Source organism: Carassius gibelio, chromosome A22 (assembly GCF_023724105.1).
Source record: "Carassius gibelio isolate Cgi1373 ecotype wild population from Czech Republic chromosome A22, carGib1.2-hapl.c, whole genome shotgun sequence".
Lineage (NCBI taxonomy): Eukaryota > Metazoa > Chordata > Actinopteri > Cypriniformes > Cyprinidae > Carassius > Carassius gibelio.
Genome location: NC_068392.1, coordinates 7,554,784 through 7,698,962, shown reverse-complemented (window position 1 = coordinate 7,698,962; position 144,179 = coordinate 7,554,784). Strand labels below are relative to the sequence as shown.

Below are 144,179 nucleotides of genomic sequence, written 5' to 3'. Positions count from 1 at the left end.
CCCTGGTTCCTGCGGTGGAAACACACCAAGTACCGGACCAAGTCCCTAGTTCCTGGGTAAAGTTCCTGCGGTGGAAACGCGGCTTTAGTTGAAGCTGGTAAAATACTTCTTTTAAAATGTTGGTTATTGTGACTTTTTTTCTGTTTCCAGGTTGTAAAGGTTCATGTGGCAAAGAAGCCTGGAGGTTTGGATTTGACATGAACTTGTTTTTGTAGTACAAACCATCATATGGGACAATTTTACAACTAATAAAATAAAACATAAGTTTGAATATTTATGTATAAGTATATGCTTTACAAACTTAAATGCCTGCCTTGCATTGCTCTGCGATGTGCATCCATGACTTTACATGATATGTAATCAAGCTGAAAATGATCTGTGCACCACATAAAGATCGTATCCTCAGTCCATGAGACAAAGATGCCACTAACTAAATGTTTGTCTTCTGTGTTAAAAAAAAACACATACATTTCTGAAACGACATTCTTTTTTAATCATTTTTCTATTGAGTCTTTTGTTAACCGGATTTTAGGAGTTCATGATCTGAATGTGAAACTGAAAGCGAGCATCTTCATTGGACCGGCTTTTTCATTTTCGACTTATCATTCCTCTTTTTAAGGCCTTAAATCATTTTTTCTTCTTTTTTAAGATCATTTTTCTTGTGGCATATTGGAAGGGAATTTGCGTGTTTGACAATCAACTCAACAGATCGAACATATTTGTAAGTCGCTTTGGATAAAAGCGTCTGCTAAATGATTAAATGTAACTGTGAATTGAAATACAGTGATTGATCTTCACTTCACTGTATAAAATCACACCAATCAACTCTTTTCTAAAAGTCCAGTCATCTTGAAACTGATGACAGACATTTAACAAGTAGCCATGTGAAGGCTATAGGGAAGTGTTGATGCTTTATTTGTATTTTTTTGTATTTATTAAGAAACATTTCCACAATGTTTTCAATCAGCATTTTGGTAACCACAAAAGTAAAAATGTGGTTAATCAAAGCACATATTTTTACATTGACACAATCAAACACCCACAAACACAAGTCATATTAGTAACCAGCAACAGATTGCTCCTGAAACAAATCTGTTAGTATGATGCATCTTCAAATCATGTTACTCATCATGTATTACTTTATTAAAGATTTACTAATGTTTATTACAGAAAAGTGTTATGTTCCATTCTTAATCATGAATGAATGTTTGCAACTTATGAGTCCCCTCTTTCTCAACATAAAGCCACTTAGGATGAGCTCAAATGCAAAAAAAAAAAAAAAAAAAAAAAAAAATATATATATATATATATATATACAGTATTGTTCAAAATAATAGCAGTACAATGTGACTAACCAGAATAATCAAGGTTTTTCGTATATTTTTTTATTGCTACGTGGCAAACAAGTTACCAGTAGGTTCAGTAGATTCTCAGAAAACAAATGAGACCCAGCATTCATGATATGCACGCTCTTAAGGCTGTGCAATTGGGCAATTAGTTGAATTAGTTGAAAGGGGTGTGTTCAAAAAAATAGCAGTGTGGCATTCAATCACTGAGGTCATCAATTTTGTGAAGAAACAGGTGTGAATCAGGTGGCCCCTATTTAAGGATGAAGCCAACACTTGTTGAACATGCATTTGAAAGCTGAGGAAAATGGGTCGTTCAAGACATTGTTCAGAAGAACAGCGTACTTTGATTAAAAAGTTGATTAGAGAGGGGAAAACCTATAAAGAGGTGCAAAAAATGATAGGCTGTTCAGCTAAAATGATCTCCAATGCCTTAAAATGGAGAGCAAAACCAGAGAGACGTGGAAGAAAACGGAAGACAACCATCAAAATGGATAGAAGAATAACCAGAATGGCAAAGGCTCAGCCAATGATCACCTCCAGGATGATCAAAGACAGTCTGGAGTTACCTGTAAGTACTGTGACAGTTAGAAGACGTCTGTGTGAAGCTAATCTATTTTCAAGAATCCCCCGCAAAGTCCCTCTGTTAAAAAAAAGGCATGTGCAGAAGAGGTTACAATTTGCCAAAGAACACATCAACTGGCCTAAAGAGAAATGGAGGAACATTTTGTGGACTGATGAGAGTAAAATTGTTCTTTTTGGGTCCAAGGGCCACAGGCAGTTTGTGAGACGACCCCCAAACTCTGAATTCAAGCCACAGTACACAGTGAAGACAGTGAAGCATGGAGGTGCAAGCATCATGATATGGGCATGTTTCTCCTACTATGGTGTTGGGCCTATTTATCGCATACCAGGGATCATGGATCAGTTTGCATATGTTAAAATACTTGAAGAGGTCATGTTGCCCTATGCTGAAGAGGACATGCCCTTGAAATGGTTGTTTCAACAAGACAATGACCCAAAACACACTAGTAAACGGGCAAAGTCTTGGTTCCAAACCAACAAAATTAATGTTATGGAGTGGCCAGCCCAATCTCCAGACCTTAATCCAATTGAGAACTTGTGGGGTGATATCAAAAATGCTGTTTCTGAAGCAAAACCAAGAAATGTGAATGAATTGTGGAATGTTGTTAAAGAATCATGGAGTGGAATAACAGCTGAGAGGTGCCACAAGTTGGTTGACTCCATGCCACACAGATGTCAAGCAGTTTTAAAAAACTGTGGTCATACAACTAAATATTAGTTTAGTGATTCACAGGATTGCTAAATCCCAGAAAAAAAAAAAATGTTTGTACAAAATAGTTTTGAGTTTGTACAGTCAAAGGTAGACACTGCTATTTTTTTGAACACACCCCTTTCAACTAATTGCCCAATTGCACAGCCTTAAGAGCGTGCATATCATGAATGCTGGGTCTTGTTTGTTTTCTGACAATCTACTGAACCTACTGGTAACTTGTTTGCCACGTAGCAATAAAAAATATACTAAAAACCTTGATTATTCTGGTTAGTCACATTGTACTGCTATTATTTTGAACAATACTGTATATATATATATATATATATATATATATATATAGGAAAACCAAAGCATGTTCAGAACCTAAAGGATTCAGCAAGACGTGTGAAAACTTAAGCACTCAAGTGAATAGCTTGGAGGCTAAAAACTTCTCTGAAGTCTTAAAAAAGTGGGTGTTTGACTTACCAATCTATTAATACTGGATCTGTATTTGGCTTGGTTAGGGCATATAACATAAGCATAATAACTATATAGGGGTAAAAGATTTATTTGATTATATTGAAAATGATAGGAGCAAGGTGTATAAGAAAGGGAGAAAAAGTTGGAAACATCGAAGTGAATTCAGACTCGGTGCAGATAGGCTGTTATTTATGATTTTATGCAAGTCAGCTGTCTTTATTAATGCATTGTATTGGCTGTATTGGCTTGACTTGTAATGTTTTTTTTAATGCTCTCTGAGGTAAAGTTAGCATGAGAGTGGTGAGAGTTCACATTTTGTTGAAACTAACCCATCACAGGCTATAAGTCATGACAAATATTTTAAGGAGGTGTCAGCAATAACAATAAAATGAAGATCTTATAGGAAAGTGAAAGTTGGAAGAAGTATATGACGATGTCAGGGTGAAAGCAGCAAAAAAAAAAAAAAAAACATTGACACTGACAGTGCAGTAACTGAAAGTGAAGTGACATTCAGCCAAGTATGGTGACCCATACTCAGAATTTATGATCTAGATTTAACCCATCCAAAGTGCACACACACAGAGCAGTGAACACACACACACACTGTGAACACATACCCGAAGCAGTGGGCAGCCATTTATGGTTATCGATGCCTCACTTAAGGACACCTAAGTCATGTTATTGGCGGCCCGAGATTCAAACCCACAACCCTAGGGTTAGGAGTCAAACTCTCTAACCACTATGCCACGACTTCCCCACAAATTTAACAAGTAGCCATGTGTAGGCTATAGGGAAGTGTTGATGCTTCATTTGTATTTTTTTTTTTTTTTTTATTAAGTAACACTTAAATGAAGTGTTAAACGCTTTAATTTATTCATTTATTTATTTTCATCGTATCATGTTGTACATTGTGTCCTTTTACAAGGTTTTTGTTTCCCTGAAAATGTTTACTTTTCTTCTCAGAATTGCAAAAAAAAAAAAAAAATCATGACTTACTTTCTTGCATTTCCAAGTTTACATCTTTCAATTACATATTTAGATTTCTGGTTTTGACGAATTGTAACCTCACATGCCCGTGTAGATCAGATCATAATACAACACTACCCGTGTCCATCTTCATTGGACCTGCTTTTTTGCCTTTGCTATAATGTTCCACATGTTAAGGTCTCTTAGATATGGATGTTTCAATGCTTTGAAGAAACATATGATGATACTCACAGAACTGTCCTAAAGCTCTCATATCTCGTCTTATTCCATCTGTAATGTGGATGTTCATGTTGTTACTTGATGATTATATTGCTTGTGCCATGACAGAATGGAAGGGAGTTTATGTTCATGATTTTGAGCTAAAGAAGTCATGGTGTAAACCTATCTCAGGGATGTGAAATGAGACCGAGCTACAAGATTTGATTCGTAGATATATTCATCATTCTCATGTAAATAGCGTGAATTATACCTGACATACACAAAGCACAACATACATTCAACCATTATTATTTTTTTCTTGTTCTTTCAGTATGCAGGTCATGTTGCAATCACTGCATTAGTGGAAAATATGACCACTTTTTCAATTTGAAGATGCATGAGTGAGCTCAAGCCCCCCCACACCCACCGTGCTTTCCACTCTCCCAGAATCCAACCCCCTTACAAAACAAGACCCCAAACCGTGCTTAAACTATAAAAAAAAAAATAAATAAAAAAAAATGAAATCCCCGAACTATGCAAAAGAAAAAACAAAAGTTGAGGGAAAAGTTAGAAAATAAAGAAAACTCAAGCATGAGAGTCGCCACTCACACACACAATGCCCCAATTAATCCCAGCATGCACTCTGCATCTGAAAGAGAAAGAGACAGACAGACCAGCATTTTACCTGGTCTTTTTTTTTCTTCTTCTTTTTTTTTCTTTTTATGTTGTTCCATTAACCTAACAAAGCAGCATTGTAAGATTTAGTGTAAATATCTGCTGTATGCTTTCATGTACTCAGATATGGGATAATGCTGTTTGTTTTAATTTTGTTGGACAAACACCATCTGATTTGGTTCTTCTGAATTTCACTGAATGTATTTCAATGGAACGTTTCTGAATGACCCCCGATCTAAAAGAATGAAGTTTACTCCCGTTCGCATGAATAGTTTCCATTGTTCTTATTCAATGTCACTTGTCTCATATTTTAGGATTAATGAACAAGTAAATAGTTAATAATAAAGATCCGTAATTGCTGTATATGAGATTGGCTGTTACACATTGTTCTGTGTACAAATATAGATGAGCTATTCTGTTTAATAGGTCTCAGTCCTTCAGTGGCTCTGAAGTCAGCCGGTTTCTTGTTGTCCAAGAAAGATGGAGTTGTTTTTGAATAGTTCTGATAAACCAGAAAGAAATGCAACTTCGTTTAGTCCACTGCATTTTAGCTTAGCATTGATTGGTCTGGAGAAGTTGATGGATCGGGAATTTTCGTGCCCATGTAACCCTGAGTTTAACATGGTGCTGATCAGCTTCATCTTTCTTGGACCTGCTTTTCTGGCTCTGACTATGATGATGTTCATGCAAAGGCCCTGCAGACGTTCAACCTCCCGTTGTGCTGGGACATTTGTATTTAGTTTGATTCCATCTGCGTTGTGGATGTTTCTGTTGCTGTTTGAGGGTGAATATGTTGCGTGCGGCATGGCACACTGGGAAGGAGATTACGTCTTGAATGAAGAGCTCCAGATTAAATGGTGCAAACCCACCGGAATAAGGGACGGCAAACTGAATGGAACAGAACTGCTGGATCTGACCGAAAAAATCATTTTCTACTCAAGAGTGAGTCTACTCAACTTTTTTTTAACATATCAATTTTATATAAAAAGTATATTTTTATTAGGGCTGGTAAGCGACTACAATTTTCAGTCTAATTAATTACATAATGTGGTGATTAATTAATCGAATTAATCGCACATCAAATTTGGAGAAATTACTCTGAAAAGATCATTTAAAGTCATTGTGTAAAGCAACAGGCATTACAAAAAGTAAGTTCAGCAAGAAATATTTTGTTTGATAAAACCATGTGAGTAAATTATGACAAAATTGTCATTTTTGGTTGGGTGAACTGTATGTAACTTTATTAATTTATTTTCTTACATTTATTATTATTACTATGAAAATATGAAATTATTTCTTTAATGAAATGACACTCTAAATAATAAGCTAAAACTGCCAGGAGTTGGTGGGAAATGTCTTAATGATTAAGTCATTGAGTCATTTATTCATTCATTTGATCCGTTCAAATGGCCGATTCATTCAGGAGTGAAGTGAATTGTTCTTTATGAATGGTTCATTGAATCATTTAGGCAAAAGCTTAGAGAGCAGATGACTCCTTGTGCTCTCGCGGTACTTTGATGTCACACAAGAGCGGTCTGTGCAGCGCCACTTAAAGCCAACGCGACTATTATATGGCCAATTCTTCAATTCGCCAACTGGTTTACCAAATTCATTCAAAAAAAATAACACAATATTAACTTCTTAATGAACTGTTGTATAAGATGAGTATCGCATTTGAACTTGTGTGATATTGCACTTATAGCCTACTTCTCGTGTGATATTTCTTAACTATGTGATGTAAATATGAGACACAATCTCAAATGGGCGTTTTGCCCCATATCTTGAATTGTAGGGATATTGTCTAGACTCCATCACGCAGTAAGTTGTTTCCCTTCCTCATATAAATCATCAATCGACTGTATGAAATGGCAGATGATCCACATAGGTCGGGGGGGGGGGGGGGGGGCAAGTGCGTCAAATGCGTTAATAATTTTAACTCGTTATTTTTCTCCATTATTGATTAATCTGTTTAACGTGTTAAATTACCAGCCCTAATATTTACATATAATTTGTATCATCTTTGTGTGTGTGTGTTTGTGTTTTAAAAGTTTTCAGCTTTAGTTCTGCTCACATTCCTCACCGTTGTTGTCATTGCTGCTGTGAGCTTTTGGGATTGTAGAACAAGATGTCTGGAGCATCAGGAAAAGCGGGATAAACCAGCACGGTTTTCAGAGTCATCCATCTACGGTTCAGAGGTTGAACTACAGCGAGCTGCCTGAACTCATCAGGGTGATCTGCTTACAAATCCACCTAGATTAAGACTTTTACAGGGAACAACTTGAACCATGGGTCATTTTTAGGGTGACGTCTTCTGATTTGACAAATGATCTGGATTTACTGCATTGCATGGTGTAACTACATATATGTTCAACTGAATTCGACCTTCTAGCTGTGTTAAATGTAAAATGCATGATAATACTGTGGATGTGAAATATAAACAATGTAAACTCAAAGGTTGTATTAAAATATATAATGTCTTAATGTAACCCACAAAGGAATTTGACTCACTCAGAAAAATATTTACTTTCTAAGTGGTTTAAAATGCTGTTTAATTGAATTTAACGCTATTTGTATCATATGCCTGTAGTAAGAGTAAAATTAAAGTGTAACTACAATCTTTCACAGCAATGAATGTAATGCATTTTTACTTGGGGGAAAAAAAGTAAATCAATTTAACCTCTTCTTGCATTTTAACTCAAGTTTTAAAAGTGGAAACAACTTGGAAAAACTTTGACAAATCTATGACACACACACACACACACACACACACACAAAACTGTTAACCATCTCAAAGAAGCAATAAACTAATCAAAAATGCAAATCCATTTCAGCTTTTTTTTCATAACAGCATGAATTCTCACGCTGTCAATTCAAATGTACAATGATTCTGAAAATACTCACTCCTGTTGTATTTGGACAGAAATTTGAAGCCTGTTACTTCACAATGTGATGTTTATAGCTGTTTGCTTCTCCCTTGATTCTGAATACTCAAATTAGTCATAGTAATTGAGATTTACAGAATCGACTGGCCAATCGCAAATACCCGAATAGTGAAAGTAAAATGTGGGGGGAAAAAATAAAAAAGAACAAACAACACTTACCAGATTGCGTCACTTTTTATCACCTGTATGAGTAAGTTTAAAACACTCTTTTACTCTGCTATTGTATAACCCGGACTCAATGTTAAATGATTATTTTTCTTTTCATTGAAAACCTGCGAAAGAAACAACAGACATTTCAAACTATAAGAAAGGACAATGCTATCTCACGACCAATTCGTACGTATTTTACGAGGTGGCTTATTTGTACGAATTTGTATGACCCCACTTGAACGATTTTATACAATTTGTCTAAACCCCAGTGACGGTTAGGTTTAGGGACGGGGTTAGGTGTAGGTCATTCATACAAATTCATACGAATTGTGCAACCCGTAAAAAACGTAAGATTTGGCAAATAAGCCACCTCGTAAAATATGTATGAATTTCCGTGAGATCGGGTTGGAAAGGAACATCCGAAATGGCTTGAGACAGAATTCCTGCAGCTTTGGAGATTGATTTTCCATTGATTGATGTCCAGTTCTCATGCCTATGCAGAGTTAAGTGGAATGCACTTAAATCAGGTTATCTCTTCATTTTACCCACAGTCTTTGCTTTATTAGGGGCCAAGCACCGAAGGTGCGTAGGCACCTATTGTTTTCGTTGGCGTTATTATTAGGGGCCAAGCACCGAAGGTGCGTAGGCACCTATTGTAATCGTTGGCGTTATTATTATTCTTCTTCTTCTTCTTCTTCTTCTTCTTCTTCTTCTTCCGCCGCAAGTCTATGGCAGCCCATAGAACCGTTTGCGGGAAAGTTGTATAATTTGGCACACTGATAGAGGACAGTCCCACCATTAACTATAGCAAATTTGAAGCCTCTAACTCCTACTCTCTAGCGCCACCACTTGTCCAAACTTTCAATGTTTGTATGCTAATAACTTTTGAACCGTAAGCCAGAAAATGGAAATTCTTTTTTCCTCTGAATCCTTGGCTCAAGCCAAGTCGAATGAACCCTAAAATTCAAAAATCGCAAGGTTTAGTTTTTTCGCTATTTTCAACTTTTCGAAAAACTTACTTTTTCGAACTCGTCCTAGACGGTTTGTCCGATTTTCACGAAAATTGGCTCAGATCATCAACAGACCATGCTGGCAAAAAGTTATGGAATTCAAGTTGATTCGTCCAACCGTTCTCGAATGACACGTGAAAAAATATGACGAAAAGCACGCAAAAATACACGTGAGGCTATATCTCCACAACGGTTTGGCGTATTGAGACCAAACTTGGTGTGTGTTATAATAAGCATGACCTGAGACAACCTGCAGTGTTTCGACACAGCGCCACCTAGTGGTCAGGAGATATGAAAAATGCATATTTTGGCTTATAACTTCTGAATGGTTTGGCCAAAAATTACAAAACTGGTCTCTGTAGATTCAGTGCGTCATGTCGAGTCGATTGATATCCAATTTTCCCGTGTCGGCCATTTTAGGCGTCGGCCATTTTGAATTATGTTTCAAAATGCTGTATTTTTTGAACGCATCATCGTATCGTTTCGCAAATAATTACAAAAATATTTGGCTCCATGCCCTGAAGATACTCAAAAAGTTTGGTGGCAGCGCCACCTTGTGGCCAATAGTTATAATGAAATATCCCATAAATGCTAATAACTTTTGAATAAATTAGACTATTAAAATTAAAATGGCCTCCCTATATTCTGTGGGTAAAGCCGAGAGCATTGATACCAATTATGCGAATATTGGCCATACTTCCTGTCCGCCATTTTGATTAATGTTGAAAACCTACTTTTTCGAACTCCTCCTAGACCGTTAGTCCGATTTTCACCAAATTTGACGTGTATCATCTTCAGACCATGCTGGCAAAAAGTTATGGATTTCGTGTCGATATATGAAACGGTTCTCATTAAGCGCATCAACGAATTTGTTGGAAGGGTGCCAAAATGCATTTGAGGCTGTATCTCTGCAACGCTTTGACATATTTACACCAAACTTTGTACGTGTCATCGCTACCTCACACTGACCATGCCACATAAATTTGGTAACAGCGCCACCTATTGGTCAAGAGTAATAAACCATTCATTACCCATGAATAATTACACTTATAAAAATGCTAATAACTTTTTAATGCATTAGCCTATTGCAACGAAACTGGTCTCAAAATATTCCCTGGTTTATGCCGAAAACATAGATACCAAATATGCCAGATTAAGCTGAACTTCCGGTCCGCCATTTTGATTTATGTTGAAAACCTACTTTTTGAACTCCTCATCAGCCGTTAGTCCAATTTTCACCAAAATTTAATCAGATGATCTTCAGACTGTGCTGACAAAAAGTTATGAATTTTGTGTCGATAGACAAAACCGTTTTTGCATACCACAGCGACGAACTTGAGGCACAATGACAAAATGACACTTGAGGCTGTATCTCTGCAATGCTTTGGCATATTGACACCAAACTTTGTTTGTGTCATTGAAAAGTCACACAGAGTACACCAAATTGACTTGATAACAGCACCACCTATTGGTCAATTTTGATAAGCCAGTAAATCATGCTACTAGAGGTTGTATTTATGATTTTTTTAGCCATTTCAATTACAATAATCCTAAAATTGCTGTTATTGCTCATTAATGCATTTGGTGTGATGCTCCATGCCATGCTTAGCTCCTACATTTGCCGTTGGAGTGCTTGGCCCCGTAATTGCTGCTTGCAGCTATATTTATTAGGGGCCAAGCACCGAAGGTGCGAAGGCACCTATTGTGTTTGTTGGCGTTATTAGGGGCCAAGCACCGAAGGTGCGTAGGACCCTCTTGTTTTTGTTGGCGTTCTTATTATTATTATTATTATTCTTCCGACTGGGGGTCTATGGCAGCCCATAGAACCGAATGCGGGAAAGTTGTAATGGTTTGACATTCTTATAGAGGACAGTGCCCACATTAAGTACACCAATTTTGGTGTGTCTAAGACATTCCCTCTAGCGCCACCAACTGTCCAAAATTTCACTTTAATTTTGTTAATAACTTTTTGACCGTGAGGCCAATCATCAAAATTCTTTTTTCATCTGATTTCTGAGCTCATGCCGATTCGATTGCACCCTAGCAAGTCATTTTCCGTCACATAAATGTGGCCGCCATTTTGAATTTTTTGAAAAACCTACTTTTTCGAACTCGTCCTAGACGGTTTGTCCGATTCACACGAAAATTGAACCAGCTCATCTTCAGGGAGTGCTGACCAAAAGTTATGCAAATCAAATTGATTCGTCAAACCGTTTCCGATAAACGCTCAAACAAATTTTACGTAACGCTTACAAAAACAGTCGTATGGCTGTATCTCTGCAACGACTTATCCTATTCAGACCAAACTTGGTACATGTCATAACAAGCATGACCTGAGGCTACATGCTGCGTTTCGGCGCAGCGCCACCTACTGGTCCGGAGATATGAAAAACTGCTATTTTTGCTTATAACTTCTGAATAGTTTGTCCAAAAATCATAATATTGGTCTTGTTAGATTCAGGGCAACATGCCGAGTTGACTGATATCCAATTTTACCATTTCGGCCATTTTGACTGTCGGCCATTTTGAATTTTGTGCTAAAATGCTGTATTTTAAGAACGCATCAACGGATTGTTACGAAACTTGGTATGGGTCATCAGCACAATGTCCTGAAGGAGCGAGAAAAGTTTCGAAACAGCGCCACCTAGTGGTGATCTTCTTTTTTTAAATGCTTATAACTTTGGGTGTGGTCGACGTATTTTCACCAGACTCATCAAATTGGACTCCTGAAACCTTACAGAGTCCTACAATACCAAACATGCTAGGTTTCGCTTTACGGTTTGTGTAGCGTTGTGATTTAGCGCTTAAAAAACATTTGGCTATATCTTTGAAACCGCTTGTTTGATCGAGACGAAACCACCGTCAGAAGTTCGGAAACATAGGTCGATAGCTATACACCAATGCCCAAATGCAAAAATATTGATAGTAAGGGGTAGTACAATTCAATCAAAGTCAAGAGTCAGTCATTTTTTACGTGTTTTTTCATTTAAATGTCTATAACTCTGAAGTGAATTGAGATATTTTCACCAAAATTGACACACATATGTATGGGCTCACTCTGATGACACATAAAGCAAATGGTTGGAATGAGCCTCTTGGTGGCGCTATAATAGAACACAACATGAAATTCCCATTGACTTCAATGCAGTTTTCTGAAATAGAATGCTATACTAAACAAATGCATTAGTGTAATATTACGAAACTCAGAATGTGCAAACAACACCATCCCCTGAAGGTACTCAAAATATTTTGAAACAGCGCCACCTAGTGTTCAAAAGTTATAACTCAATTTACATAAAGGCTAATAACTTTTGAATACATCTGGTTATTGACATGATGCTGGTCTTAATAGATTCCTTGGGTCAAGTCGAGAACATAGATACAAAGTTTTCCTTATTTGGCTGAACTTTCTATCCGCCATTTTGATTAATGTTGAAAACCTACTTTTTCGAACTCCTCCTAGACCTTTTGTCAGATTTTCACCAAATTTGACATGTATCATCTTCAGACCATGCTGGCAAAATGTTATGGATTTCGTGTCGATATACGAAACGGTTCTCATTTAGCGCTTCAATGAACCTGCTGGAAGGGTGTCAAAATGCATTTGAGGCTGTATCTCTGCAAAGCTTTGACATATTTGCACCAAACTTTGTATGTGTCATCGACACCTCACACTGACCATTCCAAACTAATTTGGTAACAGTGCCACCTATAGGTTACACGTGATAAGCCAATAAATCTTATTACTAGTTGTTGTGTTTATTGTTTTCAAGCCATTTTGCCTAAAATAATCTTAAAACACTTTTAATTACTCATTCCTGCCATTCGTCTGAAGCTTGCTTCTGTAGTGCTTGGCCCCGTTATTGCTGCTTGCAGCTATATTTATTATTATTCTTCTTCTTCCACCCCAAGTCTATGGTAGCCCATAGAACCGATTGCGGGAAAGTTGTATAATTTGGCACACTAATAGAGGACTGTCTGAACATTAACCGTAGCAAATTTGAAGTCTCTAACTCAAACTCTCTAGCGCCACCAATTGTCTAAACTTTCAAAAACTTGATGCTAATAACTCTTGAACCGTAAGCCACAAAATGAAAATTCGTTTTTCCTGTGATTCCTTGGCTCATGCCGAGTCGAATGGACACCGAAATTCAAAAATCGCAAGGCTTAGTTTTTTCGCTATCGTCAATTGTTCGTAAAACCTACTTTTTCGAACTCGTCCTAGGCCGTTGCACCGATTGTCACGAAAATTGAATCAGATAATCTTCAGACAATGCTGGCAAAAAGTTATGGAATTCAAGTTGATTTCTCAAACCGTTTCCGAATAGCTCATGAACGAATTCTTCGAAAAGCACGCAAACGTGAACGTGAGGCTATATCTCCGCAACGGTTTGGCCTATTGAGACCAATCTTGGTGGGTCTTATAACAACCATTCCCTGGGACTACCTGCAGTGTTTCGGCGCTGTGCCCCCTAGTGGTCAGGAGATATGAAAAATGCATGTTTTTGCTCATAACTTCTGAACGGTTTTGCCAAAAATCACAAAAGTGGTGTCTTTAGATTCAGTGTATCATTCCGAGTCGAATGATACCAAATTTTCCCAATTCGGCCATTTTGTGCGTCGGCCATTTTGGATTTAGTTGTAAATTGCTGTATCTTAAGAATGGAGTTCCGTATCATTTCGCAAATAATTACAAAAATGTCCGGCTCCATGCCCTGAATGTACACAAAAAAATTGGGGGTAGCGCCAACTTGTGGTCAATAGTTATAACGATTTTTTCGAAAAATGCTAATAACTTTTGCATACATTAGCCTATTGTAACAAAGCTGATGTTGATAGATTCCTTGGGTCATGCCGAGAACAGCGATACCCCATTTGTCAATTTTGGCAAAATTTCCTGTCCGCCATTTTGATTCATGTTGAAAACCTACTTTTTCGAACTCCTCCTAGACCGTTGCTCAGATTTTCACCAAATTTGATTTGGATCATCTTCAGACCATGCTGGCAAAAAGTTATGGAATTTGTGTCGATACACGTAACCGTTTTCAATTAGCGTACCAACGAATTTGCTGGAAAGATGCCAAACTGCATCTGAGGCTGTATCTCTGCAAAGGTTGGAGATATTTACACAAAACTTAATATGTGACATTGTCACATCACATTGACCACGCCACATCATTTTGGTCACAGCGCCACCTATTGGTCAAGAGTAATAAACCAATCAATAACCGCTAATTATTACATTTCCAATAATGCTAATAACTTTTGATTGCATTAGCCTATTATCATGAAACATGTCTCAAAATGTTCCTTGGGACATGCCGACAACATGCATACCAATTATGTCATATTAAGCAAAACTTCCTGTCCGCCATTTTGATTCATGTTGAAAACCTTTTTTTTTAAACTCATCCTCAACCGTTTGTCCGATTTTCACCAAAATTGAATCAGATCATCTTCAGACCGTGCTGACAAAAAGTTATGGATTTCGTGTCAATAGACGAAACCGTTTTTGTACAGCGCTGCTTCAGATGTCAGGCATCTTCACAAAATGAGTCTGAGGCTATATCTCTGCAAAGCCTATTAGTGGTCTTCCAGTGACATCTAGTGGTCGTAAATGCAATTTATCATACAAGACTGTCTCTTTAACCTTTATAACTGTTATATGTTGTCTTAATTTCATTCCAAAGAAGCATACGCAATTTATGTATAATTTCACAGTCTAGATAATAGTACTGCACTGATTTTAAATAACCTAGATATGGCTGACAGTAAAAGAATAGAACAGAATTACAGACACACACAAACATGAAATGTTTAAACTAGTATATTAATACTCAATAAGCATGCTTAAACCCACACACAGATGCACACATTTAGTTGTATATATAGATAATTAAAATAAATGATGGGTGATAAAACCTATTGCAAGTCTTCTGTTTTTATGGGCTTCTATGTCATTTTTCAGGTTTCATTGCAATCATAATCTGGCATAATTATAAACATTAGATATATCTGTATGAATAAATTGGTAAACTTTGACTCAATGTGATCTGAAATGCTTGAACAGTAATATTAAATAATAGTAATATACATTTTTTCTAGATGAATCCCTCTACAAGCCCATAAACTGTAATGTTTTAGTCTTTAGTGAGCTCATTAGTGGTCTTCCGGTGACATCTAGTGGTTATAATTGCAATTTTTTATTCAACACTGGGTTTTGAAGCTTTATAAATATTACAGTGTTCTTTTTTATCCTAATCTCTGTTAAATTTTGCATGATTGTTTAGAAAAAATACAGATCTAATGCATGTGTGATTATATTACCCCTTTTTTTTGCAGTTTAATGCCATTCACAACAGAAATCTTTTGTTTTTTAGGCCATTTTAACTGTTATAGCACCAGCTATTTTCTGATCTTAATGAAACTTTGCATGCTTGGTGGGTCATCTTTCACATGTTATAACCAAGTTTCATAAAGTTTTGAGTTTTTGTTTCAGTTTTATAGGCTTTAGGTTACATGTGGCCACGGCCCTTTCCTAAATGACCTCTAATAGCTAACCAAAGGACAAAATGCAACATATTTTTGAAAATTATTGATCTAGAGAGTCCAGAGAATATTATTGCAGTGGTTTGATCAAGACTGAACAAAAAACCAGGTGACCCAAAACATTCAAATTCGTGGACCAATTTTACGAAAAAGGCTATAACTCGGGAACAAAATGAGATATCTTCACCAAACTCAGAACTCATATGCATGAACAAAAACTTTAGTCAAATTATTATTTTTTTTCCATATCTGCCACTTGGTGGCGCTACAGGATGAAAAAAAAATCAAATGGCTATAACTAAGCAACCGTTGATCCAATCAACTTGAAAATTGATATGGCCCAATGTGGCACAAGTGCTCTATGAGGAATTTCACTTATCTTAAAAAACATGGCCGCCATTGGCCAAACAACTTTAAGCACCTATTTGACAAGGTTAATGGAAGTCGATCGGAACGAAACTCGGTGGGCATGTTCGACTCATTGCCCTAAAGGTCTGTAAGTATTTTGAAAGAAATTGCCCACAACATTGTCACCTCCCACAGAACACAACAAAGCGATTTGATTACAGCGCCACCTATTTTCCAAAAATGATAATGCATCATTTTACTGGAGTTTTACTGGCTGTTTCAATTACACTCTTCCAATAATTGCTTTTCTTACTCGTTGCATTTGGTCTGATGCTCCATGCCATGCTTAGCTCCTCGCTGTGGAACTTTTATTAACGATTTTCAGCCATTTCAATTACAATCATGCAATTATTAATTTCATTATTCATTGTTGCATTTGGTCTGATGCTACATATGCTTAGCTCCTGATGTTGCCGCTGGAATGCTTGGCCCCGTGATTGCTGCTTGCAGCTATATTTAGGGGCCAAGCACCGAAGGTGCGTAGGCACCTATTGTTTTCGTTGGCGTTATTATTATTAGGGGCCAAGCACCGAAGGTGCGTAGGCACCTATTGTAATCGTTGGCGTTATTATTATTCTGCTTCTTCTTCTTCTTCTTCTTCTTCTTCTTCCGCCGCAAGTCTATGGCAGCCCATAGAACCGATTGCGGGAAAGTTGTATAATTTGGCACACTGATAGAGGACAGTCCCAACATTAACTATAACTAATTTGAAGTCTCTAACTCCTACTCTCTAGCGCCACCACTTGTCCAAACTTTCAATGTTTGTATGCTAATAACTTTTGAACCGTAAGCCAGAAAATGGAAATTCTTTTTTCCTCTGAATCCTTGGCTCATGCCAAGTCGAATGAACCCCAAAATTCAAAAATCGCAAGGTTTAGTTTTTTCGCTATTTTCAATTTTTCGAAAAACCTACTTTTTCGAACTCGTGCTAGACGGTTAGTCCGATTGCCACGAAAATTGGCTCAGATCATCTTCAGACCATGCTGACAAAAAGTTATGGAATTCAAGGTGATTCGTCCAACCATTGTCGAATGACACGTAAACAAATTTGACGAAAAGCACGCAAAAATGCACTTGAGGCTATATCTCAGCAACGGTTTGGCATATTGAGACCAAACTTGGTGTGTGTTATAATAAGCATGACCTGAGACTACCTGCAGTGTTTTGACACAGCGCCACCTAGTGGTCAGGAGATATGAAAAATGCATATTTTGGCTTATATCTTCTGAATGGTTTGGCCAAAAATCACACAACTGGTCTCTTTAGATTCAGTGAGTCATGTCGAGTCGTATGATATGCAAATTTCCCGTGTCAGCCATTTTAGGCGTCGGCCATTTTGAATTATGTTTTAAAATGCTGTATTTTTTCAACGCAGCATCGTATCGTTTCGCAAATAATTACAAAAATATTCGGCTCCATGCCCTGAATGTACTCAAAAAGCTTGGTGGCAGCGCCACCTTGTGGTCAAGAGTTATAATGAATTATCACAAAAATGCTAATAACTTTTGAGTAAATTAGACAATTGAAATGCAAATGGTCTCCCTGTATTCTTTGGGTCATGCCGAGAACATAGATACCAATTATGCCAAAATTGGCCATACTTCCTGTCCGCCATTTTGATTAATGTTGAAAACCTACTTTTTCGAACTCCCCCTAGACCGTTAGTCCGATTTTCACCAAATTTGACGTGAATTATCTTCAGACCATGCTGGCAAAAAGTTATGGATTTCGTGTCGATATACGAAACGGTTCTGATTTAGCGCATCAACGAATTTGCTGGAAGGGTGCCAAAATGCATTTGAGGCTGTATCTCTGCAACGCTTTGACATTTTTGCACCAAACTTTGTATGTGTCATCGCCACCTGACACTGACCATGCCACATAAATTTGGTAACAGCGCCACCTATTGGTCAAGAGTAATGAACCATTCATTAACTATGAATAATTACACTTATAAAAATGCTAGTAACTTTTTAATGCATTAGCCTATTGTAATGAAACTGGCCTCAAAATATTCCCTGGCTTATGCCGACAACATAGATACCATATATGCCAGAGTAAGCCGAACTTCCTGTCCGCCATTTTGATTTATGTTGAAAACCTACTTTTTCGAACTCCTCATCAACCGTTAGTCCGATTTTCACCAAAATTGACTCAGATGATCTGTAGACTGTACTGACAAAATGTTAAGGATTTTGTATCGATAGACAAAACCGTTTTCGCATACCACAGCGACGAATTTGAGGCACAATGCCAAAATGACACTTGAGGCTGTATCTCTGCAATGCTTTGGCATATTGACACCAAACTTTGTTTGTGTCATTGAAAAGTCACACAGAGTACACCAAATTGACTTGATAACAGCACCACCTATTGGTCAATTTTGATAAGCCAGTAAATCATGCTACTAGAGGTTGTATTTATGATTTTTTTAGCCATTTCAATTACAATCATCCTAAAATTGCTGTTATTGCTCATTAATGCATTTGGTGTGATGCTCCATGCCATGCTTAGCTCCTACATTTGCCGTTGGAGTGCTTGGCCCCGTAATTGCTGCTTGCAGCTATATTTATTCTTCTTCTTCTTCCGCCGCAAGTCTATGGCAGCCCATAGAACCGTTTGCGGGAAAGTTGTATAATTTGGCACACTGATAGAGGACAGTCCCAACATTAACTATAGCAAATTTGAAGTCTCTATCTCCTACTCTCTAGCGCCACCACTTGTCCAAACTTTCAATGTTTGTATGCTAATAACTTTTGAACCGTAAGCCAGAAAATGGAAATTCTTTTTTCCTCTGAATCCTTGGCTCATGCCAAGTCGAATGAACCCCAAAATTCAAAAATCGCAAGGTTTAGTTTTTTCGCTATTTTCAATTATTCGAAAAACCTACTTTTTCGAACTCGTCCTAGACGGTTAGTCCGATTGCCACGAAAATTGGCTCAGATCATCTTCAGACCATGCTGGCAAAAAGTTATGGAATTCAAGTTGATTCGTCCAACTGTTGTCGAATGACACGTAAACAAATTTGACGAAAAGCACGCAAACATGCACGTGAGGCTATATCCCGGCAACAGTTTGTCATATTGAGACCAAACTTGGCGTGTGTTATAACAAGCATGAACTGAGACTACCTGCAGTGTTTCGACACAGCGCCACCTAGTGGTCAGGAGATATGAAAAATTCATATTTTGGCTTATAACTACTGAATGGTTTGGCCAAAAATCACACAACTGGTCTCTTTAGATTCAGTGAGTCATGTCGAGTCAAATGATATCCAATTTTCCTGTGTCGGCCATTTTAGGCGTCGGCCATTTTGAATTATGATTTAAAATGCTGTATTTTTTGAACGCAGCATCGTATCGTTTCGCAAGTAATTACAAAAATATTCGGCTCCATGCCCTGAAGGTACTCAAAAAGTTTGGTGGCAGCGCCACCTTGTGGCCAATAGTTATAATGAAATATCACATAAATGCTAATAACTTTTGAATAAATTAGTCTATTAAAATTAAAATGGTCTCGCTATATTCTGTGGGTCATGCCGAGAGTATTGATACCAATAATGTGAAAATTGGCCTTACTTCCTGTCCGCCATTTTGCTTAATGTTGAAAACCTACTTTTTCGAACTCCTCCTAGACCGTTAGCCCAATTTTCACCAAATTTGACGTGCATCATCTTCAGACCATGCTGGCAAAAAGTTATGGATTTTGTGTCGATATACATAACGGTTCTCATTTAGCGCATCAACGAATTTGCTGGAAGGGTGCCAAAATGCATTTGAGCCTGTATCTCTGCAACACTTTGACATATTTGCACCAAACTTTGTATGTGTCATCGCCACCTCACACTGACCATGCCACATAAATTTGGTAACAGCGCCACCTATTGGTCAAGAGTAATAAACCATTCATTAACCATGAGTAATTACACTTTTTAAAATGCTAATAACTTTTTAATGCATTAGCCTATTTGAAGGAAACTGGGCTCAAAATATTCCCTGGCTTATGCCGATAACATAGATACCAAATATACCACGGTAAGCTGAACATCCGGTCCGCCATTTTGATTTATGTTGAAAACATACTTTTTCGAACTCCTGATCAACCGTATGTCCGATTTTCACCAAATTCGAATCAAATGATCTTCAGGCTATACTGATTCAAAGTTATGGATTTTGAGTCGATAGACAAAACCGTTTTCGCATACCACATCGACGAATTTGAGGCACAATGAGAAAATGACACTTGAGCCTGTATCCCTGGAATGCTTTGGCATATTGACACCAAACTTTGTGTGTGTCATTGAAAAGACACACAGAGTACACCAAATTGATTTTATAACAGTGTCACCTATTGGTCAAGCTTGATAAACCAAGTAATCATGCTACTAGAGGTGGTATTGGTGTTTTTTTTTTTTTTTTGCCATTTCAAATACAATAATTCCAAAATTGCTGTTATTGCTCATTAATGTATTTGGTGTGATGCTTTATGCGATGCTTAGCTACTACATTTGCCGTTGGAGTGCTTGGCCCCGTAATTGCTGCTTGCAGCTATATTTATTATTAGGGGCCAAGCACCGAAGGTGCGTAGGCACCTATTGTTTTCGTTGGCGTTATTATTATTATTCTTCTTCTTCTTCCGCCGCAAGTCTATGGCAGCCCATAGAACCGTTTGCGGGAAAGTTGTATAATTTGGCACACTGATAGAGGACAGTCCCAACATTAACTATAGCAAATTTGAAGCCTCTAACTCCTACTCTCTAGCGCCACCACTTGTCCAAACTTTCAATGTTTGTATGCTAATAACTTTTGAACCGTAAGCCAGAAAATGGAAATTCTTTTTTCCTCTGAATCCTTGGCTCAGGCCAAGTCGAATGAACCCTAAAATTCAAAAATCGCAAGGTTTAGTTTTTTCGCTATTTTCAATTATTCGAAAAACCTACTTTTTCGAACTCGTCCTAGACGGTTAGTCCGATTGCCACGAAAATTGGCTCAGATCATCTTCAGACCATGCTGGCAAAAAGTTATGGAATTCAAGTTGATTCGTCCAACTGTTGTCGAATGACACGTAAACAAATTTGATGAAAAGCACGCAAACATGCACGTGAGGCTATATCCCGGCAACGGTTTGTCATATTGAGACCAAACTTGGCGTGTGTTATAACAAGCATGAACTGAGACTACCTGCTGTGTTTCGACACAGCGCCACCTAGTGGTCAGGAGATATGAAAAATGCATATTTTGGCTTATAACTACTGAATGGTTTGGCCAAAAATCACACAACTGGTCTCTTTAGATTCAGTGAGTCATGTCGAGTCGAATGATATCCAATTTTCCTGTGTCGGCCATTTTAGGCGTCGGCCATTTTGAATTATGTTTCAAAATGCTGTATTTTTTGAACGCAGCATCGTATCGTTTCGCAAATAATTACAAAAATATTCGGCTCCATGCCCTGAAGGTACTCAAAAAGTTTGGTGGCAGCGCCACCTTGTGGCCAATAGTTATAATGAAATATCACATAAACGCTAATAACTTTTGAATAAATTAGTCTATTAAAATTAAAATGGTCTTGCTATATTCTGTGGGTCATGCCGAGAGTATTGATACCAATAATGTGAAAATTGGCCTTACTTCCTGTCCGCCATTTTGCTTAATGTTGAAAACCTACTTTTTCGAACTCCTCCTAGACCGTTAGCCCAATTTTCACCAAATTTGACGTGAATCATCTTCAGACCATGCTGGCAAAAAGTTATGGATTTTGTGTCGATATACGTAACGGTTCTCATTTAGCGCATCAACGAATTTGCTGGAAGGGTGCCAAAATGCATTTGAGGCTGTATCTCTGCAACACTTTGACATATTTGCACCAAACTTTGTATGTGTCATCGCCACCTCACACTGACCATGCCACATAAATTTGGTAACAGCGCCACCTATTGGTCAAGAGTAATAAACCATTCATTAACCATGAGTAATTACACTTTTTAAAATGCTAATAACTTTTTAGTCCATTAGCCTATTGCAACGAAACTGGGCTCAAAATATTCCCTGGCTTATGCCGATAACATAGATACCAAATATGCCAGTGTTTACTGAAGTTCCGGTCCACCATTTTGATTTATGTTGAAAACCTACTTTTTCGAACTCCTCATGAACCGTATGTCCAATTTTCACCAAATTCGAATCAGATGATCTTCAGACTATGTTGACACAAAGTTATGGATTTTGTGTCGATAGACAAAACCGTTTTCGCATACCAAAGCGACGAAGTTGAAACACAATGACAAAATGACACTTGAGGCTGCATCTCTGGAATGCTGTGGCATATTAACACCAAACTTTGTGTGTGTCATTGAAAAGTCAAACAGAGTACACCAAATTGATTTCATAACAGTGCCACCTATTGGTCAAACTTTATAAGCCAAGTAATCATGCTACTAGAGGTGGTATTATGATTTTTTTTTTTTGCCATTTCAATTACAATAATTCCAAAATTACTGTTATTGCTCATTAATGCATTTGGTGTGATGCTTCATGCCATGCTTAGCTCCTACATTTGCCGTTGGAGTGCTTGGCCCCGTAATTGCTGCTTGCAGCTATATTTCTTCTTCTTCTTCTTCCGCCGCAAGTCTATGGCAGCCCATAGAACCGTTTGCGGGAAAGTTGTATAATTTGGCACACTGATAGAGGACAGTCCCAACATTAACTATAGCAAATTTGAAGCCTCTAACTCCTACTCTCTAGCGCCACCACTTGTCCAAACTTTCAATGTTTGTATGCTAATAACTTTTGAACCGTAAGCCAGAAAATGGAAATTCTTTTTTCCTCTGAATCCTTGGCTCAGGCCAAGTCGAATGAACCCTAAAATTCAAAAATCGCAAGGTTTAGTTTTTTCGCTATTTTCAATTATTCGAAAAACCTACTTTTTCGAACTCGTCCTAGACGGTTAGTCCGATTGCCACGAAAATTGGCTCAGATCATCTTCAGACCATGCTGGCAAAAAGTTATGGAATTCAAGTTGATTCGTCCAACTGTTGTCGAATGACACGTAAACAAATTTGACGAAAAGCACGCAAACATGCACGTGAGGCTATATCCCGGCAACGGTTTGTCATATTGAGACCAAACTTGGCGTGTGTTATAACAAGCATGAACTGAGACTACCTGCTGTGTTTCGACACAGCGCCACCTAGTGGTCAGGAGATATGAAAAATGCATATTTTGGCTTATAACTACTGAATGGTTTGGCCAAAAATCACACAACTGGTCTCTTTAGATTCAGTGAGTCATGTCGAGTCGAATGATATCCAATTTTCCTGTGTCGGCCATTTTAGGCGTCGGCCATTTTGAATTATGTTTCAAAATGCTGTATTTTTTGAACGCAACATCGTATCGTTTCGCAAATAATTACAAAAATATTCGGCTCCATGCCCTGAAGGTACTCAAAAAGTTTGGTGGCAGCGCCACCTTGTGGCCAATAGTTATAATGAAATATCACATAAACGCTAATAACTTTTGAATAAATTAGTCTATTAAAATTAAAATGGTCTCGCTATATTCTGTGGGTCATGCCGAGAGTATTGATACCAATAATGTGAAAATTGGCCTTACTTCCTGTCCGCCATTTTGCTTAATGTTGAAAACCTACTTTTTCGAACTCCTCCTAGACCGTTAGCCCAATTTTCACCAAATTTGACGTGAATCATCTTCAGACCATGCTGGCAAAAAGTTATGGATTTTGTGTCGATATACGTAACGGTTCTCATTTAGCGCATCAACAAATTTGCTGGAAGGGTGCCAAAATGCATTTGAGGCTGTATCTCTGCAACACTTTGACATATTTGCACCAAACTTTGTATGTGTCATCGCCACCTCACACTGACCATGCCACATAAATTTGGTAACAGCGCCACCTATTGGTCAAGAGTAATAAACCATTCATTAACCATGAGTAATTACACTTTTTAAAATGCTAATAACTTTTTAGTCCATTAGCCTATTGCAAAGAAACTGGGCTCAAAATATTCCCTGGCTTATGCCGATAACATAGATACCAAATATGCCAGTGTTTACTGAAGTTCCGGTCCACCATTTTGATTTATGTGGAAAACCTACTTTTTCGAACTCCTCATGAACCGTATGTCCAATTTTCACCAAATTCGAATCAGATGATCTTCAGACTATGTTGACACAAAGTTATGGATTTTGTGTCGATAGACAAAACCGTTTTTGCATACCAAAGCGACGAAATTGAAACACAATGACAAAATGACACTTGAGGCTGCATCTCTGGAATGCTGTGGCATATTAACACCAAACTTTGTGTGTGTCATTGAAAAGTCAGACAGAGTACACCAAATTGATTTCATAACAGTGCCACCTATTGGTCAAACTTTATAAGCCAAGTAATCATGCTACTAGAGGTGGTATTATGATTTTTTTTTTTGCCATTTCAATTACAATAATTCCAAAATTACTGTTATTGCTCATTAATGTATTTGGTGTGATGCTTCATGCCATGCTTAGCTCCTACATTTGCCGTTGGAGTGCTTGGCCCCGTAATTGCTGCTTGCAGCTATATTTAGGGGCCAAGCACCGAAGGTGCGTAGGCACCTATTGTTTTCGTTGGCGTTATTATTAGGGGCCAAGCACCGAAGGTGCGTAGGACCCTCTTGTTTTTGTTGGCGTTCTTATTATTAGGGGCCAAGCACCGAAGGTGCGAGGCACCTATTGTTTTTGTTGGCGTTCTTATTATTATTAGGGGCCAAGCACCGAAGGTGCGTAGGCACCTATTGTTTTCGTTGGCGTTATTATTATTATTCTTCTTCTTCTTCCGCCGCAAGTCTATGGCAGCCCATAGAACCGTTTGCGGGAAAGTTGTATAATTTGGCACACTGATAGAGGACAGTCCCAACATTAACTATAGCAAATTTGAAGCCTCTAACTCCTACTCTCTAGCGCCACCACTTGTCCAAACTTTCAATGTTTGTATGCTAATAACTTTTGAACCGTAAGCCAGAAAATGGAAATTCTTTTTTCCTCTGAATCCTTGGCTCAGGCCAAGTCGAATGAACCCTAAAATTCAAAAATCGCAAGGTTTAGTTTTTTCGCTATTTTCAATTATTCGAAAAACCTACTTTTTCGAACTCGTCCTAGACGGTTAGTCCGATTGCCACGAAAATTGTCTCAGATCATCTTCAGACCATGCTGGCAAAAAGTTATGGAATTCAAGTTGATTCGTCCAACTGTTGTCGAATGACACGTAAACAAATTTGACGAAAAGCACGCAAACATGCACGTGAGGCTATATCCCGGCAACGGTTTGTCATATTGAGACCAAACTTGGCGTGTGTTATAACAAGCATGAACTGAGACTACCTGCTGTGTTTCGACACAGCGCCACCTAGTGGTCAGGAGATATGAAAAATGCATATTTTGGCTTATAACTACTGAATGGTTTGGCCAAAAATCACACAACTGGTCTCTTTAGATTCAGTGAGTCATGTCGAGTCAAATGATATCCAATTTTCCTGTGTCGGCCATTTTAGGCGTCGGCCATTTAGAATTATGATTTAAAATGCTGTATTTTTTGAACGCAGCATCGTATCGTTTCGCAAATAATTACAAAAATATTCGGCTCCATGCCCTGAAGGTACTCAAAAAGTTTGGTGGCAGCGCCACCTTGTGGCCAATAGTTATAATGAAATATCACATAAACGCTAATAACTTTTGAATAAATTAGTCTATTAAAATTAAAATGGTCTCGCTATATTCTGTGGGTCATGCCGAGAGTATTGATACCAATAATGTGAAAATTGGCCTTACTTCCTGTCCGCCATTTTGCTTAATGTTGAAAACCTACTTTTTCGAACTCCTCCTAGACCGTTAGCCCAATTTTCACCAAATTTGACGTGAATCATCTTCAGACCATGCTGGCAAAAAGTTATGGATTTTGTGTCGATATACGTAACGGTTCTCATTTAGCGCATCAACGAATTTGCTGGAAGGGTGCCAAAATGCATTTGAGGCTGTATCTCTGCAACACTTTGACATATTTGCACCAAACTTTGTATGTGTCATCGCCACCTCACACTGACCATGCCACATAAATTTGGTAACAGCGCCACCTATTGGTCAAGAGTAATAAACCATTCATTAACCATGAGTAATTACACTTTTTAAAATGCTAATAACTTTTTAGTCCATTAGCCTATTGCAACGAAACTGGGCTCAAAATATCCCCTGGCTTATGCCGATAACATAGATACCAAATATGCCAGTGTTTACTGAAGTTCCGGTCCACCATTTTGATTTATGTGGAAAACCTACTTTTTCGAACTCCTCATGAACCGTATGTCCAATTTTCACCAAATTCGAATCAGATGATCTTCAGACTATGTTGACACAAAGTTATGGATTTTGTGTCGATAGACAAAACCGTTTTCGCATACCAAAGCGACGAAGTTGAAACACAATGACAAAATGACACTTGAGGCTGCATCTCTGGAATGCTGTGGCATATTAACACCAAACTTTGTGTGTGTCATTGAAAAGTCAAACAGAGTACACCAAATTGATTTCATAACAGTGCCACCTATTGGTCAAACTTTATAAGCCAAGTAATCATGCTACTAGAGGTGGTATTATGATTTTTTTTTTTGCCATTTCAATTACAATAATTCCAAAATTACTGTTATTGCTCATTAATGTATTTGGTGTGATGCTTCATGCCATGCTTAGCTCCTACATTTGCCGTTGGAGTGCTTGGCCCCGTAATTGCTGCTTGCAGCTATATTTATTATTATTATTATTCTTCCGACTGGGAGTCTATGGCAGCCCATAGAACCGAATTCGGGAAAGTTGTTTTGGTTTGACATTCTGATAGAGGACAGTGCCAACATTAAGTACACCAATTTTGGTGTGTCTAAGACATTCCCTCTAGCGCCACCAACTGTCCAAAATTTCACTTTAATTTTTTTAATAACTTTTTAACCGTAAGGCCAATCAACAAAATTATTTTTTCCTCTGATTTCTGAGCTCATGCCAATTCGATTGCACCCTATGACGTCATTTTCCATCATATAAATATGGCCGCCATTTAGATTTTTTTGAAAAACCTACTTTTTCGAACTCGTCCTAGACGGTTTGTCCAATTCACACAAAAATTGAACCAGATCATCTTCAGGCAGTGCTGACCAAAAGTTATGCAAATCAAATTGATCCGTCAAACCGTTTTCGATAAACGCTCAAACAAATTTTATGTAACGCTTCCAAAAACAGTCGTAAGGCTGTATCTCGGCAACGACTTATCCTATTCAGACCAAACTTGGTACATGTCATAACAAGCATGACCTGAGGCAACATGCTGTGTTTGGGCGCAGCTCCACCTACTGGTCTGGAGATATGAAAAACTGCTATTTTTGCTTATAACTTCTGAACAGTTTGTCCAAAAATCATAACATTGGTCTTGTTAGATTCAGGGCAACATGCCGAGTCGACTGATATCCAATTTGACCATTTCGGCCATTTTGACTGTCTGCCATTTTGAATTTTGTGCTAAAATGCTGTATTTTAAGAACGCATCAACGGATTGTTACGAAACTTGGTATGGGTCATCAGCACATTGTCCTAAACGAGTGTGAGAAGTTTCGAAACAGCGCCACCTAGTGGTGATCTTCTTTTTTTAAATGCTTATAACTTTGGGTGTGGTCGACTTATTTTCAGGAGACTCAGCAAATTAGACTCCTGAAACCTTACCGAGTCCTACGATACCAAACATGCTAGGTTTCGCCTTACGGTTTGTGTAGCGTTGTGATTTAGCGCTTAAAAAACATCTGGCTATATCTTCGAAACCGCTTGTCTGATCGAGACGAAACCACCGTCAGAAGTTCGGAAACATAGGTCGATAGCTATACACCAATGCCCAAATGCCAAAATATTGATAGTAAGGTGTAGTAATATTCAATCAAAGTCAAGAGTCAGTCATTTTTTACGTGCTTTTTCATATAAATGTCTATAACTCTGAAGTGAATTGAGATATTTTCACCAAAATTGACACACATATGTATGGGCTCACTCTGAGTACACATAAAAAAAATGGTGGGACTGAGCCTCTTGGTGGCGCTATAATAGAACAAAACATGAAATTCTCATTGACTTCAATACAGTTTTATGAAATAAAATTCTATACTAAACAAATGCATTGGTGTAATATTACGAAACTCAGAATGTACCAACAACACAATCCCCTGAAGGTACTCAAAATATTTTGAAACAGCGCCACCTAGTGGTCAAAAGTTATAACTAAATTTACATAAAGGCTAGTAACTTTTGAATAGATCTGGCTATTGACATGATGCTGGTCTTAATAGATTCCTTGGGTCAAGCCGATGACAAAGATAGAAAGTTTTCCTTAATTGGTTGAACTTACTGTCCGCCATTTTGATTAATGTTGAAAACCTACTTTTTCGAACTCCTCCTAGACCGTTTGTCCAATTTTAACCAAATTTGACATGGACATTGTTCAGACCATGCTGGCAAAATGTTATGGATTTCATGTCGATATACGAAACGGTTCTCATTTAGCACATCAACGAAGCTGCTGGAAGGGTGCCAAAATACATTTGAGGATGTATCTCTGCAAAGCTTTGACATATTTGCACCAAACTTTGTATGTGTTATCGTCACCTCACACTGACCATTTCAAACTAATTTGGCAACAGCCCCACCTATTGTTTACACGTGATAAGCCAATAAATCCTATTACTGGTTGTTGTGTTTATTGTTTTCGAGCCATTTTGCCTAAAATCATCTTAAAACTGTCTTAATTACTCATTCCTGCCATTCGTCTGAAGCTTTCTTTTGTAGTGCTTGGCCCCGTTATTGCTGCTTGCAGCTATATTTATTATTATTATTATTATTCTTCCGACTGGGCGTCTATGGCAGCCCATAGAACCGAATGCGGGAAAGTTGTAATGGTTTGACATTCTGATAGAGGACAGTGCCAACATTAAGTACACCAATTTTGGTGTGTCTAAGTCAATCCCTCTAGCGCCACCAACTGTCCAAAATTTCACTTTAATTTTGTTAATAACTTTTTAACCCTAAGGCCAATCAACGAAATTCTTTTTTCCTCTGATTTCTGAGCTCATGCCGATTCGATTGCACCCTACGAAGTCATTTCTGTCATAGAAATATGACCGCCATTTTGAATTTCTTTAAAAACCTACTTTTTCGAACTCGTCCTAGACGGTTTGTCCGATTCACACGAAAATTAAACCATATCATCCTCAGGCAGTGCTGACCAAAAGTTATGCAAATCAAATTGATTCGTCAAACCGTTTTCGATAAACGCTCTAACAAATTTTATGTAGTGCTTACAAAAACAGTCGTAAGGCTGTATCTCGGCAACGACTTATCCTATTCAGACCAAACTTGGTACATGTCATAACAAGCATGACCTGAGGCAACATGCTGTGATTGGGCGCAGCGCCACCTACTGATCCGGAGATATGAAAAACTGCTATTTTTGCTTATAACTTCTGAACAGTTTGTCCAAAAATCATAACATTGGTCTTGTTAGATTCAGGGCAACATGCCGAGTCGACTGATATCCAATTTGACCATTTCGGCCATTTTGACTGTCGGCCATTTTGAATTTTGTGCTAAAATGCTGTATTTTCTGAACACATCAACGGATTGTTACGAAACATGGTATGGGTCATCAGCACAATGTCCTGAAGGAGTATGAGAAGTTTCGAAACAGCGCCACCTAGTGGTGATCTTCTATTTTTAAATGCTTATAACTTTGGGTGTGGTCGACGTATTTTCACCAGACTCATCAAATTGGACTCCTGAAACCTTACAGAGTCCTACAATACCAAACATGCTAGGTTTTGCCTTACGGTTTGTGTAGCGTTGTGATTTAGCGCTTAAAAAACATTTGGCTATATCTTCGAAACCGCTTGTCTGATCGAGACGAAACCACCGTCAGAAGTTCGGAAACATAGGTCGATAGCCATACACCAATGCCCAAATGCAAAAATATTGATAGTAAGGGGTAGTAATATTCAATCAAAGTCAAGAGTCAGTCAATTTTTACGTGTTTTTTCATGTAAATGTCTATAACTCTGAAGTGAATTGAGATATTTTCACCAAAATTGACACGCATATGTATGGGCTCACTCTGATGACACATAAAAGAAATGGTGGGACTGAGCCTCTTGGTGGCGCTATAATAGAACAAAACATGAAATTCCCATTGACTTCAATACAGTTTTGTGAAATAAAAGGCTATACTAAACAAATGCATTGGTGTTATATTCCACAACTCAGAATGTGCCAACAACATCATCCCCTGAAGGTACTCAAAATATTTTGAAACAGAGCCACCTAGTGGTCAAAAGTTATAACTCAATTTACATAAAGGCTAATAACTTTTGAAAAGATCTGGCTATTGACATGACGCTGATCTTAATAGATTCCTTGGGTCAAGCCGAGAACATAGATATCAAGTTTTCCTTATTTGGCTGAACTTCCTGTCCGCCATTTTGATTAATGTTGAAAACCTACTTTTTCGAACTCCTCCTAGACCGTTAATCAGATTTTCACCAAATTGGACGTGGATCATCTTCAGACCATGCTGGCAAAATGTTATGGATTTCATGTCGATATACGAAACGGTTCTCATTTAGCGCATCAACAAATTTGCTGGAATGATGCCAACATTCATTTGAGGCTGTATCTCTGCAAAGCTTTGACATATTTGCACCAAACTTTGTATGTGTCATCGTCACCTCACACTGACCATTCCAAACTAATTTGGTAACAGCGCCACCTATTGGTTACATGTGATAAGCCAATAAATCCTATTACTAGTTGTTGTGTTCATTGTTTTTAAGCCATTTTGCCTAAAATAATCTTAAAACTGTCTTAATTACTCATTCCTGCCATTCGTCTGAAGCTTGCTTCTGTAGTGCTTGGCCCCGTTATTGCTGCTTGCAGCTATATTTAGGGGCCAAGCACCGAAGGTGCGAAGGCACCTATTGTGTTTGTTGGCGTTATTAGGGGCCAAGCACCGAAGGTGCGAGGCACCTATTGTTTTTGTTCCGGTTCTTATTATTATTATTATTAGGGGCCAAGCACCGAAGGTGCGTAGGCACCTATTGTTTTCGTTGGCGTTATTATTATTCTTCTTCTTCTTCTTCCGCCGCAAGTCTATGGCAGCCCATAGAACCGATTGCGGGAAAGTTGTATAATTTGGCACACTGATAGAGGACAGTCCCAACATTAACTATAGCAAATTTGAAGCCTCTAACTCCTACTCTCTAGCGCCACCACTTGTCCAAACTTTCAATGTTTGTATGCTAATAACTTTTGAACCGTAAGCCAGAAAATGGAAATTCTTTTTTCCTCTGAATCCTTGGCTCAGGCCAAGTCGAATGAACCCTAAAATTCAAAAATCGCAAGGTTTAGTTTTTTCGCTATTTTCAATTATTCGAAAAACCTACTTTTTCAAACTCGTCCTAGACGGTTAGTCCGATTGCCACGAAAATTGGCTCAGATCATCTTCAGACCATGCTGGCAAAAAGTTATGGAATTCAAGTTGATTCGTCCAACTGTTGTCGAATGACACGTAAACAAATTTGACAAAAAGCACGCAAACATGCACGTGAGGCTATATCCCGGCAACGGTTTGTCATATTGAGACCAAACTTGGCGTGTGTTATAACAAGCATGAACTGAGACTACCTGCTGTGTTTCGACACAGCGCCACCTAGTGGTCAGGAGATATGAAAAATGCATATTTTGGCTTATAACTACTGAATGGTTTGGCCAAAAATCACACAACTGGTCTCTTTAGATTCAGTGAGTCATGTCGAGTCGAATGATATCCAATTTTCCTGTGTCGGCCATTTTAGGCGTCGGCCATTTTGAATTATGTTTCAAAATGCTGTATTTTTTGAACGCAGCATCGTATCGTTTCGCAAATAATTACAAAAATATTCGGCTCCATGCCCTGAAGGTACTCAAAAAGTTTGGTGGCAGCGCCACCTTGTGGCCAATAGTTATAATGAAATATCACATAAACGCTAATAACTTTTGAATAAATTAGTCTATTAAAATTAAAATGGTCTCGCTATATTCTGTGGGTCATGCCGAGAGTATTGATACCAATAATGTGAAAATTGGCCTTACTTCCTGTCCGCCATTTTGCTTAATGTTGAAAACCTACTTTTTCGAACTCCTCCTAGACCGTTAGCCCAATTTTCACCAAATTTGACGTGAATCATCTTCAGACCATGCTGGCAAAAAGTTATGGATTTTGTGTCGATATACGTAACGGTTCTCATTTAGCGCATCAACGAATTTGCTGGAAGGGTGCCAAAATGCATTTGAGGCTGTATCTCTGCAACACTTTGACATATTTGCACCAAACTTTGTATGTGTCATCGCCACCTCACACTGACCATGCCACATAAATTTGGTAACAGCGCCACCTATTGGTCAAGAGTAATAAACCATTCATTAACCATGAGTAATTACACTTTTTAAAATGCTAATAACTTTTTAGTCCATTAGCCTATTGCAACGAAACTGGGCTCAAAATATTCCCTGGCTTATGCCGATAACATAGATACCAAATATGCCAGTGTTTACTGAAGTTCCGGTCCACCATTTTGATTTATGTGGAAAACCTACTTTTTCGAACTCCTCATGAACCGTATGTCCAATTTTCACCAAATTCGAATCAGATGATCTTCAGACTATGTTGACACAAAGTTATGGATTTTGTGTCGATAGACAAAACCGTTTTCGCATACCAAAGCGACGAAGTTGAAACACAATGACAAAATGACACTTGAGGCTGCATCTCTGGAATGCTGTGGCATATTAACACCAAACTTTGTGTGTGTCATTGAAAAGTCAAACAGAGTACACCAAATTGATTTCATAACAGTGCCACCTATTGGTCAAACTTTATAAGCCAAGTAATCATGCTACTAGAGGTGGTATTATGATTTTTTTTTTGCCATTTCAATTACAATAATTCCAAAATTACTGTTATTGCTCATTAATGTATTTGGTGTGATGCTTCATGCCATGCTTAGCTCCTACATTTGCCGTTGGAGTGCTTGGCCCCGTAATTGCTGCTTGCAGCTATATTTATTATTATTATTCTTCCGACTGGGAGTCTATGGCAGCCCATAGAACCGAATGCGGGAAAGTTGTTTTGGTTTGACATTCTGATAGAGGACAGTGCCAACATTTAGTACACCAATTTTGGTGTGTCTAAGACATTCCCTCTAGCGCCACCAACTGTCCGAAATTTCACTTTAATTTTGTTAATAACTTTTTAACCGTAAGTCCAATCAACAAAATTCTTTTTTCCTCTGATTTCTGAGCTCATGCCGATTCGATTGCACCCTATGCCGTCATTTTCCGTCATAGAAATATGGCCGCCATTTTGAATTCTTTGAAAAACCTACTTTTACGAACTCGTCCTAGACGGTTTGTCCGATTCACACGAAAATTGAACCAGATCATCTTCAGGCAGTGCTGACCAAAAGTTATGCAAATCAAATTGATTCGTCAAACCGTTTTCGAAAAACTCTCAAACAAATTTTACGAAACGCTTAGAAAAACAGTCGTAAGGCTGTATCTCTGCAACGATTTATCGTATTCAGACCAAACCTGGTACATGTCATAACAAGCATGACCTGAGGCTACTTGCTGCGTTTCGGCGCAGCGCCACCTACTGGTCCGGAGATATGAAAAATTGCTATTTTTGCTTATAACTTCTAAACAGTTTGTCCAAAAATCATAACATTGGTCTTGTTAGATTCAGGGCAACATGCCGAGTCGACTGATATCAAATTTTACCATTTCGGCCATTTTGTCTGTCGGCCATTTTGAATTTTGTGCTAAAATGCTGTATTTTCAGAACGCATCAACGGATTGTTACGAAACATGGTATGGGTCATCAGCACAATGTCCTGAAGGAGTGTGAGAAGTTTCGAAACAGCGCCACCTAGTGGTGATCATCCTTTTTTAAATGCTTATAACCTTGGGTGTGGTCGACTTATTTTCTCGAGACTCACCAAATTAGACTCCTGAAACCTTACAGAGTCCTACGATACCAAACATGCTAGGTTTCGCCTTACGGTTTGTGTAGCGTTGTGATTTAGCGCTTAAAAAACATCTGGCTATATCTTCGAAACCACTTGTCTGATCGAGACGAAACCACCGTCAGAAGTTCGGAAACATAGGTCGATAGCTATACGCCAATGCCCAAATGCCAAAATATTGATGGTAAGGTGTAGTAATATTCAATCAAAGTCAAGAGTCAGTCATTTTTTACGTGCTTTTTCATATAAATGTCTATAACTCTGAAGTGAATTGAGATATTTTCACCAAAATTGACACACATATGTATGGGCTCACTCTGAGCACACATAAAAAGAAATGGTGGGACTGAGCCTCTTGGTGGCGCTATAATAGAACAAAATATGAAATTATCATTGACTTCAATACAGTTTTGTGAAATAAAATGCAATACTAAACAAATGCATTGATGTAATATTACGAAACTCAGAATGTGCCAACAACACCATCCCCTGAAGGTACTCAAAATATTTTGAAACACCGCCACCTAGTGGTCAACAGTTATAACTCAATTTAAATAAAGGCTAATAACTTTTGAATAAATCTGGCTATTGACATGACGCTGGTCTTTTTAGATTCCTTGGGTCAAGTCGAGAACATAGATACAAAGTTTTCCTTATTTGGCTGAACTTCCTGTCCGCCATTTTGATTAATGTTGAAAACTTACTTTTTCGAACTCCTCCTAGACCGTTAGTCAGATTTTCACCAAATTTGACGTGGATCATCTTCAGACCATGCTGGCAAAATGTTATGGATTTCGTTTCGATATACGAAACTGTTCTCATTTAGCGCATCAACGAAGCTGCTGGAAGGGTTCCAAAATGCATTTGAGGCTGTATCTCAGCAAAGCTTTGACATATTTGCACCAAACTTTGTATGTGTCATCGTCACCTCACACTGACCATTCCAAACTAATTTGGTAACAGCGCCACCTATTGGTTACACGTGATAAGCAAATAAATCCTATTACTAGTTGTTGTGTTTATTGTTTTCAAGCCATTTTGCCTAAAATAATCTTAAAACTTTCTTAATTACTCATTCCTGCCGTTCGTCTGAAGCTTGCTTCTGTAGTGCTTGGCCCCGTTATTGCTGCTTGCAGCTATATTTATTATTAGGGGCCAAGCACCGAAGGTGCGTAGGCACCTATTGTTTTCGTTGGCGTTATTATTATTCTTCTTCTTCTTCTTCTTCTTCTTCTTCCGCCGCAAGTCTATGGCAGCCCATAGAACCGTTTGCGGGAAAGTTGTATAATTTGGCACACTGATAGAGGACAGTCCCAACATTAACTATAGCAAATTTGAAGCCTCTAACTCCTACTCTCTAGCGCCACCACTTGTCCAAACTTTCAATGTTTGTATGCTAATAACTTTTGAACCGTAAGCCAGAAAATGGAAATTCTTTTTTCCTCTGAATCCTTGGCTCAGGCCAAGTCGAATGAACCCTAAAATTCAAAAATCGCAAGGTTTAGTTTTTTCGCTATTTTCAATTATTCGAAAAACCTACTTTTTCGAACTCGTCCTAGACGGTTAGTCCGATTGCCACGAAAATTGGCTCAGATCATCTTCAGACCATGCTGGCAAAAAGTTATGGAATTCAAGTTGATTCGTCCAACTGTTGTCGAATGACACGTAAACAAATTTGACGAAAAGCACGCAAACATGCACGTGAGGCTATATCCCGGCAACGGTTTGTCATATTGAGACCAAACTTGGCGTGTGTTATAACAAGCATGAACTGAGACTACCTGCTGTGTTTCGACACAGCGCCACCTAGTGGTCAGGATATATGAAAAATGCATATTTTGGCTTATAACTACTGAATGGTTTGGCCAAAAATCACACAACTGGTCTCTTTAGATTCAGTGAGTCATGTCGAGTCGAATGATATCCAATTTTCCTGTGTCGGCCATTTTAGGCGTCGGCCATTTTGAATTATGTTTCAAAATGCTGTATTTTTTGAACGCAGCATCGTATCGTTTCGCAAATAATTACAAAAATATTCGGCTCCATGCCCTGAAGGTACTCAAAAAGTTTGGTGGCAGCGCCACCTTGTGGCCAATAGTTATAATGAAATATCACATAAACGCTAATAACTTTTGAATAAATTAGTCTATTAAAATTAAAATGGTCTCGCTATATTCTGTGGGTCATGCCGAGAGTATTGATACCAATAATGTGAAAATTGGCCTTACTTCCTGTCCGCCATTTTGCTTAATGTTGAAAACCTACTTTTTCGAACTCCTCCTAGACCGTTAGCCCAATTTTCACCAAATTTGACGTGAATCATCTTCAGACCATGCTGGCAAAAAGTTATGGATTTTGTGTCGATATACGTAACGGTTCTCATTTAGCGCATCAACGAATTTGCTGGAAGGGTGCCAAAATGCATTTGAGGCTGTATCTCTGCAACACTTTGACATATTTGCACCAAACTTTGTATGTGTCATCGCCACCTCACACTGACCATGCCACATAAATTTGGTAACAGCGCCACCTATTGGTCAAGAGTAATAAACCATTCATTAACCATGAGTAATTACACTTTTTAAAATGCTAATAACTTTTTAGTCCATTAGCCTATTGCAACGAAACTGGGCTCAAAATATTCCCTGGCTTATGCCGATAACATAGATACCAAATATGCCAGTGTTTACTGAAGTTGCGGTCCACCATTTTGATTTATGTGGAAAACCTACTTTTTCGAACTCCTCATGAACCGTATGTCCAATTTTCACCAAATTGGAATCAGATGATCTTCAGACTATGTTGACACAAAGTTATGGATTTTGTGTCGATAGACAAAACCGTTTTCGCATACCAAAGCGACGAAGTTGAAACACAATGACAAAATGACACTTGAGGCTGCATCTCTGGAATGCTGTGGCATATTAACACCAAACTTTGTGTGTGTCATTGAAAAGCCAAACAGAGTACACCAAATTGATTTCATAACAGTGCCACCTATTGGTCAAACTTTATAAGCCAAGTAATCATGCTACTAGAGGTGGTATTATGATTTTTTTTTTGCCATTTCAATTACAATAATTCCAAAATTACTGTTATTGCTCATTAATGTATTTGGTGTGATGCTTCATGCCATGCTTAGCTCCTACATTTGCCGTTGGAGTGCTTGGCCCCGTAATTGCTGCTTGCAGCTATATTTATTATTATTCTTCTTCTTCCGCCGCTAGTCTATGGCAGCCCATAGAACCGATTGCGGGAAAGTTGTATAATTTGGCACACTGATAGAGGACAGTCCCAACATTAACTATAGCTAATTTGAAGTCTCTAACTCCTACTCTCTAGCGCCACCACTTGTCCAAACTTTCAATGTTTGTATGCTAATAACTTTTGAACCGTTAGCCAGAAAATGGAAATTCTTTTTTCCTCTGAATCCTTGGCTCATGCCAAGTCGAATGAACCCTAAAATTCAAAAATCGCAAGGTTTAGTTTTTTCGCTATTTTCAATTATTCGAAAAACCTACTTTTTCGAACTCGTCCTAGACGGTTAGTCCGATTGCCACGAAAATTGGCTCAGATCATCTTCAGACCATGCTGGCAAAAAGTTATGGAATTCAAGTTGATTCGTCCAACTGTTGTCGAATGACACGTAAACAAATTTGACGAAAAGCACGCAAACATGCACGTGAGGCTATATCCCGGCAACGGTTTGTCATATTGAGACCAAACTTGGCGTGTGTTATAACAAGCATGAACTGAGACTACCTGCTGTGTTTCGACACAGCGCCACCTAGTGGTCAGGATATATGAAAAATGCATATTTTGGCTTATAACTACTGAATGGTTTGGCCAAAAATCACACAACTGGTCTCTTTAGATTCAGTGAGTCATGTCGAGTCGAATGATATCCAATTTTCCTGTGTCGGCCATTTTAGGCGTCGGCCATTTTGAATTATGTTTCAAAATGCTGTATTTTTTGAACGCAGCATCGTATCGTTTCGCAAATAATTACAAAAATATTCGGCTCCATGCCCTGAAGGTACTCAAAAAGTTTGGTGGCAGCGCCACCTTGTGGCCAATAGTTATAATGAAATATCACATAAACGCTAATAACTTTTGAATAAATTAGTCTATTAAAATTAAAATGGTCTCGCTATATTCTGTGGGTCATGCCGAGAGTATTGATACCAATAATGTGAAAATTGGCCTTACTTCCTGTCCGCCATTTTGCTTAATGTTGAAAACCTACTTTTTCGAACTCCTCCTAGACCGTTAGCCCAATTTTCACCAAATTTGACGTGAATCATCTTCAGACCATGCTGGCAAAAAGTTATGGATTTTGTGTCGATATACGTAACGGTTCTCATTTAGCGCATCAACGAATTTGCTGGAAGGGTGCCAAAATGCATTTGAGGCTGTATCTCTGCAACACTTTGACATATTTGCACCAAACTTTGTATGTGTCATCGCCACCTCACACTGACCATGCCACATAAATTTGGTAACAGCGCCACCTATTGGTCAAGAGTAATAAACCATTCATTAACCATGAGTAATTACACTTTTTAAAATGCTAATAACTTTTTAGTCCATTAGCCTATTGCAACGAAACTGGGCTCAAAATATTCCCTGGCTTATGCCGATAACATAGATACCAAATATGCCAGTGTTTACTGAAGTTGCGGTCCACCATTTTGATTTATGTGGAAAACCTACTTTTTCGAACTCCTCATGAACCGTATGTCCAATTTTCACCAAATTGGAATCAGATGATCTTCAGACTATGTTGACACAAAGTTATGGATTTTGTGTCGATAGACAAAACCGTTTTCGCATACCAAAGCGACGAAGTTGAAACACAATGACAAAATGACACTTGAGGCTGCATCTCTGGAATGCTGTGGCATATTAACACCAAACTTTGTGTGTGTCATTGAAAAGCCAAACAGAGTACACCAAATTGATTTCATAACAGTGCCACCTATTGGTCAAACTTTATAAGCCAAGTAATCATGCTACTAGAGGTGGTATTATGATTTTTTTTTTGCCATTTCAATTACAATAATTCCAAAATTACTGTTATTGCTCATTAATGTATTTGGTGTGATGCTTCATGCCATGCTTAGCTCCTACATTTGCCGTTGGAGTGCTTGGCCCCGTAATTGCTGCTTGCAGCTATATTTATTATTATTCTTCTTCTTCCGCCGCTAGTCTATGGCAGCCCATAGAACCGATTGCGGGAAAGTTGTATAATTTGGCACACTGATAGAGGACAGTCCCAACATTAACTATAGCTAATTTGAAGTCTCTAACTCCTACTCTCTAGCGCCACCACTTGTCCAAACTTTCAATGTTTGTATGCTAATAACTTTTGAACCGTTAGCCAGAAAATGGAAATTCTTTTTTCCTCTGAATCCTTGGCTCATGCCAAGTCGAATGAATCCGAAAATTCAAAAATCGCAAGGTTTAGTTTTTTCGCTATTTTCGATTGTTCGAAAAACATACTTTTTCGAACTCGTCCTAGACGGTTAGTCCGATTTTCACGAAAATTGGCTCAGATCATCTTCAGACCATGCTGGCAAAAATTTATGGAATTCAAGTTGATTCGTTAAACCGTTCTCGAATGACACGTGAAAAAATGTGACAGAAAGCACGCAAAAATACACGTGAGGCTATATCTCGGCTACGGTTTGGCATATTGAGACCAAACTTGGTGTGTGTTATAATAAGCATGACCTGAGACTACCTGCAGTGTTTCGACACAGCGCCACCTAGTGGTCAGGAGATATGAAAAATGCATATTTTGGCTTATAACTTCTGAATGGTTTGGCCAAAAATCACAAAACTGGTCTCTGTAGATTCAGTGCGTCATGTCGAGTCGAATGATATCCAATTTTCCCGTGTCGGCCATTTTAGGCGTCGGCCATTTTGAATTATGTTTCAAAATGCTGTATTTTTTGAACGCAGCATCGTATCGTTTCGCAAATAATTACAAAAATATTCGGCTCCATGCCCTGAAGGTACTCAAAAAGTTTGGTGGCAGCGCCACCTTGTGGCCAATAGTTATAATGAAATATCACATAAATGCTAATAACTTTTGAATAAATTAGACTATTAAAATTAAAATAGTCTCCCTATATTCTGTGGGTAAAGCCGAGAGCATTGATACCAATTATGCGAATATTGGCCATACTTCTTGTCCGCCATTTTGATTAATGTTGAAAACCTACTTTTTCGAACTCCTCCTAGACCGTTAGTCCGATTTTGACCAAATTTGACGTGGATCATCTTCAGACCATGCTGGCAAAAAGTTATGGATTTGGTGTCGATATACGAAACGTTTCTCATTTAGCGCATCAACGAATTTGCTGGAAGGGTGCCAAAATGCATTTGAGGCTGTATCTCTGCAACGCTTTGACATATTTGCACCAAACTTTGTATGTGTCATCGTCACCTCACACTGACCATGTCACATAAATTTGGTAACAGCGCCACCTATTGGTCAAGAGTAATAAACCATTCATTAACCATGTATAATTAAACTTTTAAAAATGCTAATAACTTTTTATTGCATTAGCCTATTTGAATGAAAATGGGCTCAAAATATTCCCTGGCTTATGCCGATAACATAGATACCAAATATGCCAGAGTAAGCTGAACTTCCGGTCCGCCATTTTGATTTATGTTGAAAACATACTTTTTTGAACTCCTCATCAACCGTATGTCCGATTTTCACCAAATTCGAATCAGATGATCTTCAGACTATGCTGACACAAAGTTATGGATTTTGTGTTGATAGACGAAACCGTTTTCGCATACCACAGCGAAGAATTTGAGGCACAATGAGAAAATGACACTTGAGGCTGTATCTCTGAAATGCTTTGGCATATTAACACCAAACTTTGTGTGTGTCATTGAAAAGTAAGACAGAGTACACCAAATTGATTTTATAACAGTGCCACCTATTGGTCAAACTTGATAAGCCAAGTAATCATGCTACTAGAGGTGGTATTTATGATTTTTTTAGCCATTTCAATTACAATAATCCAAACATTGCTGTTATTGCTCATTAATGCATTTGGTGTGATGCTCCATGCCATGCTTAGCTCCTACATTTGCCGTTGGAGTGCTTGGCCCCGTAATTGCTGCTTGCAGCTATATTTATTATTATTCTTCTTCTTCCACCCCAAGTCTATGGTAGCCCATAGAACCGATTGCGGGAAAGTTGTATAATTTGGCACACTAATAGAGGACTGTCTGAACATTAACCGTAGCAAATTTGAAGTCTCTAACTCAAACTCTCTAGCGCCACCAATTGTCTAAACTTTCAAAAACTTGACGCTAATAACTCTTGAACCGTTAGCCACAAAATGAAAATTCTTTTTTCCTGTGATTCCTTGGCTCATGCCGAGTCGAATGGACACCGAAATTCAAAAATCGCAAGGCTTAGTTTTTTCGCTATCGTCAATTGTTCGTAAAACCTACTTTTTCTAACTCGTCCTAGGCCGTTGCACCGATTGTCACGAAAATTGAATCAGATAATCTTCAGACCATGCTGGCAAAAAGTTATGGAATTCAAGTTGATTTCTCAAACCGTTTCCGAATAGCTCATGAACGAATTCTTCGAAAAGCACGCAAACGTGAACGTGAGGCTATATCTCCGCAACGGTTTGGCCTATTGAGACCAATCTTGGTGGGTCTTATAACAACCATTCCCTGGGACTACCTGCAGTGTTTCGGCGCTGTGCCCCCTAGTGGTCAGGAGATATGAAAAATGCATGTTTTTGCTCATAACTTCTGAACAGTTTTGCCAAAAATCACAAAAGTGGTGTCTTTAGATTCAGTGCATCATTCCGAGTCGAATGATACCGAATTATCCCAATTCGGCCATTTTGGGCGTCGGCCATTTTGGATTTAGTTGTAAATTGCTGTATCTTAAGAATGAAGTTCCGTATCGTTTCGCAAATAATTACAAAAATGTCCGGCTCCATGCCCTGAATGTACACAAAAAAATTGGGGGCAGCGCCACCTTGTGGCCAATAGTTATAACGATTTTTTCGAAAAATGCTAATAACTTTTGCATACATTAGCCTATTGTAACAAAGCTGATGTTGATAGATTCCTTGGGTCATGCCGAGAACAGCGATACCCCATTTGTCAATTTTGGCAAAATTTCCTGTCCGCCATTTTGATTCATGTTGAAAACCTACTTTTTCGAACTCCTCCTAGACCGTTGCTCAGATTTTCACCAAATTTGATTTGGATCATCTTCAGACCATGCTGGCAAAAAGTTATGGAATTTGTGTCGATACACGTAACCGTTTTCAATTAGCGTACCAACGAATTTGCTGGAAAGATGCCATACTGCATCTGAGGCTGTATCTCTGCAAAGGTTGGAGATATTTACACAAAACTTAATATGTGACATTGTCACATCACATTGACCACGCCACATCATTTTGGTCACAGCGCCACCTATTGGTCAAGAGTAATAAACCAATCAATAACCGCTAATTATTACATTTCCAATAATGCTAATAACTTTTGATTGCATTAGCCTATTATCATGAAACATGTCTCAAAATGTTCCTTGGGACATGCCGACAACATACATACCAATTATGTCATATTAAGCAAAACTTCCTGTCCGCCATTTTGATTCATGTTGAAAACCTTTTTTTTTAAACTCATCCTCAACCGTTTGTCTGATTTTCACCAAAATTGAATCAGATCATCTTCAGACCGTGCTGACAAAAAGTTATGGATTTCGTGTCAATAGACGAAACCGTTTTTGTACAGCGCTGCTTCAGATGTCAGGCATCTTCACAAAATGAGTCTGAGGCTATATCTCTGCAAAGCCCATTAGTGGTCTTCCAGTGACATCTAGTGGTCGTAAATGCAATTTATCATACAACACTGTCTCTTTAACCTTTATAACTGTTATATGTTGTCTTAATTTCATTCCAAAGAAGCATACGCAATTTATGTATAATTTCACAGTCTAGATAATAGTACTGCACTGATTTTAAATAACCTAGATATGGCTGACAGTAAAAGAATAGAACAGAATTACAGACACACAAAAACATGAAACGTTTAAACTACTATATTAATACTCAATAAGCATGCTTAAACCCACACACAGATGCACACATTTTGTTATATATATAGATAATTAAAATAAATGATGGGTGATAAAACCTATTGCAAGTCTTCTGTTTTTATGGGCTTCTATGTCATTTTTCAGGTTTCATTGCAATCATAATCTGGCATAATTATAAACATTAGATATATCTGTATGAATAAATTGGTAAACTTTGACTCAATGTGATCTGAAATGCTTGAACAGTAATATTAAATAATAGTAATATACATTTTATCTAGATGAATCCCTCAACAAGCCCATAAACTGTAATGTTTTAGTCTTTAGTGAGCTCATTAGTGGTCTTCCGGTGACATCTAGTGGTTATAATTGCAATTTTTTATTCAACACTGGGTTTTGAAGCTTTATAAATATTACAGTGTTCTTTTTTACCTAATCTCTGTTAAATTTTGCACGATTGTTTAGAAAAAATACAGATCTAATGCATGTGTGATTATATTACCCCTTTTTTTTTGTAGTTTAATGCCATTCACAACAGAAATCTTTTGTTTTTTAGGCCTGTTTAAATGTTATCTAACCAAAGGACAAAATACAACATATTTTTTCAAAGTTATTGATCTAGAGAGTCCTGAGAATATTACTGCAGTGGTTTGATCAAGACTGAACAAAAAACCAGGTGACCCAAAGCATTCAAATTCGTGGACCAATTTTACGAAAAAGGCTATAACTCGGGAACAAAATGAGATATCTTCACCAAACTCAGAACTCATATGCATGAACAAAAACTTTAGTCAAATTATTATTTTTTTTCCATATCTGCCACTTAGTGGCGCTACAGGATGAAAAAAAAAAAATCAAATGGCTATAACTAAGCAACCGTTGATCCAATCAACTTGAAAATTGATATGGCCCAATGTGGCACAAGTGCTTTATGAGGAATTTCACTTATCTTAAAAAACATGGCCGCCGTTGGCCAAACAACTTTAATTACCTATTTGACAAGGTTAATGGAAGTCGATCGGAACGAAACTCGGTGGGCATGTTCGACTCATTGCCCTAAAGGTCTGTAAGTATTTTGAAAGAAATTGCCCACAACATTGTCACCTCCCACAGAACACAACAAAGCGATTTGATTACAGCGCCACCTATTTTCCAAAAATGATAATGCATCATTTTACTGGAGTTTTACTGGCTGTTTCAATTACACTCTTCCAATAATTGCTTTTCTTACTCGTTGCATTTGGTCTGATGCTCCATGCCATGCTTAGCTCCTCGCTGTGGAACTTTTTTTAACGATTTTCAGCCATTTCAATTACAATCATGCAATTATTAATTTCATTATTCATTGTTGCATTTGGTCTGCTTAGCTCCTGATGTTGCCGCTGGAATGCTTGGCCCCGTGATTGCTGCTTGCAGCTATATTTAGGGGCCAAGCACCGAAGGTGCGAGGCACCTATTGTTTTTGTTGGCGTTCTTATTAGGGGCCAAGCACCGAAGGTGCGTAGGCACCTATTGTTTTCGTTGGCGTTATTATTATTCTTCTTCTTCTTCTTCTTCTTCTTCCGCCGCAAGTCTATGGCAGCCCATAGAACCGATTGCGGGAAAGTTGTATAATTTGGCACACTGATAGAGGACAGTCCCAACATTAACTATAGCAAATTTGAAGTCTCTATCTCCTACTCTCTAGCGCCACCACTTGTCCAAACTTTCAATGTTTGTATGCTAATAACTTTTGAACCGTAAGCCAGAAAATGGAAATTCTTTTTTCCTCTGAATCCTTGGCTCATGCCGAGTCGAATGGACACCAAAATTCAAAAATCGCAAGGTTTAGTTTTTTCGCTATTTTCAATTATTCGAAAAACCAACTTTTTCGAACTCGTCCTAGACGGTTAGTCCGATTGCCACGAAAATTGGCTCAGATCATCTTCAGACCATGCTGGCAAAAAGTTATGGAATTCAAGTTGATTCGTCCAACTGTTGTTGAATGACACGTAAACAAATTTGACGAAAAGCACGCAAACATGCACGTGAGGCTATATCCCGGCAACGGTTTGTCATATTGAGACCAAACTTGGCGTGTGTTATAACAAGCATGAACTGAGACTACCTGCAGTGTTTCGACACAGCGCCACCTAGTGGTCAGGAGATATGAAAAATGCATATTTTGGCTTATAACTACTGAATGGTTTGGCCAAAAATCACACAACTGGTCTCTTTAGATTCAGTGAGTCATGTCGAGTCAAATGATATCCAATTTTCCTGTGTCGGCCATTTTAGGCGTCGGCCATTTTGAATTATGATTTAAAATGCTGTATTTTTTGAACGCAGCATCGTATCGTTTCGCAAATAATTACAAAAATATTCGGCTCCATGCCCTGAAGGTACTCAAAAAGTTTGGTGGCAGCGCCACCTTGTGGCCAATAGTTATAATGAAATATCACATAAATGCTAATAACTTTTGAATAAATTAGTCTATTAAAATTAAAATGGTCTCGCTATATTCTGTGGGTCATGCCGAGAGTATTGATACCAATAATGTGAAAATTGGCCTTACTTCCTGTCCGCCATTTTGCTTAATGTTGAAAACCTACTTTTTCAAACTCCTCCTAGACCGTTAGCCCAATTTTCACCAAATTTGACGTGCATCATCTTCAGACCATGCTGGCAAAAAGTTATGGATTTTGTGTCGATATACGTAACGGTTCTCATTTAGCGCATCAACGAATTTGCTGGAAGGGTGCCAAAATGCATTTGAGGCTGTATCTCTGCAACACTTTGACATATTTGCACCAAACTTTGTGTGTGTCATCGCCACCTCACACTGACCATGCCACATAAATTTGGTAACAGCGCCACCTATTGGTCAAGAGTAATAAACCATTCATTAACCATGAGTAATTACACTTTTTAAAATGCTAATAACTTTTTAATGCATTAGCCTATTTGAAGGAAACTGGGCTCAAAATATTCCCTGGCTTATGCCGATAACATAGATACCAAATATACCACGGTAAGCTGAACTTCCGGTCCGCCATTTTGATTTATGTTGAAAACATACTTTTTCGAACTCCTGATCAACCGTATGTCCGATTTTCACCAAATTCGAATCAAATGATCTTCAGGCTATACTGATTCAAAGTTATGGATTTTGAGTCGATAGACAAAACCGTTTTCGCATACCACATCGACGAATTTGAGGCACAATGAGAAAATGACACTTGAGGCTGTATCCCTGGAATGCTTTGGCATATTGACACCAAACTTTGTGTGTGTCATTGAAAAGACACACAGAGTACACCAAATTGATTTTATAACAGTGTCACCTATTGGTCAAGCTTGATAAACCAAGTAATCATGCTACTAGAGGTGGTATTGGTTTTTTTTTTTTTGCCATTTCAAATACAATAATTCCAAAATTGTTGTTATTGCTCATTAATGTATTTGGTGTGATGCTTTATGCGATGCTTAGCTACTACATTTGCCGTTGGAGTGCTTGGCCCCGTAATTGCTGCTTGCAGCTATATTTAGGGGCCAAGCACCGAAGGTGCGTAGGCACCTATTGTTTCCGTTGGCGTTATTATTATTATTCTGCTTCTTCTTCTTCTTCCGCCGCAAGTCTATGGCAGCCCATAGAACCGATTGCGGGAAAGTTGTATAATTTGGCACACTGATAGAGGACAGTCCCAGCATTAACTATAGCAAATTTGAAGTCTCTAACTCCAACTCTCTAGCGCCACCACTTGTCCAAACTTTCAATGTTTCTATGCTAATAACTTTTGAACCGTAAGCCAGAAAATGAAAATTCTTTTTTCTTCTGAATCCTTGGCTCATGCCAAGTCGAATGAACCCCAAAATTCAAAAATCGCAAGGTTTAGTTTTTTCGCTATTTTCAATTATTCGACAAACCTACTTTTTCGAACTCGTCCTAGACGGTTAGTCTGATTGCCACGAAAATTGTCTCAGATCATCTTCAGACCAGGCCGGCAAAAAGTTATGGAATTCAAGTTGATTCGTCCAACCGTTGTCGAATGCCACGTAAACTAATTTGACGAAATGCACGCAAAAATGCACGTGAGGCTATATCTCGGCAACAGTTTGTCATATTGAGACCAAACTTGGTGTGTGTTTTAACAAGCATGAACTGAGACTACCTGCAGTGTTGCGACACAGCGCCACCTAGTGGTCAGGAGATATGAAAAATGCATATTTTGGCTTATAACTTCTGAATGGTTTGGCCAAAAATCACACAACTGGTCTCTTTAGATTCAGTGAGTCATCTCGAGTCGAATGATATCCAATTTTCCCGAGTCGGCCATTTTAGGCGTCGGCCATTTTGAATTATGTGTTAAAATGCTGTATTTTTTGAACGCAGCATCGTATCGTTTCGCAAATAATTACAAAAATATTCGGCTCCATGCCCTGAAGGTACTCAAAAAGTTTGGTGGCAGCGCCACCTTGTGGCCAATAGTTATAATGAAATATCACATAAATGCTAATAACTTTTGAATAATTTAGACTATTAAAATTAAAATGGTCTCGCTATATTCTGTGGGTCATGCCGAGAGCATTGATACCAATTATGTGAAAATTGGCCATACTTCCTGTCCGCCATTTTGCTTAATGTTGAAAACCTACTTTTTCGAACTCCTCCTAGACCGTTAGTCCAATTTTCACCAAATTTGACGTGAATCATCTTCAGACCATGCTGGAAAAAAGTTATGGATTTCGTGTCGATATACGAAACAGTTCTCATTTAGCGCATCAACGAATTTGCTGGAAGGGTGCCAAAATGCATTTGAGGCTGTATCTCTGCAACGCTTTGACATATTTGCACCAAATTTTGTATTTGTCATCGCCACCTCACACTGACCATGCCACAGAAATTTGGTGACAGCGCCACCTATTGGTCAAGAGTAATAAACCATTCATTAACCATGAATAATTACACTTGTAAAAATGCTAATAACTTTTTATTGCATTAGCCCATTCGAATGGAACTGGGCTCAAAATATTCCCTGGTTTATGCCGATAACATAGATACCAAATATACCATAGTAAGCTGAACTTCCGGTCCGCCATTTTGATTTATGTTGAAAACCTACTTTGTCGAACTCCTCATCAACCGTAGGTCCGATTTTCACCAAATTCGAATCAAATGATCTTCAGACTATGCTGACTCAAAGTTATGGCTTTTGAGTCGATAGACAAAACCGTTATCGCATACCACATCGACGAATTTGAGGCACAATGAGAAAATGACACTTGAGGCTGTATCCCTGGAATGCTTTGGCATATTGACACCAAACTTTGTGTGTGTCATTGAAAAGTCACACAGAGTACACCAAATTGATTTTATAACAGTGCCACCTATTGGTCAAGCTTGATAAGCCAAGTAATCATGCTACTAGAGGTGGTATTATGATTTTTTTTTGCCATTTCAATTACAATAATTCCAAAATTGCTGTTATTGCTCATTAATGAATTTGGTGTGATGCTTCATGCGATGCTTAGCTCCTACATTTGCCGTTGGAGTGCTTGGCCCCGTAATTGCTGCTTGCAGCTATATTTATTATTATTATTATTCTTCCGACTGGGAGTCTATGGCAGCCCATAGAACCGAATGCGGGAAAGTTGTTTTGGTTTGACATTCTGATAGAGGACAGTGCCAACATTAAGTACACCAATTTTGGTGTGTCTAAGACATTCCCTCTAGCGCCACCAACTGTCCAAACTTTCACTTTTATTTTGTTAATAACTTTTTGACCGTAAGGCCAATCAACAAAATTCTTTTTTCCTCTGATTTCTGAGCTCATGCCAATTTGAATGCACCCTATCCAGTCATTTTCCGTCATAGAAATATGGCCGCCATTTTGAATTTTTAAAAAAAACTACTTTTTCGAACTCGTCCTAGACGGTTTGTCCGATTCACACGAAAATTGAACCAGATCATCTTCAGGCAGTGCTGACCAAAAGTTATGCAAATCAAATTGATTCGTCAAACTGTTTTCGATAAACGCTCGAACAAATTTTACGTAAAGCTTACAAAAACAGTTGTAAGGTTGTATCTCTGCAACGATTTATCGTATTCAGACCAAACCTGGTCCATATCATAAAAAGCATAACCTGAGGCTACTTGCTGCGTTTCGGTGCAGCGCCACCTACTGGTCCGGAGATATGAAAAATTGCTATTTTCGCTTATAACTTCTAAACAGTTTGTCCAAAAATCATAAATTTGGTCTTGTTAGATTCAGGGCAACATGCCGAGTCAACTGATATGCAATTTTACCATTTCGGCCATTTTTACTGTCGGCCATTTTGAATTTTGTGCTAAAATGCTGTATTTTCAGAACGCATCAACGGATTGTTAAGAAACATGGTATGGGTCATCAGCACAATGTCCTGAAGGAGCATGAGAAGTTTCGAAACAGTGCCACCTAGTGGTGATCTTCTTTTTTTAAATGCTTATAACTTTGGGTGTGGTCGACTTATTTTCACGAGACTCATCAAATTGTACTCCTGAAACCTTACCGAGTCCTACGATACCAAACATGCTAGGTTTCGCCTTACGGTTTGTGTAGCGTTGTGATTTAGCGCTTAAAAAACATCTGGCTATATCTTCGAAACCGCTTGTCTGATCGAGACGAAACCACCGTCAGAAGTTCGGAAACATAGGTCGATAGCTATACACCAATGCCCAAATGCCAAAATATTGATAGTAAGGGGTAGTAATATTCAATCAAAGTCAAGAGTCAGTCAATTTTTACGTGCTTTTTCATATAAATGTCTATAACTCTGAAGTGAATTGAGATATTTTCACCAAAATTGACACACACATATATGGGCTCACTCTGAGCACACATGAAAAAAAATGGTGGGACTGAGCCTCTTGGTGGCGCTATAATAGAACAAAACATGAAATTCCCATTGACTTCAATACACTTAAGTGAAATAAAAGGCTATACTAAACAAATGCATTGGTGTAATATTAAGAAACTCAGAATGTGCCAACAACACCATCCCCTGAAGGTACTCAAAATATTTTTAAACAGCGCCACCTAGTGGTCAAAAGTTATAGCTCAATTTACATAAAGGCTAATAACTTTTGAAATGATCTGGCTATTGACATGACACTGATTTTAATAGATTCCTTGGGTAAAGCCGAGAACATAGATACCAAGTTTTCCTTATTTGGCTGAACTTCCTGTCCGCCATTTTGATTAATGTTAAAAACCTACTTTTTCTAACTCCTCCTAGACTGTTAGTCAGATTTTCACCAAATTTGACGTGGATCATCTTCAGACCATGCTGGCAAAATGTTATGCATTTCATGTCGAAATACGAAACGGTTCTCATTTAGCGCATCAACGAATTTGCTGGAATGATGCCAACATTCATTTGAGGCTGTATCTCTGCAAAGCTTTGACATATTTGCACCAAACTTTGTATTTGTCATCGTCACCTCACACTGACCATTCCAAACTAATTTGGTAACAGCGCCACCTATTGGTTGCACGTGAAAAGCAAATAAATCCTATTACTAGTTGTTGTGTTTATTGTTTTCAAGCCATTTTGCCTAAAATCATCTTAAAACATCTTAATTGCTCATTCCTGCCATTCGTCTGAAGCTTTCTTCTGTAGTGCTTGGCCCCGTTATTGCTGCTTGCAGCTATATTTAGGGGCCAAGCACCGAAGGTGCGTAGGCACCTATTGTTTTCGTTGGCGTTATTAGGGGCCAAGCACCGAAGGTGCGTAGGCACCTATTGTTTTCGTTGGCGTTATTATTATTCTTCTTCTTCTTCTTCCGCCGCAAGTCTATGGCAGCCCATAGAACCGTTTGCGGGAAAGTTGTATAATTTGGCACACTGATAGAGGACAGTCCCAACATTAACTATAGCAAATTTGAAGCCTCTAACTCCTACTCTCTAGCGCCACCACTTGTCCAAACTTTCAATGTTTGTATGCTAATAACTTTTGAACCGTAAGCCAGAAAATGGAAATTCTTTTTTCCTCTGAATCCTTGGCTCAGGCCAAGTCGAATGAACCCTAAAATTCAAAAATCGCTAGGTTTAGTTTTTTCGCTATTTTCAATTATTCGAAAAACCTACTTTTTCGAACTCGTCCTAGACGGTTAGTCCGATTGCCACGAAAATTGGCTCAGATCATCTTCAGACCATGCTGGCAAAAAGTTATGGAATTCAAGTTGATTCGTCCAACTGTTGTCGAATGACACGTAAACAAATTTGACGAAAAGCACGCAAACATGCACGTGAGGCTATATCCCGGCAACGGTTTGTCATATTGAGACCAAACTTGGCGTGTGTTATAACAAGCATGAACTGAGACTACCTGCTGTGTTTCGACACAGCGCCACCTAGTGGTCAGGAGATATGAAAAATGCATATTTTGGCTTATAACTACTGAATGGTTTGGCCAAAAATCACACAACTGGTCTCTTTAGATTCAGTGAGTCATGTCGAGTCGAATGATATCCAATTTTCCTGTGTCGGCCATTTTAGGCGTCGGCCATTTTGAATTATGTTTCAAAATGCTGTATTTTTTGAACGCAGCATCGTATCGTTTCGCAAATAATTACAAAAATATTCGGCTCCATGCCCTGAAGGTACTCAAAAAGTTTGGTGGCAGCGCCACCTTGTGGCCAATAGTTATAATGAAATATCACATAAACGCTAATAACTTTTGAATAAATTAGTCTATTAAAATTAAAATGGTCTCGCTATATTCTGTGGGTCATGCCGAGAGTATTGATACCAATAATGTGAAAATTGGCCTTACTTCCTGTCCGCCATTTTGCTTAATGTTGAAAACCTACTTTTTCAAACTCCTCCTAGACCGTTAGCCCAATTTTCACCAAATTTGACGTGAATCATCTTCAGACCATGCTGGCAAAAAGTTATGGATTTTGTGTCGATATACGTAACGGTTCTCATTTAGCGCATCAACGAATTTGCTGGAAGGGTGCCAAAATGCATTTGAGGCTGTATCTCTGCAACACTTTGACATATTTGCACCAAACTTTGTATGTGTCATCGCCACCTCACACTGACCATGCCACATAAATTTGGTAACAGCGCCACCTATTGGTCAAGAGTAATAAACCATTCATTAACCATGAGTAATTACACTTTTTAAAATGCTAATAACTTTTTAGTCCATTAGCCTATTGCAACGAAACTGGGCTCAAAATATTCCCTGGCTTATGCCGATAACATAGATACCAAATATGCCAGTGTTTACTGAAGTTCCGGTCCACCATTTTGATTTATGTGGAAAACCTACTTTTTCGAACTCCTCATGAACCGTATGTCCAATTTTCACCAAATTCGAATCAGATGATCTTCAGACTATGTTGACACAAAGTTATGGATTTTGTGTCGATAGACAAAACCGTTTTCGCATACCAAAGCGACGAAGTTGAAACACAATGACAAAATGACACTTGAGGCTGCATCTCTGGAATGCTGTGGCATATTAACACCAAACTTTGTGTGTGTCATTGAAAAGTCAAACAGAGTACACCAAATTGATTTCATAACAGTGCCACCTATTGGTCAAACTTTATAAGCCAAGTAATCATGCTACTAGAGGTGGTATTATGATTTTTTTTTTTGCCATTTCAATTACAATAATTCCAAAATTACTGTTATTGCTCATTAATGTATTTGGTGTGATGCTTCATGCCATGCTTAGCTCCTACATTTGCCGTTGGAGTGCTTGGCCCCGTAATTGCTGCTTGCAGCTATATTTATTATTCTTCTTCTTCTTCTTCCGCCGCAAGTCTATGGCAGCCCATAGAACCGTTTGCGGGAAAGTTGTATAATTTGGCACACTGATAGAGGACAGTCCCAACATTAACTATAGCAAATTTGAAGCCTCTAACTCCTACTCTCTAGCGCCACCACTTGTCCAAACTTTCAATGTTTGTATGCTAATAACTTTTGAACCGTAAGCCAGAAAATGGAAATTCTTTTTTCCTCTGAATCCTTGGCTCAGGCCAAGTCGAATGAACCCTAAAATTCAAAAATCGCAAGGTTTAGTTTTTTCGCTATTTTCAATTATTCGAAAAACCTACTTTTTCGAACTCGTCCTAGACGGTTAGTCCGATTGACACGAAAATTGGCTCAGATCATCTTCAGACCATGCTGGCAAAAAGTTATGGAATTCAAGTTGATTCGTCCAACTGTTGTCGAATGACACGTAAACAAATTTGACGAAAAGCACGCAAACATGCACGTGAGGCTATATCCCGGCAACGGTTTGTCATATTGAGACCAAACTTGGCGTGTGTTATAACAAGCATGAACTGAGACTACCTGCTGTGTTTCGACACAGCGCCACCTAGTGGTCAGGAGATATGAAAAATGCATATTTTGGCTTATAACTACTGAATGGTTTGGCCAAAAATCACACAACTGGTCTCTTTAGATTCAGTGAGTCATGTCGAGTCGAATGATATCCAATTTTCCTGTGTCGGCCATTTTAGGCGTCGGCCATTTTGAATTATGTTTCAAAATGCTGTATTTTTTGAACGCAACATCGTATCGTTTCGCAAATAATTACAAAAATATTCGGCTCCATGCCCTGAAGGTACTCAAAAAGTTTGGTGGCAGCGCCACCTTGTGGCCAATAGTTATAATGAAATATCACATAAACGCTAATAACTTTTGAATAAATTAGTCTATTAAAATTAAAATGGTCTCGCTATATTCTGTGGGTCATGCCGAGAGTATTGATACCAATAATGTGAAAATTGGCCTTACTTCCTGTCCGCCATTTTGCTTAATGTTGAAAACCTACTTTTTCGAACTCCTCCTAGACCGTTAGCCCAATTTTCACCAAATTTGACGTGAATCATCTTCAGACCATGCTGGCAAAAAGTTATGGATTTTGTGTCGATATACGTAACGGTTCTCATTTAGCGCATCAACAAATTTGCTGGAAGGGTGCCAAAATGCATTTGAGGCTGTATCTCTGCAACACTTTGACATATTTGCACCAAACTTTGTATGTGTCATCGCCACCTCACACTGACCATGCCACATAAATTTGGTAACAGCGCCACCTATTGGTCAAGAGTAATAAACCATTCATTAACCATGAGTAATTACACTTTTTAAAATGCTAATAACTTTTTAGTCCATTAGCCTATTGCAAAGAAACTGGGCTCAAAATATTCCCTGGCTTATGCCGATAACATAGATACCAAATATGCCAGTGTTTACTGAAGTTCCGGTCCACCATTTTGATTTATGTGGAAAACCTACTTTTTCGAACTCCTCATGAACCGTATGTCCAATTTTCACCATATTCGAATCAGATGATCTTCAGACTATGTTGACACAAAGTTATGGATTTTGTGTCGATAGACAAAACCGTTTTTGCATACCAAAGCGACGAAATTGAAACACAATGACAAAATGACACTTGAGGCTGCATCTCTGGAATGCTGTGGCATATTAACACCAAACTTTGTGTGTGTCATTGAAAAGTCAGACAGAGTACACCAAATTGATTTCATAACAGTGCCACCTATTGGTCAAACTTTATAAGCCAAGTAATCATGCTACTAGAGGTGGTATTATGATTTTTTTTTTTGCCATTTCAATTACAATAATTCCAAAATTACTGTTATTGCTCATTAATGTATTTGGTGTGATGCTTCATGCCATGCTTAGCTCCTACATTTGCCGTTGGAGTGCTTGGCCCCGTAATTGCTGCTTGCAGCTATATTTATTATTATTCTTCTTCTTCCACCCCAAGTCTATGGTAGCCCATAGAACCGATTGCGGGAAAGTTGTATAATTTGGCACACTAATAGAGGACTGTCTGAACATTAACCGTAGCAAATTTGAAGTCTCTAACTCAAACTCTCTAGCGCCACCAATTGTCTAAACTTTCAAAAACTTGATGCTAATAACTCTTGAACCGTAAGCCACAAAATGAAAATTCTTTTTTCCTGTGATTCCTTGGCTCATGCCGAGTCGAATGGACACCGAAATTCAAAAATCGCAAGGCTTAGTTTTTTCGCTATCGTCAATTGTTCGTAAAACCTACTTTTTCGAACTCGTCCTAGGCCGTTGCACCGATTGTCACGAAAATTGAATCAGATAATCTTCAGACCATGCTGACAAAAAGTTATGGAAATCAAGTTGATTTCTCAAACCGTTTCCGAATAGCTCATGAACGAATTCTTCGAAAAGCACGCAAACGTGAACGTGAGGCTGTAGCTCCGCAACGGTTTGGCCTATTGAGACCAATCTTGGTGGGTCTTATAACAACCATTCCCTGGGACTACCTGCAGTGTTTCGGCGCTGTGCCCCCTAGTGGTCAGGAGATATGAAAAATGCATGTTTTTGCTCATAACTTCTGAACGGTTTTGCCAAAAATCACAAAAGTGGTGTCTTTAGATTCAGTGCATCATTCCGAGTCGAATGATACCGAATTTTCCCAATTCGGCCATTTTGGGCGTCGGCCATTTTGGATTTAGTTGTAAATTGCTGTATCTTAAGAATGAAGTTCCGTATCGTTTCGCAAATAATTACAAAAATGTCCGGCTCCATGCCCTGAATGTACACAAAAAAATTGGGGGCAGCGCCACCTTGTGGTCAATAGTTATAACGATTTTTTCGAAAAATGCTAATAACTTTTGCATACATTAGCCTATTGTAACAAAGCTGATGTTGATAGATTCCTTGGGTCATGCTGAGAACACCGATACCCCATTTGTCAATTTTGGCAAAATTTCCTGTCCGCCATTTTGATTCATGTTGAAAACCTACTTTTTCGAACTCCTCCTAGACCGTTGCTCAGATTTTCACCAAATTTGATTAGGATCATCTTCAGACCATGCTGGCAAAAAGTTATGGAATTTGTGTCGATACACGTAACCGTTTTCAATTAGCGTACCAACGAATTTGCTGGAAAGATGCCAAACTGCATCTGAGGCTGTATCTCTGCAAAGGTTGGAGATATTTACACAAAACTTAATATGTGACATTGTCACATCACATTGACCACGCCACATCATTTTGGTCACAGCGCCACCTATTGGTCAAGAGTAATAAACCAATCAATAACCGCTAATTATTACATTTCCAATAATGCTAATAACTTTTGATTGCATTAGCCTATTATCATGAAACATGTCTCAAAATGTTCCTTGGGACATGCCGACAACATACATACCAATTATGTCATATTAAGCAAAACTTCCTGTCCGCCATTTTGATTCATGTTGAAAACCTTTTTTTTTAAACTCATCCTCAACCGTTTGTCTGATTTTCACCAAAATTGAATCAGATCATCTTCAGACCGTGGTGACAAAAAGTTATGGATTTCGTGTCAATAGACGAAACCGTTTTTGTACAGCGCTGCTTCAGATGTCAGGCATCTTCACAAAATGAGTCTGAGGCTATATCTCTGCAAAGCCCATTAGTGGTCTTCCAGTGACATCTAGTGGTCGTAAATGCAATTTATCATACAACACTGTCTCTTTAACCTTTATAACTTTTATATGTTGTCTTAATTTCATTCCAAAGAAGCATACGCAATTTATGTATAATTTCACAGTCTAGATAATAGTACTGCACTGATTTTAAATAACCTAGATATGGCTGACAGTAAAAGAATAGAACAGAATTACAGACACACACAAACATGAAATGTTTAAACTAGTATATTAATACTCAATAAGCATGCTTAAACCCACACACAGATGCACACATTTTGTTATATATATATAGATAATTAAAATAAATGATGGGTGATAAAACCTATTGCAAGTCTTCTGTTTTTATGGGCTTCTATGTCTTTTTCCAGGTTTCATTGCAATCATAATCTGGCATAATTATAAACATTAGATATATCTGTATGAATAAATTGGTAAACTTTGACTCAATGTGATCTGAAATGCTTGAACGGTAATATTAAATAATAGTAATATACATTTTTTCTAGATGAATCCCTCAACAAGCCCATAAACAGTAATGTTTTAGTCTTTAGTGAGCTCATTAGTGGTCTTCCGGTGACATCTAGTGGTTATAATTGCAATTTTTTATTCAACACTGGGTTTTGAAGCTTTATAAATATTACAGTGTTCTTTTTTACCTAATCTCTGTTAAATTTTGCATGATTGTTTAGAAAAAATACAGATCTAATGCATGTGTGATTATATTACCCCTTTTTTTGCAGTTTAATGCTATTCACAACAGAAATCTTTTGTTTTTTAGGCCATTTTAACTGTTATAGCACCAGCTATTTTCTGATCTTAATGAAACTTTGCATGCTTGGTGGGTCATCTTTCACATGTTATAACCAAGTTTCATAAAGTTTTGAGTTTTTGTTTCAGTTTTATAGGCTTTAGGTTACATGTGGCCACGGCCCTTTCCTAAATGACCTCTTATAGCTAACCAAAGGACAAAATGCAACATATTTTTGAAAATTATTGATCTAGAGAGTCCAGAGAATATTATTGCAGTGGTTTGATCAAGACTGAACAAAAAACCAGGTGACCCAAAACATTCAAATTCGTGGACCAATTTTACGAAAAAGGCTATAACTCGGGAACAAAATGAGATATCTTCACCAAACTCAGAACTCATATGCACGAACAAAAACTTTAGTCAAATTATTATTTTTTTTCCATATCTGCCACTTGGTGGCGCTACAGGATGAAAAGAAATCAAATGGCTATAACTAAGCAACTGTTGATCCAATCAACTTGAAAATTGATGTGGCCCAATGTGGCACAAGTGCTCTATGAGGAATTTCACTTATCTTAAAAAACATGGCCGCCATTGGCCAAACAACTTTAAGCACCTATTTGACAAGGTTAATGGAAGTCGATCGGAACGAAACTCGGTGGGCATGTTCGACTCATTGCCCTAAAGGTCTGTAAGTATTTTGAAAGAAATTGCCCACAACATTGTCACCTCCCACAGAACACAACAAAGCGATTTGATTACAGCGCCACCTATTTTCCAAAAATGATAATGCATCATTTTACTGGAGTTTTACTGGCTGTTTCAATTACACTCTTCCAATAATTGCTTTTCTTACTCGTTGCATTTGGTCTGATGCTCCATGCCATGCTTAGCTCCTCGCTGTGGAACTTTTATTAACGATTTTCAGCCATTTCAATTACAATCATGCAATTATTAATTTCATTATTCATTGTTGCATTTGGTCTGATGCTACATATGCTTAGCTCCTGATGTTGCCGCTGGAATGCTTGGCCCCGTGATTGCTGCTTGCAGCTATATTTATTATTAGGGGCCAAGCACCGAAGGTGCGAAGGCACCTATTGTGTTTGTTGGCGTTATTAGGGGCCAAGCACCGAAGGTGCGTAGGACCCTCTTGTTTTTGTTGGCGTTCTTATTATTATTATTATTATTCTTCCGACTGGGCGTCTATGGCAGCCCATAGAACCGAATTCGGGAAAGTTGTAATGGTTTGACATTCTGATAGAGGACAGTGCCAACATTAAGTACACCAATTTTGGTGTGTCTAAGTCAATCCCTCTAGCGCCACCAACTGTCCAAAATTTCACTTTAATTTTGTTAATAACTTTTTAACCCTAAGGCCAATCAACGAAATTCTTTTTTCCTCTGATTTCTGAGCTCATGCCGATTCGATTGCACCCTACGAAGTCATTTCCGTCATAGAAATATGACCGCCATTTTGAATTTCTTTAAAAACCTACTTTTTCGAACTCGTCCTAGACGGTTTGTCCGATTCACACGAAAATTAAACCATATCATCCTCAGGCAGTGCTGACCAAAAGTTATGCAAATCAAATTGATTCGTCAAACCGTTTTCGATAAACGCTCTAACAAATTTTATGTAGTGCTTACAAAAACAGTCGTAAGGCTGTATCTCGGCAACGACTTATCCTATTCAGACCAAACTTGGTACATGTCATAACAAGCATGACCTGAGGCAACATGCTGTGATTGGGCGCAGCGCCACCTACTGATCCGGAGATATGAAAAACTGCTATTTTAGCTTATAACTTCTGAACAGTTTGTCCAAAAATCATAACATTGGTCTTGTTAGATTCAGGGCAACATGCCGAGTCGACTGATATCCAATTTGACCATTTCGGCCATTTTGACTGTCGGCCATTTTGAATTTTGTGCTAAAATGCTGTATTTTCTGAACACATCAACGGATTGTTACGAAACATGGTATGGGTCATCAGCACAATGTCCTGAAGGAGTATGAGAAGTTTCGAAACAGCGCCACCTAGTGGTGATCTTCTATTTTTAAATGCTTATAACTTTGGGTGTGGTCGACGCATTTTCACCGGACTCATCAAATTGGACTCCTGAAACCTTACAGAGTCCTACAATACCAAACATGCTAGGTTTTGCCTTACGGTTTGTGTAGCGTTGTGATTTAGCGCTTAAAAAACATTTGGCTATATCTTCGAAACCGCTTGTCTGATCGAGACGAAACCACCGTCAGAAGTTCGAAAACATAGGTCGATAGCTATACATCAATGCCCAAATGCAAAAATATTGATAGTAAGGGGTAGTAATATTCAATCAAAGTCAAGAGTCAGTCAATTTTTACGTGTTTTTTCATGTAAATGTCTATAACTCTGAAGTGAATTGAGATATTTTCACCAAAATTGACACGCATATGTATGGGCTCACTCTGATGACACATAAAAGAAATGGTGGGACTGAGCCTCTTGGTGGCGCTATAATAGAACAAAACATGAAATTCCCATTGACTTCAATACAGTTTTGTGAAATAAAAGGCTATACTAAACAAATGCATTGGTGTTATATTCCACAACTCAGAATGTGCCAACAACATCATCCCCTGAAGGTACTCAAAATATTTTGAAACAGAGCCACCTAGTGGTCAAAAGTTATAACTCAATTTACATAAAGGCTAATAACTTTTGAAAAGATCTGGCTATTGACATGACACTGATCTTAATAGATTCCTTGGGTCAAGCCGAGAACATAGATATCAAGTTTTCCTTATTTGGCTGAACTTCCTGTCCGCCATTTTGATTAATGTTGAAAACTTATTTTTTCGAACTCCTCCTAGACCGTTAATCAGATTTTCACCAAATTGGACGTGGATCATCTTCAGACCATGCTGGCAAAATGTTATGGATTTCATGTCGATATACGAAACGGTTCTCATTTAGCGCATCAACAAATTTGCTGGAATGATGCCAACATTCATTTGAGGCTGTATCTCTGCAAAGCTTTGACATATTTGCACCAAACTTTGTATGTGTCATCGTCACCTCACACTGACCATTCCAAACTAATTTGGTAACAGCGCCACCTATTGGTTACATGTGATAAGCCAATAAATCCTATTACTAGTTGTTGTGTTCATTGTTTTTAAGCCATTTTGCCTAAAATAATCTTAAAACTGTCTTAATTACTCATTCCTGCCATTCGTCTGAAGCTTGCTTCTGTAGTGCTTGGCCCCGTTATTGCTGCTTGCAGCTATATTTAGGGGCCAAGCACCGAAGGTGCGTAGGCACCTATTGTAATCGTTGGCGTTATTATTATTCTGCTTCTTCTTCTTCTTCTTCTTCCGCCGCAAGTCTATGGCAGCCCATAGAACCGATTGCGGGAAAGTTGTATAATTTGGCACACTGATAGAGGACAGTCCCAACATTAACTATAGCTAATTTGAAGCCTCTAACTCCTACTCTCTAGCGCCACCACTTGTCCAAACTTTCAATGTTTGTATGCTAATAACTTTTGAACCGTAAGCCAGAAAATGGAAATTCTTTTTTCCTCTGAATCCTTGGCTCATGCCAAGTCGAATGAACCCCAAAATTCAAAAATCGCAAGGTTTAGTTTTTTCGCTATTTTCAATTTTTCGAAAAACCTACTTTTTCGAACTCGTGCTAGACGGTTAGTCCGATTGCCACGAAAATTGGCTCAGATCATCTTCAGACCATGCTGGCAAAAAGTTATGGAATTCAAGTTGATTCGTCCAACCATTGTCGAATGACACGTAAACAAATTTGACAAAAAGCACGCAAAAATGCACTTGAGGCTATATCTCAGCAACGGTTTGGCATATTGAGACCAAACTTGGTGTGTGTTATAATAAGCATGACCTGAGACTACCTGCAGTGTTTCGACACAGCGCCACCTAGTGGTCAGGAGATATGAAAAATGCATATTTTGGCTTATATCTTCTGAATGGTTTGGCCAAAAATCACACAACTGGTCTCTTTAGATTCAGTGAGTCATGTCGAGTCGTATGATATGCAAATTTCCCGTGTCAGCCATTTTAGGCGTCGGCCATTTTGAATTATGTTTTAAAATGCTGTATTTTTTCAACGCAGCATCGTATCGTTTCGCAAATAATTACAAAAATATTCGGCTCCATGCCCTGAATGTACTCAAAAAGCTTGGTGGCAGCGCCACCTTGTGGTCAAGAGTTATAATGAATTATCACAAAAATGCTAATAACTTTTGAGTAAATTAGACAATTGAAATGCAAATGGTCTCCCCGTATTCTTTGGGTCATGCCGAGAACATAGATACCAATTACGCCAAAATTGGCCATACTTCCTGTCCGCCATTTTGATTAATGTTGAAAACCTACTTTTTCGAACTCCTCCTAGACCGTTAGTCCGATTTTCACCAAATTTGACGTGAATCATCTTCAGACCATGCTGGCAAAAAGTTATGGATTTCGTGTCGATATACAAAACGGTTCTGATTTAGCGCATCAACGAATTTGCTGGAAGGGTGCCAAAATGCATTTGAGGCTGTATCTCTGCAACGCTTTGACATTTTTGCACCAAACTTTGTATGCGTCATCGCCACCTGACACTGACCATGCCACATAAATTTGGTAACAGCGCCACCTATTGGTCAAGAGTAATTAACCATTCATTAACTATGAATAATTACACTTATAAAAATGCTAGTAACTTTTTAATGCATTAGCCTATTGTAATGAAACTGGCCTCAAAATATTCCCTGGCTTATGCCGACAACATAGATACCATATATGCCAGAGTAAGCCGAACTTCCTGTCCGCCATTTTGATTTATGTTGAAAACCTACTTTTTCGAACTCCTCATCAACCGTTAGTCCGAATTTCACCAAAATTGACTCAGATGATCTGTAGACTGTACTGACAAAATGTTATGGATTTTGTATCGATAGACAAAACCGTTTTCGCATACCACAGCGACGAATTTGAGGCACAATGCCAAAATGACACTTGAGGCTGTATCTCTGCAATGCTTTGGCATATTGACACCAAACTTTGTTTGTGTCATTGAAAAGTCACACAGAGTACACCAAATTGACTTGATAACAGCACCACCTGTTGGTCAATTTTGATAAGCCAGTAAATCATGCTACTAGAGGTTGTATTTATGATTTTTTTAGCCATTTCAATTACAATCATCCTAAAATTGCTGTTATTGCTCATTAATGCATTTGGTGTGATGCTCCATGCCATGCTTAGCTCCTACATTTGCCGTTGGAGTGCTTGGCCCCGTAATTGCTGCTTGCAGCTATATTTATTATTCTTCTTCTTCCGCCGCAAGTCTATGGCAGCCCATAGAACCGATTGCGGGAAAGTTGTATAATTTGGCACACTGATAGAGGACAGTCCCAACATTAACTATAGCAAATTTGAAGTCTCTATCTCCTACTCTCTAGCGCCACCACTTGTCCAAACTTTTAATGTTTGTATGCTAATAACTTTTGAACCGTAAGCCAGAAAATGGAAATTCTTTTTTCCTCTGAATCCTTGGCTCATGCCAAGTCGAATGAACCCCAAAATTCAAAAATCGCAAGGTTTAGTTTTTTCGCTATTTTCAATTATTCGAAAAACCTACTTTTTCGAACTCGTCCTAGACGGTTAGTCCGATTGCCACGAAAATTGGCTCAGATCATCTTCAGACCATGCTGGCAAAAAGTTATGGAATTCAAGTTGATTCGTCCAACTGTTGTCGAATGACACGTAAACAAATTTGACGAAAAGCACGCAAACATGCACGTGAGGCTATATCCCGGCAACGGTTTGTCATATTGAGACCAAACTTGGCGTGTGTTATAACAAGCATGAACTGAGACTACCTGCAGTGTTTCGACACAGCGCCACCTAGTGGTCAGGAGATATGAAAAATGCATATTTTGGCTTATAACTACTGAATGGTTTGGCCAAAAATCACACAACTGGTCTCTTTAGATTCAGTGAGTCATGTCGAGTCAAATGATATCCAATTTTCCTGTGTCGGCCATTTTAGGCGTCGGCCATTTTGAATTATGATTTAAAATGCTGTATTTTTTGAACGCAGCATCGTATCGTTTCGCAAATAATTACAAAAATATTCGGCTCCATGCCCTGAAGGTACTCAAAAAGTTTGGTGGCAGCGCCACCTTGTGGCCAATAGTTATAATGAAATATCACATAAATGCTAATAACTTTTGAATTAATTAGTCTATTAAAATTAAAATGGTCTCGCTATATTCTGTGGGTCATGCCGAGAGCATTGATACCAATTATGTGAAAATTGGCCATACTTCCTGTCCGCCATTTTGCTTAATGTTGAAAACCTACTTTTTCGAACTCCTCCTAGACCGTTAGCCCAATTTTCACCAAATTTGACGTGAATCATCTTCAGACCATGCTGGCAAAAAGTTATGGATTTCGTGTTGATATACGAAACAGTTCTCATTTAGCGCATCAACGAATTTGCTGGAAGGGTGCCAAAATGCATTTGAGGCTGTATCTCTGCAACGCTTTGACATATTTGCACCAAATTTTGTATGTGTCATCGCCACCTCACACTGACCATGCCACAGAAATTTGGTGACAGCGCCACCTATTGGTCAAGAGTAATAAACCATTCATTAACCATGAATAATTACACTTGTAAAAATGCTAATAACTTTTTATTGCATTAGCCCATTCGAATGGAACTGGGCTCAAAATATTCCCTGGTTTATGCCGATAACATAGATACCAAATATACCATAGTAAGCTGAACTTCCGGTCCGCCATTTTGATTTATGTTGAAAACCTACTTTGTCGAACTCCTCATCAACCGTAGGTCCGATTTTCACCAAATTCGAATCAAATGATCTTCAGACTATGCTGACTCAAAGTTATGGCTTTTGAGTCGATAGACAAAACCGTTTTCGCATACCACATCGACGAATTTGAGGCACAATGAGAAAATGACACTTGAGGCTGTATCTCTGGAATGCTTTGGCATATTGACACCAAACTTTGTGTGTGTCATTGAAAAGTCACACAGAGTACACCAAATTGATTTTATAACAGTGCCACCTATTGGTCAAGCTTGATAAGCCAAGTAATCATGCTACTAGAGGTGGTATTATGATTTTTTTTTGCCATTTCAATTACAATAATTCCAAAATTGCTGTTATTGCTCATTAATGAATTTGGTGTGATGCTTCATGCGATGCTTAGCTCCTACATTTGCCGTTGGAGTGCTTGGCCCCGTAATTGCTGCTTGCAGCTATATTTCTTCTTCTTCTTCTTCCGCGGCAAGTCTATGGCAGCCCATAGAACCGTTTGCGGGAAAGTTGTATAATTTGGCATACTGATAGAGGACAGTCCCAACATTAACTATAGCAAATTTGAAGCCTCTAACTCCTACTCTCTAGCGCCACCACTTGTCCAAACTTTCAATGTTTGTATGCTAATAACTTTTGAACCGTAAGCCAGAAAATGGAAATCCTTTTTTCCTCTGAATCCTTGGCTCATGCCAAGTCGAATGAACCCCAAAATTCAAAAATCGCAAGGTTTAGTTTTTTCGCTATTTTCAATTATTCGAAAAACCTACTTTTTCGAACTCGTCCTAGACGGTTAGTCCGATTGCCACGAAAATTGGCTCAGATCATCTTCAGACCATGCTGGCAAAAAGTTATGGAATTCAAGTTGATTCGTCCAACTGTTGTCGAATGACACGTAAACAAATTTGACGAAAAGCACGCAAACATGCACGTGAGGCTATATCCCGGCAACGGTTTGTCATATTGAGACCAAACTTGGCGTGTGTTGTAACAAGCATGAACTGAGACTACCTGCAGTGTTTCGACACAGCGCCACCTAGTGGTCAGGAGATATGAAAAATGCATATTTTGGCTTATAACTACTGAATGGTTTGGCCAAAAATCACACAACTGGTCTCTTTAGATTCAGTGAGTCATGTCGAGTCAAATGATATCCAATTTTCCTGTGTCGGCCATTTTAGGCGTCGGCCATTTTGAATTATGATTTAAAATGCTGTATTTTTTGAACGCAGCATCGTATCGTTTCGCAAATAATTACAAAAATATTCGGCTCCATGCCCTGAAGGTACTCAAAAAGTTTGGTGGCAGCGCCACCTTGTGGCCAATAGTTATAATGAAATATCACATAAATGCTGATAACTTTTGAATAATTTAGACTATTAAAATTAAAATGGTCTCGCTATATTCTGTGGGTCATGCCGAGAGCATTGATACCAATTATGTGAAAATTGGCCATACTTCCTGTCCGCCATTTTGCTTAATGTTGAAAACCTACTTTTTCGAACTCCTCCTAGACCGTTAGTCCAATTTTCACCAAATTTGACGTGAATCATCTTCAGACCATGCTGGCAAAAAGTTATGGATTTCGTGTCGATATACGAAACAGTTCTCATTTAGCGCATCAACGAATTTGCTGGAAGGGTGCCAAAATGCATTTGAGGCTGTATCTCTGCAACGCTTTGACATATTTGCACCAAATTTTGTATGTGTCATCGCCACCTCACACTGACCATGCCACAGAAATTTGGTGACAGCGCCACCTATTGGTCAAGAGTAATAAACCATTCATTAACCATGAATAATTACACTTGTAAAAATGCTAATAACTTTTTATTGCATTAGCCCATTCGAATGGAACTGGGCTCAAAATATTCCCTGGTTTATGCCGATAACATAGATACCAAATATACCATAGTAAGCTGAACTTCCGGTCCGCCATTTTGATTTATGTTGAAAACCTACTTTGTCGAACTCCTCATCAACCGTAGGTCCGATTTTCACCAAATTCGAATCAAATGATCTTCAGACTATGCTGACTCAAAGTTATGGCTTTTGAGTCGATAGACAAAACCGTTTTCGCATACCACATCGACGAATTTGAGGCACAATGAGAAAATGACACTTGAGGCTGTATCCCTGGAATGCTTTGGCATATTGACACCAAACTTTGTGTGTGTCATTGAAAAGTCACACAGAGTACACCAAATTGATTTTATAACAGTGCCACCTATTGGTCAAGCTTGATAAGCCAAGTAATCATGCTACTAGAGGTGGTATTATAATTTTTTTTTTGCCATTTCAATTACAATAATTCCAAAATTGCTGTTATTGCTCATTAATGAATTTGGTGTGATGCTTCATGCGATGCTTAGCTCCTACATTTGCCGTTGGAGTGCTTGGCCCCGTAATTGCTGCTTGCAGCTATATTTAGGGGCCAAGCACCGAAGGTGCGAAGGCACCTATTGTGTTTGTTGGCGTTATTATTATTAGGGGCCAAGCACCGAAGGTGCGTAGGCACCTATTGTAATCGTTGGCGTTATTATTATTCTGCTTCTTCTTCTTCTTCTTCTTCTTCTTCTTCTTCCGCCGCAAGTCTATGGCAGCCCATAGAACCGATTGCGGGAAAGTTGTATAATTTGGCACACTGATAGAGGACAGTCCCAACATTAACTATAGCTAATTTGAAGTCTCTAACTCCTACTCTCTAGCGCCACCACTTGTCCAAACTTTCAATGTTTGTATGCTAATAACTTTTGAACCGTAAGCCAGAAAATGGAAATTCTTTTTTCCTCTGAATCCTTGGCTCATGCCAAGTCGAATGAACCCCAAAATTCAAAAATCGCAAGGTTTAGTTTTTTCGCTATTTTCAATTTTTCGAAAAACCTACTTTTTCGAACTCGTGCTAGACGGTTAGTCCGATTGCCACGAAAATTGGCTCAGATCATCTTCAGACCATGCTGGCAAAAAGTTATGGAATTCAAGTTGATTCGTCCAACCATTGTCGAATGACACGTAAACAAATTTGACGAAAAGCACGCAAAAATGCACTTGAGGCTATATCTCAGCAACGGTTTGTCATATTGAGACCAAACTTGGTGTGTGTTATAATAAGCATGACCTGAGACTACCTGCAGTGTTTCGACACAGCGCCACCTAGTGGTCAGGAGATATGAAAAATGCATATTTTGGCTTATATCTTCTGAATGGTTTGGCCAAAAATCACACAACTGGTCTCTTTAGATTCAGTGAGTCATGTCGAGTCAAATGATATCCAATTTTCCTGTGTCGGCCATTTTAGGCGTCGGCCATTTTGAATTATGATTTAAAATGCTGTATTTTTTGAACGCAGCATCGTATCGTTTCGCAAATAATTACAAAAATATTCGGCTCCATGCCCTGAAGGTACTCAAAAAGTTTGGTGGCAGCGCCACCTTGTGGCCAATAGTTATAATGAAATATCACATAAATGCTAATAACTTTTGAATAAATTAGTCTATTAAAATTAAAATGGTCTCGCTATATTCTGTGCGTCATGCCGAGAGTATTGATACCAATAATGTGAAAATTGGCCTTACTTCCTGTCCGCCATTTTGCTTAATGTTGAAAACCTACTTTTTCGAACTCCTCCTAGACCGTTAGCCCAATTTTCACCAAATTTGACGTGAATCATCTTCAGACCATGCTGGCAAAAAGTTATGGATTTTGTGTCGATATACGTAACGGTTCTCATTTAGCGCATCAACGAATTTGCTGGAAGGGTGCCAAAATGCATTTGAGGCTGTATCTCTGCAACACTTTGACATATTTGCACCAAACTTTGTATGTGTCATCGCCACCTCACACTGACCATGCCACATAAATTTGGTAACAGCGCCACCTATTGGTCAAGAGTAATAAACCATTCATTAACCATGAGTAATTACACTTTTTAAAATGCTAATAACTTTTTAATGCATTAGCCTATTTGAAGGAAACTGGGCTCAAAATATTCCCTGGCTTATGCCGATAACATAGATACCAAATATACCACGGTAAGCTGAACTTCCGGTCCGCCATTTTGATTTATGTTGAAAACATACTTTTTCGAACTCCTCATCAACCGTATGTCCGATTTTCACCAAATTCGAATCAGATGATCTTCAGACTATGTTGACACAAAGTTATGGATTTTGTGTCGATAGACAAAACCGTTGTTGCATACCAAAGCGACGAAGTTGAAACACAATGACAAAATGACACTTGAGGCTGCATCTCTGGAATGCTGTGGCATATTAACACCAAACTTTGTGTGTGTCATTGAAAAGTCAAACAGAGTACACCAAATTGATTTCATAACAGTCCCACCTATTGGTCAAACTTTATAAGCCAAGTAATCATGCTACTAGAGGTGGTATTATGATTTTTTTTTGCCATTTCAATTACAATAATTCCAAAATTGCTGTTATTGCTCATTAATGTATTTGGTGTGATGCTTCATGCCATGCTTAGCTCCTACATTTGCCGTTGGAGTGCTTGGCCCCGTAATTGCTGCTTGCAGCTATATTTAGGGGCCAAGCACCGAAGGTGCGTAGGCACCTATTGTTTTCGTTGGCGTTATTATTATTCTTCTTCTTCTTCTTCTTCTTCTTCCGCCGCAAGTCTATGGCAGCCCATAGAACCGATTGCGGGAAAGTTGTATAATTTGGCACACTGATAGAGGACAGTCCCAACATTAACTATAGCAAATTTGAAGTCTCTATCTCCTACTCTCTAGCGCCACCACTTGTCCAAACTTTCAATGTTTGTATGCTAATAACTTTTGAACCGTAAGCCAGAAAATGGAAATTCTTTTTTCCTCTGAATCCTTGGCTCATGCCGAGTCGAATGGACACCAAAATTCAAAAATCGCAAGGTTTAGTTTTTTCGCTATTTTCAATTATTCGAAAAACCTACTTTTTCGAACTCGTCCTAGACGGTTAGTCCGATTGCCACGAAAATTGGCTCAGATCATCTTCAGACGATGCTGGCAAAAAGTTATGGAATTCAAGTTGATTCGTCCAACTGTTGTTGAATGACACGTAAACAAATTTGACGAAAAGCACGCAAACATGCACGTGAGGCTATATCCCGGCAACGGTTTGTCATATTGAGACCAAACTTGGCGTGTGTTATAACAAGCATGAACTGAGACTACCTGCAGTGTTTCGACACAGCGCCACCTAGTGGTCAGGAGATATGAAAAATGCATATTTTGGCTTATAACTACTGAATGGTTTGGCCAAAAATCACACAACTGGTCTCTTTAGATTCAGTGAGTCATGTCGAGTCAAATGATATCCAATTTTCCTGTGTCGGCCATTTTAGGCGTCGGCCATTTTGAATTATGATTTAAAATGCTGTATTTTTTGAACGCAGCATCGTATCGTTTCGCAAATAATTACAAAAATATTCGGCTCCATGCCCTGAAGGTACTCAAAAAGTTTGGTGGCAGCGCCACCTTGTGGCCAATAGTTATAATGAAATATCACATAAATGCTAATAACTTTTGAATAAATTAGTCTATTAAAATTAAAATGGTCTCGCTATATTCTGTGGGTCATGCCGAGAGTATTGATACCAATAATGTGAAAATTGGCCTTACTTCCTGTCCGCCATTTTGCTTAATGTTGAAAACCTACTTTTTCAAACTCCTCCTAGACCGTTAGCCCAATTTTCACCAAATTTGACGTGCATCATCTTCAGACCATGCTGGCAAAAAGTTATGGATTTTGTGTCGATATACGTAACGGTTCTCATTTAGCGCATCAACGAATTTGCTGGAAGGGTGCCAAAATGCATTTGAGGCTGTATCTCTGCAACACTTTGACATATTTGCACCAAACTTTGTGTGTGTCATCGCCACCTCACACTGACCATGCCACATAAATTTGGTAACAGCGCCACCTATTGGTCAAGAGTAATAAACCATTCATTAACCATGAGTAATTACACTTTTTAAAATGCTAATAACTTTTTAATGCATTAGCCTATTTGAAGGAAACTGGGCTCAAAATATTCCCTGGCTTATGCCGATAACATAGATACCAAATATACCACGGTAAGCTGAACTTCCGGTCCGCCATTTTGATTTATGTTGAAAACATACTTTTTCGAACTCCTGATCAACCGTATGTCCGATTTTCACCAAATTCGAATCAAATGATCTTCAGGCTATACTGATTCAAAGTTATGGATTTTGAGTCGATAGACAAAACCGTTTTCGCATACCACATCGACGAATTTGAGGCACAATGAGAAAATGACACTTGAGGCTGTATCCCTGGAATGCTTTGGCATATTGACACCAAACTTTGTGTGTGTCATTGAAAAGACACACAGAGTACACCAAATTGATTTTATAACAGTGTCACCTATTGGTCAAGCTTGATAAACCAAGTAATCATGCTACTAGAGGTGGTATTGGTGTTTTTTTTTTTGCCATTTCAAATACAATAATTCCAAAATTGTTGTTATTGCTCATTAATGTATTTGGTGTGATGCTTTATGCGATGCTTAGCTACTACATTTGCCGTTGGAGTGCTTGGCCCCATAATTGCTGCTTGCAGCTATATTTAGGGGCCAAGCACCGAAGGTGCGTAGGCACCTATTGTTTTCGTTGGCGTTATTATTATTCTTCTTCTTCTTCTTCCGCCGCAAGTCTATGGCAGCCCCTAGAACCGTTTGCGGGAAAGTTGTATAATTTGGCACACTGATAGAGGACAGTCCCAACATTAACTATAGCAAATTTGAAGCCTCTAACTCCTACTCTCTAGCGCCACCACTTGTCCAAACTTTCAATGTTTGTATGCTAATAACTTTTGAACCGTAAGCCAGAAAATGGAAATTCTTTTTTCCTCTGAATCCTTGGCTCAAGCCAAGTCGAATGAACCCTAAAATTCAAAAATCGCAAGGTTTAGTTTTTTCGCTATTTTCAACTTTTCGAAAAACTTACTTTTTCGAACTCGTCCTAGACGGTTTGTCCGATTTTCACGAAAATTGGCTCAGATCATCAACAGACCATGCTGGCAAAAAGTTATGGAATTCAAGTTGATTCGTCCAACCGTTCTCGAATGACACGTGAAAAAATATGACGAAAAGCACGCAAAAATACACGTGAGGCTATATCTCCGCAACGGTTTGGCGTATTGAGACCAAACTTGGTGTGTGTTATAATAAGCATGACCTGAGACTACCTGCAGTGTTTCGACACAGCGCCACCTAGTGGTCAGGAGATATGAAAAATGCATATTTTGGCTTATAACTTCTGAATGGTTTGGCCAAAAATTACAAAACTGGTCTCTGTAGATTCAGTGCGTCATGTCGAGTCGATTGATATCCAATTTTCCCGTGTCGGCCATTTTAGGCGTCGGCCATTTTGAATTATGATTCAAAATGCTGTATTTTTTGAACGCATCATCGTATCGTTTCGCAAATAATTACAAAAATATTCGGCTCCATGCCCTGAAGATACTCAAAAAGTTTGGTGGCAGCGCCACCTTGTGGCCAATAGTTATAATGAAATATCACATAAATGCTAATAACTTTTGAATAAATTAGACTATTAAAATTAAAATGGCCTCCCTATATTCTGTGGGTAAAGCCGAGAGCATTGATACCAATTATACGAATATTGGCCATACTTCCTGTCCGCCATTTTGATTAATGTTGAAAACCTACTTTTTCGAACTCCTCCTAGACCGTTAGTCCGATTTTCACCAAATTTGACGTGTATCATCTTCAGACCATGCTGGCAAAAAGTTATGGATTTCGTGTCGATATATGAAACGGTTCTCATTAAGCGCATCAACGAATTTGTTGGAAGGGTGCCAAAATGCATTTGAGGCTGTATATCTGCAACGCTTTGACATATTTACACCAAACTTTGTACGTGTCATCGCTACCTCACACTGACCATGCCACATAAATTTGGTAACAGCGCCACCTATTGGTCAAGAGTAATAAACCATTCATTACCCATGAATAATTACACTTATAAAAATGCTAATAACTTTTTAATGCATTAGCCTATTGCAACGAAACTGGTCTCAAAATATTCCCTGGTTTATGCCGAGAACATAGATACCAAATATGCCAGATTAAGCTGAACTTCCGGTCCGCCATTTTGATTTATGTTGAAAACCTACTTTTTGAACTCCTCATCAGCCGTTAGTCCAATTTTCACCAAAATTTAATCAGATGATCTTCAGACTGTGCTGACAAAAAGTTATGAATTTTGTGTCGATAGACAAAACCGTTTTTGCATACCACAGCGACGAACTTGAGGCACAATGACAAAATGACACTTGAGGCTGTATCTCTGCAATGCTTTGGCATATTGACACCAAACTTTGTTTGTGTCATTGAAAAGTCACACAGAGTACACCAAATTGACTTGATAACAGCACCACCTATTGGTCAATTTTGATAAGCCATTAAATCATGCTACTAGAGGTTGTATTTATGATTTTTTTTAGCCATTTCAATTACAATAATCCTAAAATTGCTGTTATTGCTCATTAATGCATTTGGTGTGATGCTCCATGCCATGCTTAGCTCCTACATTTGCCGTTGGAGTGCTTGGCCCCGTAATTGCTGCTTGCAGCTATATTTATTATTATTCTTCTTCTTCTTCCGCCGCAAGTCTATGGCAGCCCATAGAACCGATTGCGGGAAAGTTGTATAATTTGGCAAACTGATAGAGGACAGTCCCAACATTAACTATAGCAAATTTGAAGCCTCTAACTTCTACTCTCTAGCGCCACCACTTGTCCAAACTTTCAATGTTTGTATGCTAATAACTTTTGAACCGTAAGCCAGAAAATGGAAATTCTTTTTTCCTCTGAATCCTTGGCTCAGGCCAAGTCGAATGAACCCTAAAATTCAAAAATCGCAAGGTTTAGTTTTTTCGCTATTTTCAATTATTCGAAAAACCTACTTTTTCGAACTCGTCCTAGACGGTTAGTCCGATTGCCACGAAAATTGGCTCAGATCATCTTCAGACCATGCTGGCAAAAAGTTATGGAATTCAAGTTGATTCGTCCAACTGTTGTCGAATGACACGTAAACAAATTTGACGAAAAGCACGCAAACATGCACGTGAGGCTATATCCCGGCAACGGTTTGTCATATTGAGACCAAACTTGGCGTGTGTTATAACAAGCATGAACTGAGACTACCTGCTGTGTTTCGACACAGCGCCACCTAGTGGTCAGGAGATATGAAAAATGCATATTTTGGCTTATAACTACTGAATGGTTTGGCCAAAAATCACACAACTGGTCTCTTTAGATTCAGTGAGTCATGTCGAGTCGAATGATATCCAATTTTCCTGTGTCGGCCATTTTAGGCGTCGGCCATTTTGAATTATGTTTCAAAATGCTGTATTTTTTGAACGCAGCATCGTATCGTTTCGCAAATAATTACAAAAATATTCGGCTCCATGCCCTGAAGGTACTCAAAAAGTTTGGTGGCAGCGCCACCTTGTGGCCAATAGTTATAATGAAATATCACATAAACGCTGATAACTTTTGAATAAATTAGTCTATTAAAATTAAAATGGTCTCGCTATATTCTGTGGGTCATGCCGAGAGTATTGATACCAATAATGTGAAAATTGGCCTTACTTCCTGTCCGCCATTTTGCTTAATGCTGATAACCTACTTTTTCGAACTCCTCCTAGACCGTTAGCCCAATTTTCACCAAATTTGACGTGAATCATCTTCAGACCATGCTGGCAAAAAGTTATGGATTTTGTGTCGATATACGTAACGGTTCTCATTTAGCGCATCAACAAATTTGCTGGAAGGGTGCCAAAATGCATTTGAGGCTGTATCTCTGCAACACTTTGACATATTTGCACCAAACTTTGTATGTGTCATCGCCACCTCACACTGACCATGCCACATAAATTTGGTAACAGCGCCACCTATTGGTCAAGAATAATAAACCATTCATTAACCATGAATAATTACACTTGTAAAAATGCTAATAACTTTTTATTGCATTAGCCCATTCGAATGGAACTGGGCTCAAAATATTCCCTGGTTTATGCCGATAACATAGATACCAAATATACCATAGTAAGCTGAACTTCCGGTCCGCCATTTTGATTTATGTTGAAAACCTACTTTGTCGAACTCCTCATCAACCGTAGGTCCGATTTTCACCAAATTCGAATCAAATGATCTTCAGACTATGCTGACTCAAAGTTATGGCTTTTGAGTCGATAGACAAAACCGTTTTCGCATGCCACATCGACGAATTTGAGGCACAATGAGAAAATGACACTTGAGGCTGTATCCCTGGAAAGCTTTGGCATATTGACACCAAACTTTGTGTGTGTCATTGAAAAGTCACACAGAGTACACCAAATTGATTTTATAACAGTAACACCTATTGGTCAAGCTTGATAAGCAAAGTAATCATGCTACTAGAGGTGGTATTATGATTTTGTTTTTGCCATTTCAATTACAATAATTCCAAAATTGCTGTTATTGCTCATTAATGAATTTGGTGTGATGCTTCATGCGATGCTTAGCTCCTACATTTGCCGTTGGAGTGCTTGGCCCCGTAATTGCTGCTTGCAGCTATATTTTATTTTATTTTTATTACTTTGCTAAATTGCCTTATGTTGTTGAAGTGTTCCTTATTGTCTTTCTTCTTCTTCTCCTTCTTTTTAAGTTCATAAGTTATAGCCTGGCATTTGTCTTCTGCATTATAGCAATTATTATTGTGAGTGCTAACAAATGCAACAGAGGTCACAATTAAACCTGCTGCAGAAGTACAAATCTAGAAAGTGAAGGTGAGGAACGGCGTGATCTTGACTTACTAAACAAAGTGAACCACATGAGATGGGCAAGCTTCAAGCTGATGGCTCACAACCAAGCCAAGTTTAGAAATAGAAGAACAAGTTTAATAGATCGATTTCAGATTGCCCAGATCATATGTTGTGTTTACATTGTGCTATATTTCTATTTCTGAAAATGCATGCATTTTCTAATTTACATTCCATTTGTCATTGCATCAATAATTGCATTTGCTTTAAGGGAAATGTAATGTTTATGACTTAATGCAGCATCATTAGTCACAGTGTTGTTGTAATCACAAATTAATCACAGTGAAAAAAATAAAGCTTTCTTTTTTCTTTCGTTTCATTAAGGGATGTTTAAATATTGCATGCAAGTGATTCCATGCAATATTTAAACATCCCTTAATGAAACGAAAGGCCCATGTGGAAACCTATGGCATGAAGAACTACCAAGTGTAATGTTTCCTGTACCTCTTTGTTTTGCTTTTATGTTAATGTTCTTCCTAACAAGACCATTAAAAAACACCAGTATCTGTTGTTTCCTAGAATGTCCCTATGCAACATGTCAGGACAAAAAGAAAAGATGCAATACTTTCTGTCTCTGTTTTAAATCTTTCCTGCACTGCCTCGGTTTGGGTAATGCTCTTTTTGTAGTGGTGAAACGATACATGTATTCATATCAAACCATCATGATACAGACATCTCAGATGCATGAAGCCTTACATGAATACAGGCAATTCACCCCCAATCCAGAAGGGGGTGCAACTATTTACAGTAGCATTGTCTTTCACAGATGGCAAGTTATGCTCTACTCATTGTCTTCAGCATTATAACAGTTACAACTGTGACTGTGTGTGCGGATTTGGAGAAAAGAGCTTCTGCAGAAACACAGATTCGGAGCAGGAAAGTTTTGAAGAAGGGGGTGGAACTGTCTTAATATCTTGAAACATAATATCTATTGCGGTTCTTGGTGTGCCAAAATCATTGCTCTAATCGTGAATGAGAGCAAAAACATTAACACAGACAATGAGACATTAGTTTTCAAATGACCAAATTTAATGCAATTGCTTTGTTTTTAACATATATGTGTATATATATATATATATATATATATATATATATATATATATATATATATATATATATATATATATATAGGTGTCATATGTCACGTCTTGTTGCTAGTAAGCAATTTGTCTTTGATTTTCTTTCAGCTCTTTTTACTGTGCAAGCATTCTTAAAAAACAGGAATAGATAGTTACATTTAAAGCATTTCATCTAAATGAACAGCAAAGCATAGCGATCAGATTTATTTGGGAAGTTAATTGATGTCCTTTTGCTTGGGCCACATTGTCTTCAGAATGGATTTGTCTTGCAGATAAGGCATGCAAAATGCATTTATTGAAATGTTGCTTCATTTGTAGAAATTTTCTAATCTCAGAGTGAAACAGACTAGCTCTGATCTAGCATAATAATCTATAATTGCTAAAATGACACATTCATAGTTTTCCAATCCTAAACTTTATATTTGCAAACTTTTAATAAGCTCATAGCATACTCAATTTAAGTTTGTCATACAGCAAAAAGAAGAAGAAGAAGGTTTTATTAGCAACATCTGCAGGTGTAGGATATATTCATGATCATTTACATTCATTTCAGTAGAGCTTCAAAGTTTTTCGCTGCAGATTTCAAGAACTTTGATAACAAAGTGAATAAATGAATCCTCTGATCCACACGTCTTGTATGTTTTTTATCTACGCTCGTGTCACCTGTGAGTAATCTAGCTGGTAATCCAGTGAAAGAGTTGTCCCACTCAAGTCCCCAGGAGTTCTTCACAAACTTTTGTGAGTATTTAAAGGCAGCAGGGGGCACTGAAAGTTCCTGTCAAACTAAATCCCACTCACACTCCAGCCGGTGAACAGAAACATAAAAAACCCTCTCAGAACCTAAAAGATTAGAAACGCAGTTTAAGATCCTTAAAACTGATGATATGCAGATATCTGTCTGCTGCGCAAGTGAGTTTTTGCAAGAATTAGAAAAGTTAGTAGCCTAATATTCAAGGAACATTCCACTTTTTTTGAAAATAGACTAATTTCCCAACTCCCCTAGAGTTAAACAGTTGAATTTTAACATTTTCAAATCCATTAAGCTGATCTCCGGGTCTGGCGGAAGCACTTTAGTTTAGCTAAAATTAAATTAAAATGAACTTTGTGTGTGTCCATGCCGTTTCGTAAGTTTTTCAGATCATTCCACAATGAATAAAGAACGAATCATTTGTCTGAATAGCAAAATAACTCTTGCGAACAGTTTCCGTTTAATAAGTCATCTAAAAATATTCACAAAACCTCTCACTTGCTCGTAGCTTTTTGAATTAGATTTACTAAGTGAATCATTCAGAGTCGTTAATTTTACTGACTCTTTTTCCTCAAACTTTCTTCTAATAATTCATTTGCATGAAAAAAGTGATTTCTCCATCAGTTCTGTTTTCAGCTTTGAGTGTGTCTAGTTTTAAATGACCTTCACTGGAGAAAAATGTCCTTTGCATCAAAGTCATAGTTACTAACAACTGCGCCACCAGCATGCACCTAACTTAACAAAATATTGACCACTAATCTATTATTGAACTATTATTCTGACCATTAGAATTAATTTTGCTTACCTCTGTGACTGATACGGAGCCCCACATATGACATGCAAAAAAATAAAAATAAATTGTACGCACGATTTACTAATTCGTTCCCTCAATTTACTAAAATGTGCACACGATTACCATTGAGTTCCTTCGATTTACTATCGCGTTCGCTCGATTTGCTAAATCGTGCGCACAATTTAGCAAATCGAGAGAACGAATTAGTAATTGTGCGCACAATTTATAAATCGAGGGAACACTATAGTAATCATGTGCACGTTTTAGTACATTGAGGGAACGAATTAGTAAATCGTGCACACGATTTAGCCTTATATTTTTTCCTGTGTGTCATGTGCGGGGCTCCGTAGACAGATTCCCACCATATTGAAACTTTATTTCAAAAGTAATTACAGTGCAGGAATCACAGTGTGACATTTGGCTGCCAGTCACTTGTAATCAACCGAGAGTAGAAGCAGCGAAAAAAAAAAATCTCTTTCTTTTCAAACACACTTAATTTTCTTCACTGTAATTATTGTTTAGAAACAGGCTTTGATTAGATTAGAATGGGGGCACTTCACCTTATGTTTGAACTAATTAGGACATACATGGGGAAAAAATTGAAATGTTGAATGTGAAAATGAGGTACTCTAAATGGTTACTCATCATAAATGTTTCAGACCTTATCAAAAACTATGACTGTTTCTCATAATGAACTTTTACATCTCACAATGTGCTTTATTTCCCATATGTGTTCGTCGATGACATTTTCATCATGGATATATTTGCCCATTATCATAGCAGTTAGAATCTCTAAAATGAACAATGCTAACGATTTTACCGTGTAGTGATCTTAGAACATTTTCATCAAATTTTCATGTTATCACACCTCCTAAGGTCTTATCTGCAAGAGCACCTGGTCCAGAGATGAAACAGTGTGCAGTGTTCTTTATTTATTTATGTATCGTAGGTGTGAACAAATATTACATTTTATGAGTCTATCATCAATCTTTGACAGGGAGATACAGATCAAAGAAATAAAACTGCCCCAGGTCAGTCCAGTCCAAACCAGCTCTAAGGATATTTTATGGCACCTTGAGGTGGCGACCTCGTATGATTTTGCTTTAAATATTAATTCATTCAACTGATTCGTTCAAAAACACAGATTCATTCAGAGCTGTGTTTATGAGTCATTAAATCATCCATTTAATTGATTCGTTCAAACACGGCGATTTGTTCAAACACAGCGATTCGTTCAAGAAAGAAACACCAATGTTTGTGCTTGATGGTTCTGCTGTGGTTTTGTTTGGAAATATGTTCGTTATCAGAGTAGAAACTGACAAAGTAACCGACAAATTGAGTCTAAAATGTAAGTTTTATTAATTAATTTATCAGTATAAAGTATTAAATTCTTTGTATAGCCTAAAATTAATTAACACACAAATTTGCTAGCTTTTGTTGCTAGGTAATATAATGTTTTTTGCATTAGCATTGCAGCAATGGCAGATTCTGACATGATGCACATTTATGATATAATATTTTATTTACCATTTTATTTACATTTTTGCCTTATCTCACATATATATATATATATATATATATATATATATATATATATATATATATATATATATATATATATATTTCTAATGGTAAACTGTGATTAGGTAACTTTTGGGGGTATTTTGGCAGTCTGATACAAAAAGTGTTTTGAAAATTATACAATTAGAAAATGGTCTACCTCGATCACTGGCAATATAAATGAGTGCTTGTGCATTCAGGTTTCTGAATTAGTTTTAATAGCTATCTGAGACTGAAGCAGTAAATAACAGACCGCAGCTCTCCTTATCATGATGATGTAACCCCCACAGTGAAAATTGTATTGACTTTCAACAAACCAACAATCAGACAGACCCCTTCTCTCTCATTCTGTTTCTCGGCACCAGTCCATATCTTACATGCAGTGTCACACCTGATCTTGCCTTCAGACAGTCCACCTCCATGTCTATTTGATCACTTTTCTCGAAGAGATAGGATATTTCTTGTAGCACTGGATTTATTGCAATGACCAAAACACTAGTGTTCTCTGATGAAATCACTGTACCAAGGTACTAAATTTTTTTGTGATGGCATCTTAAATCATATAAATTCTATTTAACATTTATGAGAATACCATTAACCTTTTGATAGAGGAGGATGATTAATTAAATTGTGAGCACATGGTTATATAAAACGGGTCCATCCTGATCTGTAATGATGTTTAATTAATGATAAATCACATATGGTGGGCACTAGTGTGGAGAAGAACTCCTGCGGTCTACAGTAACGAACTTCAGAACGTCCTGCTGCTCGCTCTGTGAATGATGTGGGCCCATAAAACCACTTTGAAAACACTCATTATAGTGTTTCCCAGACAGCTCTGAGACAGAGGAAATGTACTGCAACAGTAGCTTTTAGTGTTGGCTTTGTAAAACTGGGTTCTCCGGGTAACATATAGCTGTTGAAATTTTTTATTGTTTTCATTATAATAGATAATAATTTAAATTAATTAAATTATCTTTTTTTATGTTCAATTTGTAAAGTGAAAAATAGCTGAAAGTCACTGAAGAAGGCAATAGTATGGATAAAGCCTTCATATTTTTGCCAGAAGCAATGGTTTGATGTTAAAAACGCCTTAATGAAGGTTTTGTTTCTTAGAAACATGCCGCTTTTCACTTCATAAGATATTAATTGATGAAATGGTGTGGATTACTTGTGGATTATTGTGATGTCATTATGAGTTGTTTGGACTCTCATTCTGACGGTACCCATTCACTGCAGAGGATCCATTGGTGAGCAAGTGATGAAATGTTACATTTCTCCAAATCTGTTTTGCGATGGACAAACTGACTCCTATCTTTAATGACTTGAGAGTGAGTACATTTTCATTTAGGGGGGAATTATCCTTTTAAGAAAGCAAATGTGGGATATTTAGTTTTTAGTGTACTCTAAAATAACAAAACATTAAAAGTCATTTTACAAAAGTTGATTAGCACAACTTGTACAAGTCATTGAACAACTGACAGTCAGTAGCGACTCAACTTCTCCTTTGACATGGTTTTCGTTTGTTTTTGTTTTTCTCATCGTAAACAGCACTGGTGACATCTGGAACAGGGTTCACCCCCGTAGTCTGTGAATCCCTGGGAGAGGTTTAGGATCAGAGCATCCGGATGATTGTGAAGTTACTTGAAGCGGTCAGGGGAAAGCTCTAGGAGAGGACGAGCTATCAGAGACCTTCCTGAGCTTGATCATGTTCAGACACTTATGCCTTTGCTGGCTTGGCCTGAAAACATTTACAGTCACAGCTTTACAGAGCATTTTAACAGCTGGTCATAAAGATTTTTTTTGTTGTTTACCCCACTGTTTGGAGAAATGGTGGTAAAATCCGGCCTCAGATGGGAATTTTTTGGGGGGTTGGTTAGACTGTGGTTGGACATTGTTGGTACATATTGTTTTATACATAACACAAAATCCCATCTATCTATCTATCTATCTATCTATCTATCTATCTATCTATCTATCTATCTATCTATCCATCTATCTATCTATCTATCTATCTATCTATCTATCTATCTATCTACAAACCCAATTCCAAATAAGTTGGGACACTGTAAAAATTGTGAGTAAAAAAGAACGGAATAGTTTACAAATCTCATAAACTTATATTTTATTCACAATACAATATAGATAACATATCAAATGTTGAATGTGAGACATTTTGAATGTCATGCCAAATATTGGCTCATTTTGGATTTCATGAGAGCTACACATTCCAAAAAAGTTGGGACAGGTAGCAATAAGAGGCCGGAGAAGTTAAATGTACATATAAGGAACAGCTGGAGGACCAGTTTGCAACTTATTAGGTCAATTGGCAAGATGATTGGGTATAAAAAGAGCCTTTCAGTGTGGCAGTGTCTCTCAGAAGTCAAAATGGGCAGAGGATCACCAATTCCCCCAATACTGCGGTGAAAAATAGTGGAGTAATATCAGAAAGGAGTTTCTCAGAGAAAAAATGCAAAGAGTTTTAAACTATCTTCATCTACAGTGCATAATATCATCCAAAGATTCAGACAATCTGGAACCATCTCTGTGTGTAAGGGTCAAGGCCAGAAAACCATACTGGATGCCCGTGATCTTTGGGCCCTTATACAGCACTGCATCACATTCAGGAATGATACTGTAATGGAAATCACAACATGAGCTCAGGAATACTTCCAGAAAACATTGTCGGTGAACACAATCCACCGTGCCATTCACCGCTGCTGGCTAAAACTCTATAGGTCAAAAAAGAAGCCATATCTAAACATGATCCAGAAGCGCAGGCATTTTCTCTCGACCAAGGCTCATTTAAAATGGACTGTGGCAAAGTGGCAAAATCTATCATCTCACTAAAGTCAAATAAGTTCAATAGTAATGTTTATTTATTTATTTATTCATACAGTAAAAATGAATTTCAGACTAATTATAACGAAGTTACAATTATTTTTGTTAACTAAAGTCATCGGTGGAACATTTTCCTAAAATATGACAAAATTAACTTTTTCAAATAAAATCTTAGCAAATAATGCCCCCCCAAATTCAATTATAAATGGCTCCACAAGAATGCACAGTTTTACAGTTTTATCTGCAAGAGTCAAAATAAGGTTTGATTATGAACACAAATCATACATTAGTAATCATCCTCTGAGAAATGTTCTGATATAGCACTAAATATATTAGCACAGCAAGAGCTGCAGTGGATCATTTCCTCTCCATTTTTTGGATGTTACCAGCGTGTCGATTGAAACAGGACTACGTTTTGACAGATTTGGGCCTGAACATACAAATTAACAGTTTATGATTCACCAAATACTCCCTTAAACGACACAACGCTCAGTGTGTCATGGAGATTTGAGACGGCTCGGCTTGTTACCTGCTGGTTTGACACTCAACCCCCTGTGAAGTTTGTTTATGAGCGTTGGAGCAAAGAAAGCAAGACTGGTGCTTGTCAACACAACAGCCACAAAAGCCAAGTTCAGATGGGGGGAAATCACATGCATGTGTTTGTGATTGAGATAGCGAGACAATCTCAGTCAAAAGCTCAGCATGAAAGACGCTGATAAGAATAGATCTAGCCTAAAATAGCTTTAGAGAAGTTAGCGTTAAATAGACCTCCGTGGATCTGAACTTAAACTGACAGAAAAGTGCCTCAGCTGCACTGAGGGAAATATTAATTGTATGTCAATGTCACTGAATGTCGATTTCATCTTTTTTAGTCAAATATTAATGTGTCTTTAAGCTTTGAGAAGAAAGAAACCTTGAATCGGTGCAGCTAGCACAGAAAGCCAGAGGAATAACTATCCAGGGGAGGAAGGTTTTAAATAAGAGACCTTTGAAATTGTATTTCAAGGTCCTAGAGGGCTTTCATAGTGACAGGTTTCCTAAACTGCCACCTTTATGCGACAGCATGACCTTTTAATAAATGAATGATCTCGATTTAGCATCCTAATACACGAGTTATGATTTCAAAAGGGGTTTGAAATAGTAAAATACCTTGTAGATGAAAAGTCCTTCATCTACAAGGTATTTTAATTTCTAAAATGTTGTTGTTGTTTATTACATGGAGGCGTTTGTAGCTCATCTTTTGACTGAATTGCTTTAGATGATTCATTTTACAAGGTGAATGGGGTCTTTACTTGTTTCTTATAAAAATAAAAAAATCAGATAATTAGCACTGCACATGTACATTTTCAGATGCATTTATTTGTTTGTTTGTCTGAGCTTGCATTCAATACTAAAAGTCTTTACTGGACCTGATTAAAACATTGTAATTCCTGAAAATGTATCCTATTTATTAATTGCATTGCTACGAAGGTTTATTTGTGTAACCATCACTCAAAATATTCAAGGTCCTCATTTTCTTTGCCCACTTTTTATAAAATTTTTAGGAGGCAACTTTAACTATTTTATATTCAGCAGAGGTATAGTAATTGGTGATGAAAACCACCTCCACACTTTGCGAATATAGATGTTTCCCACAGTTTAGTCTGTTATGACTCCTCTCTACTTTTACATCCCCGGCAGATGATCTGAGAAAAGTTTTATGTTTCTCTTATGATGGTAAAAGATTTTAGAACAATGCACTGGCCCTTGATCACAACTTCTGGGGAACTTCTATTCAAAGCTGCAGCTTAAAGGAAAATCCCTTCTCAGAGATGCACATCAATTGCGAGGAGGGAGAGAGACTTTATTCAGCCCAAATCGAAAGGCTCTCCCTTGGCATGCGGTTTGAACTTTAATCCAACAGCTTGAGGGGGAACGAGACCCAAAGACCTTCAATAAAGCTGGTTCATGACAGGGACCTCGGCTTCTGCTTTCAGCCAGACTGCAGGCATTAGAAGCGGATATAATGGCTGAAACTTCAGCCTCAGACCGGCAACCCTCTCGCCCTCTTCCAGGTGGCATCCGAGTCACTTGCTGCCAAAGAGATTGAGAGGGATGTACACATTTGGCCAGCCTGGAATTTGGTTTGGAGAAGAACAAGCCCAGAGCGGCGAGGTGTTGGCCTTATCGTGTGCTCTGGGGCGCTGAAGGTTTGAGACCAGAAGCTGGATGCTTTCGAGAAGATCATGACATTGAAAAGTGAGATCTTCTCGGATAGGGGAATGCACACAGAAGAGTGGTAAAATGTCATGGCATTTAAATAAAGGTTCCTTGCAGAATGATGTTCAAACTGTGTGGATTTTATATTTAGATCTTCAGATCACCTTACTTTAGTTATTCTGTGGTTCAATGCATTGGTTTTAGGTATCAGCTGTTAACAGAGGAGCTGTTATCTGCTCTCATAGTTTTTCTCTCCATAACCCTAGGAAAAACCTATGACCCGTCAGTTCAGAAGCATACACCAGATATTTACATATAAAGACATAAACTCTGTGGCCCATTCTCTGTGAAACACCTTTGCGCTTCTAGAACTGGAAGTGTATTTAGGATGTGAAGCCTTGAGCAGAAACATGCCCCCATGGAAAGGTCGCTTTCACCTGATTTAATGTGGAAATAATCATCTTTTCTCCATTTTAGTTTCGGTAAACTGCCTTTCTCTGAGCTTTCATTGCTTTTCGCGAGTTTGTTTCATTAGAGAGACCCCCTCAGTGTCCTCCTACTCTTCAGTTAATTGAGGGCTCATGACTGGAGTGCCCCTTCACTGCTGGAGACAGCTGACTGTTTACACACACACAAGGGGAAATAGTCCAGGACTCCTCTCATTGACCATAAATGAAGGAAAATATATTGTGCGCAAGGAATCTTGCTTAGTTTTGGGAGGAATACATGCCAGAGCATCAGAAGCAGAGTGTTCAATCACCCCGCAAACTTTTTTTTTTTTTTTTTGTGTAAACTGCCCCAATGTCTCCCATGGGATCCCTTTGGAAAAACGCGCAACTGTGAGACTCAAGCATGGAACTTTTTAACGTCCTTTTAAAGTCATCTATCTGCATCTGGTGCTTATGTTTACTACCGCTGATGTTGTCTGGGCAACCGGGTAAGTCAAAAACACGCTTATAGTGAATATTAACTAACGATGTTTTGGGCGCATTTGGCGCAACGACTCCTTTTGCGCACGTTTAAGGCGATGGTTTCTGTATATTTAGAATTTCATTAGTTACGCATGCAACTTTTAAGCTTTGAATGTTGAAATGCAATGTTTGCTCTTTTACTCAAAAAATTGCCATATTTCCAGTGCAAAAGTTAAAGATCCACAAACCTTGTGCACAAAAATGTTGCAAGTGTTTATTTATTTTTCAATTATTTTATTTTGTCATCAATTATGATGCTACTGTTTTCATTGTATTTTGTTTTAAACTGACCTCATAAAACCAGTTTGAAATATTTTATTGTTCTTTATTATTTATTTATCTATTTAATTGACTGCATTGTATTGTTTTTATTAATATGTGGGCTATTTGATTTTATTTCACTTTTATTTTAGCTCATAACATAGTTTCAAAGTGGTGCATAAGATTTTTGTCTGGCTGCGTCAGGAATATGGTCTTGAGATTAATGTGCTTTCAATCCGCAAGACATTGTTTTCATTAGTGCTCAATATCCAGGTTCTCAAGAAGGATTGAACAGCTGTTAGAAATCTGTGAAACTCTGCGCACCAAATGGAGAGTCTGTCTGCGCAGTTCAGACTGAATTAACGTGTTCTGCGGCGAAGAGGACGCGCTATTTCTCTCGCGCGTGCACGCACGCACAGTCTCTCTCTTTCTGTGTGCAGATGTTTTGAGCAGTCCTTAGAGCAGTCAGTAGGTGAGTATTAAGCCTCAGGGGTGCAGTAATTGTGGGAATGTGAGCCTCATGCTTGTGGGGTCAGACTGATTAGTGAGGCTGTGATATCTTTACTGTCCTTTCCTCCAGCTCAGGCCTCAGAGCCATTACAGGTTATAGACATGTGTAATGCACTCATTTACAGCCAGCATATACTGTGTATTACACTTCTGTATATTGTTTTGCTTTTTGCTCTTTTTTTTATAAAATGGTTTTTGGTTACACTTTAATTGTTAGTGTAACAAGAATGGACATTATTGTAATGAATGGGATTCTAAAGTTTTGACATGATTGTATATTAATTATTTTGTGCTACTAATATTGGCAGATAATGTTCCTGTTGCTTGGAGTTTTAGGGATAAACGAAGCTTTCTTGCACAGTGACGTTCCAGCGGAGTCCTTTCAACTCGGCAAACCGTGAGCGAGTCTTTCTCAGTGATATTTCTTCAGTGAATCATCAGCTTTGACTTTACCGTCTTTATTAAATGTCTGACAGCTGTGTGTTTGGGTCATGTGATCTCAACCCTCATAAGCCTCACTCAACACAATCGAGTGAAAAATAGACATTACCGAGTCCTCAGGGTTTGGGTGAATTCCTGGCTGAGCGAGAGGAGGAAACAGATGAGTGCGTTTGCAACTGTGAAGATATTTCGCTTTAATATCGAGGACAGTTTCCTGTGGTCACTGATATTTCATAAATGCAACAGACCCAGACCCTACAAACCAATTGTTTGAACAAATCTCTCTCTAGGGCTGGAGAATGTAATCAGCTCTTCATTCGGCTGAGATGTAGACTGTCACAACAGATAATTCACATTTAACAGCCCTGCAACCCTCCCATACACATATACTGCATGAACTTGTTTTAAAGTTCTCCAGCTTTAAGAATCCTTAAACACTACGTGCTTAAAATAAGAATATTTGCCGTTTTTTTGGTTCACCAGGATCCTTATCAGTTAGTTGTTTGCTCTGTAGAAGTTGAGTTTTGAGTTGTCTATTTAGTTTTTTGTTTGTCATAATGTATTTATATAATATTTTATGTTACAATTGATATTTTGTATGTGTCACACCTGTGGGTGGGAGATCGAACGCACAACACAGGAGAGTAATAACATAAAATTTAATAGTAATCCACAGGAACACAAACGGGAATCCAGGAGAAATGCAAACCAAAGATGTGTTTCCAAACAATAACCAACAACTGAGAGAACTAAACAAGGAATATTTATACAAACGTAAGAAAGGAACTAATGACTTAATTAACATGACACAGGTGACCATAATTAACTAATCAAGGGAACTAACTTTGCATTTAGTTGCTAATGCTTTTTTTGTGTTTTCGAAACCTTTTGAAACTAATGCAAGTGAATACAAACTTTTAAAAGCTTATGTGAGTGAATATAAACTTTAAGGAAATAATATGATTTGGGAGGAAGATTTTTAATTTGCTTAAGTTCTGTATTTCCTAAAATATTTGCGTTTGGTTACAAAACGTTTGTGTTGTCAAAAAAGATTTTTTTTTTAAAGGAAAAACACAAAACTGGTGACAGAAAAAAAAACTGATTATGAAAATAATGTGATGGGAGGAAAAACTATTTTGCTTTTGAAATTTTTGCATTGTCACAAGAAACGTCTCGGTTATGTATGGTAACCCTCGTTCTCTGAAGAAGGGAACAGAGACTCTACGATCGACGCAAAATGGGATATCCCTTCGATAGGGATACTTTTTTGATCTACTTCGAGTATAAACTAAATGAGCCAATGCACATTGGCATGCAATTATTGAATCCAGCAGCCGCTAATCACAGCTTGAGTATAAGAAGACAGCAGGTGCATTGCATACCAGGTTTTCGCTGAGGAGCCGAGCCGGAGAAACGGCAGCTCAGCAGTGGTACAGCAACCATGGCGACGGGAGTGTCTCCATTCTCTCCTTCAGGGAACGATGGTTACCATACGTAACCGAAACGTTCCCTTTCAGTCGGTCACTCTCGACGCCACGTCAGTTACTGACGCAATATGGGATCCCTACCAAAGCGCCATGGGTGCTGCCCCTCCCAGTGCCCTGTGCGAGCCACCTGTGCCCCTATTGCGTGTAGGCCGGGGCCCGGAACAAGTAGTTCCACTCACCATTGTCAAAGCACTACCTCACTGGGTGAGATTGGATAACGCTGGGAAAACGTACCCGTTCCGCTTGGAACAGGGACGCTGTGGAAGCCCCATCCTTCACGAAGCAAATACACATATAGCATCCGTTTAGGTGTATATGGAGAAATTTGAGGTGATTAAAACCCTTTTGGGAAGGAAGAAGTCTGCCGGGGAAACACGGGCTCTAATGCTATACTGTGGACTACACACATACGAGTACCGCTTAGGCCTCAATATGGAACCCAGCCTTCCATGGTTCTCACGAATTCATCATGAAGGCCTGGCGCCAGATGTTTAACCGTCTAACCACTTTGGAGACTGTTTCAGAGCCTCTCTGGTAGACCGGTTTGTTTCTCCAGAGACCTTTCACTGCCAGTTGTTCTACTCCCTGACAGAGGGAACTCTCGGCACAGACGCAGATCACGGCAGCGGCAATGGGACTCCGCCCTCCTGAAGGTAGCAGAGCCTGGTTCACAGCTCCGAGACGGTCACCTTCCTGCAGTGAGAACATCACAAAAAACACCTCATCGTGCTCGAAGCCAAGACACGTGAGGCAGCAATTGTGACCATCACCCATTGCCAGGTAACAACCGCGCCCAGAAACACACAGGTGAAACGGCATCCTGAAGCTCTTTTAAAGAAATTTGCTCTTTAGGAAATGTTCTCTTAGTGCTGAGGCGCACAGGGGAATTGGTCGCTTGCAACACGACAGGGGTAGTGCAGCCTGAAGTGCGCAATCCACTCGACACAGGAACGACAACCGCTTAAGCGCTGTCTCGCCAAAACACGAAGCTTCAGAGGGCGTGCTGAACTCATAGTTCACAGCAGACATGGTTGAGCAGAATGATACAAACGCTCGAAAGTTATAATGTAACGTCCAGTTATAAGGTAACTTTTTTGTTTTCATATTACAACTTTATCTTACAATTACCTTTTCTATTTATTTTTAGTTTGGACTGAAAAAAAAAATGCATCTTGTGCATGTATTTATGTGCTTTTCCAAGATTTTTCAGTTATTTATTACATTTAAACCTCACGCTAACCTCACGCTCCTTCTCTTGAAACCAACAAGGAAGTGACTTAAACTGTAATTCATCAACCGACCGCTTGAGGATGGCTGCAAATGGGAGTCAGTCCCTTAGGCTCCCCATGTTAAAAATGCCCAACTTTACAGGAGAAAAAAACATGTTTGCAGCCTGGTACTGTATAGCAAATTTTGCCCATCATGACAAATGTGAGGGGGGTGATTTTTTTTTTATAACTCTTCCATTAAAAATATATTAAGCCTTAATGCTATGCATAATTAAGGGCATGGCCACTTGAGTGACAGGTGGATTGCCGCTGCTGTTACCGCTGTCACGCTAGGTGGGCGTGGCTTCAGCAACCATCTCCCACCTTTTTGGCCATTTTCGATTATCCGGGAGAGTCGCGCGGTGACGTGCTGCCAAGATGGCGACGGCCCACTCTGCACACTTTAGGCTTCAAAAACAGGAGTCTATGGGTGACGTCACGGACACTACGTCCATGTTTTTATGCAGTCTATGGTTTAAACCCATTCTATTGATGGCTGAGTAGGCGGTCCTGTCGTATGGTACACTTCAGGATGGATTAGCATATGATCACTGCATTGGTTTGAGGTTTATTTAAAACTCCATTGCAAGTGCAAGGTTATGGCCACATATGGACATTTTTCCATCTTCTAGTTTTTGCAGTCACTGGCTTTGCAAAAAGTGTTTGCACTGTTCAGAAGCAGTGTAGTCTACAACTGCAATAAAACGTTGAGAAAGTGGATGGTGACCATGTCTAATCTGAAGTATTCATTGAAATTCCCTGGTGTGGATGTGTTTGAAATCCACCTTGCCCCTAAATTAGCAAATTATCCGGGCGATCTGAGGTGTTTACCCAGCAGCGCTGCCCCAGCTTTGGTTTGAGGGCTAAAAACACAAGTGTTTGTGCAACCTTTGACCTTGCGTAGCAAGACTGGTTTGTGGTTGTTACCCTTGCAAGTACAGACGAAGACCAAATGTGACTTATTCCGTTAAATGTGTTTAATTTATATGCTCAGATCTTATCAGTTGACGAAACTTCTGTTCTGTTTCTATGAAATTGATTTTTAAAGTGTTTTTTCTTTAAGGTTGAGTGAATCTTTACTTTTCTTGCATGTTGTCTGTTTTTATTTCTACCTGTGATGACAATTTTTATTATAATTTTATTTATAATAATTTTTTTGATCTTTTATTACTTTATTTTTAAGCTGTAATTTCACTTTTCCATTGTGTCTTTTATATGTTGTATTTAATTTTACAGATGTGATGTTAATTTTCTGTTGTTATTTTTGTTATTATTCTATCTTGTTATTTTTATTTTACTTATTTTACTTTTAATTAATTATATATATATATATATATATATATATATATATTGTTACAGTTGTGATGTCACTTTGCTGTTTTTATTTTTTACCATTGTGATGTCATATTTGTTGTCACTTATATTAATTTACATTTGCATTGCCACTTTTCTGTTGTCAATTTTGTTTTATTTTACTGTATTAGTTTGCAATTGTGATGTCACTTTTCTGTTGTCATTTTTATTTTATTGTACTGTGTTTTATTTTACAGTTGTGATGTCACTTCTTTGTTATCATTTTTATTACATTTTGTTATATTGTATTTTACAGTTACGATCTCACATGAAATCATTTTTATTTTATTATTATTTTATTTTACAGTTGTGATGTCACTTTGCTGTAGTAAATTTTTATTGCTGTCATGTTTAATTTAGATTTAATTTAATTTTATAGTTGGAATTTTACATCGCTTTTTTTGATGTTGATGATAATGATCAATTTTATGTAAGACAAATAAAACTTCACAGTGAAGATTTCAAACATATGTCTTTCTAAATATATGAATGGCGTATGTTTACATGGAAAGTAAAGCAAACACCCAGTAGCTGCTTTTACTTTCATCTTATCTTTAAGCCAGCCACCTTGAAACTCCATTAACTCCCCTTAAGAAACGTCCCCTCAAATCATCCCTCCATCTCCCCACAAAACCATTATTAAGAATTTATAAAATGAACACTTAAATGTCTTTATCTTCATCTTGCCCCATTACACCTCTAAGAGTAAAGCTTAGGACATAATCGCAGCGTAATGATCCTTGAATAAGGCTGGAAAGAGCAGGGCATTATGGACCCTAAACCAGCCGAGACATGATCTGATCAGTGCTCCAGTGGGGCAGAAAGTCCTCTCAACCCGGCCTCGTCTTCCCTCTGGAAAGCAAACACGATAAGAGGAGAGATTTTCTGCTCTTTTCCACGCTGGTCAAAGGTCACCTGCCCTTATTCTTTATGAGGACTTTCAGATGGTTAGTGGAAACATGTTTCTTTGAACAAAGTCTGTATTTGACATTTCACTGAGATACGCAGGTTAAACTAGTTCTAATTTTAATATTTTTTGATGAAAATGTGAGTGCTTTCTGTGTAAAACCTGTGTCAAATGTCAGTGTTTGCTGTGTCAAAATGTTAGTGTTGCTAGGTGGTTGCTAAAGTGTTCCAGATGCTTTTAGATGGTTTATAACTTGACCAGGATTCTATAGTATCTCTATAACGTATATATTTTTAACACCACACTGGCCAAATTGCCATTGTAGACCCTGGAATATCATCAAATAATGCTACAATATTTTTAAATTTCTGTTTGGTTGTGTTTTGCTGGTGTTATATATATATATATATATATATATATATATATATATATATATATATATATATATATATATATATATATCAATCAATCACCTTTATTTATATAGTGCTTTAAACAAAATACATTGCGTCAAAGCAACTGAACAACATTCATTTGGAAAACAGTGTCTCAATAATGCAAAATGATAGTTAAAGGCAGTTCATCATTGAATTCAGTTATGTCATCTCTGTTCAGTTTAAATAGTGTCTGTGCATTTATTTGCAATCAAGTCAATGATATCGCTGTAGATGAAGTGACCCCAACTAAGCAAGCCAGATGCGACAGCGGCAAGGAACCGAAACTCCATCGGTGACAGAATGAAGAAAAAAACCTTGGGAGAAACCAGGCTCAGTTGGCTGCCAGTTCTCCTCTGACCAGACGAAACCAGTAGTTCAATTCCAGGCTGCAGCAGAGTCAAATTGTGCAGAAGAATCATCTGTTTCCTGTGGTCTTGTCCTGGTGGTCCTCAGAGACAAGGTCTTTACAGGGGATCTGTATCTGGGGCTCTAGTTGTCCTGGTCTCCGCTGTCTTTCAGGGCAGTAGAGGTCCTTTCTAAGTGCTGATCCACCATCTGGTCTGGATACGTACTGGATCCGGGTGACTGCAGTGATATAATTAATTTATTTGTGTTTGCAATGCATTTTTTTTCTTTGTGTTGTGCCTTGCTGACAATTTATTTGTTGTAGTGTTTTTATTATTATTTGTTAATTTGCTTTTTAATTTTGTTGTCATTTGCTGACATTTGTTTCTGTTTTGCTTTTGCTTTTCTTCTTTTTGTTGTGCTTTGCTGACATTTTTGTTGTTGTTTAATTGTGTTTTTTTTTTTTGCTTTGCTGACCATATATTTTTTGCTTTGATTTAAAACTGTTATGTTTTGCTTTGCTTTATTCTTTTTGTTGTGCTTTGCTAATAGTTTATTTGTTGCTTAGTTTTTTTTTTCATTTGGTTTTGTTGTGCTTTGCTGATAAAGTATTTTTATTTTTTTGTTTGGTTGTGCTTTGCTTAGTTGCATTGCTTTTTTTCCTTTTTGTTTTGTTGATTTGTCCTGCATTTTTTTATAATTATTTTTTTGCTTTGTTAGTTTGGGGGGGGGGGGGGGTTGTGTTTGCTAACATTTTTGTTTTGTTTTTGTTCTGTTTTCTTAGCTTTTTTAAATTATTTTATACATTTTCCCACAAGTCTTTTTTGTCTGTAATGTCTGATATCTGCCCTCTCTCAGCTTCCCACGTTCACTGGCAGAGATGGCATGACATCTGGCACAAGCTTTCTGTTAGCATGTTCAGAGGGAGCATTAGAGGATTAGCAGTGTACTGCTAGCCTTAGGTGTCCTCATACAAAAAGTGAGACAGGTCCTGTCAATCTTCATTCCCCTCATAATATGCCACAATAGTGACATCTGACCCATTTTGGCTCTGAAATAGATGGAGGAGAAGGGTAAGGTGTTACAGATGTGCTGCCTGAGGAAATGGCAAGGGATTAAAAAGGTTTTAGCCTGAAAGTCACATGTCTATTTTTGTCTTTCCATTTTGCAGTGAGATCTGGACACACGTTCGACCGACCTTTGCGGCATAAAGGTAGGAGCAAGGAAAAGGGGGTCAGATAAAGGTGCGTTATTTTTACCCCAAATAAAACGTCCGCCACTGAGGAGGTCACGTTAACCCCCTTTTGGGTTTTAATGAACCTGAGTGACGTTTTCAAGCCACTGTAATGACACAGTTTTCGACCTTCTTCCTCACTGTGTTGAGCGATGACCTTTGTCTTTGCCGAAAGGTTGTTTTAAGCTCTTTTATGAATATTAAAGTTGTAATTCTGTCCTTTGTTTGATGGTGTCCTTGGTTCTTCCAGCTCCAGAGTGCTATCCGGTTGGATACAGGACCTTGAGAAACGCATATCCTAGCATTGATTTCGACTCTACTGAACTTCAGAGCACTGCGATACAGGATCTGATCTGTGACCATTCACTGCCGCCCGGATGGTACCGATTTTCCATAAACAACAAACCTGCGGAGATGCCGACCCGCTGTGTTGAGGTGAGCAGTCGTCACTAAGTTCTGACTGCTTTCCAAACTGCAGTTTCTTGAGCTCTGTCCCTTTTTGTAGATGAACCGCTGTGGGACGCAGGCTCCGGTGTGGTTATCTCTTAAGGACAGTTCTCTGCCGAGGCCCGGAGAGGTCAAGCAGCTCTCAGCCTGTGCCACATGGCAGTTCTTCCATGGAAGCACCAAAGATTGCTGCCTTTTCCGTATCCCAATCTCGGTCCGGAATTGTGGGTTGTTCCTTCTGTACTATCTGCAACCAACACAGGGTTGTATGGGACACTGTGCGGAAGGTACAACAACGTGACTTTTACGTAACTTATTTTTATTTTTGTTATAGATTATTCATCACATGACTGATCTGCCGAGGAATTAATTGAATAAAAAACAGCATTCATTCATTTATTTATTTATACCAAATAGAACATGTTATGACAAAATGTTAAGTAACAATGAAGAGTGTAGTGGGTGATCAATATTTCTCTTTTTCAAGCTGCGTTTCCTCTCACTTTTTCAAACATCTATTAGATCCATATAAATGACTGCATCATCAGCCGTGTGTGAGAGTATCTGGGTCATTTTTTGTTAAGGGTCGATTTCTGGCAACTGATGTTCTGCAAGGAGGCAAATCAGATTTCTGGTTTCATGTAGCAGTATTTCACGGATTTATGAAACTTTTGTGAAGGGTTCAGGAAGAAGGAAACTCAGGGCTTCGTTCCACACAACTATTTATTATTTAAAGTGACATAAGTTAGACGGAATATTCTGACACAAAATTTTGATTGTTTTTGAAAATTGATTGATTGATTGATTGATTGAACAGTTTTAATAAATCAGGACTAATCTTCTGCAAAAATGACTAAATAAATTATTTAATAAAACAACAATTTCATATTAAATTGCATTCATTCAATTATTTGTTCAGTAAAAGTATAAACAGGTCATGTTATGCATGCAAATTATTATTTGTTTTGAATAAAAACAACATTTATAGAGTAAACATTAATTTGTTTGTTTATTTACACCATTAAAGTATAAATCGTAGCACTGATCTTTTGCAAAACAATTTGTTTAATACAAAAACAAATATTATTTTATTTAAATATAATTTTATAAATATATATATATATATATATATATATATATATATATATATATTTTTTTTTTTTTTTTTTTTTTTTTATGTATACTAGGAAAGAATAAACAGGAAGTGTTATTCATCATTGGCTAGCCAATCTTCTGGAAAAATGTTCTAAATAAATATTAATAAAAATAAAAAAAAACATTTCTCAATAAAATTATATTTACAGTTTCAGTTATATGGCCGTCCATGCTGCCGGTGGGGTATCAGGTGGTGTGGGCCAGATACTCCTCCAACACCATAAAGGTGGAGATCAGACGAGACACAACGATTAGACTGTACTCACTGGAGGAGATGGACGGAGTTCACTTCAGACTGGGAGAAACGAGAAAAGGACGATTGCTGAATGCGGTTTTAATGTCACTTAAAATTAAAAACACAAATTGCCAATCAGCCAATCACATGGCAGCAACTTAATGCATTTAGGCATCTAGATGTGATGAAGACGACTTGCTGAAATTCAAACCAAGCATCGGAATGGGGAAGAAAGGGGATTTAAGTGACTTTGAACGTGGAATGGTTGTTGGTGTCAGACGGGCTGGTTTGAGTATTTCAAAAACTGCTGATCTACTGGGATTTTTAAACACAACCATCTCTAGGGTTTATAGAGAATGGTCCAAAAAAGAGAAAATATCCAGTGAGCAGCAGCTGTGTAGACCAAAATGCCTGTCAGATAAGAACAGGAAACAGAGGCTACAATTCAAAATTGGACAATAGAAGATTGGAAAAATGTCTCAATTTCTGCTGCAACATTCAGATGGTAGGGTCAGAATTTGGTGTAAAGAACATAAAAGTATGGATCCATCCTGCCTTGTCTCAACGGTTCGGGATGGTGGTTGTGGTGTAATGCTGTGGGGGATCATTTCTTGGCACACTTTGTTCATTTTGATGTGAAGTTTGAAAGTTTGGACTTTTGGAACTTTTGGAGTTTGGAAATTTCACAGCTGAACACAGTACAAAACAGACACACACACTTGAGCTCTCTCTGTAATTCCCATACACAGACAAAAGCACATTCAAACAAACATACTTCTTTCAGTGCCATTGCTTTAAATGCCTTGCGATGATGTAGCCTGTCCGATACCTTGATGTGTTATGAAACAATTCTTTGAATTTGAGGTTTTAATTCTCATATTTAATTAATGGTTGCTTGTAGTATGTTCATAAATAGGTAAAAAACAATTTAACAAAAACAACAAAAATATTATTATTTTTAAATGTATTTATTAATTTTATTTGGAAATATATACAGTATATTTTCATATCGGCTAGGCATAGTTTCCCTTTGAATTTTATATATATATATATATATATATATATATATATATATATATATATATATATATATATATATATATATATATGTATGTGTGTAATGTTATTTTAAATATTTTGTATATTTGCAATATAAGTATACAAAAGTTCACTATGTTGTTATTCTTTATTATTACAAATATTTTTATTATCATTATTCATTTATTTTGTATTATTATTATTATTATTATTATTATTATTATTATTATTATTATTATTATTATTATCTAAATAATATCTAAATCTCAATTTCGAAATATTGACACTGGTCCATTAAATATTCAAATTAATTGTTATTTATATTTATTATTAAAATATTAAGTAAGAGAACATGTTCCTTGCTATTAAATTGTATATTGTTGATTTCTATAGTTTTCAAATACATGGATTATGAAACAAAACTTTTAACTTTTATTTTAATTTTTAATTCTAAATTTAGTTTTTGAATTAATCGTTCCTTTTATTAGTAGTAGTAGTAGTAGTAAGTATTTTTTATATATTTAATTAATTTATAAATATTAATACAATTATAAACAAATACAAAAAATGTATATTTTATTTATTTGAATTAATTAAATTATGTTTTATTAAATTAATATATCAAAAATGAAACCTTTCCCTGCAATAAAAGTGTACAATTCATGATTTCTATAGTTTCTATTTTTTTTCACTCAACAGCATGATCTTCATGACAGTGTGGTTTGATTGACAGTTTTCCTGCAGCGTGTCCACCTCCCTGTTAAACTCCTCCAGCTCACAGTCGGCGTCTAAAGAAAGCACTGGGTTCTTCGCTGGAATTAAGGTAAATCCGGTTACATCTACATAATTATGATGATTCATGCGTCACGCACAATGCCTGAAGCGATAATTACTGGCTAAACACGTTGCAGCATTGCAAATATTATGTTGCATAATTACCCATGTCTAACAGAGCTGTATGACAGTGTTTGATTTACACTGACTTCGGCCAACCGTCCAACACTTTCTCTGCAGTTTGTTCCAGATGTCCTGAACATCCGCGAGGATGCTAAAAAACACATCTTGGCTGTAATAAGCACAATCCCTATTCCCTGCCATGGGTTCGAACCCAACCGCCGCTGCAAAGTGTCTCTTGCTCTCAGCGTACATGAATCAGGTGTGTATATATTAGAATCACTGACAAACTTGTTTGGGAATTGTCTGTGTTGGAAATGGTTTATTTATGGTTTATTTAAGATTAATTATTATTATTATCAATAACAATAATATTTTTTTCTGTGGTTTTCTTCATCTTCTTCTTTCTGAATACTGATACAAATGTGTATTTGTGTTGATAAAATGTCTTTCTTATCTTTATGTCTCAGACAGTGTAGTCGTGGAGGTTTCAAACGTGGCCATACAATGCTCACGTGACTCTCACCGCTGTTACTGATTTCACCCGGGACGGGAACCATGTCAGCTTCCTTTCCACTCAGCCCGCCAAAGGCAGTCCTCGCCTCTGGAGAGGTTACAACCCTCCTGCGCTGAAGGTTAACCAAACTTTAGCATGCATGAAGATTTATTATTAGTTGCTTGAGTGGATTTGTACTTAATTAATATCTGTAATTTGATAAGTGCTCTTTGAAATGGCCTTAAGCACCATTAAGTGCTTGAGATTAAAATATATTTACACTGATAATGTTTTTAAGGGGGATTTTTCTTGCTCTTCTTACAATTTGTCCCGCTCTGATGAACTATAGGGTGCCCCGGTGGTACACTGTCATTAACCAATCATAACAAAGGTTATTTGCATGTAGAAGTCTTGAAGGTACAGTAGAAAACAAAATCTAATTTTGTTTCAAAACTAGCTAGACTATAGCTTCATCTAGCCTACATTTCTATCTATCTATCTATCTATCTATCTATCTATCTATCTATCTATCTATCTATCTATCTATCTATCTATCTAATTTTTGTTTATGTATTTCTATTTTATTTAAGAAAATAACAAAATCACATAAATCAACGTTTTTTAGACATATTTTTGTAACGGTTGAAAATAGGGGTGCTCCGGCCGATCAGCCGATCGTTAATGCGCATCTCGTCAGTAAAGCCGGTTCTCTAATCAGCGGTTAATTCGCGTTAATTCGTTGTTAATTCGACGAGATGCGCATTAACGATCGGCCGATCTTGATCGGAGCACCCCTAGTTGAAAAATAGAAAACCTCATGTAAAATACATAGAAAATAAAACAGCTCATATTAATTTTTTCTTTTCCCCTTTCTCTTTAATTTTGTTTGAAAATCTGATACAGTCAAACCAAACATTACTCCAGATATAATTTTTGATTTCGATTTTTCTTAATAATTGGTGCAGGGCACTATAGTTAATTCATGTAAGTGAGGATAGCAAAATAAAGTAATCTGTGACATATTATACCCAAAAATTCATCATACAGATTTGGGACCAGAAATTCTTCAGACACTTTGACCTGACCATGTTCTGCTTAAGTGTTATCTGACATTATCAAGATATTGTATCACCTTTTTTTTTTTTTACTATACAAACTGCGATAATGTGTGAAATGTTGAAGGTGTCTGAATACATTTTGGTTTGACTGTATAAAATAATTAGAAAATAAAATTACTTTTTTCATAAAATTTTGCGAGACAGTTTGACAGACATATTTGAGTATTCTCTGACTCTCTTTCTCTGCCATACAGATAAGTAGTTTTCAGCAGTGGTTAGATTTCTTTGTAACCCTTCAGATTTTAAGTATACTGTGACTTGACCCTTGCTGCTCTCATAATTGACCCCTGCTGAAAGGAAGAAAGAGCCTCTAATAAGGCAGACACCGAAAGGACAGACAAGAATGTGGTAATTCAGAAGGAAAGAAACGTAAACACACATAAACCGCCAGTCTTCTTAAATAATGTGTCACCACTGGCCCCAGACCACCATCTGTGTTGTCTGTAAACATGAAAGCCGCTCGGTGCCCTTTAATAATGGGACGAGACTGTACTTTCTGCATTATAATTAGGTTAGAGCCAGCATAGCTCCGCAATTATTATCCCCATCAATGGTGTCTAAATTGCGCATGTTCTGAGGGCTTAGCAATCCTATGTTGATTCCCTGTGATGGCTGTGCTGGTTTTTTTGTGAGTCATTTTCTATGTAAGTAATAGATAAATTTGCAGTGCAAATAGCTGCAAGTATGATGATTCATTATCTATTATTGTTATTATTATTGCAGATTACAGTTCAAGATGTTCCAACAGCGACCTGTTATTCCCTAACTGACCCTCACATCATTACATTTGATGGCAGGTAAAATATTTATCAGTTTTTAGATGAGTTTCTTTCTTTCTTGTAGCTGATGAATATATGAAAATGAAAATAACAATGGCAGGGTCATGGGTTCGATTCTCAAGGAGCACAGTAAATATACTGAAAGCTTTTTCTTTATTTATTTTGCCGTTTTCTAAGAAGAATTTGAAATCTTGTCTATAGTCTATGCATGTAAAACTTTCATAACTTATGTCAAAACAATCGCCTGTGGTTATTTTGACATAAGTTATGCAGGTTTTACATGACAGATGATCAAATGGTAAATTTTCAGATGATGACACTGAAAAGTAAAGTCACTTTGGATTTCAGATTTGTGTGGTGCAGATTTATCACTTGTACTCTTTGAATTTTGATTAGATGGTAGGTAAAACATTTACAAGTTGTTAAAAAAAAGATTGTTTCTTTATTGTAGCTCAGCTGGTAAAGCATTGCGTTAACAACTTAGCATTTTCAAGGTTGTGGGTTCGATTCCCAAGTGAGCACAATTAATTTACTAAAGGCTTTTCATTTATTTATTTGCCACTTGTGATGGGTGATCTGAATTCTTCTAAACTGCCTAGAAGTGTAACTTAAATTGTGTGAGTCTTACATGACTGATGCTCAAGTGGTACATTTTTAGATAATGAGGCACAAATGTAAAGGTCACTTTGGATTTCATATTTGTGTGGCACAGATATATCATTTGTACTCTTAAATGTTTGGTTTGGTGGCAGGTAAAATATATGCAAACTTTTAGACAATTAGCCCCTTTTTTGTAGCTCAAATGGTAAAGCATTGTGCAAACAACTAGCGATGCCAAGGATGTGGGTTCAATTCCCAAGTAGCACAATGGATTTACTGAAGCCTTTTTTATTTCTTTCTTTGGCATTTGCAAAGGACAATTTGAATGTTCTAGATCGCCTGTGATTATTTCAACATAAGTTATGTGACTTTTACATGACAGATGCTCAAGTGGTACATTTTCAGGTAATGAGGCAGAAACGAAAAGGTCACTTTGGATTTCAGATTTGTGTGGCGCAGATTTATTCCTTGTACTCTTTGAATTTGGCTCAGAAAGAGGGATCTTCATGAAAGTGTATGGGAACTGGCCTCATTAGTGGATATGTCCTTGACAGACGCCGGCTCTGTGCCACAGTCTCCTTGAGTAGAGAGGCACAAATGGCCCGAATGGACAATAGATATGGATTTTTAACACACTATAGCGTGATGTATTGAGCAATGTGTGTTTACAGCGATGCCAACGCACAGAGCAATAACCGCAAAGTGTCACGGTCACCATCAAAGTAAATGATGCTGAAACTGTCCTATGAAAATTACTGCCTCGGTTTCTCCGCTCAATTTCTTGCTCTTGTTTTATCTTACAGCTCTTTTTAAACAGACTCTTTCTTCCTGCCTCTCCTCCACTTTGCCATTAAGTTCAAGTAGTCCTCTGAGAGGTTGTTTTCAGCTGTCTAGTCTTTAAAGGCTATCTAAAGAGCACACACAGAGGTTTCTGAATTTTATTTGCTTTAATCTCCATGACTTTTTAGCACTGCAACAGAACTCGGAAAAGATACAAGATAACTATCAAGCAATTTATCTCTGTCTGTGTATATGCGAAGTGAATTATTAATTGTTCTAGTAATTCATTAAATACAATTTGTGTATTAATCATTAATGCACACATTACTGTAACCCTGTTCCAATCAGGCACTACGGCATTACTCTGCGGAGTGGCGGCTCGAGAGGGCAACGAGGTTGTGACCTTTGACATGTGCAATGGGCAGCTGCAGGAAACACGCACGCACTTGTCCATCAACGCCTTGGGACCATCCATGACCAATCAGTTTAGGATCCACGAAATGCATCACGGGAAGAAACTCATGGTACGGTTACATTCTTGGAATGCGATAGCTAATAATTATTATTCTTTGTGCTGCAGTGAAAATTTAGACAAAACAATCAAATCAGGGAAACACTATTGCAATTCAGTCAGTGTTGGGGTAACGGATCACAAGTAACATTAGTTATGTAATCAGATTAGTTTTTCAAGTAACTTAAAGTAACACAAGTAAGCAATGTTGTTTTTTCCCCCCATTTCTTCACCTACACCTCTCCTGCCCCCATGTTGAGAGAAATTGTGAGTTGGATGCAGACGCACTTCCTTCAGACTGAGGCTCATTAATTTCCCTTTTGATGTAAGAGGGCCCTTACAGTTGCCAAAAATATAACTTTTGTCTTTTTTTTGTAATTAAAAATCAAAAAAGCAAGCCCAGCCCAAGTGACAAAATGAAACTCAAATGAAAAAAATGCATTACTTTTCAGAAAAAGTAGCTTGGTAACGCAATTAGTTTGTTTTTCATGTTGTAATGCAATATAGTAATGGATTATTTTTAAAAGTAACTTCCCCCAACATTGCTAAATATTAGATTTGACTGAAAACACAGTAGACCAAATGTTACCTCATTGACATACTAACTCAGGAAATCTCAGTCATGCTCGCTGTGAAAGGTTTGCAGTTCAAGTTTCAATTTCTTGGTGAAATTGACTGAAAAGTAAACACAGATCTCAACTGTTTGGAAAAGAGGCTTTTTAAAGATTTTAAAGCGCTCGGTCTCCACGGACCATCGGTCTGTCAGTGCAGCAGATGTTGTCATTGTTGCATTGTGACACAATTTGAATGAGGAAGTGTTTTGTGACGGCTAAATTTATCTAGATATTCTGATGTAGACTCTTGAAAAATTGCCACTAATGTCCTCACAACCAGATGGCAGGGAAATGGGATTTTTTACTAACATGAGAATTTTGTTTATGATTGAAGTTGGGGTAAACTGAAGTTTAAGTTTAATGATTTCAGATGTTGGATACACTCAGTACATGCATGAGCCATGGACCGATATTGAAACAAATGTATTTTATATATAAATTAATAATAAATTATATTTTGTAAAATCTAAAAAGCAGACAAATATAAATAAACATGTTTTTATCTTTGTAGAAAAATACATAACATTTTATTTTAATACAAATCTGTAATTGACACTATCTATACACTTGCCTTGCATATTTAAGGGTCAGCATGACCTGATTTTGGTTTAATGTTTAACGTAAAAAATGAAAGAATTTAGGTCATTTTCGTTTGACCCCTGCAGATCGTTTTTGCCTCAGGGGCATTTTCCTCAGGGGAATGAGTCTGTCCGTCAGTGCTCCAAGTCAGGACTTTAACGCCACCAGAGGCCTGTGCGGGTTATTTGACCGGAACCGCCACAATGACCTCCATCATCCTGCAGGTACAAGCGACCGTGACAAAGACCTAAAGGATTTCATTCAGGGCCGGAGGTGAGAGATGCTTTTTCAACATTCATATAGTCTATATTTTCACTAGAAACGATATATGGTACTTAACTTGCTGTTGAGTTAAAGCTGGGTAATAAATCTAGTCAGAACCGAATCTGTCGTGAGGTGCGCCACTATGGTCCTCTAAGGCAAAGCTCTTCAACTTCAGTCATGGAGTGCTAGTGTCCTGCAGACTTTAGTTTCAATCCCAGTTTAACCCACCTTTCTGTAATTTGCAAGTAATTCTGAACACCTTCATGAGCTTATTTGGGTGTTTTGGTGAGGGTTAGAGTTAAACTCGAGAGGACACTAGCCCTCCAAGAGGGGATTTAAAGGTGGATTTAACTGACAGTCCTGGTCAGAAATATGGAGCTATAATGCCGGTAAGAACTATGAAGGACACAAAAATGTGCAGATATATGTACAAAAATGATCTCGCACTTACAAGCTGAAACTTCCAAACGTGGGAGTAGATAGGAGACTTGTATAGCAGTTCTGTTTCTGATTAGAGTTTGCATCACCATTTAACCTTGATTTGCTCGCTTTAATGTCAAATATAATTAAAGCAGACGAAAATCTCTAATCTAATGGGCTAACCTTTCTCGAACTCTAAATCCTCTCTTGACGCAGTGCTTGAGGGCTTAATTCAAAGGCTGATCTGAGACAGTCATATTTTTGTTTTATTTCTCCATGTCAGGATCACGCCTGGGGAGAGCCTGTTTGACAGCACGCCACCTGCCGTGGATGAGGAGATAAAGTGGAATTTCTGTGCTTGTCAAAAGGGATACAGCCTATCCCTCCATTCAGCACATGCCTCCGAAGGGCAATTAAACCCGCCTCCTGTCTCTCGCTGCCTATCTCACAGATTACACGTCCCTGTTCCCCTTCAGAGATGCCACTGCCGAGCACACTGTTAAATCCGTCTCCACCCATAACATCCAGGAGCCGGATACATTGGCTGAAGTGTCAGAATTAGGTGTTAAACCAAAGTCTCAAGTGTCCCAAGGTCTGGCAGAGAACTCTCCTTCAGTAGAGGAGTTAGAACTGGACTCATTATTTAAAGTTCACGCTCCTCGCTTGAATGAATCGAAGGTGCCCTTACCAAGCACAGGTGGAAGGCCTAAGAGACGAACCCTTGACTTTCTGCCCGTTTACACTGTCCAGGCCCTAAGCCAGACCGACCTCGAAAGTTTTGCCTACTTCTTTCCAGATGACCACCGCTCTTCCAGCCGTCCAGCTGCCCACCCTTCCTGGCCGACACCTAGTGGCCTCACTTCTGTCAAAGCTTTGGAGGTCTGCCAACTGGCCTTGGCGAACTCAACCGTGGGCCCAGTATGCAAGAGTCTGCTGGGTCGGCGCCTGGAAGAAGCTGTGGATCTCTGCATCCTGGATCTTCAGTTGAAAGACGATTCGGCCTGGGAGAATGCCCTCATAGACTTCCTGGAGAATGACTGTGAGCGGAAGTGGTTGGAGAACCTGTCCCAGCGTTCTCAGGAAACTTCCAGACCATTGGAGGATATCGCAAGTTCGCAACAGCCCTACAGTGTCCGAACTTCTGTAATTTGAATGGGCAATGTGTAGAGTGGGGGTGTCAGTGTTATCCAGGCTACAGCTTTTACGACTGCAGCCTTACTATCAGTATGTGATCATTTTGACATCCGTCTGTTGCTTCAAATGTGGTCACCAGGGATCCTTGATTATAAGAAACACCCTGGGCTGAAATTTTGGCAAAATAGCTATCAATAAGCAGTCATATGGGGTACTGCAACAGTTTTTTGTGTGACGTATCTGTAGGGGGTTTGAATAGGGAAAACAGTTGTGGATCCGAGTTGTCTTTGAGGCTTTGCTCAGATGGCTGGAGAATGTCTACCTTTGTTCTTACTCTCTCTAGACATGATAGTGCTCCTCCATCAGTCCCTTTCAGCAATTTCTAATTGTGTTTGCAAGCATTGGTCTGTAAGTATATGACTGTCTGATGTTGTATCTCTATGGGCCAGTACTTTCACTGCTCTTCATGCCAAATGTGTGTAATTAAAATCCTGTACATTGGCACATGTACAGTGTGCACTATAGCTGCCATTACCAGATGGTGGCCAAAGGTGCCAGAGCATTTCTGTGGCATCAGATGAAATTTTTTCCTGTGCCAGCTCTTTTCCTCAGGTATATATTTTTAGCATCTTGTTGTCTTTTGTACACTTTCAGTCGCTTTTAATCATGTTTTGTTTTGGATGCTGTTGTTATATATTCCTTGTCCTTACGATCAGAAAATAACAGTTTCCTACTCCCTCAAGCATGTCTTCAAAGAAACCGCAGATGGCGTGTGATTGAACAAGTGTGCTTTTTATTGATAGTGTGAATTATTTGAATCGTTGCAAGGAACTCCTTTTTTAACAGCAAAGTCATTGAGCGTGTTTCTCGGCTGATTGTTTCTGGCATTAGCGGTGAGGCTCAGAAGTGCCATTAGCTTCCCCAGCCAACCTTCATATCAATTAGATATTGTTATGCAGGTATGCAAACGCCTGGCTTTGTGCCAGACGCCCGTACCGGCTCTCTGATTAGAATCGGTATCTTTTTTGAAGCCGCTGTCTCCCTTGACATTTTTTGCATGCTCCCTGGGGCTGGCTTGGTGACGAAATGGGAGTTTTTACACAAATTAGCGAACAGATTAGGAGCACTAGAGAGGGCTGTTTATCACAGACTGATGTTTTTCAACCTCTCCTAGAGCCAGCTCTGATTTATGATAACCGTGTTAGAATCAATGTGCAAGGTAGCACAGGGAGGACGGCTAGATAAATCTGCTTAATTGCCCAACTGATCATCGGCTGATGCCTCTTTCACATCTGGGAGCACCATCCATTACTTTTTATTTAGTTTTTTTTCGAAAGCCCATGACACGTTAATGTCTAAGAATTTCCGATTGGCTTTATTGCCATTTAATCTAGTCAAATGTGGATTTTTGCAGGGCTTCACTTTGTTTTTGTCCACATTTGACCTTATGATTTGCTTAGCATGCTAACACGCGACGTTTATTTCTGCTGAATATAGCCGCAGTGTTGTAGTCGAGACCAGCTCATTCGAGTCCGAGTCCAGATCGAGTCCAGAGATGGTCGAGTCCGAGTCAAGACCGAGTTCAGAAAGGGTCGAGTCCGAGTCAAGACCGAGTTCAGAAAGGGTCGAGTCCGAGTCAAGACCGAGTTCAGAAAGGGTCGAGTCCGAGTCAAGACCGAGTTCAGAAAGGGTCGAGTCCGAGTCAAGACCGAGACCAGAGAGATTGGGTCTCAGACAAGACCTATAGAAATCTTCAAGAGTATGTAAAATGTATGATGGAAACAATAAAGGGTAAAAGGGCCACATAGTATGTGGTGTAAAGGTAATTTTATTAGAATTATGAATTGTTACTTGTCAATATTAAGTGCTAATTTTCACATAACATCGTTGTACCACTATACACATCCATATAACCTTTCTAGTACTAGTAACATTACTGTACGATTCTATATTGTAATTCTACATAACACTTCTAGTACAAGTAACATTACTGTACCACTATACCTGTAAATGTTCAACTGTAACAGCTTTTACATAACTTTTAACCCTGAAGCTTAACTAATGACTGCTAATATCCTGAAAATGTCTTGGATTATGTGCACTTTAGATGTTGTGAAGATTAAAGATGGGCATAATTACTTTTCAAAAAAATAAGTGAGGAGACCATCCTGCTACCCAACCGAGCACGATGTGGTCTCATGATCAATCCACCCCGACTAAAAACTCTCTCTATTGGTACAGAGGAAGCGGGGACTGACAAAAGTTACCATTTCATCCCTTTCTGTAACAGCAACGGATAATCTAATGCTAATTTCACTGGATGGTGGGTTTTAATGCAGGGTAAAATACACACTAGTCGAAGTTTTTTTTAGTTACGGAAGGCATCCACACAAGAGCCGACTGACTGTCCAGGAAAATTTCATGCAAAAGTGTGTATGTGCCAGGGGAAGAAAGCTGGTTGAAATGCCATATAAGTTCAATGCCTTCTGTCAGACATTTTTTTGGGGGGAGATGTTTAGTGTTGAGACAGTCAGTCTGTGTCTGTATTCATTATATAATTTAATTAAACAATATTTGTTTTTTTTTTCTGTGACCATTTTGTCCTACTTTGTAAAAATAACACAGTTGAGAGAAATAATGTAGCAATGTGGCTTTCTGGAAAGCGGGATCACTACAGGCGGATGGCAGGAGGGTAACTTAAGGCCGGTGACACACTGGCTGCGTGGCGTCTCTGCTGCGTGCTAGAAGCGTGGTGGCTGCTTCGCGTTTTCTGTGTCTTTACACACCAGAAGCGTGCCTGCACGCGGCGCTTGGCGCGCTGCTGCGGCTGTAGGTGACATAGAGGGAGGCCGCCGAAAAACCAGGCTCTTGCAAAATAGAGTATGTTAGGTGCAATATTTGAAAATCGATAATTATTATTATTTTTTTTAAATTACATTTATATCAGAATTTATGCCAACCTATAGACTTTAAAATATCAAAATGTCATGAATTAATATGTATTTGTGTACATAATGACACAAGTGACATATAAACATATTTTCCTAGTTTATTTTGCCTGGAAACGCTTCCAACACGCGCGTGTTCGCGTGAAAATAGGCGTCGGTTCTATTTCTAGCATGCACGCATTTTCCGCGCGGCTCGAGCTGCGCCTGGGATGCGCGTCGCAGCTGAGACGCTTTCGCCATGCATCCAGTGTGTCGCTGGCCTAACGTCTAAAGAAAATCACCAGTCATTGGATGTATCAATCATACATCAATTTAAAGAAACATTAACATACAGTAATAATCATGAAATATTTTGATTGGGACTCGAGTGGACTCGGGCATAAGTCCGATTCCTAATATGTTCGAGTCCGAGTCAATACCGAGTCAAAATGCACACGAGTCCATGACAAGACCGAGACCATTAAAATACGGTCTCGAGACCGAGTCCAAGACCGAGTCCGAGTCTCGAGTACTCAACACTGTATAGCCGGTATTCACCTTATTTTCCATGGCAACAACGGTGCCGCCATTGGGCTCGTTTTGTCATCTTACTTCCGGCTGAGGGACCGGATGTAACGTACCTAAGCTAGTGGCTGGCTAGATAACAGAACGAACAGAAGTATGATATATGCTCAGTTAGGGGCTGCATAACAATTGTATTAAAAAAACAATTGCACCAACGATGTAGCGAACACATTGTGAATGCATTATGTGAATGAACATTGTGAAGCGGTCGGAGTGTTGTGGTGCACTTTACAATTTACACCCACCACCTAAAGAAGAGAAGCACCTGAGGAAATGGATGAAGGCGCTAAATTTGAAGCGCCCACCCAAGCGCTCTTATGTGTGTTCGTACCATTTCATGGACGGGAAGGCGACTGACGAACACCCTTACCCCGAGAAATGGCTCGACTACGATGTCCCGTTAAAGAGGTCACGCTGGGGGATGAAAAGGTTGTCAGATTCGGGTAAGCTAACCTTAACTAGATATGTGTTTGCTCGCCTAACGTTAGATTTATGAAGTCCGTTCTATGAATACATTTATGATCAGTAACAGGTAGTTAACAAAGTACAACGAATGTTCCATGATTACCATTGTCCACCTATTTATTTAATATTTACGGTAGTACAAGATATTATAGTACATTACAACAGCTAACATTATTCCTGCTACAGAAACTGCAGGTGATAACAGGCCAGCTAGCCTCATTTCTCATTCAGATCCTGACCTACGTTTGAACACTACAGTTAAGAGTGTGTATACTGTTTTGTCTCTAATGCATCTCTCTCTCTCTCTCTCTCTCTCTCTCACACACACACACAGTTCTAAGTTCGGGTCACATAATATATTAATTCTCATGATACATTGTAAGTACTAATGTAAAAATGTTTAATTATTTCCACAGATGTATCGATGACCGCCAGTGATGCAGTGGACAACTGTGATCAGAGGGTGATCAGATCCACATGCCCCTGATCTTGCTGAAAGTCACCAGAAGTTACCTGCTGTGATAGTTATTTTTATGAACCTTTACAAAGTCACCAAAAGTTACCTGCTGTAATAGTTATTATGAAACCTTTACAGTGTCACCTGACATTACCTGCTGTAAATAGTTTTTATTTATTTATCTTAATTTGATCTTTTTTTTTCATCTTTAATCTCTGATTTGAAGGAATAACTCATTTCAAGTTTGCAAGTTAATTCCATCTTGGTTTATTACATATGGAAATTAAATGTCGAAATTTTACAGGATGGTCAGTAGAAGGTGTCTCTTGCTTCCTGAAAACAACAAACACTGATCAACACATCACAAATGATTTTATACAACTTAAATTAAATTATCCATGTTCTAAAAAACAAATCACAGTCTGTCTCTTGTTTAACACAACTGATTTAAAACAACTTATTTCATATAGTTAGTCTTCACCCAAACCCTCTACATCACATCCCAATTACCTAATATCCTATCCTTAACCTAATTATTCTCATTCCTGCTTATTTACAAAGCTGCAAATATCTTGTTGAAAGCAGCAGGTCACCTGCCTGAAACTCATCTGAGACGAGGAAGCATACACTTAAAATAAAAGGTGTGTAGTCTAGCTACAGTCTTGGCACAGAATTGCTGATTGTGTGGCACATGTAACTTGCTGTGATGCAACCCAGATGAGCAGCTTACACGTCCTCAGCCCTGTACAGAACATGACAAACCTAAAATACATTTCAAAGATTTTACAGTTCTCTTATTTCAGAATCATTCATTATTATTACACTTGACATTAACCTTATTCATTGATTAGACTTGACGTACACCTACCAAATCTTACCTTTACCTTACCTTTTGCATATACACTGTGTAGAATTAAGAGGCAAGTTGATTTTCTTATTCATATTTTTTTGGTAAAATTTACCAATTCCAAACCAAATCAATCTTAACTATTAATTTTGCATTTAATCTTTTATAAGTGATATATAATCTTTTTTTTGGCTTGTTTTATCTGTAAAATAAAATCTGCCTAATCATTATGCATACCTGGCTATACAGCGTTTTTCACTTCCAAGTTCCAGCCTCCTCCTTTTCTAATATGTAATTGATAAAGTTCACTTACCTTACTCCACTGTACATTTAAGTTATTAGACAAAATACTTAGTCTGATGATGGTCATCAAACAAGTTATTATACTTTTAAACATTTATAACTTCGTGTATATTAACATCACACACACACAAAACTAACCAGCACCACGCTGAGAGGTTTAGACTGCTCGACTGGCTGGTTGCACGTTCAATTTTAAAAAGACGAGAAAACCCTCGCTGTGTAACAGTACACGACCCACTGTCTCACTGTAAATACTGGTAAGCCTCGGTACATTTTTTTAAATCATTTTTCCTTGCTGCTCCATCAACTCCTCCTGACAGGGCAGTTAAATTTAAAGGTTAACTCTGGCCACTTCTTCATATCGTCTAACATTACCCACGTTAACAGCATCGATGGATGGGACAATTTGAGACCATTTTATCGTCGTAAGACGTTTTCATCGTGCTCCCAATTTATAACATAACGTTCTTTGTCATTTCGCCACATTTATAGCTAGCTATAAACAATCGTACAACTACTAAACTAGTAACCGGACGTGCCGTATCGGTTTAGCGGAAGTCGGATGACAAAATGCGGAAATGCGAAGTATTAAAAGTGGGCGGGGCGGAATAAGGTGAATAGTGTGTACTGTTTTTTTTTGTCTGGGTGAGCTACTACATTAGCCAAAGAGTGGAGTAAATGCACGGTGTCCCACAATGCACTGTGCTCAGCCTGACCGTCCATTTCCAGATTGATGAATTAACTGAAAATAATTGCTGCTGTTACCTTTCATCACTCATTATTTGATTGGATGGCCAGAATTTAAGATACTTTTTACACAGAGTTGATTAAATACCCATTTTTATTGAAAAATGACCATTATTTATGTGTTTAAGTTGCTTTAGTTTAACACATGTGCTCTAGCTAATACACAGAACTTTGTTGCTCGTTTGGACAGTGTGACTTGGAATTTAGCTCTTTTCTTTATTACACTACAAATAAAAATGGCAATAATGTAGAAAACAGAATATTAATAAAATAAAAAAATAGAAATATAATTGGTATAACCAGAACCATGACCTTCTTAAAGAAAATCACCCTTCCAAAATACCCTTCTTTTCAGTCATTATTTGCTAAATCTCATGTCATTTTTTTTCTGCATGTGAAACAGAATAAGAATAACATGAGGATGAGTCAATAATGACAGAATTGTAATTTATTTGAATGATTCCTGTACTATACAAATGGTGCATCCTTGGCTACACTTTCAGTCTGTGAGTTTATTAGATTTACCTCAATATTTGAAAATGAGGGAGGAAAAGGGACCAATGGGATTCAATTTCAGTTTTCGCGCAGGCCAGAGAACTGCATATCACACATTCTCCTTGTGTGTCTTGTGGCACATTTTATGCTATTACTGCCAACATGAAGGGTGTCCGGAACGAAGCTCTACTGTTTTTTTATTTTGCATAATTCCAGGTAGATTGAAAATCAAGTCCATAGAAAAGGCAATCAGACCAGATTCAATACCTGTGCATATCCGGATTTCATTCAGTAGTGGAACAATCTGAAAAACCTCACTCACTGCTGTGAGGAAGGGGGCACATTCTGTAGAAAGTCTCATCTTTTTTTTTCCTTTTTTTTTAATACAGTAGGTTCAGTGAGTCATCCCATCGCTCCTCATTTATCATTTCTCTTCAAACATAAAGCACCAGCATTCGCCCTTGTGGCAGAGATTAAAAACTGAATATCTCTCACGCTCCCTTCCTGGCCGGTCAGGGACAATGTGTGAGAGTGTATATGTGTGTGCGTACACTGCGTCAGTGCTTGAAGCTTGTCTGGTTCAGATCTGCATTTTAGGCACTCGGGAGCAGAGTGAATCATGGGAAAATCTGAAAAATCACCTCACTGACCTGCTGAGCTGGAAATGTTTGATCTCCAAGATGATTAGGAAGGTATTTGTGTGGCACTGCAGTGAGAGTGAAGGTTTTTTTGTTTTTTCAGGACCATGTTTTTGTGACTTGTTTTGAAGCCATAATGATCCTTGGATCAACCGCTAATATTATTTTAATTGTTTGCTAATTGATTTTCACATGATGTTACATAACATGCTAATTGTTTGAGTCGGAGGTAAACGGGGAAAATTTTGGAAAGACGTAAAGTAAATTTCTTTATGATTTTAAACATTATATGATATGATGTAATAAAAATATAGTTTATAATTATATGTTTTTAAAAATATATTGATATCATTTATATTGCTTGCTTTATGTAGATAAATGCATAAAAGTATGCACATTTTGGAAAGGTAGTTGTTTAACTGACAAAATACATCATCAAATAATACTTTTAATATTTAAATATTTTTAATATATTTTATTTTTATTATTTTTAAGCTAACAAAACATTTAATAGCAGATTTTCTTTATCAGATTTGATACTTTCATTGCATGACTCACAAATTTGTTTTCAATTTCGTCTTTTAAAAACAACAACAATTGGCTCTGATGGAAGTATGTCTTTCCTAGGGGGGGCAATTTCTTTCTTTTTATATATATATATATAATTTTATTAACACTTTTGTACCCAGTGTAAAATTACACAAAATGAGACCATCTGGAGGAGGTTCTTTGATGAGGCTAAAATTCATTATCACTCACTGTGCTTAATTGTTCTCCTCCGAGGACCGTTTTCTCTGATATCTCTCACTGTTTTCCTTCTCCATTTTTAGATATAAATATACATTTATTACACTTCTGCCTTAGTTTAGAATCCCAGCCCAGTACATCCATTTTTGTTTGTGTCGCAGATATGTGATTTAAATAGACTTCCACCCTGCGGAGATCCGAACGCAAGGTTATGCTCTGGTAATAAAAACACTGATTTGAAATGAGCCGAGATGGGACGGATAATCGCATTAATCAAGCATAATGCAGCCACAGTACAGTCATCTCAGCCTGTCGCTGAAACTATATTAAATGTTCTTGTGTTTTATAAGGCCTGAGAGACGCCCCAAACAAGCTCGTGTTTACTCATTTGCATTATTCAAGAAGCTCGGTTATGGAGAATCGTTATTTTCCCCAGCTCTAATTATGCCGTAATATTGCCGAATAAATCTCTTCTGTTTAATGACAAACACAGACGGGCAAGGTCAGAATCCAGCAGTCTGATGTATTGTATAGCTTAAAGCTGGTATTGTTTTGTTTCTTTGTTTGTTAGCGGCAATGTACTTGGAAATGACTTTCGTTTGCTGTGACTGCGTCTTCCAAACTGCCGGTGTTGCAATTTTCCATTTGAGTCTCGTAAACTTTTTTCACTGGTGGTTTTGGGAAAGGACGGTGCATTTTCAAGAGCGCACATCATTAAATACTTCACATAAATTTAGAATGGAGTTTTCGGGTTTAACAAGACTCTCGTAGTGCCTTTCCAGTGAATCAACAAAGAGTAGACGGCAGACTGTCATTTTTGCCGGCTCGTTCGACTGAAAGGCTTTTTCTATGAGGTTTTGTATGAGTTGAATGACAAAGAACACATTGGTTTTGACCTTGTGATCCACAAAAGTCTCTACTTTTTCCATTTACTCCCCAAATTGCTTTCTACCGAGCAAGTGTGTGTATTTGTGTGTGTGGTTTTGGTTGTGTTGAGCAGTAAAGCTGTAGTCTCAAGGCCATGCCCCTTTGACAGGCCACACCCCTAGAGACTTAACTTAGACTTACGTTGCTATGGCTGCCACTCTTGCAAGCGACTCTTGCAAAGGTCATTAAACAACCCCCTAAAATGTATACTTTCAATAACACGTGCTGTAAATTGTCTGTTTCTTTGGTTTCCTCAGGTCAGCCAATAGAAATCACCGATCTGCAGAACGGCGGTTTGTGTGACGTACGAGAGTTCGATTGCGATGGAATTATCTGAGGATTTATATCGGCTGGTGACTCCTTTAGTAAATTGTCTGTTTTACTTAAAAGAGGAACATATTTTTAATGCAGTTGATGCCAAACCTAAGGTAAATTTTGAAATTGTTGGTATTTTACAAATACAGTTTCGTGTCTTTGGGACCTCAAAACGTCATTGTTAAAAATCAAATGTAGTAAAAAAAAAAAAAAAAAAAAATTCCCATCATGTTCCCTGCATTTTTTTCTTCTCTCATTTGAATTCCACTGCTCAGATATTTCCCAACCGCCTTTTCCCATGGGGTGTTTCACCTACTGTGTGAGGTCCTCCCATTTGAGCAAATTGGTTTGACGTTCATTATTCTCATTGTTTGTGTTTCTCTTAAAGAATGAATGGCCAGGGGTGAAGATTGCTCTATTTTAATTTGACCTCAAACAGCCTTGAACAACTCAAGCACATATGTCCATCCTACATTTTTAGCATATCTTCTGATAAATGAGGACGGAATTTAAAGAAAAAGTTGACTTATAGTTTAAAATGAACCATTTACTTACTCTAATGTTGCTGCAAATCTGTTTGACATTCATTCACTTTCATTATGTGGAAAAGAACAGGGAGAACATACATCAAAATACCTAACTTTGTGCTGCACTGTAGAAACAAAGTCATACAGATTTAGAATGGCATGAATGTGAGTAAATAGACAGAATTGCCAGCTTGAGGTAAAACATTTATGGGTGGCCTGTGTGTACTGAATGAACTTCCAATATTAAAAATATATTTAAAAATATATACATAAAATATATTAATTAAATAAAATACACTGAAGTGTACTTAGAGATAGTTCATAGTTTCTCAACATGATTGAGTATTTTTTTTTTAAATAAACGTTGTTGATGTCAAATTAAAAGTTTCATTTTACTGTAGGCGTACATTTTACTAATCTGTTTTAATAATCTTTATTTTGCTGTGCTGATCGACATACTAAAGCGCAAGTATTGATTATAATTTTAACTCTAGTGCATTATTTGCTATTAAATTTAAAGCTATTTAAAGTAAATAGTAAATTGCAACTTCATAATTATAAATTTGCTATTAACGTTTTTATTTTTATTTTGTGTATTTATATATATATATATATATATATATATATATATATATATATATATATATGTATATATATATATATATATATATATATATATATATATATATATATAATGTGTATGTATGTGTGTAATGTTTTTAATTTTTGTTAAAACTTGTTGTCACATTTATTTCCATTTTAGTTAGTCTGCATCAAGTTAAATTAAATAAAAATGTTATTATAATATTTAGTAATACCAACCCTGGTAATTAGAAATATATTTAAGTATAAATAAGTAAATAAAATATACTTGATGTCATTCATATTGAAAGATATAGTTTACTTCTCAGTATATTCAGCAATAGAAGTAGCTATTAAATTACAAATACAGATGGACATATGAACACATAAAAGCACTCTTAACTTCAGCTAATTGGCTCAAGTATTAATTTAAACTGTAATCCGTTTACACTTAACTGTAGTGTTCAAGCACATTACATTCAGTTCTTTTAAAAGTACATTATTTCTAGGTTTTTTTTAGGTTGTTCCTTTAAGAAAAAAACAAAACCATTAATATTTGCTGATGTTTTTTTAGCACATGAATGGAATTTGGATCCCTGAAGAGGAAGGGAGTACCAAAGCGTTGTTTCTGAGCTCTAAAGCGGTAGACTGCTCCGTCTCAAGGCTCGGAAACATGGCCGTTGACACGACGGACTTCACGGCCAGAGAGCAGCCCTATGCCAGATGGGAGATTAAGGTACCTGTCCATCAATCTCAGGGACAGGGATCTGTCCGAGGCTTCATGTGATTGATTTTCCACTGCCATTTTTTGCGGTGACTGAATGAATCAAAATGTCATCGTTCTGATAAAAGCAGGCCATCTTTTTCGAAACGTTCCATTGTGATTGAAAGATGAAGCGGCCACTGAATTGAGAACATTGGCGAAATCCAATCATGCAGGAAGTCTCCTTCACAGTTGAAGGTTTTAACGGTTAAAATCAGCTTGAATTTATGCTGGCCGCACGCGCTGTTTGAGGCCAAGCTAAATGACGCGTGCCGGGCGCTTTAAAATATTATATCACAGGCAAAAATCATTGAGCCGTGAGATAGAGGAGAGCTTTCTATTCTGAATGACAGTCATAACAGCAACACAGTCATTTGAATCTTTTTATGCTCTGGCAGTCCATATAGGAAACCAATCTGGCTTTATCTTTAAGTATATGACTAACATAAACATTAAAAAGTTCGTAAACTCGTAAACAGGTCTTGCGATCATTGACCTCATCGCTCGCTCCCAAAGTGTGGTTTGATCAATGTGTGTACCTGTTAATGAGTGTGTTTACTGATGTAAAAAAAAAAATGGATGGCCTGTGATGAGGAGAATCATTATCATGGATATAAATGTTGAAAGAGCCACAGGGTGTCTCTGAAGGTCAGAGCAAAGACGTGTCTGTGGAGTAATACATCTCGAAATCCACCTAAACTCCTGCCCGCATTAATCTCAAAGGCTTGTGGGATTAACACTCACCGAGGGGTGAAAAATTAACCCCGCTTTTGGATTTACACAAACTAGTGCTGCTAAAGACACTCTGTCGGAAGTATTACAAGAACACATACTTTTTTTGCATCACCTGCCATGCAGTGGCGGATGAGCTAAGACAGTTTACCAGCTGTTTATATTTCTTATATGCATTTTGCATTATCTTTATTATGCATTTATTTTGGTTGATATGACCAAATATTTCGCAGTTTTTCTTCTCAGTTTGTTTTCTCTATTTTTTCTTCACATTATATAACAATGACTACGTTTACAAGCTGTTAAAATTCGGGTTATGGTCGGGTTAAGGTCACTATTTGGGTTTCTGAAACATTCGGGATAACCCGTTTACATGCGTGAGCAGAGAGAGTTACTCCTGTATACATGGAATGTGTAATGAGTCTCCAATATCCCGATGTAAACGGCGACGCACGGTTAGCGTCTGGACGTAAGACGCAATATGCGTCATTTCCGATTCTTCTTCCTGTATCCAAAGACTCAATACACATACACATATGCACATAGCATGTCTCACAACTAGTTATTGTATAAATTGGAACTATATTTGCCTTGCCAGGAGAAAACTGAAAAATAAAAAGTTAAAATAGGTAAACTAGGTTGTTGGCCATTTATGACCAAAATACTGTGCTTTGCAATTTATAGGTGAATATTTATTAAATGATCATGGTTATTTATGAAATCATATCATGGTGATTTATATATTATGTCATATAATAATATAATTATAATATGTATATACTGTATATTTGATTATATTTATTACAGATCATTCATTTATAAGACATTTTCACAAATGTTAATGCATTTTATAATAATTAATATTATTATTAACTATTAAATGAATGTAAATATAATTAGGAATATATAAATAATTGTATTTTACACAATTATGTTTCAGATATTTTTAATTCATATTTATATACAATATTATTATTATTATTATTATTATTATTATTATTATTATTGTTATTGTTATTATTATTATTACATAAATCTGATAACTATTATTTATAGTATTATTATTTTATTTCCTATTATTAAAAAAATTATTTAAATAATTTTATTAAAATGTATTAAAATGAATAAATATATAACTTTAATACATTTTAATATTCAAATATATGAACATCTAATACATTTCTTAATAAGAATAATAATAATAATTATTATTATTATAAATTAACATGCGTAATATAATTTAATAATAATATGTATTCATTCATAACATATCACAAATATCCACATTTGTATTATCTTAATTTTGAGATACATATAGTTTGATCTGAATTCATAACAAAATATTGTGGAAAACAATATATAGAAATCAAAGTACAGCAATTTTTCAGAAACCCCTGTTCTATTTAAAACCCTTCAAACTGATTCTAAATTTCTTTTGAATGAAGATTATTTAATCCTGCACTTTATATTCACTGTGCGCAATCACACTTCCTACACTAATGGCCTGGTTTTTTCACTGGAAAATAAATCGCAGAGGATGTGAGTTTATGCAATCAAAAGGCAAAAAGTCTGTCATAGGCGTTTAGTGTCTTAACTGCTCTCAGTGCAGCAGGACAACAGTGATACGCGAGGCCACTGGGGTGTGCGCTGGAAAAACCCAGAGTGTGGATGTGGAAAACAGACAATATTATTCACATCATCGAAACCAGAGACTGATGGAGTAACTGATCCCTTGACCACCTGATGTCCTCCGCTTCTCTCGCTTTCTTTCTGGGGGTTTTCAGCTTCCACATCGCGTGTAATCTCAGCGTGAGGGATGAGTTATCTAGGTGGATCCGTTTGGTCTGTTTATCTTCTCTGCTTTGCTCTGGCTGTCCTCCGGGCGTTGCAACTTACACGTCCCGCTGGATATTAAAAACTTGCAATATAGAGATTGTATCAGCGCCAGGCTTTATGCTTTGGTGATTTATAGCAAAGACGGCTGAGGTTTATCTCAAAGGTTCGACAGAGGAAGTTGGCTTGAACCACAGTGGAACCGTGAGCAGAAGCAAAACACCTGGAGCGCCCAACGGCACAATGTATTAACACACACATCCTTTATTTCTCTTTCTTTCTTTCTTTCTTTCTTTCTTTCTTTCTTTCTTTCTTTCTTTCTTAAATTTTACCATGAGCAGTGAAAAGGTTTCGAGTTCGATTCCCAGGGAAAGCACAAACTGAAAGTCGCTATAGATAAAAATGTGTACAGGAATTTATTTATTAGTTGAATTTTTAATCTCTCTCTCTCTCTCTCTCTCTCTCTCTCTCTCTCTCTCTCTCTCTCTCTCTCTATATATATATATATATATATATATATATATATATATATATAAAATTGTTTTTATTGTCTTTTCAATTTAGTTTACTTTTCATTATTTCACTCTATTATTGTTTTTTTTTTTTTTTTTTTACCTATGTTTTTCTACTTTTAGTTTTGATTTAGGCTTTAGTAAATTGAAAACAATGGTGTAGGTTTTACAATTTTGAAATAAAATATTACAGTTTGTTTGTATATTTGTTTATTGTAGTTTTAGAGCTGTATTTTTTTTTTTTTTTTTTTTTTTTTGCATTTTACAGTGCATGTATTTGTTTATTTTCAAATTAGTTTGTTTTCATTAGTTTGTACAATAGCATTTAGTTTTCTTTACCCAGTTTTAGTTTTCTTCTTTATTTCATTTTTGTTTTAATTTTATCTTAGTTTAGTATCATTTGAGAGTTTTTATTTTATTTTATTCATGCAGGTACATTGTTTTTATTAACTGAAACTATAAAATGCTATACAAATATTTTTTTAATAAATGAAATTAAAATATACAAATTTAATGCAAAATTTTAACGCATAATAAATGAAAATTAGAAGCCATACAAGGTGTAACAAAATAACTATATTAAATATAAATAAATACAATAATACAAATAATGATAAAATAACAGTGGACAGGGCTTGTAAATGTTTCAAATTTTATAATATACCATGTATCAAAAACGAAATTAAATTTGTGGACATTGTGGACATTACTATTAATATTCATTACATTTATTTTATATTCAGTTTTTAATGTTTGTATTTATTTTCATTACTAATCTTATCACACATCTCTTTCTCTCTCTCTCTCTCTCAGGAGAGGATGGGTAATATAAATGGGATGTGTTTTGCTGAAAGAGACTCCAGCCCTTCTGTTGCCTGTCTCATGTGTAACTCCGCCGCCTCTAAATACACCTGGTCCATTAATCAAGGTAAACACAGTGACATGGAAGCAAACCGAGATCTGATGGCATTAGCACACATTATTGAACAGTATATGTACCTGTAGACACTCACACAGCACATTATTAAGCTGCAAATTAATTACAAGTTTCAGCAGCCCTGGGACTCGACCCAACAACCTTCTGCAGCACAATCTAATTTAAAGCTAATTGAATGCAAATAAAAATAATCCAATTAACATAAAGACACAATATACACGCTGTAGTCTAATATTTAATAATAATGCTTCAGATACATATGTGCATATGTAGGTAGAGGTGGGTTTGAATCTCATTCCAGCTATGTAAAAAAGCTTTTAAGAAAAAAACAAAAAGAACTGTTTGGACTGACTAAATGTGACATTTACAATCTTTATTTAATTGAACATTTGTGTGAGGTGTTTACTGCGTCGGTTATAATCAAACTGTAAAAGGAAGTATAGGGTAGATCTGAAAAGACTTGCTGTCGTGCTACTACTTTCAGTATGTTTGAAGTTAAAAGCCCACATCTTACAGACCTTATTACAGCAGCTAAACAGAGACGTTATATGGCAAGTCAGCTGGAAAACGCTCACTGTGAATTTCAATTAGCTGACGTTAGATTTTCGGATTTTACAGCCTTGGTTTATTAGCACACTGAGAAGACTTGTGATGTGTAATATTTCATGAAGTTCTTTTAAATACTGTTTTCAACTAAGGAGACCTACAGGATATGGATGAAGAATTGGACTGTCCTGGGATGTTTTATTATGGCAATGAGAACTGTAGTGAATTTACCACCATTAAAAGGTGTTGTTGACCGGGATGCAAAGTGGCATACACATGAATGTCCTTTTACTGTGATGAAAACATACTGGTGCACACCCTTGTGTCTTATTGATTTTATTTGCCATTATATGCCAGGGGATTTTATAAAGACAATAAAAATATACAATAAAAAATACAATAAAATACAATAAACAACTCTATTGTTGTAATGAATGTGTTTATTATTTGTAATCATTCATGATTACAATTAACAATAACTAAAATTTATTATTATTATTATTAAATAATAAAATATTTTATTAATATATTATTATTTATTAATATATATTAGTATATTTAATTAAATATATGTCATATATATATATATATATATATATATATATATATATATATATATATATATATATATATATATATATATATATATATGTGTGTGTGTGTGTGTGTGTGTGTTTATTAATTGCTTATTAATTAATTAATATTGTTTTGCTTATACTACTACTGCTCATAATTATTATTAATTTCACCACAATAAAGCTATAATACAATGCATTGTTATAAAAATATATATTAAAATATCTGATATTATTCATATAATTGAATATGCCATAACTGAGTACAATATTACTTTACCACTAATAGTTACAATAATACTACTAGTACAACTAATAATAATAATAATAATTATTATTATTATTATTATTATTATTGTTGTTGTTGAAATATTTCATAAAAATATATTAGTAAGTATATGTGTATAATAATAATAATAATAATAATAATAGATGTTATTTTTCTTATGTAATATTATTGTTATTAGTATTGTTTTAAGTAGTATATAATTATCAACAAATATTATAGGTTTAAATAATGTCAATATACCAATCAATAATTATAGTGTTTTTATGTAAATTCATATTTTTCAGAATGATGTCAGTAAACAACTGTATTATTGTATATTGTTTTAACTGTATTAATATAATTCAGCTGATGTGCATAAACCATGTTTTCAATCTTATCTTTTTGTTTATGGCTTTTTAATGAAGCTTTATTAACCTTTTTTTTTTCAATTATCTATCCGAGTCATATTTAAAAATGATAAATCTATCAGGTTTTACTATATGTATCGGATACTTATAACATGGTAGAGCATTGCGTTAGCAGCGCAAAAGGTTGTGGGTTCGATTCCCAGGGAACACGTTAGGTAAAAAAATGTTAGCCTGAATGCACTGTAAGTTGCTTTGGATAAAAGCCTCTCGTAAATGTAAACTTATGGGGATTTACTATGTTTTCAAAAAAAACAAAAAACAAAATCTTGCAAGTATAGCAAAACAAATACACACATTATTTTTTTATTGGCAAGTTCTTTAGGAAGCATGTTGCATTTGGGCACAAACACCCTCTTCTTTAGCTACACATCCAACTCCACACCACTGTGTTCAGAGAGAGAGAGAGAAAGAGAGGGAGAGAGATGACAACAAACATCCGTCTGTTTGCCAGTGCTTCAAATGAGGGTGGGACTGATGCTATCAGAGACTCCACACACATTCAGCTTTAAAGAAGATTACAACCATTCACCTCACACCCATTTATCTTCTGCTAGTTATTTCCCACGCGCTTTCTGCCGTGCTTCTTTCAGCGTTCTGTGGCAAAACTGAGAGTCCGTTCATACAGACAAATTCAGACGAGATGATCATCAGAGGGAAATCTGGAAATTGAGTGTTTGTACTGTAACAGTACCGTTACATATCTGAGGAAATCTGTGTGAAATAGACTTCAGACCATTCTGAAACAATTAGCATGCATTTTTTTTTTTAATTGGTTTGAATACTCGCATTTATGAGAATAGCAGTAGTATTTGTATTGGTATTTTTGTTTGGCTTTGAGTTTATTTACTTTGTCAGACAGGATTTATGGATCCATTTTGTTGTTAGTCAACATTTCAGAAACTCGCAAGCTCATATACTTCATGCTGCTCGTGGATGAGATTTTGAATACGAGTGACATATTGGTGCAGAAATTGCTTTCATATTTCAAGACCAGGGTTTTGTTGTGGATAATTGCGTGTCACTTAAGATGGATATTTTTGCTCTGTGTTGCTGATTTTGTTTGTCAAGTTTCATAGAAAACAAGAAAAGTGGGAAATAACCGCTGGATACGAATGCACAATGCTGTAAATCAGATTGTATCCCGCAAATGTCATCATGCCAGATATTACAAAACGAGATTTTCTTTTCGTGCCTGTTTTTTCCATGTGAGGCATTTCTCATTTGGCTTTCTGAAATAACATGACCTGTATCGGTATCTGTGTTCCTGTAGCTCAATTGGTAGAGCATTGCGCAATCAAGTGCAAGGTTGTTGGTTCGATTCCCTGGGAACACATGATAGGTAAAAATTGATAGCCTGAATGAACTGTACACTTCTTTAGATAAAAGTGTCTGCTAAATGCATAATTTAATTTGATTTAATATATATGTATGTGATTTATAATGTGATTAAACCAGGTTAAAAATAAAATATAAATACATTCTATAAAATTTTATTTGGTAATTTCTCTTTTAGCTTTCTGAAAGAACAAAGCAACGATATGCATGTACTGATTTTTCGCATATTTGCTTAATTTTATTTTATGTTATGTTTCATGAAATTTGTAATAATAAAAATGTATACATTTTTTCATTTAAATGAATTTACAATTGGTCTTTTGCACCTTATTATCGCTTGCATTTCTCCTCTCATTTCCTCAGCTAATCATGCACCAAGCCTGCAGACCTTTGTAGGTGAGAACTTTGTGTACCAATTCACAGCCACGGACCCCGAGGGTTCGGCCCTGCTCTTCCAGCTGGAGAGAGGGCCCCCAGGGCCTCAATTTCCCCGGCCGGTCTCCTCAAATGGAAAGTGGACGAGGAGGAAATGCGCAGTTTTCAATTTACTGTGTCTGATGATTGCGATGCCCAGAGCAGATTTACCGTGGAGGTGAGAGACATCGACAGACTGGCGCCCGATTGATTTTTATGTTTTGGTGAAACGAGATGCAAACTTTGGTTTTGTAGAATATATATAGAATATATAGAATATATGTATATATATATAATTATGAAAAATATTTGATTGCATTTAGATTAATACTTATTTATTTGTATGTTTTATTTATAATAACAATTAAATATAATGGAAAAAAAAACCTTCTGAAATTACATGGCCAAAGCTATTTATTTATTTAAAATTGTAATATAAATGCTATGTTTAAATTATTAAGCATTTATAATAATAGAAGTGATTAAAAACTGTTTATAAAAATACTATAAAAAAATAAAAATAAAAAAACTACTGATATTATTAAATAAATATTTATTACAATAATTAAAAACTATATTTTAGTATATAAACATTACATAATGTTGTATGACGTCACATTTTATTGTGCGAGTTGAAGCAATAATGAAATATGTGCTCTTAAACTGTTTTTGCCCTCTTATGTAAAATTTGGGAAATCTGATTCATCTTAGGTGAATCAATTTGTTCAACGCTTTGGATAAAAGTGTCTTTTAAATGACTAAATGTAAATGCCAAGCTTGTATATTCATCTATTTCATGATCTTTTCCAAAGATTTGAAATTATTCATAGAAAGATCAAATGAATTTTTGAAACAGTACTGGAATATGGTCCTGCAAGGCCTTTCTTCAACTTTAAACAACATATGATTGGCCTAGATGATATTAGACAAGTCAAAATGGTCCTTTGTTGCATGTACTGATTGACTACCATGTACAGCCTTATCTTTTCTTTTCTTCTCATCATGGCATGAGTGACGCAGAACTCAGCTGCCCAGATTTCCCTGAGTCTTGTGTCACAGCAGTGTGGTGCAACGAAAGCCAAACGTCCTCTCCATCTCCTCTGTGGGCCCTAGACAGCTAACAAGCATCTGATTCCTGCCTCCTAGTGCTTATTAAAGACTGTCTGAGTTTGACAGATACAGTCATTTGAGAACAGCAGAAAGAGAGAGAGAGAGCGAGAGACTGTATGCAATTAGCAAAACTGCTGAATAAAAATAATAATAATAATAAAAAAAGAAAATTAAATTTTGGGTCAGTTAGGCACTTCATACACACATACACACATACATACATACATATATGAGTCTGTAATAATAGTTTTTTGTATTATTAAAAGAAAATATTTTAATATTAATGAAAATACTGAATTGTAATTTCATAAATGATAACATTTAATATATGTTTTTTTTTTTCATTTAATTTTCACAATGTTGTATATGCATAGTACTTAATTCAATTAAAAATACTCTAATTAATATTTATATATTTTATTTACAATTACTTACACTTACAATTATTTACAATTTACTTAAATATAATATAATAATATTTAGTATACAGAATATTTATATACTAATATGTTAGAAATTATAAATTATATAAAATTAAATATTATTTTATATGTAACTTTCTGAAATTTAACACACACACACACACACACACACACACACACACACACACACACACACACACACACACACACACACATACATATATATATATATATATATATATATATATATATATATATATATGTGTGTGTGTGTGTGTATGTGTGTGTGTGTGTGTGTGTGTGTTAAATTTCAGAAAGTTACATATAAAATAATATTTAATTTTATATTAATTAATATGTTAATTTAATTTTATGTTAATTAATATACCATATTAATATCTTAAAGTGCTGTATAAATAAAGGTAACTTGACTTGACTTATTTTACTAATTCATTAATTAAATACTTTAGGTAACACTTTAGTACAGGGTCCAATTCACACTAATAACTAGTTGCTTATTGGCATGCCTATTATTAACATATTGGCTGTTTATTAGTGCTTATAAAGTTCATATAATGCATGACATCCATAATCCTAAACTTTACAACTACCTTATAAACTATTAATAAGCAGCAAATAAGGAGTTAATTGAGGCAAAAGTCATAGTTAATGGTTAGTTAATAGTGAGAATTGGACCCTAAAATTAAGTGTGACCATACTTTTTATGTTCTCTTCACATTCAAAAATAAATAAATAAATATCCTCATGAATTAAAAAAACCTTAAAAAATGTACAGGGTTGTGGAGTATATATTTTTAATATATGTAATTCATTTAATTTTTACCTTCTCTTCACATCTAAAAAAGATCTTCATAAACAAGTAAAGCCTTAAAATTGGAGTATAGGTTTACATATGTTAATATTGACATTAATTTCTCTGGTATTTCATCCTTTGATCAATGTTTTGTATTTATTTGTATGTGTGTGTGCATTTTTTCTTATTGATTACGAAGTAGTTCTTCTAAATAAGCACAAACACTTGGCTCAGATTCATTCTTGATCCGGTCACAAAGAGAGTTTGTCCATTTCCACCAATGGCGACGCATGCGTGAGATAAACAACACTGCTGATTGGATAAAAGTTTATGCTTTGCTGCGGTTCGTAACGCTTTGGGCCTTTGCAGATGGTTTGGACGTTATTAAAGATCCCCTTCAAACACATTTCTAAGATAAGCCACAAACAACAAACAAAAAAAGAAAGAAAGAAAAATGGACAAATGCCCAGCAGCTACTGATCCCACAATGGAAAGAGTATCTGAACGTTATTCTGCTGCTGGGAGTAATAAACAGGCCAAAACACAGAGATGAATCAGCCCAGAAGTGTTTTATCTTTGCTGAAAGCAGTGTTTGGTATGGCCACTTGATGTTTTAGCAGAGGAAAGAGTGATGGAAATGATTATCTCCCGCCATAAACAATGCTTCACCACAGTTTTAGTGTTTTCCAGAGTATTTGAACTTCCGTCTCAAAGTTCTGCATCTGAGAAGTGTGTTTGTTAGTGAGTTATTAGATAAAAATTAAAATAAAATTAAAATGTTTTTTTTTTTTTTTTTTTGGTAATACTTTAGTATAGGGTCCAATTCACACTAATAACTAGTTGCTTATTAGCATGTCTATTATTAACATATTGGCTGTTTATTAGTGCTTATAAAGTACATATAATGCATGACATCCATAATCCTACCCAATACCCTAAACCTAACAACTACCTTATAAACTATTAATAAGCAGCAAATAAGAGTTAATTGAGGCAAAAGTCATAGTTAATGGTTAGTTAATAGTGAGAATTGGAACTTAAAATAAAGTGTGACCCGATAAACATACCTATATGCAGAATGAATCAAGATATTGGCCAACCATTTACTAGTCACGCTTTATGAGGTTAGCTAATGATGCAAACCGGCTGCTATGATTCTGGTGGTAGCTGGTAATTACTTTGCAGTCACGATTATAATTTAATGACAATTAATTTTATTTTCAGTTACATTGTGTATGTTTGCTCCCGCCATTGAAAATAGTTCTAAAGTAAAGCATTTTGTTCCTGAGTGAATCATTTTGTTTGAATGAATCATCCGAGTGAGTGATTCAAATACTTATAAGACTATAGCTTGATTTGTTTCTAAAAGAGTCAGTATTTTGAGTGAATTGTTTGAGTGAATGACTCAATTACTTTTGAAACTGTAACTTGATTTGTTTTTGAAAGATTCAGTGTTTTAAACCAATCGTTTGAGGGAATGATTCATTGATAGGCACAAAATCCGCTAATTTCTATAGAAATCCACATGAATTTCTTGTGAGATTTCTTGCAAATTTCCTAGTGGGGTTAATTTCGCAAATGTGACTACACTATAAAACAGGGGTTCGTTTAATTTATTAAGAAATCTGTGTTTTGGACGAATAAATGATTGAATCACTCATCGAGTTACTTTACAATGTAATGTCACGCCACGTGACAATAAAAACATTTATACACAAACACACATTTAATGATAGTAATAATAATATTAATAATAATAATGCTTTTCGGTTTTCTGTTAACAGGTGCCATGTGTCAGCACGATGTGAATGAGTGTAAGAGAGCACCGTGTTTTCCTGGCGTCAGGTGTGTGAATGGTTTTGGCTCCTTCAGGTGCGGCCCCTGCCCTCGGGGCCTGGAGGGAGACGGGATCTTCTGCAAAGGCAAGGAAACTATATTTCCTCCCAAAGCTCATCTGCTTCTGAAAAAGAGACTTTCGCTATGAAGTTAAACAGTCCCAAACAAGATATGACCTCAGTTTTGTTGTACACACAAAAAAAGAAAACAGTTTGTTTTATGTTCACCCGCAGGTGCCAAAGCACCTCAAACCTGCAGTTCTGCCCTGAGTTAACTTCAGGGAACACAAGGCTTTTCATTTCAAAGCATCAAAGTCGCAGCTTGAGTGCTTCTCTGTCTGATATGCTCACTGATTTGCCAAACAGTAGTCAAAATAGTGTATTTCAATGAAATAATAGCTACATTATTTTGACTAGTGAAAAAAACAACAACAACAAAAAACCTTTTTTCAATCTTTTTTTTTTTACTTTCAGAAATGTAACATAATATTTAGGATTTAGGATTTAAAAAAATTACATTTATCAAAAAATAATGTGTGATATGTTTAAAAACAAAACATAAAACATACAATTATTAAAACAGCTGTTAAAAATAAACAATACAGGCATTGGATGAATACGCTTGTGATGAAGTTTAAATTTTTTTTTACTAAAATGTATTTTTATTTTAATTTAATTTTAATTTATTATTTATTTATTTAAATGGTGTAATAAAATTGTTTTAGTAAAAATTGGAACAAAAAAATAAATAAACAGGCAAATGCATGGTTTTAAAAAAAAAAAGAAAAAAAAGAGTTAGTTCGGGGTTTTTAAATAGAAAAAAAAAAGGAAAAAGGTTTACATACAAATTAGTAGATTTCTGAGACCCTGTATGATTTGCATCAAATCAGACATCTATTGAGCCTTTCATAAACCTAGGATCTTAAAGCTCAGTCAGTAGTTATTTGGTTTTAGGAAACATTGTGTTTGTCTCTGCACTGTTGCTCAAGGGGCTTTGTTTTCCATCTTCCTCCATGTTCCTTGACAAAATGCTTTGCAAATGTCTTTTGACCGTAATCTGCGAGCGAAAAACCCTCGTCTAAGGGAGCTCTGTGTTCACGGTTTCCTCCATCAGAGGGACTGTGATTTGATGACTCTTTCATCCAGGCCCGGGCCTCTATTACAAACACAATCTGTCTGACTGCAGCATACAGAAATACAACAGAGCAGAGAGAGCTGGATCCACCGCCCCGCTTTGATTATGACCAGCAGAACTGCATGAGGGAGAGCGATACAATCCAGATGGCATATGATAGTTATCCACCTTGTGCACATGCCAGACTCTGAGCTTGTCCAGAGATAATTGGTAAAACATCCCCTCTGTAGTTTCCGTGTTGAGATACAGAGACAGTGAGGAAGTCAGCTTCTCACGTCTCTGGTGTGCTGACTTTCTGATAAGCTTAGGAGACGACAGCCTCTGAAACAACGCTGAAACTGTTCCTTTCTAGAGGAATGGTTAGACAGTTGTTGACTCAGGCATAGTACGGCACAAGATGTTCACAGAACCCAAGGTGGAAGTCTTGAAAATAAGGGGAAAAAAAGAACTAAAGATGTCTATCATTTCATTCCATAGTATTTAATTTCTTCAGCAGAAACCGAAGTGAAAGTTTAACCGCAAGCTTGTGATGATTCATCAGATGCAAGTAACAAATGTTTCAATGTCATTTAGAAGGTCCAAAAGTATTTAAAGCTGCAGTAGGTAACTTTTGTAAATATATATTTTTTACATATTTATTAAACCTGTCATTATGTCCTGACAGTAGAATATGAGACAGATAATCTGTGAAAAAATCAAGCTCCTCTGGCTCCTCCCAGTGGTCCTATTGCCATTTGCAGAAACTCCATCGCTCCCGGTAAAAAACAACCAATCAGAGCTGCGGTCCGTAACTTTGTTTGTGTTCAAAATGTAGAAAACTGTATATAATAAGTGAGTACACCATGAATCCATTTTCCAAACCGTGTTTTTAGCTTGTCCTGAATCATTAGGGTGCACCTATAATAAGTGTTTATATTCGGACTATTTTAGATTGCTTCGGGGGTACCGCGGCGGAGTAGCCCAGTACCTTTGTGATTCTTCATAGACATAAACAGAGAGAAGTAGTTCCGGCTACGATGTTCTTCCGCAAGACGCAAGCAGTTCTGTTTATTAACCGCTAGAGCGTCAAAAGTTCCCTACCGCAGCTTTAACTAAGATAATAACAGATCACAACTCAATTGTCCTTTATTCGGCACTCGAGGCATCAGTAGCAAAAGCTGTCTAGTTGATTTTGAATCTTTTCTCTCTCTCTCTCTTTTTCATCAGCACCAGCAAGACTGGTCACATCTCGTCCCATCACCTCTCACGCTATCACCTCATCTGCGCCTCCCGCAGTGCGGCCCATCAGCAAAATGCCCGCCCCCCTTTCTAAAACGACCTCCACTCACCTCCCGCTGGAGTCCAACGAAGCTCCAAGCAAGACTTCGGTCACCAAAGCCGCCACCAGCGCGAGTCGGAGAACTGGCAAGTAGTTGTTTCCATTGTTCTGTCCCTACATGTCAACAGATGGCCAGGAAACAAAGCCAAATCGCCCACTGCTGGTGTCATGACATTGCAGAAAACGATTCTTTGTCTTTCCCTGACACAGTGTGATGTCCCTTCATTCCCCCTGGAGTTATTTCCTGCGCTGGGTTTCTGTGTGTGTGATGTTCCCAGGAAATGACTTTCCTCCAGCTGCTAAGCACAAAGCAAGACAAGGCCTGCTGGTGTGCCTTTGTGCCCACACCTCTTACCCTCTCTCGTCTTGGTATAATGCCTGAAATTAGTGATTCTAATTAGCCATGCCAGGCATTCAGACGCTCTATGAAACTCAACCAAGCAGGGTTAGGTAAAGGACGCCTCTCACTCTCTGTTTGGAAGAGTAATAGTCAAGAGACACATAGTCAAATCTGCTTGGTATTGAATGTATTGTCCCATAGGGAAAACTGAAATTACAAATCTCTGTAATATCTCTATACGCAGATGCAAATAAAAGTTTCTGCTGAGATTTCTCATTTTACACATTTTAGGAGAGACACTAAAATTAATCCTGGCATATTTTTTTTTCTCAGGAGAAAACTCAAATCTAAGAAGCAGGAGATGAAAACAATTGATTTTGATCCCATCAACTCGATTGTCTGGGAGAAATAATAACTAGATGTTAGATGTTTTTCTAGTAATCTTCTACAAACTCAGAAAAAAAAAAGTACAAAAACTGTCACTGGGGCGGTACATTTTCAAAAGGCAAACCTTTGTACCTAAACAGTCCATATTGGTACTTGATTTGAAAAGGTACTGCAGCTTTTGTATTTGTATTTTTCTGAGAGTGTGTAGAGTTTTGGAAAAGATCTGATGTCTCAAACTGTGCTCATATTTACCAAGATACCAGACTCTCCATTCAATATTTGCTCGGACTGTTAGAACAAACCCCTGGAGGACATTAGGATGGGGGATGCAAATTGGCTTTATGACTCTCCTCATCTTCCCTCTCCTCTCTCTTTTCACTCCCTCAGGTTAAGTCCTCTGGGAATAAAATTGAAAGAAAGAAAGATGAGACATCAACAAGGGAGACTTGGGCAAATTTTGGTACTCTAGTCTAACCAGCTTTGCAAAGACATGTTTGAAGGCTTTTTTTTAAACACATCTTCTTTCAATATTTCCTTCAACGTTTTGTTTTTACAAATAAAAAGAGACAAATGAGACTTTCAAACCTTAAGACTTTGGGGTTACAGAATTAACATGGATAGCATACGTTTTGGATTATTTGGTCTATAAAGATTTTCATTAGTAATATTTGTGTTCAAAATGAGAATGTTTAATTTATTACTGCAAATGACAGCCCAGTTTGACAATGTCAAATACTTAAACTCTAGTTCAGGCATACTTGAGATTACTAAAATTACCCCAAGGAGAAGCACAATATGTAGAAAGTGTCTTAATTGGATTCTTACTGAATCCCAATTTCAGTCTAACACTGAGATATTCAAGAGATCTCTTTTGGGATTGATCTTTTCTATGCAAAGATGTTGATTTTCTCATAATTGGATGTTTCAGCATCATGCTTCTCTTTGTGCAAAGAACATTATAATTTCTGACTAAGAGGGTCACTGTAGATGGGGTTTTAAAGGTTATTACCAATGTAGAAATATCTATTAATAGGATCCCAAAAGAGTCTCCTGGATTTGAGTTACTGTGTGCTATAAATCCCAATGTTAAATGAATTCTCGTCATTCTCAGGTACCCTTGTTGTCTTTTTTTAAATGCTAATTGTAAATTAAATTAGCCCGTGTCCCCGACGCCGTTTTTCCTCAGGCTACACTCGAAGCAATTCAAAGAATAACTCTCCTTGTATTTTGTGGAACTCTCGTTTGCACTTACCTTTTTTGTCTCTGTTGTAATTAATGCAGGAAAGGAAACAAAAGGATTGGGATGGAGGACGGGGGGATTTGTAAAGTCCACAGAGATTTGCTATGCCATAAGTAATCTTTTCTGAAAGGTAGATAAGGCCAGAGTTTGAGGAACAGGGACAAATAGTCCGCTCTGGAAAGCCACTATCATCCTTGGGAGCACTTGCTAATACAGTCTTGCCGGTTTGCAAATTGCCTGCCATCACACTTATAGAGCAAGATGAGATGGCAAGCAGAGGGGATGCAAGCTGTCATCCACCTCGGCCGATAAATCCTGTCGTTGTCTAAGGGTTTTGAGCTGACCTTGCGGAAATGGGACAAAAAAACCCGGGCAATAACCTTTGATATGTGTAATCGCAGGGCCGATAAATCTATTTTTAATGGAAGACAGCTGCTAACTCTTTCATCTTTCTCTGCTCCGCTGGCAGAGGGCAGGCTTCTTGTCTTATTTGACACGGCGCGTGACGCTCGACAGAAAAGGTGCATGTGTCTGGGTGATTGTGAGCAAGATGAGGGCATACTTATTTAATAAAATATGGTGATGTGACCCCATATACTGCCACAAAAATAATTCCCTGCATGCTCCAGAAGTGTTTCAGATGGATCCAGTAGCATATATGTGGTGGAGTAAAATGACACCAGTTTGTTTAGTGGTGTATAAAACAATGGGGTAATTTTTAGTCGCAGGAAATGAGGTAAAAATTTCAGGGTATTGCTTCACACCTTCTGACATCAGCTCATCTTCCCTAGTGTATGAGTGAGACCTCAATTTCCCTTCATAGCTAATCCTTCACCAGTCTGTCGCGGTTGGGCAACTGTTGTAGGCCACGTGAGAGTGCAAGATTGTTGGTAGGAGTTGAAGGTGAAATCACGGAAGGACATCTTCTGACCCTAAATTCACATCAATTTCCTATTAAGATGCTAATGAGTAAACGCTTACAGAAATTACATCTGTATATTAATGGTGAATCTAAAAGGCTGTGTTTCTTTGTGGTGCTGGTTTTCCCAACTGACTAAACGTGACATCCAAGTGTGCAAGTAGGCCGTGTTTTCCAGGTGTTCAGTGCATTGACCTCCGGCCGCCCTACACTGGCTACGTCTGTGGAAGATGTCCACCAGGTCACCAAGGAAATGGACGCACCTGCACAAAACAATCAAAGCACTGCAGTAAGTACTTTTTTTAAACTTAACATTGCAATCAGTCTTCCGAAGCTTAAATATATATATATATATATATAGTTGAATTGAAAACTTGCATGCGCACACACACATCCTCTCATCAACACAGACCTAAACAATAAAACTTTTTCAAAGTTGTTGCATTATCATGAACTTCATGAACACTTTTTGTTTCTCATCAATCTTTTCTTAATTCACCTTGTTTCATCTCCTGAAAGCATAGAGCTCCAGTAATTAGAGATAAACATAATGAACAGGAAACCAGCCTGTCGTAATCCTCAGAATGTGACAGGTGCTTTGATACGGTTGATAAGTGTGATCTGGAAGCTTCTAATGCTCAGTCATGCACAGTCTGCGGCACGGTGGTTGCTGACCCACAATGTGTTTTTGGCTGATGAGTATGGGGAACGGAAAAAGACAGTGAGGAATTAGGGAAAGAATGTGTAAACTCATTTAGTTAGGAGATGAGGAGGGGGGAAACAGTGAGGAAGATTTAACAAACTGGGTTTTAACAAGAGTAGCAGGATTTTATTTTATTTTTGGGGTGGGGTGGCTTTGATTCTCCTTTTATATATAAAAAAAGTAAAACTACCAGACTGCATCTTATCCCTTCTTATCCCCAAAGTACAGTATGTTACATTTCACTCAGTGGAAATGTTGTTAGACTTCTTAATCTGTTCTTTTGCTTAAAAAAATCCCTCAAATACATTTTCCTAAATTGCAGTATCACAGCACGACCGTAAAAGCCTTCAGAGTGGGGTAATGACTTTTAATGCATTTTTCCCTGTGAATGGACCACTGCTGGAATCATTCCTAATAGTGCCGTTATCAGGAGTGAATCCATGAGCAGCCACAGTGGGAACTTAAAAAGAAACAGCTTCATTTTGCAAGCTAATTCCCTTATTGTTGCCACATGCATCCCAGATTCTTACACACTCAGAAACAACTGTGTGCCTATGTTATTGTTATTGCATTTTGTTGTATTATGTCTTTATTCCTCGCTTGTGGATGGGGGACGAAATAAATCTTGTAGAGCAGCCACAGTGACTATCTGTTGTTTATGAGTAAATATACCACCATGATATTTTAAGCTAGTACTGAGCGCCATTGCATTATAACTGCAGTTATGGTAGTCTCATTGTGTAAAATCTTCAAAGGTCTTTTCAAGATATCCAGAGGATGTTGATGAATCATAACTGCAGAATACAATATCGATCCCTTCTTTTTATTTTGGTGCCCAATCCTGCTCCCAGAGGGCCACTGTCCTGCAGAGTTAAGCTCCAACCCCAATTAAACACACCTGAACCAGCTAATCTTACTAGGAATGCTAGAAACTTTCAGGCAGGTGTGCTGAGGCAAGTTGGAGCTAAACTCTGCAGGACTGTGGCCCTCCAGGACCGAGTTCTGACACCTCTGCCTTAATGTAATGAGCCTTACCATGTCGTTTTGTGGCTGACAAGTAAACATTTTAAGTTGGATTAAAAGTATTTACTGTTCATAAGCTTGACAAGTTGCATTTCATCTTGCATAATAAGCTTGTCCTCTCATCCAGCACCGCGTTACTCTCCACAACTGACCCAAGCCAAGAACAACCTACCTCATTTCTTCCACAACTTTCCCCATCTGCACCGCCCAGTCCATTCCATTCAGGCAGCCTCAGAGACGCCTATCCTCACCAGCAAGGGGCCCACACCATCAGGATACCACTCAAATCCCACTCCCGCCAACCTTTCCATCTGTCAAAGGGAAAGGGGTGCTGGTGCTCACGACAGGACACACTCCTACCTTAACTAGCAGCAGAGATCGACTCTTCTCTCGCTCTCACCATCAACTGAACATTCTTCCGAGTCCAGAGGAGCGATATGCTTCATTTAAAGTCTCGGCAGGTGGATTTGCAGAAGTCAAGCCTGGAAAAGTCATTTTACCTCACACTTCAAGGCACGCTGAAGCACTGAAGAAGTTTCCACAGCAATCCAGTCTGGTCACAATTACCCGACCTCGACCTTGGACACCTCCAGACACCCCGAAACCCCTAACAGCAGCCCTAACTTCCCTTTCCTTCTCCTTTTCGGAGTTTGAGTTCTCCGCTGATGGAGGTCTTGGAGCCGGATTCCGAGACCACTACGAGACCAAAACACTGCCTCAGGAGAGCTTCACCTACCTTGGTGAACAAAGCCAAACCCAATTTCTGGACAACCAACCAACTCTTCAGAACGGTAGAGACCGAGGCAAAAGAAAAAAGGTGGTTCTGTTAGAGGAGAGAAGTTTCTCCTGTGCAGATGTTTCTTGCTTCCCAGGAGTCCACTGTGAGCTTGCAGGGAAAGGGCAACCCAGATGTGGACGGTGTCCTTTGGGGTACACTGGAGATGGTCGAATGTGCAGAGGTAATTTTAGATATATAGATGACTTTTCTTTATTATCTATTGATGAGTTAGTCCTCATCTAGAGACTTACTTATGCCTGGTTAAAAATATTGTAAGATTAGTGGTATAACATGTTGTCACTGGGGCAGTACCCTACATCCTTATACCTTATCTGCCTTATAATATGCATATGTATACCTTAGAGTTGGAATATGTACCCTTACTACTGTGGTCTACTATGAACCTTTTAGAGGGTAATTAAAGGTGCCATATGCAAAAATTGAGGTAAAAATATCCATAACATGACCTACACGCATCAAAAGAGAAGAAATAAGGGCGATGATGTCATAAAAAAAATGTCAAGTTATAGTGCTGCAGAGATATCAACCTTAATTAGCATTAGCATTACTAGCCCCGGCCCGACAGGTGTCGTAATACCAGTTTCGGCCATGGGAGGCGGTATGCGGGCAACAAAACCACCAGCCAACCTGCAATACACAAATAACTCGCACGGCTTGTGGGCGTGTACTTGAACCTGATGTCAATCATGTGGAAAGTACAGCATTTCAGTTCAGGGAAGAGAGAGAAAGGATGTCTCAAGCCCTTGGCAAGAGACCCCTACTACCACCACCCGCTACAGGGAAACAACCGCGCTCGGAATCACAAATCAAATCCGATAAGAAAAGGAGCCGAACCAGAGTAAACATCGGCACTGCTTTCAATCGCTGGAGACAACTGATGGACCTGAAAGAAATGAGGTTCGACTCCGAACTTGCAACATTTCTTTTGGATTGGTAAGTTAGATGCTGTTAGTATTTCGCTAGAAGTTTGTTTTATATGTTTGTGTATTTGTTTTTGGGAAGTTATAACATAGCAATGTATCGAAGGCTGTTCGATAAACGTGCTAATGTTAGCGATGGCTAACCGTAGCTGCGTTTGATAATTAGCTAGCTATAACTTAATGTTACCCATTTTATTATATCATAACTAACCTGCTCTTTCTAGTATGTTGTTCTCTGTGTCATTTTTGCTTTGTGGTTTTTCTGTGCGTGAAAAAATTGATGTGTGGCGTGAAAGCGTGTGAAAAGAGTCAATTGTGTGTCTCACGCTGAATGCTTGAGAGTTGGCACATTATTTCCCAAGCAGAATAAAGGACAGGTTGATTATTGCTGTTTAGCGTTTGTACTAATCTATGATGTGTCCCTGTTTGTGTACAGGGACATAAAAAATAAATTAAAAGTGTCATACGTAGACCAAGGTGTCTGAGATTGTTCATTTTAAGTAAAGGATCCTAATATTTCGTCCACAACAATATTTAAACTTATAAACTTAAAAGGTAAACTTATAACTCCTTGTGGTTAGTCTGCACGAGACCAACAAGCTTATTGCTTTGCGGCCGCTTTAAATACAAAATAAGCATTCGATCTACATTAGAGCGTCTGAGCGCTCACAAATCTTTCTGCAGCGTCGTGAGCAGAGCGGTAAGAGCGATTTTTGACGCTCTAGACGCCGGCGGTGTGAAAGCACAGTTAGGCTTCAGCTATGGCTGTAGTGTTGTTGTGAAAGTAGGGGCGGAGCATAGAGACTATGCCGTTTCTCGTTTGTTACTCTAGAGTAGACCAATTCACTTTATTGAGGCATACTGCCCCCATCTGTTATGGAATGTGGAGTATGACTTGATTTTTTTTGCCAAACATTACAGATGGCACCTTTAAGGTAAAAAGATGTCTCTTTAAAGAAAACTAGTTTCATATTTCATTTCAGGGATGGTTTACCTGAAATAGTTGATACCATAATATTATTCAGTGATCATTTGTTCCTCAAAAGTGTCATTGTACCAAACTGGTACATTCCTGATTAAGTATCCAGGATAAATGGTGAACCCAGACTCTAAGAAATGGTGCAAAGCTAGTTAGTACAATTATAATTACCAATATCTGTATAGTAATTGCCAATTTTATGTGCGATAGGTCAGTGAGCAAATTGTGGGCATGCCTTCTGAGTTCTAGACTACAGAGAAGTGTGCAGCATGTGGAGTGACAACTGACAGTAACTGGTGTAAACAATAAACTCAATCCACAAGCATGCTCTAGGCATAAGGAATAAATGCATTCCTTGAGCTCCATCCCATGGGTTTGTCAACCTGAGAAAATTAGGAGCAGTGGGTGAAAGGTAAGAATATAGTGTTAACATGCACAAAACCATCACAGGTGTCTCGCGTTGAACTCTACAAAGCATATGGTAGTGGATCAAGCTTTTTATTAAACAGGAAGTATATGTGGTGAATGTTACCCAACTATTCAAATCAGTCTTGTGTTTTTCAGAATGCTTGAAGGAAGAACTTAGGGTGAATTTTAAAAAGCAAGCATGGTAATGATCTAAAAAAATAATAATAACACTTGCGTCACCTGCACTTTAGCAATAACTTGCTTTAATTTAAATTGAAAGGTACATGTTTAAAATGGATATAGTACATACAGAATCTATATATGTTTTTGCTTCCTATACTTCAGGCCACAGATGGAGGCAAGTATGTGGTAGTATGGAGTGAATCTGACCATGTGTTGTTTGTGTTTGCGTGCCATTTGCGCCTTCAGCTGAGTGCAGACATGCCTGTGGTAGAAACATGGAGTGTGCGGCCCCCAACTCGTGTCGCTGCAAGAAGGGATACAGTGGTCCAAATTGTGAAACATGTCACAAACAAGCACACACCAGTGTTTATAAATGTTGTAAACATGGTAAAAGGTACAATCACACTAACAAGCTCTCATTTTGGAATAACGTTATGGTTGAATGACGACATTTTGGATTCTCACAGCTATCTGCAGTCCAGCCTGTCTGAACGGAGGCAAATGTGTGGCGCCAAATGTATGCGACTGCATGTCAGGTTACCATGGACAGAACTGTGAAAGCGGTAAGAGCGCTAAAATTTCATTGCCGTTCAGTACGGGTGTAAATAATGTGTAAAAAGTACTTCCTTTTTTTTCGCAGTTTGTAGGTGTTTTAGGTTAATTACCCTAAGATATGTGCTTGACCAAGTGCTGTTTCTGGTCCTTTCTTTACAAAAAATGGCCAATAGCCTCTTGTTTGTCACAGCCTTGAATTTGTGAATTGTAATTTTCTCTGAAAAAAAAAAAATGTCAGTATCCTTTTGTTTACATCACAGCTTTTCGTTAATGAACCATGATATGCTACCTTCATTACAAGATGGAGTCAGGTGGTATTTATAGATTTAATAGGAGTCAACATTGTTCTAGAGAGAGTTTCATTTGAAAATACCTGTGTAGGTTAGTTTGTGAACTTGTATCATATAGCATACAGATGGCCTCAAATATTATTTTTGGTACTCTTTGCAAATATGTCACATTTGAACTTTCCATAAAAAGGCAAGAGCCAAATAATGTGTACATGCTTGATGAGTTATGCATTAGTGGTTTGCTTTGTGTGATATATGAGTGTATTTTGTGTGCATTTGGTCGTATGAATATTCCCGCAGCTCTCTGCAGTTTGCCTTGCCTGCACGGAGGCACCTGTGTGGGTCGAGACACCTGCTCATGTCCCTATGGCTTCGTAGGGTTCAGATGTGAAACCAGTGAGTCCTGATAAATCATGTTAGCTTGGATTTCATGTGCATGTGGATGTTAAGCATAAGCTCTTGCGCCCCTGGTGGTCAAATATTGTATTGCATGTGTTTTGGTTTCATTTACACAGTGGTAAGCAACCGTCACTGTCAAAACGGTGGGAAGTGTGCCTCACCGGATGAGTGCGAATGTCTGGCAGGGTGGACGAGACCATCGTGTGAGACAGGTGAGAGTGTGTGTGGCTGGCTCCCACTGGGACCAATCTCTTCTCACTAAATCCATCATATGTGTGTGTGCTGCTTCCTGGTGGCATTTAGCTGATGTAGGCTAGAACCTCTCTCTGTTCATTTTTCATTCCATTCTGGTGGCTTAGAGAAAACACCAGCTATTATTTCAGCCTGATGATAACTACTTCTCATCCGCCTGTGTGGATCAATTACTATCAATTGAGCGGAGAGCCTCGCAGCAACAAATGTAGTTTTTATTCGCATAAACAATATTTGACAAAAACAACTATTTATGTCAACTCTGATTCTCCTAACAAAGCAGTAAGGTGATACAATAAGATGTTGTTATAGGTAAGGGGTGCTTTTATGAATAGAGAGAGAGAGAATTGACCTTTTTATTTTTGCACTCAAAAAAATATATATATATATTTAGGTTTAACGTTAAGTTTGATGTATTTCAGCTGCATACAAATTTTCCATCCATTTGTATTACATAGTTTTAACATAAACAAAATAATACACTTAATGTAATTTAACAACACTGATATATATATATATATATATATATATATATATATATATAGGTTATATTTGTTTAATATTACATAAAACGACTAGGCCAGAACTTGCAGCTTTATAAAACATCATTGTATCACAGCATGTACCATTTCGATTTATGAATTTCAAAAGGTTTCAAAAGAGCTTGATAGTGAACAATAACTTAAGTCTCTCCTAAAGAGTAAATCATTACTTTTTAACAGCTGAGCTGTGATTTTGTCCCCAAAACAGCTACTTACATTTTATTCACCTAATATTTAATATGTGTATCTGACTCCAGCTCTGTGTGACCCTGTGTGTCTCAACTGCGTTCGCTTGAACACGTGCACCTGCCAGCCTGGTTTCTACAGGACTCGGTGTCAAAACGGTATTACTGCATTCCTTTTTGAATCAATTTTCCTGATGCATGGCCTTGTTTTGTTGAGTGCTTACTGGATATCAATTTCTTAAGAGCGTGGGGTGAAGCATTACTACTGCACTTTAAAACGATAAAATGGACCAGCCCTAAAAACCATTTGGATTCTATTGAAGTCTTGCACTCATGTCGTAGCCCCAGATTCAGGGCGCTTGATGTGTACATATCGATTCCTCTGCAGCAGCTTCATGTGGTGAGGAATGATTCACTTAATGGATTGAAACAGCCGCTTGGTAAAGATGTTTTCGATGATGGGGAATGACTCTAATGTCTGGGTTGCTTCAGGTTTTGTGAAATGTAGGAGCTTTTAGAGTGTGTTTTCCCAGTCATGTCAGATTCGCTGTCGGTTATTTCACCTTACGGCTGTTTGATGTGTCCGTCATCAGTTCAGAGAACACTGGTGTGGTTATCATTCATCAAATGCTGGTCATTTTACGCACTTCTCTTTCTTTCAGCCGTGTGCAGTCCACCCTGCATGAACGGAGGTCACTGTATACGAAACAACATCTGCTCATGCGTGGAGGGGTATTCTGAGACATATGGAATCAGGACTAAATGAACTCATTTGGATGGCAAGTCTCGTTATATGTATATTCCAATTAAAATAACATATGAGAATGTAAATGTTTTTATGTTTATGTTTTTCCGAACACACTTTACACCAGAGAGTAAACGGCTTACTGATATTTGCTTTTAAATACAGTGGTAATGAACAAAACGCTTATGCTAATGCTAATAATAATAATAATAATAATGTAATATTAAAATATTCAATAAAACAAAATACAATTTTAAGTAGATACAATTCATAATGTCTGAACAATAAAACATTATTAGAAACAATATTTTTTTAGCAATATCAATAATGTCATTAATTATATAATGGAAAACGTATAATATAATTAATTATATAATATAATTAAAAAATTATAATTTGAATAAAATATTGAAGTATTATAATTATTAATAATAATAATAATAATAATGTAATTTGTTATTATTGAAATACAATTTTCAATAAAAAAAATCTTAACTAATGAATAAAACACTTCTTTAGTATTTATAATAAAATAAATAAATATTTGATTAAATAAATGAAAATAATAATTAAAATAATGAATGATAAATAATGAAAAATGCTATTTTAAATATGAAAAGTAACTTTATTTAAATTATAACTATTAAAAAAATAGTTATAATAATAGTACTAATCATTAAAAAGAAATAAAATCTGAAAAGTAAATTATTATTAAGTATTATTAAATATTTTATTTTATGAATGATCAGTTCCTGGTGTCAAAGTTGTGATAAGTATTTCAGCTGCATCTTCAATAATCAGACTCTAAAATCCGTAAAAGTTGCTTTATCTGTCTACAAAAAAAAAAAAAAAAGAAGGTTATTTTACCCTATTGGTCCGAGTTAATCGACCTTTACCTTTCCATTTCTCTACAGGTGTGTGTGAGCCAGTGTGTATGAACGGAGGACGATGCGTGGGACCAGATGTGTGTGACTGTGCGTCAGGCTGGAGGGGAAAGAGTGCCAAACCTCATCCTGACAGAGACCTCGAAGTGACCTCCTGACCTCATGTTAGCATTCTGAGAGAAGTGTCTTTAAACATAAATCTCACAATTCTTATGTAATAATGAACAGAAACTATAACAATTCTACTTATATAATACAACAATCACACTTTCGCTAATGTGTTCCAGTGGTCTGATCTTTCTTTGTCTGTTTGATGTAGATTCTCTCTTTGTTTCTGTTCCTCCAGCTGTGTGTCTGCAGAAGTGTTTAAACGGAGGTGAATGTTTGGGACCGAACACCTGCCACTGCCGTCCCGGCTGGAAGGGAACTCTCTGCCAAATCTGTAAGTGGTCGAAGTAACAGAACTGCAATCGTTTCACCACAGTCACTGCGGTGAGCCTCCAAAGACACTCGCTTCACTCGCTCTCGTTCTCAGTAAGAGAATCTAAATTGCATCTCCTTGGTTCCTACGCTCTGCGGTGGTTGGCGATATGTTTTGGTGATTAACAGCTTAGATTGTCAGTGTTTTGCAGGGCAGCAGAAATTCACGTTTACTGCTGGAAGTAAACGTGAATGCTGATGTTCTCACTAGGGGAGTGGATCGGGGTCAATTTAAAATGCCTTCGCCTTGAGCTTGACCCATATCATATCTGAAGATGCTAATTTATATAAGGTATAATATACTATTGTTTTTTTTTCTCACGTTTTTCAAACGTTACGAAATTTGTGAAAATGTTTCCGAACAAATTAAATGCCAGATATTATTTGTAACTCACTGTAGTTTAGAGTCAAGTTTGACAGAATAAATTATCTCTCTATCTCTGGTATTCAAGCCAAGGCACAGACAATTTAGCATCCTTTGCCATTCTTCCTCCAACGATGTGGCCTGAAACTCGGCTGCACTCTATTTCTCTGAGGACGTCCCCTTTAATGTGACTGGAATGTTAAAAAAAAAACCTGTAAACATGCTGTTTGTGTCACGCCTGGCGGAGCGTGCAGTGGCTACAGTTTTACCGCAGATCGCATGGTAAATATAAACATACATCTCGGTGACAACACAAACAAGCATCTGAACTAATTATCTGCCATTGATGAGTCCGCCACAGATAGTTCCTCTCATGCATAGCTAATAATCCAGCTGTTCGCAGACGATTACCTGATGTGTGCAAAAATAAAGAGAAAAGGACGGTTAACATTTAACAGCTCGCAGAGGACAATAAACTGTTCGTCACTAGCTTGAAAGGGTTATGAGGAGGTTGATTAGTGTTTAATTTATTAATTATGAATAATTGTGAAATACACACACACTGTTAAAAAGTTTGGAAGGTTTTTTTTTTTTTTTATGTTTATTCAGCAAGCACTCATTCTGTTGCCCAAAAGTCTTTGCGGCAAAAAAAATAAAGTATTACTGTGTCCACAAAAATGAATAAACAGCACAACTGTTTGCTGCTCCGGGTGTGTGTTCACACTGTGTTTTCACTACTGTGTGTGTGTAAGTTAATTGCAGAACTCAGATTCAGAGTATGGATCACCATACTTAGCCACACTTCACTTCACTTCACTTTATTCACTTCACAAAATAACTGGAAGGCAATGAAGTGTCGCACATTCACCATACAAAGTGGCCACGCCCATGGCTTACGTTTAAAAAAATCACGTTCACCTTTAACTTAAGTTGGATTAGGAGGAGTAAATGATGACAGAATTATAAGTGATCTTCCTATTTTACGTCGTCGTGCAGGGCTTTCGACTTTTACGAAGTATTGCCGAAAGTCATACGGGATTTTCAGATACAGGTAACTCTTCAATTAAAGACATCAAGAATTCCTGCGCTGTAAGATAATTCACCAAGTTCACAACTAAGCACTCCCGCATCTACCGCTAAGACGGTATGACAACGAATTTCATCATCTCACTGTCAGGCACAGGTTGTAGATTACCACCACAGGTGGTGTGAACTTCCAGAGAGCGGGAATAGGAACACGAGGATTATGGGAGAAAAAAAAAAAAAAAACGGAAACCTGGATTTTAATCGTAATACTTTAAACTCCATCAAGGCCAGTCGATTACTGACAAACGGCCCCGGCAGTAAAATATTCATTTGAGCAGGCACCCTCATTGT

The 144,179-nt window shown here is 37.5% G+C and overlaps 1 pseudogene; it reads left to right on the top strand.

The window, feature by feature from the left end:
- The first annotated feature begins 85,240 nt into the window (after nucleotides 1-85,240).
- Nucleotides 85,241-143,509, top strand: LOC127942450 (von Willebrand factor D and EGF domain-containing protein-like; annotated as a pseudogene).
- Nucleotides 143,510-144,179: the final 670 nt, after the last annotated feature.